The following is a 132961-nucleotide window of genomic DNA, read 5'->3' on the forward strand; positions in this document are numbered from 1 at the left end:
TCCATCTTCATAGTTACATCCTCAAAAAATTCCAGAAGATTAGTCAAGCACAATTTCCCCTTCGTGAATCCATGCTGACTCTGACCTATCCTATTACTGCTATCCAAATGAGTCGTAATTTCATCTTTTATAATTGACTCCAGCATCTTTCCCACCATTGGCGTCAGGCTAACCGGTCGATAATTCCCTGTTTTCTCTCTCCCTCCTTTCTTGAAAAGTGAGACAACATTAGCCACCCTCCAATCTGCAGGAACTGATCCTGAATCTATAGAACATTGGAAAATGATTACCAATGCGTCCATGATTTCTAGAGCCACCTCCTTAAGTACCCTGGGATGCAGACCATTAGGTCCCAGGGACTTACCAGCCTTCAGACCTAACAGTCTATCAAACACCATTTCCTGCCTAATATAAATTCCCTTCAGTTCATCCATTACCCTCGGTCCTTCAGCCACTATTACATCTGGGAGATTGCTTGTGTTTTCCCTAGTGAAGACAGATCCAAAGTACCCATTCAACTCATCTGCCATTTCCTTGTTCCCCATAATAAATTCACCCATTTCTGTCTTCAAGGGCCCAATTTTAGTCTTAACCATTTTTTTTTCTTTTCACGTACCTAAAAAAAGCTTTTACTATTCTCCTTTATATTTTTGGCCAGTTTTCAAAGTCCTGAGGAAAGTGAATGTATCTCCTCTGTGCCACTCATCCAAAGGACACTAAGTCCCTGTCAGCAAAGCAGGGTCCCACGCCTCCCCCTATTGGTCTTTTCTAAAACAGAACTGAGAAAAGCAATTCCTGACGTGCAGCATTTGCCCTGGTGTATAGATGGGCTTTAATATAGCACCGACAGCGGGAAACACAGGAGCTCTCAGCAGCAGTGAACACTTCCACTACTTTTGGACACAAGAGTGATGCTTTGGAGATGCAGTGCATACTTAACGAGGCCAGCAGCAGAGAGTTGTGTGAGACAACTAACTAGAACTCTTGGATGGAAACCCGAAATGGAACTCCTTGAAATTGACACGAAGCCAATTGCTGGGAAAATTCAGTCCAAGGTTGCCATTTCAGGTCAATGATTTTTTTTGTTAGAATAGTACTGATGAAACATTGAGTACAGCCATGGAGTCAGACAACACAGAAACAGACCCTTCGGTCCAACCAGTACATGCCGACCAAAAAGTTGCATCTTGTGTCTTTTTTTAAATCTTTCTCCTCTCACTTTAAAAATATACCTCCTCGGCTTGAAATGCCAGTTCTAGCTTCTCTTATTTTTATTTAAGCACTACCTGGGTTACCAATCATGTGTCTGGGAAATAATGGATGGGACTTCATAAGATAATTAATGTTCTTCAGGAAAGAAACTGCCATCCTTACCTGGTCTTCCCTCTGTGTGATTTTGGAACCACAGCATTGTGATTGACTTTTAGCTGCCTTTTGAGCATTTGGGAATGGGCTATAAACACTAGCCAAACCAAAAACACCCACATCCTGTGATTGAATAATAAAAAAAGGAAAGTGATTTTATAAAGCAATAAGCTGGGACATTCACCCTATAGGCATTGGACTGAATGACATTGATAATAAAGCTGAAAATTAAACCATTAAAATATTTCTACAAAGTAATTGGAACCTTTTGTACATTCAACAGATTTCATTCAATAATTCACTTAGCAACCTCTCTGACAATTATTTTAATTGACAATTTCAATCCTTCAAATATGAGAACATACATAACAATTATTAGTTAGGAATATTATTTGACAAAATATTTATTTCCATTTGCTTTACCTTGCTTGAATTGAGTCTGGTTTAATTAGAATTTACCAGTCATTCTCAATGTCTGGAGTGTGACTGTTAAAATTATCAGGATAAAAATTTACATCTATATTTACTTCCTCAGTTTTTGTTCAAGTTCAAGCTATTTCATCATCAGTGCACAAAGCAACATGAGTAGCATTGGCTTCTATGTTTTTAGTGTCACAGTCTGCATTTTCAATCTGTTGGCAAAATAAATACTTGACGATAGCCAATGTTAGATATTCTTCCTTTTTTAATCTGCAATTTCCAGTACGCAGTGATCCTACTCAGCTCTGACATCTTCAAATGCTTTTTGAGATGTGGTTCAATTGCGCACAAATTGTTCAATGGAAAACACAGGCGATTTGGTAGCATTCAAAGGATGGGTGATTTGGCAGTGGGAAAAATAGTAATGTATGGGAGCATTTCTGGATATTAAAAAAAGGTTTCATTTAGTTATTCCCATAGGAACATGCAATGGGTCAGGTAGCTTACTTAAAATTGCCAAATAGGCATAACCATTTGTGCGAGGAGGCTTTTTGTTGTAGCACATTTCAGAGTCTGCTTCATAATTATGATGAACATCGTAGACGAAAGCTCCTAGTCACTTGCAGCAATGGTTCTTCCTGCATTCTGTTGCTCCATGTCAACATTATGTTTTTGCCTGCTTCCTCAACTTTCTGTTCTTAAATCGCTGCACATATGTTGTGACAACATTTTGCATTTTTGCTTCAGCTTCTTCATCTTGCTTGGCTATGCGTTGCCATTACTTTCCATTTACAAAAAATAATGTGCAGTGTCTCAGAACATAGGCTGAAATAACAAAAATCAACAAGCAAAATGAACAAATGAACAAAAGAACAAAAACACATGAAAGCAAATTGGAGCTTTATGTTGTAAAGTTGTCTCACCCTTTCTTGGATGGATGTCCTGATGGAAATGCACCCAACAGTGGAGGTGGTTCGATGTCAGGTCTCCTACAACATGCTCTTTCTCCAAGGCTACCATCAAGAAAGTTCAGTTGACATTAGCCTAAGGACCTCAGTGGAATTTGCCAAGACAGACAGACTGATATTTTGCTTTTATATACAGATCATTGTATTTAAATGGTACATTTCAATTAAACATCTCACTAATGCCCTATAATAAGTGTATTTTTGTTGCTTTATTTCATTGAAGTCTGGTTTTAATATTTCTAGTATTTAGTGCATAATATTTTTACTTTCTTTTGTAAGATGCACTCCAATTTAATCCCATTTGATGTGGAACATTTGAAATCTAAATGGCTAGCAACTATTCCTGTGTGATAACTATTTAAAAGTGTGAACACATATTAAAAAAAAAATCTAAGCTCTCATTTGTTATAAATATTTTAAACCCCAAACTCCTGCACTGATTAACTAAATATGGCTCCAGCCCAAAGAGTTTAACAGGCACTGCTGATTATTAAAGATTATTCGAATATATTAGCAAAATTGAATTATTTTAAATGAGCATTAAAAATCACAGCAGTAATCTTTTCCCTATGACATCTTACTACACCTCCGAATAGAAACTTCTATTTTCTTGTAGGGCTGCATTCAAATTAAAAAGTAGTACTACAATTAAAAAGAGGATCCTGTGGCATTTCACTGCTACCTGCTGGTAACAATGATGTAATTCAGTTAGAAATGCACCCACTCAAAGTATTAATTTCAGAGCTGAAATGCCTAGATCTTGTTACATATTTAATATATAAGAATTTTTAAATTTGCTAATGTAATTCATTTATACCAAAAGTTGTCTGTATTACAACCTGCTCTTTTTCAATATTGTTTTGAATACAATGTTACTCACGCTTACAACGTATTTTAATCCTATAAGTAACTTCAGTGCCAACATAGGGAAGAAAGGCCAGATTCGTCGGCTTCACTCATCTGAAAGTCTATCCAGAAGTCTGTGCCAATGGAATGTCAGATCAGATCAGCATTTAAATGGAGGAGGCAATTTTACTAAAAATTGCCGACATGTCAATGTCAGGGGAATTTCAGAGGGCTGCTGGCTATGAGCTCTATCTCACACAATTTTGCACTGCTCACCTCTTTTGGATCATGCTCGCACTGTGATGCAGTACTGACAGTTGCTGGGATTTCCAGTGGCAGAACTCTATTTGAAGTCCAGCTGTTACTTCATTGCAAATACAAGGACAGATTCGTAAATATATTGCCTCTTTGCAGCATTACCTGTCTGATAAACTGGCATTATAACTACAGCTATAAGAATGACGCTACACAGATGAGGAAGAATTTTGGAAAATATAATTATATGTCCTTTGCACCTTTAACCCCACTATTCCCATAGGCCCCATTATTTCTATAGCACAATTTTCTATAACATGATGTTGCACTGGAATGCAACTATCACATTATAGCAGAACCCTCTGTATTTAACAATGATTATGTTTTCAAATTATTATGTATTTTCTACTTAAATATCAGAAAATCCATTTATGCCTTATTCCGAGGAAGGATGCTGGAAATAAAATGTCAACTGACTTGTATTTCTTTACGATTGCCACTCACCTGCTGAACATTTCCAGTTTTTTTCCCCTTGTATCCAGTGTCTGCAGTATCTTACCTTTTAATTACTGGCTTTTTAAAAATTCTTTATTATGCAGATTTCTACTTTCTCATGAAGCCATTTGCTGATGAACATGCTGCCATTTCTCCAAAAAATTTGCGCTGAAGCAAAATTAAATCATTTATTTTCACATTGTCAATCTGGTTGCTAAATATTTTTGACTCAGCTTGATACCATGGCAACTTGTCAGGCTTTGGTCCATGTATGATAACGTTTCTGATGGAAGAGGCATATTCTTGTAGGCTGGTTTGAGATAACAGTGGTAAAATTCTTGTTTCTATGTAAACAAAGTCTGGATTCAGGTTTTATTCCAGGAGAGTTGAATATTGACACTTGAAACAGAACTGAGTGACTGCTGTGGTGGCTCATTGAGTTAAAGCCCCACCTACTTGCTTAGCAAGATCGAAAAGATCACATGGTACTCTTTGAAATAGAGCAACAGAATTGCATTACTGATAGTTAACTGTCACGTAACATCCTTTGAAGGTCTTATTTAGTTTCTGTCTCTTTGTTGTTTAGGAGACCTTGTTCCACAAATTATCTGCCATATTGCCTAAATTGAAACAACCACTATACTTCAAAAGTACTTAATTTACTGTAATGTATTTTGGTGTCTCCCGAGCTTATAGAAGTCACTATAAATCCAAGTTTTTTTTTGAAGTGTCCATGGACTGGGAATGAAGTAAATGCATTTCTTAAAACATTCATAACTGAAGACTAATTGGGTTAACTTAAAGTCATTTGCTGCAGTAAACAAATGTGGATGGTTTATATAGGTAAAATCAAGGTTTCTAAATATATCAGCCTTGTCTGCAAGAAATATTGGTTCCCAAAGTTATTAATGTTATAAGCTTTAGTAAGAGATGGATTTCCTCATGTATCATTACAAAATAAGCAAGCCCAGAAAAGGAAGATCAATCTTTCTTGTAATTTTCATTTGTTACGCAAAACCATAATCAAGTGTGTCAAAGAAAAATGCAAAATATAAATAACTAACTAGAAAATACAGTTTCGTGCATCACAGAAGTAAAATTAAAGTCTAATACAAAGTAATGAATTAAATGTAAAGATTACACACTAGGTGCTGAGCTGAAGTTACCACGAAATGAAATTTAGTCAAAGTAGCTTGAAGAATCTGATTAGGCAACAACTGTAGATAAACTAAATTAGGCAGTAATAGAATGTATGTAAATACAGATGAGAATGAAAATAAATTATTAACATTAATAGTGATAGTCCATGAGGAAGAAATATAACAACAAATTAAGTAAATGAATAGCACCCAAAGAATGACCATAGGGGTTATCAATTACGATTAAAATAATTGAACAAAAAGGACATTAGGGAATAGAGTTCCGTTAATGTGTAAGGGATTCCTTCTAATCCAGTAATTGAAAAACTAACGAGGATTCAATACTGGATGTGGTCATGCAGAATGAATCAGAAGATGTAAGCGAAGGAAAACTCGGAGCATGTCAGCAAGAATGAGCATAATACTCTTTAGGTTCTTAATTGAGATGGATGATTGCTTGACAAAGGCTAGGGTAACAGGTTGGTGAGAAGCTGGCTTTAAAGAACTGGAAATGGAACTTGGTGAAATAAGAGCCTAGCTCTTTCACTGACTAGACAGTCAATATGCCAGTGCGGATGAGAGTTGTGCATGGGATCACGGTGGAATCCCCATTGTAGCACACTCCAAAGGAATTGTCAAGGAAATTGAATTTTCCACTGAGTGAGTGAAAATGGGTGATTCGAGAAGAGAGAGAAACACTTTAGTGAGCTTAGTTTTTCATAGAACATAGAACAGTCCAGCACAGAACAGGCCCTTCAGCCCACGATGTTGTGCCGACCATTTTCATTGAAACATTCATGCCAATCTGGAGCAGATGTAATCTAGATGAGAAAAATGAAAGGGAGAAATAATTGAACCGCCATTTGTTCATCTCTAAATGTGATCTGAAAGAAAGAAAAATCAGACGGCCATGTAGAGGTTTAAGAAAAACTTGTTCAAACATCCATCCTTTTAACTGTTAATTTAATCAGAAATCCAAGCCATCAATTAAATTCCTTTCTGAATGAGTTAACTGGACTAATATGCATCTTCTAAAATTATAGTCTATTCCAGTTAATGTCTCTGAACATGGATTACTGAGCTCAGTTTGTGACTTTTCAGATTTGTAATTAAGACTTCACAGTATCATTATGTATTTTTGCACAAAACACTTCTTCACATTCACATTATTGATTTCCTTCAGGGATCATCAGAATTCCTTCATTTTACTAAATGAAAAATGTTAATTTAGAAACATTTTCAGATAGAACTGCATAAAGGAACAAGCACAGCCAACACAAGGGCCAATGACACATTAATTAGGGCATACCAATGTTACACATCAGGGATTACTGTAGGTGAAGATAAAAAGTTTTGTGGCAAAGAATTATCTGCACATTATAGCACAAAGTGGCAAATTCACTGCAGAGTGAATACCAGAAAATTAAAGCAATTATTATGATTTACAGAAAATGCAAATGTTCCCTGTGCAGTTCAAAAGGATGGAATTAATATCATTCAAACAGGTATAAACATTAGGCTTTCCTTCTGTTTACAGTCCATTACTATCAAGATGATGGACCAATTCATTTGCAAAACATTCCCATAGTGACATCAGTGTTTCAGTATTTAATGCTGTTACTGCATGAAGTAAAGCATGAAGTCTATGCTTGCTACTGAACACGATCTTCCTGGGTTGTGTAGATTCAATAAGAAGCAGACGGCCTTGAAGAAGGGGAGTTGGAAGTTATAAAAACACTTCCAATGGTTGAAATCCATGACTAAAAGGTCAGAATTTTCCTTTAACTTAATATTTAAGGAAGTGAAACAAAAACCAAAACTGCTTGAGAAATTCAATAGGTCTTACAGGATCAGTGGGGAGGAAACAAAGTTAATGTTTTGAGTTCAGTGAAACTTCATCAGAACCCCCGGAAGTGGCAGTTTTATAGGTTCACATAGCCTGAACTATGGTTCCATTGAATTAAAAATGGTAAATTGAAATCAGGGCTTGAAATACCTTTATAAAGCATTACAGTCCTACTCTTGGATGTTATTACAGATCCAAAATCCTCAACCAAGTTCAGGGAATATCCATTTAGTGGCATTTATTATTCACCAAACATCACAGGTTAGCCTTATTTATTGTTTATTAAAGTTGTTTGTCAACAAAGCTGTTAAGTAAAAATACCACAAAGGTTCTTTCAAATTGTTTTGTTTCTTTAAATTATATTGTGATGCTTCAAAGAGAAGTGGAAATGTATGTCAAGAAGTGGACTTAACGATTTTCAAAATGAGAATCTATAATTAGTAAATATGGTTAGGCTGTCACAAATGCACTCAGAGCTAATGACAGTGACAGTTGCTCCAAATCTATAAACTGCACGAAAAGAATACATAACCAAATGGCAGTGAACGTGACATTTGTTGAAGTAACACACGTTAACCTTGTTCATGCAGAAAAGCAAGCACTGGAATAATGGTTTAAAAAATTATAATGGAAATGATAAGAGGTCAACAATATTTTAGGGGTATTTATATATGGGAGGACACTATTGGTACAAGGATTAATACTTGCTTTGATTTAAGCTTTCTAAACTTACACAAGAGGTATTTTTGTAGAAAATAATCTATTGTGACTTAAGGCCTGAGAGTGGATTTGGATATGGTGTTATCCTTTTTGTGAAGAATACAGTGGAAGAGAATTGGAAAATTATGCACAAACAATTCCAAGAAATGTTTAGAACATCACAGAATTCTCGAATTAGCAGACAGTATGCGGCCATCTGGCAGAAGTCTATTTTCTTTCCCTCTCTGGAAATACACAAACAACCCCTGGAAATATTTATATCTCCTGGTTCATGCTTTCATTGTGATACTCCTAAGTCAACAGTGACAATAGTATGTTAATTACATCATTAATGTTAAGGATAAATACGTGAAGGGCATAAATTAAGTCTTTCAAACACATAAAAAAAACTACAGTGGTTTTGTGGCACAGTGGTGGTATCCTTGCTTCTGGGTCAGTAGCTCTGGATTCAAATTCCACACCAGGACTTGTTGGCCATAGAAGTTGCGCTTATGACATAGTTTATCGTGTTGATATTCAACCCAAGAATCCTTCACCACCTCCTTATTATTCATTGGGGAGGCCAGGTGACTCAGTTGCATAGTTAGCATGTGGTTCAGAATACCACCAACATCATAGAATTTGATTCCCAAAGCAGCTGAAGGAGACTTGGGGTTTCCTGCTTTGCTCCACCCCGTAGCAATATCATGGAATAAGCTGTAGTTCGGCTAGCTACTAATGACTGAGGATGTATCTGAAGAACACCAAACAATACATTAATAAACAACTAACAGATCATTGCATCAACCCTGACAACCTTATTTTTACCGGTATGCTCTTGACCTTTGCTGTGCTGTGTGGAGTGCAGCAGGCATATCTGAAGACTTCCACAGTGATCAGCTCCTGGGCTTGGCCAAGGTGGCCATTTAACAGGTCCAGGCAGTGGGCTGCAGAAGTGTTTGTTAGGCACATCTGCCTATTTTTCCTCCATGATTACATCCCCTTCTTTGTGCCACGGAGACAAAATATGTGGTGCCCCCACCCAAGTGAGTCCTTCTGCAATTGGTTAGCATTGGAGGGACTGCATCATGAGCTCTAGAAATTCTATTTTAAGTTACATCAGTTACATTTCCATTTGAATATTTGACTTTTGTTAGAGTGCCATTGAGGGATCACCACTCACTTATTTAGTCAATTAATCTTATTTTTGTTTTCCAAAGAGAGTAGAGACTTCAGAAGTCGTCTTTGGATTTGTGGTAGCATTCTATCCTTGGATCTGAAGCTCCAGGTTCAAATTTCACTACAGGACTTACTGATCACTCAAGGGGAACTAATAATCAGCCCAGGAATCCTTCTACCACCTCCCCACTATTCTTGGCTATGTTTGGTGGCAGAGTTGGCTGGACAGTTGACGTGGATGATATCATTGCCAACAACACAGGGTTCAATCCTGATTCTGGCTTGGGTAGACTTAGGAACTTGCACTTTGCCCGAACCATGTGTTGCCGTGGGTTAGACCTGCTTTGAGACAGAAAACTCAACAAGATGATGATAATTTTGTAAAGAAAGCCTTCTGGGACAGTGGATGTTAGTAAATAGAAAGCAAATTGTAAACAGATGTGAGGGATTTGTGTGCAGTTTCATAATTCACCATCTGGCTTGGGATCCATTTGACATGGTAGCAAGGAATGATTGTCTCAAGGTCTAGAATAGGAATTAAAATTTCTTTTCAGACAGAAGATTGCAATTGAAATTTTGATAAGAATGTCTAAAATCAAATAGAGGTTGTCAGGTGTTAGTTTCCTTTATTTTCTGATCTTGAATCTTACAGCAATAGAAAATGAAGTGGTTAAGTGGATACTATTCACACAATTACCAAAGAGAAAACAAGGTGTGGGCTTTGCACAGTTGATTCTAATGAAAGCAAGTTGAAATGCAAAGTATCTTGTGAACCCAAGACTTACTGATTGGGCACTGATAAAGTTATTGATATTTGAGTAAACTTCACTCATGAAGCTTTAAAGGAAAGATGATTTATACAATGTATTTGAGGCACAGTGAGACTTTGATCAAAATTTAGAATGATGGAAAATTCTTCCATTGTAGAAATATATGGACCATACTAGAGACTATGTAAAACAATTGGAGAAATTCAGTTTGGAAATTTTGTATTCAGTACTCACCCATAATCTCTTGGATTGTGCTGAAGTGTCACACATGGATTGACTCCTGGCCCTAACTGGAGTTAGTTTCTCAGTAGGAAATGGTGTTTTGGAGCAGATGTCTGATGCACTTAAAAACATCCTGCCACAGCAATCATTTTATCAACAGGCTTTGGTTTAGGGAACCATGCTGTAGAATCTGTTTAGGTGGAGTTGAGGAATAGTAAGGGAAGAAGTTATTTGTGGGAATGATCTACAGGTCGCCCAGCAATAACAACAATGTACAAATTATTCAAGGACGGTTAGATTCCTGTTCTTGAGGCACAACAATAATTAGGGATGACTTTAATTTACATGTAAACCAGAAAAATCACATTGGTAGTAGCAACCTCAATGATGTGATCACAAGACTATTTTGTGATAGTCTCTTAGTACTGTGTGTTCTGGAACTTACCAGCTTGCAATACTTGGTATTGTATAATGTCACAGGGTTAATTAACAGCCTCTAGGTAGTAGTGATCACAATATGAATTTTACATCCAGGTTGAAAGGGAGAAAAGTGAATCTAAGACAGCTGTTTTAAACTTGAAAAGGGCAATTATGTGGACATGAGCACACGAGTGAAATGGGATATTAGATAGATAGGTCACAACAGAAGCTAAAGAGATATTTCAGAATGTTCAGAATATGTATATTCCATGAATAAAAAAAAGTTAAGGACAGCATCAAGCATGTTACACAAAGGTGACATCAAATGACCATGAGAATACAATGATCAGCAGAGAATGACAAAAGGTTACTTAGGACTAATAAATCAAAAGGGAAAATAGTAGTTCTCTGGAAATGTAAAAAGAGAAGGCATGAGTTTCTATGGATATCTAAAAAGAGTAACTAAAATGAATTTCAAACCTCTAGGTGAGGCTGGGAGTAAATAGTAGATAATGCAATGATAGATAAAATGAATAAATTTGCTTCTGACTGTAACATAGAATATACATTTTTTAAAAAAAAACCATCCTAGTAAAACCTGCAAGTCTAGAAGTTTGAGGAAGAGAGGAGCTTGGAAATAATAATACTCATTTGGGAAGAGCATTTACTGACTGAGGAAACTCAGATTGGTAAGTATCTGGGTCCTGATGGACTTAATTCTAAAAACAGGTAGTTCAGGATGTTGCTGATGTTTTGGTGTTAATTTTCCAAACTTTGTTACATTCTAGAAGGGTACTATTAGACTTGAAAATAGAGAGTATAATCTCTCCGATTCATGAAGGGATAGAGGCAGCTATACACTCATATTATTCTTGAAACATTATTTCTCTCTCCATAGCTTCTTGCTGAGTTTCTCTAGAACTTTGTTTTTATTTCCACTCTCCAATGTCTGTAGTACTTCACTTTTGATTTAACTATTGTCCAGTTAGCGTGAAGTTTGTCATTGCAAAGCTGTTAGAATTGATCATTAAGGTTATAATCAGAAACTTGGAAAAACTCAAGGTAATTGGGATTTTTGAAAGTTCAATCCTGTTTAATCAATTTATTGGAATTTTCTGAAAGACTATAATACGTTGTGTACAATAGGAAGCCTGATGTGCAATACTTGGATTTCCAGAAGACATTTGATAAAGCTCCACAGGAAAGGTTCTTACACCAAGTAGAAGCTGATGGCATACGGGAAGCATGGATAGAAGACTGGATTGATGTATAAAGCAGGGTGAATGAATGAATGGGTCTTTTCCAGATTGTTAGGCTGTGACAAGTGGGATTCACAGGAGTTGTGCCAAACCCTCAACTTTCTACAAATTGTATCAATGACTTAATGAGGGACTGAAGGCATGGTGGTTAGTGGTGGTAGATAGATTAAACAAGTGGAAAAAGATCTGGCTTATGCAGCATAATGTGGGAAAATGTGCAGTTGTTTACAGAGATTGAAAATGCAGTGTAAATGGACGACGACTGTAGAATTGCAAGGTGCAGAGGCATCTAATTGTTCTAGTGAATGAGTCACAAAATGCTACTATGTAGGCAAACACTTAATAGGAAGGCTAATGGGATACTAACTTCTGTTATGAGATGAATTGAACATAAAAATGAGGACGTTCTGCTTCAGTCATACACAGCTCCTTACTGAAGAAAGGATGTAAATGCATTAGAAGTTGTGTACCACATTTACTACACTGATAGCTGGAATGAGTGATTAGTTAGCAGCAAATATTAGACAGGTTAGGTTTGTTTTCACTGGAGTTCAGAACAACAAGGGTTGAGTGCACTGAAGTTTATAAGATTCTGAACGGTCTTGGCAAAGTAGACGTGGAAGGCGCTTTACTGTTGTGAGTCCAGGACGAGGAAATTTTTTAAAAATTAGAGGTCATCCTTTTAGGGAAGCGGTGGATAAATTGTGTGTGGATTGTGCAACTTTGGAACCCTTTGCCTCAAGGTGGTGGAGCTAGGGTCATTGAATATGAACCTGGTAGATTGATTGCCTATCAGAATTCAGGTTATTGGAGATAGACAGGAATCATAGATCTCCTATGACCTTATTGAGTGGCAGAGCACACTTGAAGGGCTGAATAGACAACTTCCGCTCTTAATTCTTACATTCGTATGAACATGAGAAATATCTGGGAAATTAACATGTATTTCATATGTGATTCAAATTATCATTAAGCAGTATGTTATTCAAACTGAACAACAGGGGTCCCAAGATGATCCAATGTCATGGAAGTTGATGCCATGATCGGTCTGAAGGAATTGTACTGATCATAAAAGTCTCAATCTTATTTTAAGTGCATTTGTACAGCTTCATTTAATTCTGCTGTATTTAGCAGTCATTCCCCATCGATAGTTTGTGGAATGGTTTGGTTGAAATGAATTTAGATTCAAAGAAAACAGGCAAAGGAGTAAGCCATTTGGCCCTTCAAACCTGCTCCCTCATTCAATATGATCATAGCTGATCATTTAACTCATTACCCAGTTCCCACATTCTCCCCTTAGCCTTTGGTCCATTTAGCCTTAAGAACTATATCTAATTCCTTTTTGAAAACATTCAACGTTTTGGCATCAAATACCTTCCGTGCCAGAGAATTCCACAGGCTCATGGCTCACATCGTGAAGACATTTCTGCTCAGTAAATGTCCTAGACTGTATCCTTAAGACTATGATACCCCACTCATCTGGAGCATCCTTCCTGTGCTCACCGTTTTCAGTCCTGTTATAATTTTCTTATTTTCTGTGAGATTTCCTGTCAACTTCATTCTTTCACAGTCCAGTGAATATATCCTAACCAATCCAGTCTCTCTTCATTTTTCAGGGACTTGTAAACTTTTTCGTAGCCAGAACATCCTTCTTCAAATATAGGTATCAAAACTGCACAAAATGTTCCAGGTGTAGTCTGACCAAGGCCACGTACAATTGCAGTAATCCCTGCTCCTGTACTTGAATAGACTTACCATGAAGGTGAACATACCATTTACCCTCTTCACTGCTTGCTTATTTTAAGTGACTGGTGTACAAGGAGTCCCAATTCTTCAAATCATATCATAGAATCCCTACAGTGTGGAAACAGGTACTTCAGCCTAACAAGGCCACAAAGAGCCACACAGCATCCCACCCAGACTCATTCCCCTATTAACCCACCTAATCTACACATCCCTGAACACTATGGGCAATTTAGCACAGCCAGTTCACCTAGTCTGCACATCTTTGGACTGTGGGAGGAAACCAGAGCACCCGGAGGAAACCCACACAGACACGGACAGAATGTGCAAATTCCAGTTGTCGAAGGGTAGAATCAAACCCGGGTCCCTGGTGCTGTGAGGCAGCAGTGCTAACCACTGAGCCACCGCACCATCCCTTCTTCTACAGGTTCTTCTTGTACCTCCCCGTTTCCAAATTTTCAGTAGGCAGATTATAACCCTCTTTCCTGTTTTTGCTATCAGAGTGTGATCACATGACATGTACTTGCCATGTATTTGCCCATTCACTCAACTTGTCCAAAATCAGACTGAAGCATCTCAGTATCTTTCTCAAAGCTCACCCAAACACCCAGTTTTGTATCACCTGCAAACTTGGAGATATTCAATTTAGTTCGCTCATCTAAATCATTAGTATCTATCGTGAGTAGCTGGGGTACAAGCAGTGATCCCTGCAGACTTCTCTAATCATTAGCTGCCATTTGGAAAAAGACCTGCATATGCTAACTGCTTGTTTTCTATCTGCCAGCCAACCTCAATACCTTATTAATTTAATTTTACATGCTAATTGCTTATGTGTAACCTTATCAACAACCTTCTGAAAATCCAAGTAAACCATAATCAAAGACTCACCAGGTATTTAACAGTGAGGAAGGAGATCTTAGGTTACAGGAGGATGTGGATGGATTGGACAGGTGGATAGATGGAATTTAACACTGATCATTTAAGACCAATTATCTTAGCAGCAAGACATTGGACGAAGAGTTGCTTAGAACAGCATCCTTAAACCTGACCATGTTCAGCTGCTTATAAAGTTAGAAGGGAGGTTATTTGCTAATGATAACATTCATCTTCACTGGAAATTCCCCATAAAAATGGGTCCATGGCCATGTGTAGTAAGAGCTGGACACCACAAATAATTGGCTGTGTGCTGTGAATATTACTTGCCACCTCAATGAGTAGCTTACCTCATGACTCTCCAAAGTCTCTATCATCCACAAGGCAGAAGTTAGGAAAAATTTCCCATTAGCCTGGATAGGTGTATCGCTGTCAGATTGTCAAGATGCTTTTCACAATCCAGGATGCAGCAGTAATCTGACCAACACCCTAGGCACCAGCTTAAATACATAGAACATAGAACATAGAACAGTACAGCACAGAACAGGCCCTTCAGCCCACAATGTTGTGCCGACCATTGATCCTCATGTATGCACCCTCAAATTTCTGTGACCATATGCATGTCCAGCAGTCTCTTAAATGACCCCAATGACCTTGCTTCCACAACTGCTGCTGGCAACGCATTCCATGCTCTCACAACTCTCTGCGTAAAGAACCTGCCTCTGACATCCCCTCTATACTTTCCACCAACCAGCTTAAAACTATGACCCCTCGTGCTAGCCATTTCTGCCCTGGGAAATAGTCTCTGGCTATCAACTCTATCTATGCCTCTCATTATCTTGTATACCTCAATTAGGTCACCTCTCCTCCTCCTTTTCTCCAATGAAAAGAGACCGAGCTCAGTCAACCTCTCTTCATAAGATAAGCCCTCCAGTCCAGGCAGCATCCTGGTAAACCTCCTCTGAACCCTCTCCAAAGCATCCACATCTTTCCTATAATAGGGCGCCCAGAACTGGACGCAGTATTCCAAGTGCGGTCTAACCAAAGTTTTATAGAGCTGCAACAAGATCTCACGACTCTTAAACTCAATCCCCCTGTTAATGAAAGCCAAAACACCATATGCTTTCTTAACAACCCTGTCCACTTGGGTGGCCATTTTAAGGGATCTATGTATCTGCACACCAAGATCCCTCTGTTCCTCCACGCTGCCAAGAATCCTATCCTTAATCCTGTACTCAGCTTTCAAATTCGACCTTCCAAAATGCATCACCTCGCATTTATCCAGGTTGAACTCCATCTGCCACCTCTCAGCCCATCTCTGCATCCTGTCAATGTCCCGCTGCAGCCTACAACAGCCCTCTACACTGTCAACGACACCTCCGACCTTTGTGTCGTCTGCAAACTTGCTGACCCATCCTTCAATTCCCTCGTCCAAGTCATTAATAAAAATTACAAACAGTAGAGGCCCAAGGACAGAGCCCTGTGGAACCCCACTCACCACTGACTTCCAGGCAGAATATTTTCCTTCTACTACCACTCGCTGTCTTCTGTTGGCCAGCCAATTCTGTATCCAAGCAGCTAAGTTCCCCAGTATCCCATTCCTCCTGACCTTCTGAATGAGCCTTCCATGGGGAACCTTATCAAATGCCTTACTGAAGTCCATATACACCACATCCACAGCTTGACCCTCATCAACCTTTCTAGTCACATCCTCAAAAAACTCGATAAGGTTTGTAAGGCATGACCTACCCCTCACAAAGCCGTGTTGACTGTATTTGATCAAGCCATGCTCTTCCAGATGGTCATAAATCTTATCCCTCAGAATCCTTTCTAACACCTTGCAGACGACAGACGTGAGACTTACCGGTCTATAATTGCCGGGGATTTCCCTATTTCCTTTCTTGAAGAGAGGAATTACATTTGCCTCTCTCCAGTCCTCAGGTACGACTCCAGTGGAGAGCGAGGATGCAAAGATCTTCGCAAGTGGCAAAGCAATTGCATTTCTCGCTTCCCAAAGCAGCCGAGGACAAATCTGATCCGGGCCTGGCGACTTGTCAATCTTAATGTTTGACAAAATTTTCAGCACATCAGCTTCGTCTATCTCTATCCATTCCAGCATGCACACCTGCTCTTCAAAGGTTTCATTCACTACAAAGTTCGTTTCTTTCGTAAAGACAGAAGCAAAAAACTCATTTAGGGCTTCCCCTACCTCCTCAGGCTCCACACACAAGTTCCCTATGCTATCCCTGATCGGCCCTACTCTTTCTTTGACCATTCTCTTATTCCTCACGTAAGTGTAAAATGCCTTTGTGTTTTCCCGGATTCCTTCTGCCAAGCCTTTCTCGTGCCCCCTCCTGGCTCTCCTCAGACCATTTTTGAGCTCCTTCCTTGCCTGCATGTAATCCTCTCTAGCTGAACTTGACCCTAGCTTCCTCCATCTTATGTAAGCTACCTTCTTCCTTTTCACTAGAAGCTCCACCGCTCTCGTCATCCAAGGTTCCTTAATCTTACCCCTTCTTGCCTGTCTCAGAGGGACATATTTACTCATCACTCCCAACAACTGTTCCTTAAACCATCTCCACATGTCTATAGTTCCCTTACCATGGAACAACTGCTCCCAGTCCATGCTTCCTAACTCATGTCTAATCGCATCATAGTTTCCTCTTCCCCAATTAAATATCCTCCCATTCTGCCTAATCCTCTCCTTCTCCATAGCTATGTAAAATGTGAGGCAGTTATGGTCACTATCACCAAAATGCTCCCCCACCACAAGATCTGATACCTGCCCCGGCTCGTTTCCGAGCACCAAGTCTAGAATGGCCTCTCCCCTCGTCGGCCTGTCAACGTACTGCGTTAGGAAACCCTCCTGAACACACCTTACAAAAACAGCTCCATTCAAATCTTCTGCTCGAAGGAGGTTCCAATCAATATTAGGAAAGTTAAAGTCACATACGTTCTCAGCGGCTGCAGTATTTACTACTTGCAGATTTACAGTAGCACCTTCCCAGGCAATTCCTGCATCTCTACCAATGTCTTAACCTCTATCACTGATAAGAATGAAGACAGCAGGTGCATGGAAAAAATTCACCTAAAAATACCCTTCCAAGTCATACAAGTCACCCCAATTTGAAATTATAGTAATTCCGATGTTGTCACTACTTGACTGCATCATGATAATACCTTTACCAGATAAGCTGCAGCAAAACAAAATAGCTCATCTCGATCTTCTGGGGTGACCAGTGATAGGTAATAAATGCCAGATCTGACAGTGATGGCCAAATCCAAAGAATGAATAGTTGATAAAGCTGTATAAAAGAGGTACGCAACTTTCTATATTTTATAAATTGCAACAATGAATACAAAAGCAAGGGGGTAAGGCTTAGGCTATACATAATATTAGTTAAGACACACTTTTAATTTTATATTTGGATTTGTTCAACTTCCTTTGAGAAGGACATCAAGGTCACAGTCAGAGTACAGAACAGATTCACAAAGATCATACCAGAGGTGAAAAGATTCAGTTATAAGGAAACACTACAATCTTTCTTACAATCACAGCCAATATCTTGATGAGATCTTTTGCAGTATTCAGAATAATGAGCTTGGATTAAGTAAAGAAGGAAAACTACATCCAATTAATCGTTAATCCATCAAATAAAAGATTGAAATTTATCATTGCCAAAAACAACCGAAGGCCAAGATAATTATTTATTTTTAAACTCAACTCTTAGGTCTTGGCAACAGAATCTTTAATAGGTGTTAACAGGGAAGTGAATGAAAGTTTTAATTTAAAAGATATGTAAAAAGGGTAAGTCATGGGGAATAACTAGAAGCTTTGAGAGGCCACATAGGTGCAATGAGCTAAATGGCTTCCTTCTGTAGAATTCTACAATTTGCTTAATTATCTGTACAATGATTTAACACTGAGATTTAAAACTTGACAGTTACATACAAATTAACAGAAAAAGGCTTTCTGTAGTACCATATTATGGTCAATAAATGATATGAAAAATGAGCAAATTTCATTATAATCAAATTAAATAAGTTACATACTAATAATAACTGGAATAGCCATGAACAGAATGTTCTGATCATGCAAGGTATAAGTTGTTACAAGATTATTCATAGATAAAGGTTTCAATCTCTTCCTTGATGGGTACATCAGATCTCTCACAATGTGCATGAGTTTCACATTTTAATCCTATCTCACACTCACAGTTCCTAAATTTTGATATTTCTGCTTTGGCTTTGCGCCACTGCTTATTAATGTCCATTATTTTTTCCCCAATGTATCGATTAACTTTATTTAGTCGCTTGTGAATCTCATTGTCATCTTTGGCATCTTGTCGTATTCTGTTCAGTAATTGTTCTGTAGAGGAAACAGAATTTTATTTAGTTTCATTAACAAATTAAATAAGATGTTTAAAAATATTCATTTAAAGCTATATATCTTGGGAACTAGTTTTTCTAAAACTTAAATATGCACCAGATACTTGTTGTCAACTAAAAGATGAAAAGTTCTAGGTCTGCTCCAGGATGACAGCACATAATCTAGACAGACAGTTCAGTGCATTTCCGGAGGAGTCCTGTATTGTTGAAGCCCTACTTTTTGAAATCAGTTGTCGAATGGAGATCCCATCTGTCTGTTCAGATGGTGATAAAGATACAACGTTTCAGTTTGAGAAACAAGAACATTCTCGTAGTATGCTACTCAATATTAACCCAAAAATGATCAAAATAAATTCACTGGCTTGTGGGAACCTGTGCACAAACGGGTTGCTGAATTCGCCTAGATAACAAAAATCCGTTACACCACAAACATTAGGACACTTGGGACCTCCTGAAATCATGAAAGGTCCTATAGGAAGCTAAGTTGGATTTTTGTTGGAAAAAGTAGTTACAAAATAAGCAAAATGAAAACCAAAAACACTTAAAATGCTCAGCAAAGGAAAACATGAAATAAATGGTTGTAAATACAAGGGACTAAAGAACTCAAACCCATGAAACAGATAATATAACACGGTGTGAAGCTGGATGAAAATTATTTTCTGAAGAAGGGACCCGACCCGAAATGTCAAGGTTTCCTGCTCCCCTGATCTGCTTGGCCCGCTGTGTTCATCCAGCTTCACACCGTGTTACCTCAGATTCTCCAGCATCAGTAGTTCCTATGATCTCTGAAACAGATAATATATGCAGGGTAAGATTTAAGGCAAAAAATGTAGAGACAATAAAACTAAAATTTGCATGAAGAAATTAGACTGATTTTTATGTGTCCATCATGGGGATACTCACAGGCAATAGCAACAAATTTCTGGAAAGTGGTTAAGTTTTGAAGTATCATCAATTTTTTCTATTTTTTTTCTCAAAGGGTATGTGTGTCTCTGTGTGTGCATGGGGGGCATGGTTTGGGGAGGACAGGATGTAATCACTAGACAGTTCTCAAAAAATAAGCATTGCACAAAAATGGTCAGATCAAGTTAAAGTTGCAGCAAATGCAAGACGGCAAATAAGAGGATAAAATCCAAGAACATGCTGGCCAACATGACAAACAGCTAGGCACTAAACAGTGCAGCCAAACCATACCAATTCTAGAGTTCTAAAGAGTGATTTCTAGTCTCTGCAGAGCTAAGGCTGCATAAACATGATGCAAACACTTTAATAAACAAGTGAATAACCCATAATCAATATACAATGCCTTCAGTACACGGAAGCTACAAAATGATATAAAGATCCAAATAAGTGCAGAAGCTTATGAGCCATCAGACAAAGACTTCTGTAAAGCTGCAAGAAAAATGGAAACCTTGCAGATATTGGCGAGTGAGTTGCTGGGGCTGTAACCAATTGCACAGATGCTTTAAAATCATCTGGACGTGGGGACCACCATACAAGATTCAAAGAATATAACCTCCAAGCAGTTAGGAATGGGTAGTACATGCTCACCTGGCCAGCAACTTATACACGTAATGATAAAATCCAGGCGATTGGAGTGCAGGTTCATATGTCCTTGAAAGTGGAGTCACAGGTAGATAGGATAGTGAAGAATGCATTTTGTGTGCTTGCCTTTATTGCTCAGTGCATTGACTATAGGAGTTGGGAGGTCATGTTGCAGCTGCACAGGACATTGGTTAGGCCACTTTTGGAATACTGTGTTCAATTCTGGTTTCCCTGCCATAGGAAGGATATTGTGAAGCTTGAAAGTGTTCAGATAAGATTTACAAGGATGTTGCCAGTGTTGGAGGGTTTGAGCTACAGGGAAAGGCTGAATAGGCTGAGGCTATTTTCCTTGGCACATTGGAGACTAAGGGATGACCCTATAGAGGTTTATAAAATCATGTGGGGCATGGATGAGGTAAATAGGCAAGGTCTTTTCCTGGGGTGGGGGAAGTCCAAAATTAGAGGGCATAGGTTTAGGTGAGGGGAAAGATTTAAAAGGGACCTAAGGAGGAACTTTTTCTTGCAGACGGTGGTGAGTGCATAGAATGAGCTGCCAGAGGAAGTGGAGGAGGCCAGTACAATTCCACCATTTAAAAGGTATCAGGATAGGTATATGAATAGGAAGGGTTTAGAGGGATATGGGCTAAATGCTGGAAAATGATACTAGACTATTGTATATCTGGTTGGCATGGACGAGTTGGAACAAAGGGTCTGTTTCTGTGCTGTGCAGCACTGACTCTATGACATCCATATGATGAAGAATGAAAAAAAGTTGGCATTTGTAAGCATAACAGTCCAAAAAGACAAGAAATTTACTTTATTTTGATATCCACAAAAAAATTCACAAAAGTGCATCTTAACATGCCTCTCAGACGACTTAGTGAATATTTTGAAAGGTATGTTAAGTGCAAGCGTGAAATTTATTGACCGTTTTCACGACTCAGTAGATTCAGCAAAACATGTACAGTAGCATAAAAGAGCTTTACATGGTCTTTGCTGACATGACCAAGGCTCTTGATATATATTTTGCTGACTGAACAGTTTTGGTGGTTAGACAAGAGTTGTTTGGATGGTGTCAGTTATATATGGAGCTCTTGGCAGCATGGCTATTTATAACTTTTGTTTTCATGGAACTTAAGTGTCATTGGCTAGGTTAGTATTTGTTGTTCAACATATCTGATAGAAAAGTGGTAGTCTTCCTAATTCATTGCAGCTTATCTGCTGTGGTTACACGCCCTGGGTTGTCAGAAAATGTGTTTCAGGATTTTGATCTAGTAACAGAGAAGTAATACATTGTTCCAAGTCTAGCTGATATGTAGTATTAAACAGAATTTGCAGGTGATGGTGCTTCCATGTGATTAGTGCTCTTCAGACATGATAGAATTTATGGGTTTGGCAGGTGCCTTGGTGAGTGCCAAATGGCACTAACGTGCACTAAGGAGAGAATGAATGTAAACATTCATTCAAGTGTTGGATGGTGTACCAATCAAGCAAACTTTTCTTGGACTGTACAAAAACAGACGATGCTGGAAATGCTCAGCAGGACTGGCAGCATTTGTATAGAAAAAAATCAGAGTTAATGTTTCAGGTCTGGTGACCCTTCCTCAGAACAGCAAGGTCACCGGGCCTGAAACATTAACTCTGATTTCTCTTGACAGATGCTGACACACCTGCTGAGATTTTCCAGTAACATGTTTTTGTTTATGCAGCAACCCCAATTCTTTCCAGTTTTTTTTCTTTGATTGTATTCCCACTTCGAGTATTGTTGGAGCAGGCAACTGAATAGCATTCCATCATCATTTTCACTTATGCTTTGTAGATGGTAGACAGCTTTGAGGGGAGAGATGATTTACTCACCACAGAAATCTGAGCCTCTAAATTTGCTTTTGTAGCTGCAGTATTCATATGGCTGGTCCAGTTTGTTTCTGATCCATGGCAATTCCCCAAGAGATGGGGGCAGTCAATGTTGGTAATGCCATTGGCTGGCAAGGGAAGGTAGTTAGATGCTCTCTGGTTTTGGTGGTCATTGATTAGTACTTAGGTGACAAATAACATTGTCCAGGTCTTGTCACACATGGACACAAACTTTGTAAAGATCTGAAGAGTTACAAACGGTGCTGCACCTTGTGCAGTCATCAGAAAACATTTTCACTTGATTTCATGATGGAAAGAAGATCATGAATGAAGATAGATGTATCTAAGACACTACACCGAGGAGCTCCTGAAGTATTGTCTGTGGCTGAGGTGATTGGCCTCCAGCAGCCACCACTTCTGAGCTAGGACTGATTTCAATTTTGCTGGGACTCTGATGCCATGGAATGTTCTGGAGGAGGGTCATTGGACCCAAAACATTGACCCTGCTTTCTCTCTGCAGTTGCTGCTAGGCCTGCTGAGTTTTCCCTGCAATTTCTGATTTTGTTCAAGAGTTGAGTAATGGGGCAGTAATTGGATTTGTCCTACTTTGGGGTGGGAACACACCTGGGAAATTCTTCACATCACAGGATAGATGACAGTATTCAAGCTGTATTGGACCAATGGCTAGTTCTGGAGTACAAATCTCTAGTCCAACTATTGGAATATTATCTGTGTTTACAGCCTTTGCTATGTTATTCAGTGCCAACAGCCCTTTAAATCTACTTGATTGAAGATAAGCTCCTTTGACACTAGGGAGTACAGGAGAGGCCAACTAGATCATGTACCTCTTCCTTCTGGCTGCAGATGTTTAGTCTTTTCTTTTCCACTAATGTGCAGGGCTCCCCCTCAATGAGAATATCTGCAGTCTCCTTATCCCTGTCCATTCCCATTTACAACTGCGTGACAGGACTTTTTTTTATTCATTCACAAGACTGAGGGCAGTTAAGAGTCAATCACGTTGTTGGGAGTCTGGAGTCACATTCAGGTAAGGACAGCAGTTTCCTTCCCTAAAGAATATTACTAAACCAGATGGGGTTTGTTTTTCTGACAATCAATAATGGTTCACGGTCATCATTAGACTTTAATTATAAATTTTATTGACTTCAAATTCCAATGCAGAGTTCTGACTCGATCAATTGGTGTAGGACCACTTAGCTTTCGCTATGGCGTACTCCATCATTGTTGGCATGCATATAGCGTTATTGTAGTCTCACCAGGTTGGCAGGTACTGCTTTTGGCACACTCTCCTGCATTTCATTGAACTAGCTTTGATTCTCGGGTTTGATGGCAACAGTATATTGAAGGATATGGCCTATAAGATTATACAGATTGTGGTTGAATGCAATTCTGCTATTGTTTAACAGTACTCCATGATTCCCAGCTTTGAGCTGATAAATGTGCTCTCAATTTATCCAATTTAGCCAAACAGTAATGCTACATAACAGGATGGAAAGTATCCTTAATATGAAAACAGGATTTCATTTCACTAGGGATAATGGGAACTGCAGATGCTGGAGAATTCCAAGATAATAAAATGTGAGGCTGGATGAACACAGCAGGCCAAGCAGCATCTCAGGAGCACAAAAGCTGACGTTTCGGGCCTAGACCCTTCATCAGAGAGGGGGAAGGGGAGAGGGAGCTGGAATAAATAGGGAGAGAGGGGGAGGCGGACCAAAGATGGAGAGTAAAGAAGATAGGTGGAGAGAGTATAGGTGGGGAGGTAGGGAGGGGATAGGTCAGTCCAGGGAAGACGGACAGGTCAAGGAGGTGGGATGAGGTTAGTAGGTAGCTGGGGGTGCGGCTTGGTGTGGGAGGAAGGAATGGGTGAGAGGAAGAACCGGTTAGGGAGGCAGAGACAGGTTGGACTGGTTTTGGGATGCAGTGGGTGCGGCTTCCTCTACATTGGGGAAACCAAGCGGAGGCTTGGAGACCGCTTTGCAGAACACCTCCGCTCAGTTCGCAACAAACAACTGCACCTCCCAGTCGCAAACCATTTCCACTCCCCCTCCCATTCTCTAGATGACATGTCCATCATGGGCCTCCTGCACTGCCACAATGATGCCACCCGAAGGTTGCAGGAACAGCAACTCATATTCCGCCTGGGAACCCTGCAGCCATATGGTATCAATGTGGACTTCACCAGTTTCAAAATCTCCCCTTCCCCTACTGCATCCCTAAACCAGCCCAGTTCGTCCCCTCCCCCCACTGCACCACACAACCAGCCCAGCTCTTCCCCCCGCACCCACTGCATCCCAAAACCAGTCCAACCTGTCTCTGCCTCCCTAACCGGTTCTTCCTCTCACCCATCCCTTCCTCCCACACCAAGCCGCACCCCCAGCTACCTACTAACCTCATCCCACCTCCTTGACCTGTCCGTCTTCCCTGGACTGACCTATCCCCTCCCTACCTCCCCACGTATACTCTCTCCACCTATCTTCTTTACTCTCCATCTTCGGTCCGCCTCCCCCTCTCTCCCTATTTATTCCAGCTCCCTCTCCCCATCCCCCTCTCTGATGAAGGGTCTAGGCCCGAAACGTCAGCTTTTGTGCTCCTGAGATGCTGCTTGGGCTGCTGTGTTCATCCAGCCTCACATTTTATTATCTTTCATTTCACTAGGACTGTGTGGTGGTCAATGTTACCAATGTGCCATGCATAGATGCATCCGTTACACAGATTTGCGAGCTAAATAGCTTCTCTCTTTTGTTGCTTTTAATGGGAACTGCAGATGCTGGAGAATCCAAGATAACAAAGTGGGAAGCTGGATGAACAGAGCAGGCCAAGCAGCATCTCAGCAGAGATGCTGCTTGGCCTGCTGTGTTCATCCAGCTTCACACTCTGTTATCTCTCTTTTGTTGGTTATTTCAGGTTGTACCATAGGTTCAGACTAGAGGCTATGCATGCACACCTACATGCATAAGAATGCAGATGTAGACCATTCAACCCTTTGAGCCTGCTCCGTCATCCAATAATTTCATGATTGATCTGTTTGTGTTTCAAGTTCCACACTCACAATACCCCTCAATTCCCCTGCCTAACAAGAATTTGTTCATCTCTATCCTAAAATATTCCAATGACACTGCCACCATCACCTTCTGAGGAAGAGTGACCCAACTGAGAGAAAAAGAATTTCTCTCATTACTGTCCTAAAATGGTGATTCCTAATTTTAAGACAGTGGATCCCAATTCTGGACAGACCCACAAGAGAAAACATCTTTTCCTTGCCAATATTGTCAAGACCATTCAGGAACTATGGGCTTCAATCAAGTCACCCTCATTCTTCTAAACTCCAATGGAAGAAAGTTAATTTAGTACTTTCAAAACATTTCCTCCACTGGGACTCCAAATTGGCATGACTCTGGAACGCTAACAAAAGCCAAACAGTAGGATAGTAACATTCAGCATTTAATTATTAAAGTTCATATATTTCATATAAACATACATCATATACATACAAAAACCTGTGCTTTTAAATTATTTTGGCAAGTTGTTACCATATTCACAGGGCTTATCAGTTCAGTTCCATTTTAGAGAAGTACTATACCAATGAGGAGTTCTGCAACCGACTGCACAGGAGGTCCTTTCTTGCCCCAACTTTTCATCTGGCTCTTCAACAGTGATTTCGCTGCAAGTAATTTTTGTCACCAGGTGTTGGGCATTCAAAATTATGTCACTATGATTTACTGAAGCAAAGTTGTAAATTTCTCTTTTAAAATTGCTTTAACTTTGCAAAGTGAAGAAAAAAATTATAAAAGTATTTCAAAATGACGATTAGCATTTTTGGTGCAGCAGAATTCTGAGATTTTTGCATTCGTAGATGACACTCAACGCAGAATCTGTAAACTGCCAGAATTTTCCTGGGAAAGTAGGAGGGTTGGGAAGGTAGGGCAGGAAAGGATAATACTAAGGAATAATAAATAAGCAAAAATAAACTAAACAACTTGCTGTGGAAATGTTCCTAAGCTCACCTTTAATAATCTGTACTTTATAAGGGGAAAGAGGTGGCTTGGGTGATGACTTTGTAGAGTTGCATGCAATTCCAGTGACACTTCTGTCCTTCAAGGTATCCACTCCCCACACAGCTACAGCCAAGCACTTCGTAAATCTTGAATCACTTGGCTGGCGTTTCACAGTTTCCCACTTGTCCTCCTCAATCCATATATTAGCTCCAATGTGAACCTATATTCACAAATTGTAGTAGAGTCAACAGATTATAAATACAAAATATGGGAAGTATCTTTCACACATAAAGCTAACATTACCTTTCCATCCTGAACAGAGTAAATGTTAGGCTGAGTCATAGCAATTGCTTGGGTTGAAGCCCATGGGCATGGGACCATGTTGTTTCCATTTTCAATCTGACTCTCTAGATGATCAGAGGTACTTGGAGTTGGAAGGAGAGAATGTGGACTTTTCTTGGAGGGATAAACTCTTTGTTGCATGTTCAAGTGGTCTTGCAGAATAGATGTTACTGGAGGACTGGAAATTAGTTGATGCGCTGATGTGTTGTCAATTAGCTCCTCCTCAGGATTTGACCCATGGTACTGTTCTGGTACTGAAAATGTGAAATATTGAAAATAATTGGAATGATAAATCAAAAGGCTAATTCAAGAACTAATGTTATTACAGATTGCAAGATTTTAAATGACTGCAAAGTACCCTTTCTACAAAAGCTATAATACTTTAGACTGTGCCATCAGCTACCAAATCACTAAAATAGCAGCTCATGCTCTAACATTGGTTAGAATACTGAAACTTTTAAAAAACATCTGGAAAGGAATAAACAAAATACAAATTAATAACAGAGAATAAGACAAGACATGGGAACTGAAAAATTCTTTTCACTGCAGTTTTACAAATAGCTTAAATTTGAGTGAGGAAACTTGTCCTGAGTAGTCAAGCGTGTATGCACAATAACGTACTATAAAACTAACTTCCCCGTGAATCCAGCTGCTTGGATTCCTTCTACCAATGGAATAAGGGCTCTATCTGTATGCGACATTTCCCATATTTTGTTTTGCACCTGGAACAACATTGTTTAATCAACTGGTTAAACAAGATCTTTTTGTGGAAAATGTTTTCTCATGACTGTTTAAAGCTGCCACGTTGCAAGTTAGCACAAGTTCCCCAAATTTTTCCACAGCAGCACTCATCAGTAAAGACAATTATAAAGCAAAAATACTGGCCTGTGAATCAGTTTTAGGCAGGTATGAGTTTTATTAGCTCTTATCACTTGAAATGTACATGTACGTCTAAATGGAAGGTGACTGAATATAATATCTCAAAGAAATAGTGTACCAAATCAAAAGAACGTTGTGGTCATTAGTCTTTGCTAAAGACTATACATGCAAGTCAAACCGTTTCATTTATAATGGGGTTTTACATCAGGGATAACACATTACAATGTTTAAAAGTCAGGATGCTGAGATTTTGATTTTGCCTGAATGCTTTTGACAGTAGTTCAAAGGCTGTTAGAATATATTCCATGTATGCAAGTCCCGAAAACCTAGGGCGCAATTTGAGGAGAGCCAGAGCAGGGATATTTGTTGTATTTAAACAGAAAATCTGGTCAAAAAAACAAACACTTGAAGAATTAAGACAGTGGTTTAAGATCTAAAGCAGAACAATTTCAGCAACCAAGTATAGCCTCAACTCTTTAGTTTCAGAACTTGTTCATAGGACAGGCTGGACGTTAAGCGTCAGTGTCCTAGTTAACTGCAGGTACACGATATCGAGTCTGCCAAAGATCAACAGGTTTCAAACTCCCATTGCTGGGGTACGTCGTTTTGAAGCCAACGTTAGCCAGATGTACCCTACAGATCTTATTCATCAAAACATCACCAGTAGATATTAAATGACTAGCACAATTAATTTGAGTATTGGTTATGTTGCGTGCAAATATGAGATTATGAAGGAGACATTACAACTCACTGTAAAAATCTATGTGCCCTGCTGTCATTCTGCTGACCATAGAAAGGGAGCACAGACCTTCACATTATTGTAAACCATAAGGTGGCACCCTGACTGTATAATCCATTGTCTTAATGTAATTTTTCTGTCTAAATGCATTGTTTGCTATCCAGTCAGTGAAGGTGTTAACAACCAAAAATTTCAGAAACCACCACTTTCCATCGAAAATAAGGCTTTTTTAAAATTGAGAAAGCTAGAGGCTTAGTTTTAAATTTTATGGTTAGTCGCAAATGTTAAGTCCTCATTTAACCAATGACCAACAGTGGTGTTTTCATATAATCATGGAGTAATGGCACAGTTTGCCTTTGCCCATTCTACTTCATTGCAAATCTCATTCAAGTTGTTATGCAAATATTTCTGTTGGAGACCAAGTGTTTTCTATCAGAGGGGAAAAATAATGATACTGGGCATCCTTATCCTCTTTTTCCTGGGGCTGCCATATAGGAAAGGTGTGGGTGTTGATCTTTATTCTTTAGATTTACAGTAGCACATAGGAAGAGAAATAAATCAAAGGGTAAACATGCACAAAAATTCTCTTTTCACAGCTGTACCCTCATCTTATATTAACCACACACAGACACATAGTTATGTGGTGCAGAATAACCAATTTCCATCAGTTATGTAGCTGGAAATTGCCATTTACAGCATAATTGACACTGCTCTTTTGTTAATCCAAATCTTGTTTTTTTGTCTTTGCTGGGGGTAGGTTGGTATAGCAGCTGAAATTGAATAAGTAAATGTGACAAAGGACATTACAAACAAAAGCTCTTAGGTCTATGGTGAGATGAATCCAATACAAAAGTTGAGATGTAGTGGGAAGTTTAAGTAAAGCCTAACTACAGAACACTTTAAAAGGATGTTGAAGTAGAGAAAAAATAATGCAGCTTCACTTGCATGCTATCCGACATGTGGGAAGTACAAAAATATCAAAAAAGATTTTAAATACTGAGCAGAAGAGGATAGGGGTTAACTTGATGCTTTTTAAATTGGCGAGATGGAGTAAATACAAGCAGACTGTGACCACTGACTAAAGGAGCTGGAATGAGGCATAAAGAAGAATATCAAAAAGAAAAGATTGAAGACAAGACCATAGACATAAGTATGACATTCAGCCCAGTGAGTCGGCTCCATCATTCAACGAGATCATGGCTAATCAGATTATCCTCAACGCCGCTCTCCTGTCTTTTCCCCATGACTTGATTTTTTTATTGATTAAAAATCTGTCTCTTGGCCTTGAACATATGAAAACAAGCAGGACAAACTTCATGGAGTTACTTTCAATTGTGTTCAAATTTGAAAATTATTCATTTTTCCCTGGGCTTTCCTTTGAGAGGGTCCACATACCCTGTCAGAAACCTATATTACTTTAATCAGATGAATGAGACTGTGAACAAACAAAGAGAATGCGAGAGAAGCTCAGTAGTTCTGGCTGCATCTGCAGAGAAAGAAATGCAGTTACTGTTTCGAGTCTGGACTCTTCAAAACTGAAAAAGGTATTTGAAATGTTATTTTAAAAAACTTTTGGCCAAGACAGACGGTGCAATGCAAAAGGGTTGTTAATGGTGGAGAATGAGAAAGAGAGATGTAAAGTAAGTGTAAATTAAAGTGTATAGGAAGTGAATGGGTCCTCTCTACTAAAAATAAAGTGAACAAGACAAAGCTATGGGAGGGAGGGAATGTAAGAAGAAATGGAGAAAAGACAATGTGGTCAGTGACTGAAGTTATTGAATTGAAGTCCCTATACAGAAAATGATATGCTTAGCTTGAGTTTGTTTGTGCTTCATTGAAACTCCTTCGAGGAAAAAGGAAGTCATGTTGGAGGCAGTCTGGTATAAGGTGGCACCTTCAGAATGGATACAACAGCGAAAGTGGGAGATTGAAATGGATAATGGAATTTTTCCTCAACTAAGGATTCCACCCTGATTGTAGATGATAGGACATTTGGCCATTTCCAATCTATGGTCTACACTTCTGCCTTCATCCCTATCCAGAATGACAAGTTTTCACATTTCCACTTTCCACCATGCTAATCTCTGCGCTCAAAGGATCATCCTTCGTTGTTTCGATCACCTCCAGCTTGATGCCATCACCCTCTCCATTGCCAGTATTCTGCAGGGACTGTTTCCTCCTTAACTACCCTCCACCACCAGTCCTAATGCTTCCTCACTCCACCATGGCACATTCCAGGACAACTGCAGAAGGTGTAGCACTTGTCCATTTGCCTCTTCCCTCCTCACTGTTGGAGGCTGCAAAACTAACCTTGCAGGTAAAGCAGCATTTTACTAGTATATATTTCAAACCAGTTTAATATATTTGCTGCTTACAATGCAGTCTTCTTTACATTGTCACGACCAAAGTCAGACTAGGTGACCACTTTGCAGAACACCTCTCCTGCTCGTAAGAATGACCTGACTTCCCAGTGCTTGTCATTTCAATCAAAAGTCTTGCTGTCATGGTAATACTTGTGGCCTGGGCCTGCTGCAACGTTGTAATGAAGCACTAAGCAAGCTTGAGGAACAACACTTCATTTTCCACTAAGGCGCTCTGTGTTTTTAAGGTCTCAGTATTGAAATCAGTAATTTCAGGAGCAGATGGTACTATACATGTTCTCCACTTTTCTTAGATTCACTCCAAAACTTCCCCACTAGCAACCAGCACCGCCACCCTACCCTACAACCTTGTTCGTAATAAATGCAGAAAATGCTGGAGAAACTCAGCTGGTCTGGCAGCATCTGTAGAGGAAGTAAACAGTGTTAACATTTCAAATCTAGTATGATTCTTTCAGATATGTCAACATGGTCTGGAAGAGAGTCAATTTGGATTGAAACATTAACTCTGTTTCTCTTTCCATAAATGCTGTCAGACCTGCTGAGTTTCTCCAGCATTTTCTGTGTTTCTTTCAGATTTAAAGTATCTGCAGTATTCTGCCTGATCTTTGTCTTGTTTGTGTCTCATTTACTTGGCTATTAATAGGAAGGACACATTCTCTCCCTTTCACACCTTAATTTACACCAATTTTGCAACTCTTTCTCCACCATTAAGAAACCCTTGTCTTTTGCACTGAGCCTCTGCCTGTCACACATACATACATTATATAGAACATATCCTGATCAGTTTGTGATGCCCCAAACACTAAATCCTTTAAAAATTCAGCCACATGTGATGCAGTTAAACTGTCCCTATTAACTAAACGGTTACAGCAGGTAAGGGAACAGGAAAGTTTAGAACCAGAAGTGTTAATCTGAAAACAAAAGATATATTTGCTACAGAAAACATTATGATTGTCAAAACTAGCACAAAATTTTGGAAACAAAAGGATTTGAATAATGGGCTACAACCTCAAACTATCACAAATTAATAACATAATAGTTTAGCACATTAAACTTGGTAAAGAAGGGGACATAAATTAACAAAGACAACTGAACAACTAATTTAAACATTCCAGTTAGCTCATCTTAATTTTAGTAAGCCTCCTACTGGATATGACGAGGTTTTGAAGTAGCTAACAAAAGGGCATGAAAATATGATGTGATTAACCTTTATTTTAGCTTGATCTGGAATCCATCTTTGGAAAGAAGAAACTTACATCTAAATAACTTCAAAAGCAGTGCATTTTGAAGATCCATATTAAGGTCCCTCAGTCGCTGTAGTTCAGATGCCAAGTGTTCATATTCTTTTTGCTTTTCTTCAGCAAATCGAAGTTTTGCAGTAACCTTTTTGAGTTCCTGAATCAATCTTTTATTGTTGGCCTTGGCCCGAGAGTACTTATGTTTTAGTTCATCAAAAATCTTTAGTGTTTGGTCATCATCATCATCACTGCTGTCTTCAAAGCAGGAGACATCTTGTTCCTAAAATAAACAAAATAGTTTGCAGCAAATAATTTGAGGGGGAAAAAAAAAACAAACATTCTACTCTGAATCTCTATTTTGATACAGGGAAAAGATTTTGTGTGCTATGTCTAAACCATGTGAGGACTATTACAAAAAGTCTACTATATTTCACAACTAATAAATTACTGAATTTCACGAGCAATATTGAATTTGCACTGAAAGACCAATACAAAAAGTGTTTGCTTATGGAAAACATGAATGGAAAACAAAATGCACATGACAATATTGTTGTCTTAATTTTCCATTTCCCATTTGTTGTGAGATTTCATTTACTCAACTCACCCACATGACCCAAATGTACAGCTGGTCATTATTATAATGCCGCAGACAATATGGGAATACTGCTATTTCTTCCTCCTCCTTCCCCATGTGGTAACACATTTTCAGCAGTCTGGCCTAGAAATAGTTAAAAAACTAAAACACAATCCAGGAAGCAAATTATGCGATTCCAATCTATCCCTCATTTACAATTTGAATGACCTGAGCCATTAGATAAGTGGAATCTGTTATGTTTTGGAGTCTGATTTCTTAGATTAAAATAAAAATATTTGGAAATGGATAAAGTAATGAAAATCAAGGGAAAAATAACAGGAACAAACCTGAAACGTATTAAACAGCTCAGTCATTCAATATGCAACTGAAGGATATATTAGAAACTCTTTAACATGATTCCTGGGCCGTGCTGTTAGCTCCACATCAGGGTTGTAGGAGAGATTTTAGTCACCTTATACCCTATTGAAAATGACACAGGAAGTATCAACAAGTATTCTTCATCATAATCACCAGTTGGTGATGCCTTCTGTCATTCAAGATTGTACTGTGCATTACTCCAAGAGCTTCTCTGGGTTCTCAGTCTTTTGTGCAGTTACAATGAATGACTCATGAGGCAAATTCAAAAGGCCCAAACTGCAAATACCGTAAGGGGGGACAAAGAGAAAATAGGGTGAAAACAAAATTGTAAATAAAAGTTGGACTAATTCAAACTGTACAGTTTTCAAACTATAAGCCATATTCATGAGGCATCCATAGTACCACGCCACTTCAATCATGTGTCTGTCCACTGCTAAATCAGTAGCAGCACCATTTAAAAGATTACACATCAGAAAATTACCAAGATTCTTCAAACAATGCTGTCCAAATCCACATCCTCTACCATTTGCAAAGACAACATCAGCATATATATATAGGAACATCAGATGCTGCAAGTTCTCAGCCCAGGCACTCGCCATCCTGACTTGGAAATATATCACAGTTTCTTCATAAACTTTCTCTCTAACAATCTTGTGTGGCTTCCAACATTAAATGGGCTGAGAAGCATCACATAGGGTGTTCATATGTCAAATGAACTACTACAGTAAGTAGTAGATGCAGGCACAGTTACAACAATTAAAAGACATTTGGACAGGTACATGAATAGGAAAGGTTTAGTGGGATATGGGCCAAACGAAGGCAAACAGGACTAGCTTAGTTTGGGAAACCTGGAAAGCATGAATGAATTGGACTGAAGGATCTGTTTCCACACTTTATGATTCTATGTGACTACAGATGACACCTAATAGAATTAACGTTGTCTTTTATCTCCTTCTCATTAGAAGCCTGTTTTCGTCTTTTCAAACTATTTGATTACAATTTACAAGAGAATGATTATGAAATGCTCACAGTTGAAGAAACAGGAAGACAAGATGGCCTGTCAAGCTTGCATGGTCATTCAGTAGCATACTGCCTGATCTTCTCACTCAGACTTTTCCTGCCTGTTTCCATATCCCTTGATTTCTTGAGACACCAAATATCGGATCTGGCCCCCTGGGATAAGAAATTTCAGATGTTCACACCACAGTGAAAAAACTTTTCATCTGTCTCCTATATGAATGACCCTTATCCTGAGACTGTGCCCTCATGTTCCAAATTCCACAGCCAGGATAACAACTTCTCAGTGTCTACCCTGCCAACCTCCTCAAAACTTATCTGTTTTGATGGATCACCGCTCATTTTTCTAAACTTTAGAGAATATGGTCTCAATTTAGTCAAATTCTAATCCAGGGCAATGCTCTCAGCCCAGGGACCAATCTTTCCTTTGCTACTGCATCTGAAATGCAAACGCATCTTTTTGTAATACAGAGATTCAAAACTATGGTGTGGTTTAATTAAAGCCTAGTTCAAACTTGGAAAGACTTAATCAAATCCCATTGTAATAAAGGTCAACATACCTACGTCCTTCCTAATTGCTTGCTGTACCTGCATGCTAACTTTATGTTCATCATGCTCACCAAAGTCCCTCTGAATATGCATACTTACACACTCTACACCTAATAAAGATACTGCTTTTCTATTCTTGTGATTAAATCTAACATTACACATGTCCACACCATACTCTATCAGCCACCTAGTTACTTACTAATTTAGAAGATCTTCATCTTTTTGCAGCCTCTCTGTCATCATTACAACCTGTGTAGCTAATGGGGAACTTATTTATGATTAATGTCAGGAATTTTGTTTTAACATTCTTTCATGTCAGGTGTGACACATTGTTGCATAGTCCAAATGGATGCCATTTTGCAGGAGCTTCTCTTGCACCCTGGCACCTCTCTTTCATTGTTAATACTTCCATTCTCTGCCAAACCTTGCTCTGCCTCTTGAGCTTCTGACTTACCTCAACATTCTGCAACCGGAAGCTGCTCTCATTCTGAAACTGCTCCTCCTGTCTGTCACCAATCATCTCCCGAGTCCTTGCTCACAGCGAGGGTTCAGGACAGGGAAGCAGCAAGTGGGAGGGGTTGACAGCAAAAGGATCAAGAAGCAAGATGGTGTGGGAATTGTGGCAAGCACCATCGATGACGACCAGGGAGGTCAAGGTGTTGGGGACATGGTGAGCTGGAGGTCAGCAAACAGGAGGTAAATAGAAAGATTTAGCTTATTTCTCTTTCATTTATGAATATAGGAATTTAACAATGTAAATTACTTCAACTTCTCGGGTAAATGTCTATTTCTTTTGCTGACAAGGAGTGGTCCTATAGAACCTAACTGTAGCTTTTACATTGGTTGCAGGAGAGAGTTGTATATGTTTAATGTTGTTTCATTTAAAACTGTACCTTTCTGGAATACAACTACAATGTTAAGTGAAAACTTACTGTGTTGTATTGTTTCTCTATTTTAATCAATCTTCTGGTGGCCTTTTGTTGATTTATTAAACACTCCTGATCTTCAGACTTGCTACTAAATTTGAAACACTATAAAATTTTTTGAATCTAAAGCTATCCTTAAGCTGCATAGTAAGCCACAGACGGAGCTCTACTCTTGCTGAAAAAGCTACATTTTTTTTGAAAATTTCTCTTCCACCGAGTCTGTAATGAGATGAGCAAAGATCAAAGTGAGTGCCAGTGAGCTGGTTACAGGTGTATAATTTCTGATTCACATCACTGTCCCCAGTACCTTCGATCATTTTATTGACGATTGAGGGTAGATTGTTGTGATAACTGGTTGGGTCAGAAGTGCTCTGCTTTTGAGGACAGGACATTCATTGATAGTCTTCCGTATTGAGGGGTGGATACCAGTACTGTAATTATAATGGAACAGCGCTGTAGGGGCATGGCTAGTTTGAGAGCATATCTTTATTGTCAGATTCTATAGTCTTTTCAAAATCCAGTATTTTCAGTCAATTTGTGATTTTGTGTGGAGTAAATCGAATTGGCTGAAGACAGACATTATGGTGCTAGGGACCTCATTAGGAGGCTGGGATGATAATCAACCCAGCACTTCTGGAGGCAGCAGCTTGTAAATGGCTCAGCCTTGTCTTTTCCACGGATGTGCTGGGCTCTCCCAGTGTTAAAGATGGGGATACTCCTCATCCAGTGAGTTGTTCAATTGCCTAACAACATTCACAACTTAGATATGATCCATTAGTAGACAGGTCTCGCAGCTCTGAACATTGCATGCTGATTCCTCTGCTTGGCATGCAAGCCCTGCTGCAGTTTCACAGGTTGACACCTCATTTGAAGGCTTGCCTGGTGCTGTTCCTGGGATTTCTTCCTGCATGTTCCATTGAACCCAGGTTAGTTCCGTGGCTTCCTGAATTCTGGAGAAGGGTCACTCGAGCCAAAACGTTAACTCTCATTAAAACATGTTCAAGTCTCTTGATTAAGTGGGTGTGAAGTGTAGGCCAGAAGAGTTTCAATTGGATATGATTGCTGGTTTGTAATGAACCACAAGATGATGGCGTGCGTGGCAACGGATGTAGTAATTCACATCTAAAATCAACAGTAACAATTCACATGTGAAACACCATGCTCAAGTGTTTCTTGTTCAGGAACACAGCAGTGGATTCAAAAGCAACATACTGTGAATACTGGAAGGCTTAAAAATAAAATGCTGGAAAACTCAACAGATGTGGGGACATCATTAAGAAGAAAACTCAGTTAATGCCTCAGAACAGTTCCATTAAAATGAAACAGAGTTATAAAGTCACTTTCTTCAGTTTTCAATAATTTTCTCTCTTGTTTTACTCTTGAATACATTTGATAGAATTACTAGCCAAGAATCCTGATTGTCAATTGGTTAAAGTCATGTAAGAAGAGAATTAAAAAGATTTTCTCTGTGTAAAAGTTAAGGGTGATTTATGACCTATAATTGATTTATTACCTACAGTGTGCCTCTGTAAGATTCTTTAATCTTCTTGCGCGGAAGGAAGTGTGCTGTTGCTTGCCCTTTTCACACAGGTTCCAGCTCTCCTGCAGAGGGCACTGCACTGAAATAAATCTTTACTTTAAGCTCAGAGATAATGGGAACTGCAGATGCTGGAGAATCCAAGATAACAAAGTGTGAAACTGGATGAACACAGCAGGCCAAGCAGGATCTCAGGAGGACAAAAGCTGACGTTTCGGGCCTAGATCTTTCATCAGACAGCCTCCTCGCTGATGAAGGGTCTACGCCCGAAATGTCAGCTTTTGTGCTCCCGAGATGCTGCTTGGCCTGCTGTGTTCATCCAGCTTCACACTTTGTTACCTTTACTTTAAGCTGTTTGCAAATGCTCAGAAAAATCAATGTAAGCAAAACATACCATTAGTTTGCTGCTGACCTTAAAATATGGCTCAATATTCACGTAAGTAATCGAAAATGGTTCAGATACATTGACTTAGCATCTTTGTAAATCTAACATGTAAATACTAAATTCCAACTTGAATCTAGGATATATACATCCAAGATTTACAGAGGAAACAAATTCACCTGCCTTTCACCACTACTGTTTATATATTTGTACAAATACAATTTACTATGTCTTTTTTTTAATTTGGTACATGGCATTGCACTAAGGAATCATTCAATGACCATCCTTAATTGCACTGAAGCTGCTGTGGTGACCCGCCTTCTTGAGCCACTTAAATCCTTGGTGTTCTAGGTATACTAGTGCTGTTGAGAAGAGAATTCCAGGATTTTGACACAGCAGTAATAAAGGAATGGCGATATGGTTCCAAGTCATTTGGTGCATGACTTAGTGGGCAACTGGGAGGTGGTATTATTGCTATGCACCTGATGCACTTTAAGAAGCGACAATCAAAACCGCCTTGATGTGTTACTGCAGTGCATCTTGTACATGGTATACACTGCTGTCACTGCGCATCTGCAGCAAAGGAAATGTTGGAAGTGATGAATGGATTGATAATCTAGTACACAATCAAGTAGAAGGTGCCTAGCTTTGAGTGTTGTTGGAACTGCACGCCACCAGGTAAATGCAGAGTATTCCTTCAGACTTTTGACTTGCACCTTATAAATGGTAGGCAGGCACTGGGAAGACAGGAGACAAGATACTTGCTGCAAAATTGTTGCATCTAACTATCTCTTGTTGCCAGTGTTTATATGGCTGGCTCAGTTCAACTCTGGATCAATGGTAACCCTCATGATGTTGATAATGGAGGATTCATCAATTGAACACCACAGTAATGGATAGATTCTTGCTTGTTACAGGTAATTATTATCTGATGCTTGTGCGGCAAAAATGTTACTCACTACTTAATAACCCAAGCCTGGATGTTACCCAGGTCTGGCTGCAGATGGACACATTATCCTTGTGTGCATTTTACAAGTCCATTTCCCTCAGTTGACTCAGCAGCTGTTTTTCACACTATTACGCCAACAGCATGGGTTCAATTCCTATACTGGCTAAGGTCACCACTAAGGTCCCACATTCTCAACTTTGCCCCTTGGCTGAGTCATGGTGACCCTCAGGTTAAAATCACCACCAGTTGTGTTTCTCTGTCTCTAATGAATGAGCAGCCCTACGGTCCTTGGGAACTATGGTGGCTTTACCTTTATCTTTTTGTATGGGAATAATTGTACAAACATCAACAAACATCCCCACTTCTGATTTTCTGATGGAGGAAAAGGTCATTTTTAAATCAGGTGATGGCGATTAGGCAGTCATCACTACCCTGAGGAACTCTTATAATGATGCACTGGTACTGTGATGGTCGATTTCTGAAAACCTTACTCGTCTTCCTTTGTGATATGTACAACTAAAATCAACGGTGTTTTCCTCCAAATTCCACTGACTTCAGTTTTACTAAAATTCCTTGATGTCACACTTGGTCAAATGTTGCCTTGATGTCAAAGGCAATCAATCTCATCTTACCTTTGGACCGCAACTCTTTAGTTCATGTTAGACCAAGGCTTTAATGAGGTTGGATGTGAGTGGCCCTGACTAAACATAAACTCAGCATGAAAGAACGGGTTATTCCTGAGCAAATATTTTTTGACTGCACTGACAATGACTGCTTCCATTACTGAATGATACAGAGTAGAAAGATGGAGTAATTAATGGCTAGATTGGGTTTATCCTGCTTTTTATGGACAGGGCCTACTTGGGTAATTTTCCTCATTGCTGGGTAGATGGCCACATTGTAGTTTTATTGCAACAGTTTGTTTCACAAATAAGAACCTTTTTGCATTCTTACCAATTTTATTATTATTTAGTAAGTACACAACCCAAGAGATCTGTTTGTCTTGTGGCAATATTTGAAGCAAAGAGAGTTTCCTTAACTCCTTGATTAACATTTCTCATGCAAGAAAGAAAAAGATTAGGAATAGATTACTCACTTGCTCTTTGTGGGACATTGCTCCATGCAAATCAATTGCATTTGATTTTATAATTGTTTTATATTTTATAATATCTGTGATTGGCCTGCAAAGGTAATTGGATGGTTGAAAGGCATCTTGAAGATGATGTAATTTATAAAATTCCATCCAAATGAGGATTTGTTTGGACTGTGTACAAGGCAAGTACGTAGGAAGTATGATTATTTCTTCAATTCACAGTTAAGTGTCATTACATAAAGTATAATCTACTACAAAACTTACACCTGAATGAACTAACAAAATGCAAAACCTTAATAGCCTGTATCACACTTATAAATTCCCCATTAAAAAGTTCTCATAAACAGTTATATTAACAATTAATGTTCTGACAGAGGGTCATCAACATGATAGGTTAACACTTCTCGCCCCATAGATGCTGCCTGCCTGATGAAAACCTCCAGCATTTTCTTTTTACACTAGATTCCAGGATCAGCAATATTTTGTTTCTTTTCCTTCCCCACAGTACCTTCTAAAACATATACCAAAACTGAACTGGCTTCCAAACATCTATTAAAGGAAGTTTGTAAAAGTAGTGTCTTTTCTGCCTTCAACAAGCCCCAGTCTCCGTTATGTATGGCAGGCACATTAATGTGAAGGAGACTTGAGTTGTGCAGATCCTAGTTATTATCCACTTAATTTCACCATTAACTCAGGTACTAGCAATATGCCTAACGTTTCAGCAAACGCTGCTAACATGGCACTTCATTAAAGGACAAGCAATCACAATCTAAACAGCCATGAAGTTTTCAAAATTGTTACTGTACTTAATGCAGTTTGAGACACCTTTATAATGTTGCCTACATGTAATATGAAATGTTTAGTTCTGTTTACCCAATACAGTTGACAGTCCCAGGTTAGTGAGCACAGTGTTAATGGTAGGTTCTTAAATGCTAACTTCTAAGTTCAATCCCAGGCTTTGCTAACAGATGTAAATCAGGGTGGCAATAGAGGTGGTATAAATTATCTCAATTTGGGACTAAGGGAAAGAAGCCCCTGTTCCAATTTTTGAAAAACATTTAGCAAATATTATCAGAAAATCCATGTTTGATTATGGCAGAGGATATTCTAAAGCAAACTGTATAAAAACCGAAGGCGTTCCAAGTAACGGTCGCTGGATCTGAAACATTAACTCTGATTTTTTTTTCTTCAAAGATGCTGCCAAACCTACTGAGCTTTTCCAGCAACTTCTGTTTTTGATCCTGCTGGTACACTGGTCTGTTGGAAGTTCTGTAGGGATGTAAACATCTGCGGCATTACACCCCAGTGTTTGTCAACCTCTTCGAAACAGAAGGGGGTAAAAGGGAAGCAAGTGAAACAAAGACATTATTATCATTTACAAAAGGTAACAGATTCCCAAACATTATTAAATACCTGGATATTGTTGAATTGATGCGTTTCATCTTCGGTGCTGTCACTATCTTCTGATTCAGACACTTCAATGAAACTTTCAATTATTTTTGGCACTTTGCACTTTTTCAGTTTCAAAAACTTCTCCAGCTCTTGTCTGCTATCTAGGATATTATTAAGAAATGAAGAAAATAAAATAAAAATCAAGAGCTTTACTTATGCAGTACGTATTTCACCAGATACTACTTGATTGGAACAACATGTAGGTACTAAAATCTGAATTTACATTACTATGAACACGGCATAAATATCTCTGCGGGTTCCAGAAAAATACTGGAACTTTTCTGATTCGACGGATGTTTGACAGTTTTAATTTTGTTAAAGCTGAAGTTTAAAAAATCCTAAATCAGGCAGATCATTTTATTTGGTCTATGTGCCTAATTTTCAAAACAAATTACCATTTTGACACAAAGGAGCATTGCCAAATATTTTATTGAAAACGTTCAAAATATCAAAAACTGTTCACTCAAAAATGAGAAATCTGTTACAAAATTCCTATTTCTAGAATAATAAAAAAACTCAAAAGGCACACTTTCTCTTGGGGTTGATCTTGAGAAGGTCAGAGAATGAGATATGATGGTGCTATTCAAAATCATGAGTGTTCAAGACAGGCTAGACAGAGAGAGAAACTGTTCCCACTGGAAAACAGATGCAGAGGAGCTGATTTAAAGTGAGTAGCAAAATAATCAAAGGCAGCATGAGGAAAACCAACTTCTGATGCAGACAAATCAAGAATGCAGCACAGTTTGAGGGATGCAGACTCAAAATTAAAAAGGCAATTGGATAGGTTCCTGATAATAAAACATTTGCAGAAGTATGAAAAACAAACAACCGAGAAGACAAACTCATGGCTTTAGCCTTGCAAGGTGCCAATATGGATATGATGGGTGACACAGCAGTCTTCTTTGCGACCACGATTCCATAAGTGGGCCATACAGAACACAAGACATGAATTTACAATGCTTTTCACAACTACTGGATGTCTCAAAGTGTTTTACGACTAAATAATTTTGAAAGCAATCACAGTTGTGAAGTAACAGGCAGGTTCCAGGTATAGTCAACAGTCTATAGAAAGTCACCGCAGCTCCAGTGGGACAATTTGTTTCAGCACCCTTATGTGGAAGGCCAAGCTTCTGAGAATACAGTAAGAATCGCTGAGAAACTGAGCATACAATCATAAAACTGGACTTATCTGCCATTACCTACAGCAAGCAGCTCACAGAGCATCACTGTTAAAGTTTGGAAGTAAGTAATTACTATACCAAGTGCCTGGTATCACAGAAACTAAGGAAACCAAAGAACTTTAAAAAATGCAGTAAACTAACTGAGCAAATAGTGACTACACTTCAAAAGGCCTGACACCACTGAGGTTGAAAAGATAGCCGTTTCACTATTTTTCTTTTTATTGCTGTAAGTTGACTGGATTATCTGCTATCAAATCATGATTGCAGAATTAGAGCAGATGCAAAGTTGAATTTCATTAAAATAAGTAAATACAGGGAAACTGCAGGGGATGGGCACATTAGAAATGTGGAGCTTATTCAAGGAAAAGCTCCTGTGTGTCCTAGATAAGTATGTACCTGTCAGGCAGGGATGAAGCTGTAGAGCGCGGGAGCCATGGTTTATGAAGGAGGTGGAATCTCTGGTCAAGAGGAAGAAGGAGGCTTATGTTAGGATGAGATGTGAAGGCTCAGTTAGGGCGCTTGAGGGCTACGAGGTAGCCAGGAAAGACCTACAGAGAGAGCTCAGAAGAGCCAGGAGGAGACATGAGAAGTTGTTGGCGGATAGGATCAGGGTAAACCCTAAGGCTTTCTATAAGTATTTAAGAAATAAACGAATGACGAAAGTAAGATTAGGCCCAATCAAGGATAGTAGTGGTAAGTTGTGTGTGGAGTCAGATGAGATAGGGGAAGCGCTAAATGAATATTTTACAGCAATATTCACTCTAGAAAATGACAATGTTGTCGAGGAGAATACTGAGATACAGGCTACTAGACTAGGTGGGATTGAGGTTCACAAGAAAGAGGTATTAGAAATCCGACAGAGGGTGAAGACAGAGAGGACCCCTTGGCCGAATGGGATTTATCCTCGGATCCTCTGGGAAGCCAGGGAGGAGATTGCCGAGCCTTTGGCATTGATCTTTAACTCGTCATTGTCTACAGGAATAGTGCCAGATGACTGGAGGATAGCAAATGTACTTCCCCTGTTCAAGAAGGGGAGTAGCGACAACCCTGGTAATTATAGACCAGTAAGCCTTACCTCAGTTGTCGGTAAAGTGTTGGAAAAGGTTATAAGGGATAGGATTTATAATCATCTAGAAAAGAATAAATTGATTAGGGATAGTCAGCGCGGTTTTGTGAACGGAAGGTCGTGCCTCACAAACCTTATTGAGTTCTTTGAGAAGGTGACCAACCAGGTAGATGAGAGTAAATCGGTTGATGTGGTGTATATGGATTTCAGCAAGGCGTTTGATAAGGTTCCCCACTGTAGGGTATTGTACAAAATGCAGAGGAATGGAATTGTGGGAGATATAGCAGTTTGGATCAGAAATTGTCTTGCTGAAAGACGACAGAAGGTGGTAGTTGATGGGAAATGTTCATCCTGGAGACCAGTTACTAGTGGTGTACCGCAAGGGTCGGTGTTGGGTCCACTACTGTTTGTCATTTTTATAAATGACCTGGATGAGGGAGTAGAAGGGTGGGTTAGTAAACTTGCAGACGACACTAAGGTTTGCGGAGTTGTGGATAGTGACAAAGGATGCTGTAGGCTGCAGAGAGACATAGATAAGCTGCAGAGCTGGGCTGAGAGGTGGCAAATGGAGTTTAATGCAGACAAGTGTGAGGTGATGCACTGTCGGAGGAGTAACCGGAAGGCAAAGTACAGGGCTAATGGTAAGATTCTTAGTAGTGTAGATGAGCAGAGAGATCTCGATGTCCATGTACACAGATCCCTGAAAGTTGCCACCCAGGTTGACAGGGCTGTTAAGAAGGCATACAGTGTTTTAGCTTTTATTAATAGAGGGATCGAGTTCCGGAACCAAGAGGTTATGGTGAAGCTGTACAAAACTCTGGTGCGGCTGCACTTGGAGTATTGTGTACAGTTCTGGTCACCGCATTATAAGGAGGATGTGGAAGCTTTGGAAAGGGTGCAGAGGAGATTTACTAGGATGTTGCCTGGTATGGAGGGAAGGTCTTACGATGAAAGGCTGAGGGACCTGAGACTGTTTTCATTAGAGAGAAGAAGGTTGAGAGGTGACTTAATTGAAACATATAAAATAATCAGAGGGTTAGACAGGGTGGATAGGGAGAGCCTTTTTCCTAGGATGGTCACGGCGAGCACGAGGGGGCATAGCTTTAAATTGAGGGGTGAAAGATACAGGACAGATGTCAGAGGTAGTTTCTTTACTCGGAGAGTAGTAAGGGAATGGAACGCTTTGCCTGCAACGGTAGTAGATTCACAAACTTTAGGTACATTTAAGTCGTCATTGGATAAGCATATGGACGTACATGGAATAGTGTAGGTTAGATGGGCTTGAGATCGGTACGACAGGTCAGCACAACATCGAGGACCGAAGGGCCTGTACTGTGTTGTAACGTTCTATGTTCTATGTACAGATAGGCATACAATAAATTTGGCAAAGTTGACAAGAAGTTACAGTGCAAAAATAATCTTATCGCAATAAACTAGAAAATCTTAAAAGTATATTACAATTTGTATTTTTAAAGTAAAGCCTTGCCATTCAGGTCTTTGCCATTCCCATTTCTCCTGAGACATGTAACGTTCACTGAATTATAGGTTTCAGGAACTGAAAAACCTTTCAGAAATATAATGATGACATACTGAGGCTGTACTTTTGGGAATGGAAAGTGTGCTTTGGCCTCCATGTGTTTAAACTTGAAGATGTGTTCATATTTTCTAAAAAAAATCATCAGTGCTACTATTCCCCATTATAATGTTGGGCAGGGAATAGAGCATTAATGAATCGCCATTTAGGTACATTAGGCAGTCTGAAGGTAAAAGAAACAGCCTGACCCACCTTCAAATAAGCCTCCAAGCACATCACGTTCAGCTAGAAGCTTTAAAAAAGGTATGACAAATTTTATATAATCCTTATTTTACTACTCTATTTTGACTTTTGAAACTGTTTATATCGGTTAAAATCAATAATTGTATCTATTAAATAATCCTTCCACTATGAATTAATAGAATCTCTACAGTATGGAAGCAGGCCATTCAGTCTGTTGAGTCCACACCGACCCTCCAAAGAATATCCCACTCACACAAATCCATGTAACCTGCATTTCCCTTGGCTAGTCCACCTAGCCTGCACATCCTTGGACACTATGGGCATTTAACACGGTCAATCTACCTAAGCTACACATCTTTGGACTGCAGAAGGGAACCGGGGCATCCGGTGGAAATCCAGGCAGACAAGGAGAGAATGTGCAAACACCACAAAGACAGTCATCTGAGGGTGGAATCAACTGGAATCCCTGGCACTGTAAGACAGCAGTGCTAAGCACAGCCACCATGCCACCCAATGCGTACTGTATGCATCTAAAGGTTTAGCTGGTTGGAACATATCCAAGTGACTCCCATTATAAAAACACATGCATAATTTGCAAAGTTTTCTAGGACCATAATCCCTGTAAAGAGCAGTGTGTTATTGGACAGTCTTCCTTTTTAAAGCCTTTAAGAAAAATTTCAGAACAAGTGCCCAATTTTAACTTATTCAAAAGCCAAACAGGCGCTAACATTTCTTGACTGAAAGTCATTAGAACAACTGGCATTTAATTAAAAGACAGGATGATTATTGCCCTGTAGCAAAAGCAGAAAAGTGGAGCATGTATATGGAATATGCTTCATCTTCTTTAAAAAGTGGAAAAGTTCCATAGCTCTCTAGATTTAGGATAGATATTTACTTTGGAAGACACACGGCAGAACAAAAACTACCAATCAAAAGATAACAAATCTACGCTAAGCTTAAATGGGAAAACTGATAACTGATGCAATTATCTCCTTAGGAGTTGTTTTGAATAACATGCCAGAGGGATGCTTTGAATAATAAAACAGGTACTGAGTTTCTTGATTTAATAGTAGCCTTGACTGCAAACAAATACATTGAAGCAACAAAATAGGAGTTTCACAAGACTTTTACCTTTAATAATATGCTTTCCTAGGGAATGGGTATTGCTGGCTGGGGCACCAGTTACCTCCCATCCCTAAATGTTCTTGAGTGTGCTGAACTGATTTCATGAACCACTGTAGGCCATGTAGAATGCATACAGTCACGATGTTGTTAGGAAGGCATTTGCAGGATTTTGACCCAGCAAGTGAAGAAACAGCAAGAATGCTCCAAGTCTGGATGGCTTATTGTAGGGAGTGTGGGAGTCACCTAGCAGATGTTGGTGTCCCTCTCAATCAACTGCCCTTGTCCTGCTACATGAGAATTATACGTTATGGGTTTTAAAGTTGCAGTTGAACGAGTCTTGCTGTGGTGCTACAAGGCATCTTGTAGATGGTGGAGGGAGTGAATGTTGAAGGAAATATATGGGATGAGTGTCAAAAAAGCTGTTTTTTCCTGGTTGGTGTTAAGCTTTGAGTATTGTTGGAGCATCGCTCATGCAGGCAAGTGGCAAGTATTATAACAAACTCCTGACTTGTGTCTTGTAGATTGTGGAGAGGATTTGGGGACAGTTTTAGGGAGTCACTGGAATACTGTATAACATTCCTTGCCGTATTCCAAGCCTTCAGCTATTTCTTAATATCACATGGAGTGAATTAAATTGGCTGATCACTGACCTCTTTGATGCTGGGTGAATCAGCAACAGGTCAAAATGGGCCACCTACTTTGTACCTTCCATTTGAAGAATGTTGCAAAAGCTTCGGCCTTGCCATTTGCACTGAAGTGGTGAACTCCCCACCTTCAAGGGTGAAAATATCTGAACACGTGTGGCTGATCCAACTCCTTACAGTCACAAATCACTTAGCTCTGTTAACTTCATGCTTTTTATGATTTTCCCTGACACACTAATAGCCCTAAGATGCAGTTTTGCCAGCTGGACACCTCATTTTCCTGTATCAGAAACAGAAGATGCTGGAAAAGCTCAGCAGGTCTGGCAGCATCTGTGAAGGAAAATCAGAGTAAATGTTTTAGATCCGGTGAGCCTTCCTCAGTTGAGGGAGGGTCACCAGACCTGAAACATAAACTCCGATTTTTCTTCACAGATACTGCCAGACCTGCTTGGCTTTACCAGCATCTTCTGTCTTGTTCCTGATTTATAGCAGTCACAGTTTCTTTCAGTTTTCATTTTCCAGTGTGTCTGGTGCTGCATCTGCATTTGTTGCTGTATCAAGGGTGACTGCACAGATTGATGGTATTGTGAGAATAGGAGCTATGCTAGGCTATGAGATTACAGATTGTGCCTGAATGCATGTCTGTTGCTGTCAATAGCCTTGTGGCCATCCAGTTTCAAGTTGCTAGATCTCTTTAAAATCTCTTTCATTTAGTTAGTTCTGTTCAACAATATGGAGGATATTGTCAAGGTGAAACCAGGATTTTGTCACCTTAATATGTATGTGGTGTTCACTCTCTCTAATACTATCAAACATAAGTGCATCTACAACAGATAGATCGGTGATAGCAAGATCAAGTAGGTTTCCACTCTTGTTGCAACTATTGACAATAATTTTCATGGTTATTGAGACTAGTTTTTAATTCCAGATTTATTAAGTGAGCTTCACCAAAGTTTGAACTAAAAAAATTATGAAAAGGTCTCTCAAGTTTATAAACAAGAAATAGCCTAAATATTCTAGCACACTTACAATAATTTCCACGGCAAAATTTCAATAAATGCGTCAGTCTTTGCTGTCATTATTTCAGTGAAATGATTGGAATTTTGGGAATAAAAACAAAAACTGCTGGAGAAACTCAGCAGGTATGGCAACATCTGTGGAGACAGAAACCGATTTAATGCTTTGAATCTGATATGACTCTTCAGAACATCAAGAGTTCCCACAGGTGAACAAATTCTGAAGAAGCTGAGAAGTACATTTCTCCAGAGATTGAGTTCTAAAGACTCAAAGTCCCAAAGACTCTACTGTAATTATGACTTATTGGGAACAAATTGGTGAAACTATTGCCACTTTTATCCTTAATTTTATACCAATATGCTTGAAACAGTTACACTATCTTGAATGAGGTTCAACTGGAAGGAAATTTGCCATCTTAGTTGGTCTGGCCTACCTACAACTCCGGATCCACAACATGGCTGACTCTCACCAGTCAAGCAGTCTCACAGATAAAAAGTGTGGAGCTGGATGAACACAGCAGGCCAAGCAGCATCTTAGGAGCACAAAAGCTGACGTTTCGGTTTTAGGCCTAGACCCTTCAGGGTAGACCCTGCAGAGGTGGCGACATAGTGGAATTCAGTTGGAAGGGAGTTGCTCTTGGAGTTGCTAACATTGACTGCTTCAGATTTAACACAGGCAAGGAAACCTCCTGATTACCACACACTGTCCTCCCTCACTGATAAATCAGTACTCCTCGATGTTGAACAACACTTGGAGGAAGCACTAAGGGTACTCTGGATGGAGCATTTCAACATTTACCACCAAGAGTTGCTTGGTAGTAGCACTACTGACAAAACTGGTCAGGTTCTAAAGGACATCGCCGCTAAACTAGGTCTGCAGCAGCTACTGACAAAGCCAACAAGAGGGAAGGACATACTTGACCTCATCCTCACTAATCTGGCCACTGTAGATGCATCTGTCCATGACAGCATTTGTAAGAGTGACCACTGCAAAGTCCTTGGATTGATGAACATCCATCTTCACATTGAGAACCTCCATCATGTTATGTGGCATTATTGCCGTGCTAAACGGGATGGGCTTCGACCAGATCTACCAACTCAAGATTGGGCACCTGTGGGCCATCAACAGCAGCAGAATTGTACATAGCACAGTCTGCAACCTCATGGCCTTGGCACATCCCTCTCTCAACCATTTCCATCAAGCCAGGAGATCAACCCTGGTTCATTGGAGGGTGCAGGAGGACATGGCCGGAACAGCATGATGCATACTTAAAAATGAGGTGTCGACTTGGTGAAGCTACCAAACAGGATTACTTGCATGCCAAACAGCATATGCAGCAAATGATCAACAGATCTAAGCAATCCCACAACCAGATAAGATTAACCTCAACAGTCCTGCTACATCCAGTCTGAATGATGGTGGACAATTAAATAACTCACTGGAGGAGGAGGAGGAAGCTCCACAAACATCCTCATCAATGATGGAAGAGCACATTGGTGCAAAAAAAAAACAGACTGAAGCATTCATAGCAATCTTCAGCCAGAAACGCAAAGTGAATAATCCATCTTGACCTCCTCCAGTGGTCCCTACAGTTACAGAAACCAGTTTTCAGCCAATTTGTTTCACTCCACATGATGTCAAAACATGGGTTGGAGGCACTGGACACTGCAAAGGGTGCTGACAACATTCCGCAATAGTACTCAAGACTTGTAGTCCAGAACTTGCTGCTCCCCTGGCCAAGGCATTTCAGTAGCTACAACTCTGGTGTCTACAAGACAAATTGGAAAATTGCCCAGGTATGTACTGTGAACCAAAAGCAGGACAAATCCAGTCTGGCCAAATACCACCCCATCAGTCTACTCTTGATCATCAATAAAGTGATGGAAGGTATTATGGACCAGACCAGGCCTCCTCAAATTATTTTAAGGAGGTGGCCTGGACCTTCCCTCACCATTTTTCTTACATTAAAAGGCAAATATGAAGTGCTGTGGTACAGATACATGCAACTGGTCAAGCCATTTTGACATTAAGCAAAACACAATTTATTTAAACACTATAGTTAAAATACAACCAAAGAAAGAGGAATCTAGAAGGACTTAACTCTATTGGAAAACTTAACAGAATAAGTAATACAGTAAGTATAACAAATTTACTGGTCCAATAATAGTAATGTCCCATAAACACACTCCTTGACAAAAAGGCAAATACACGCACAGATTCTCATGTGCAGTTCTCCAATCCAGGAGGAAAAACCATCAAGAGAAAATTCAGAGAGAGTAGCAGCCAGAAGACGTTTACTGAAGCTTCCAACTCTGTTGAGACCTCAACAGCTTCTGATGCTACTGAAAAACCCAGAAATCCTGGTCCTTGAGAGCTGGCCACACCATTCAGGCTATTTAAAGACACCCAAAGCCTCACACTGGGTGTTTACACTAGCGGTTTTGATGGACTGCTCATTACTTCTGCCTTACAGCTTTTCTTTAAAAAAAAAACGGACAAAATAACCTCTAAAAGCCATAGCATCATCACAACAGTGCTACCAAGCAGCACCTGCCCAGCAATAATTGCCTCAATGATGGCCAGTTTGGGTTCTGCCAGGGCCTCTCAGCCCCTGACCTCATCACATCCTTGGTTCAAACATGGACAGAACAGCTAACTTCCAGAGGTGAGCTCTGGGTGAAAATGACTGCCCTTGACAACTAGGCCACATGTGACCAAATGGGGCATCAAGGGACTCTAGCAAAACTGGAATCAACTGGTATCGGGGGGAAAACTCTCTAGTGGTTGGATTCATACCTATCACATAGGAAGGTAGAAGCTGGAGATCAATCATTTCAGCTCCAGGACATTTCTGCAGGAGATCCTCAGGATCGTGTCTTCAACTCAATCTTCAGCTGTTTCATCAATGATCTTTTCTCTATGATACCGTCAGAAGTGGGGATAATTGCCAATCATTGCACAACGTTCAGCACCATTCGGGACTTCTCAGATACTGAAGAGGTCCACGGTCAAATGCGACAAGATCTGGATAAGATCCAGGCTTGGACTGACAAATGGCAAATAACATTTAGACCACACAAATGACAGACAATGACCATCTCCAGTAAAAACAAACTAATTATCGCCCCTTGACATTCCATAGTTTTGCCATTACTGTATGCCCCACTATCAACATCCTTGAAGTTACCATTGACCAGAAACTCATATAGACTCATCACATTAACTCAGTGGCTAAAAGAGCAGGTCAGCAGCTACAAATATCACAAGTAATTCACCTCCTGAATCCCCAAAGCCTGCTCCCCATCTACAAGGCAGAAGTCAGGAGTGTGATGGAATACACCTCACTTGCCTGGACGGTGCAGCTCCAAAAATGCTCAAGACACTTAGAACATAGGACATTACAGCACAGTACAGGTCCTTCGGCCCTCGATGTTGTGCTGACCCGTCAGACCGATCTCAAGCCCATCTAACCTACACTATTCCATGTACGTCCATATGCTTATCCAATGACGACTTAAATGTACCTAAAGTTTGTGAATCTACTACCGTTGCAGGCAAAGCGTTCCATTCCCTTACTACTCTCTGAGTAAAGAAACCACCTCTGACATCTGTCCTTTATCTTTCACCCCTCAATTTAAAGCTATGCCCCCTCGTGCTCGCCATCACCATCCTAGGAAAAAGGCTCTCCCTATCCACCCTATCTAACCCTCTGATTATTTTATATGTTTCAATTAAGTCACTTCTCAACCTTCTTCTCTCTAATGAAAACAGTCTCAGGTCCCTCAGCTGTTCCTCGTAAGACCTTCCCTCCATACCAGGGAACATCCTAGTAAATCTCCACTGCACCCTTTCCAAAGCTTCCACATCCTTCTTATAATGAGGTGACCAGAACTATGCGCAATACTCCAAGTGCGGCCGCACCAGAGTTTTGTACAGCTGCAGCATAACCTCATGGTTCCGGAACTCGATCCCTCTATTAATAAAAGCTGAAACACTGTATGCCTTCTTAACAGCCCTGTCAACCTGGGTGGCAACTTGACACTATCCAAGGCATAACAGCCTGCTCAATTGTGACAACACCCAAAAGAATCCACTCCCTCCATATTGACGCTCAGAAGCAGCAGTTGCATGCTGTCTCAGGATGTTTGGTGAATTTCTGCAGTGTATCTCTCAAGTCCACTTCTGTCTGGAAGTACAAGGTTGCCAGATACACAAACACCGCCATCCGCAAGTTCCCCTTCAAGCCGCTCACCATCCCGAATTGGAGCATATCGTCATTCCTTCACTGTTGCTGGGTCTAAACCCTGGAATTCTCTCTCTAAGGGCAGTGTGGGTAAACTTACAGAAAATGCACTGCAGTGTTTTAAGAAGATAGTTCATCGCAACCTTCGAGGACAACTAGGGGTAGGAAGAAAACACTGGCCAGTCAATGCCCAAACCCAATGAGCGAATTAAATAAAATAGACAAACAGCTGTACTGAAAATTTACTGCTCTCTAAAGGGTAATTTACATTTATGATTTATTCAATTTCTCTAAAATGATAAGAATGCACACATATTTCACATATATTTTTTACAAGTTTCTTCTGGCCCAGAGATAGAAACATTGACATTGATGTTGCTGCACAGCAAGACAGTCCCTTGATTTGGCACCAAATTTAAATAGACAACAGAGTTCGAAAAAACACAGAGTTTGCTAGATTTCTGGACAAATTTCTTCGAAACCACAGTGAGCTTTGCTGGTAACTTCAAAACCTAGGCTATTATCCATGTCAAACGCTGTATCATTGTTTTGCTATTCTGAATCAATAATTCCATTTTTCCATTCCTATTTGCACTGGTATTTCAAGTGGTTTCTGTAGGCTTCATAACATCACCCTTTAAAGCTGCATTTCTCCCTTAGGGGCTCCAAGGTTAAGTGTCATGAATGTAAAATACTTTGCTGGATTTTGCCACATTGAATTTATCACCACTCAGCTAGTTATAAGAAATGTATGGTCACTCCAATTAACTCTTCTGGGCAGTATATTTATGGGCATCAATTGAAAATGGCAACAAACTCATCCACTATCAGATAGTCTGACAACGTTCATTGTCAATGCTTACACCTGAAGAATGGCCAAATAGTACAAAAGCATCATCAGTACCTATTTAGTTAAAGGAGGAAAAAAAAGGTGAAAAAATAAATTGCTGTGCTAGAAATCAGGACAGGTATAATTTGAGAAACTTGAAGAAAGCACAAGGCCCACTTTGCAGACCAGTGTTGAAAGTAAAAGCATATTTGCACAATTTTCCCACATGAACGTTTTCCAGGAGACAAACCAGGAAACTTTGATAAATTTTTGTAATCACAATTATTCTATACAACATATTCAGATACAAAACCAATCAGAGCTTGCATGGGTTGTATTTTCAGAACTCTTAGGATGGTTTCATCACACAGTTCCAGCACAGAAGCAGAGGTCATGGACATCCAAAATTGAGCAGTCCATCTAGAATTCTGTCCCTTATGTTATCCTTCTGTTCACTAGCCCATCTACAACTCTGTGAAGCTCAAGTGATGAGGGTGCCTTATTTAACTCAACATGACAGGAAGTTGAGAAAAAGTGTCAAGAGCAGATTCTGTGTGGTATTTCCTTCTCATTGCCTTTCACTTTTCCTGCAGATATCAAAGGTGCCTATTTGTAAACCAGAACAGATGGGAGGTTTTACATCCCATCATTACTGAAAGCAAAGGCAAAAATACATCACCTCCTAATCACAGAAAATCACTGCGATGACAACTTCTACACTTGTCAGCCACACGGCAATTCACCACAAAGCTCAGGATGGTCTCTCACACGCGAGTAATTTGTTCTGCCTGGCAACAGATCAGTGAAAAACAACTGTCATGGATCAAGGTGTTCAACCTCTGTTCCTGATCACCCAGAATAACATCCCACTGTATGTGGTTGGAAAATTCTGCTCCCTTGGTTCACACTGACAATTTGTCCCTTCAGGAATAACACAGGGAAAGCAAGTACCAGCTTTGGTTGACTCACAAAACATTTGAGACAACATCAAAAATAATCCTTTGGGCAAAACTGATTACTTCTAGGCCTTGCTGTACGACTGTAAAACACAGGTGACTTATTGCATTATACGTATATTCTGGCAGAACAAAATCAGAAATGAGGCACTTTTCTTGAAGGTAGAGTTTCCAACAGTGATGAAACTATTCAAACAGAGGTATGTTTGATGCTTCAAGTATATCAACAATTCAGAAAGTGGTTGTCTATCCAAGGACCTGCTATAGGTGAAAAGCAGCAGGAGTCAGATGATCAGGAGCATGAGTTGGCGAATTCACAATTGTGAGCTGGAAGGTATGTCTAGCCAATCTCATACTTCACTGAATAAAGGAAACACAGAGGATGATCAACATGAATTCCTAGAGAGCTGTGGTACACTTTGGATTATTTCATAATAAGTTAAGTTACCCTCAGGATCCTGGTAAGGATATAGAAATGCTTGGAAAGAAACGAAATGGATGCGCTCTGTTGAACGTTTCAGGTGTGAAGCACAAATGTTTATAAAATACAGAGTTAAGTTAGCACTTGCTTTGTTTAACACTTGTGCAGCAAAGTTACAGTTAGTAAGTGAAAATATTTTTCATTTTAGAAGGTTAGTGCTTAGGTAAGTTGGTAAAACTTTTTTAAAATGGGTTAATAAAGACAGAAAAATGTGTAAATACTCAACAGGGCAGGCAGCATCTTTGGAGAGATAAAGATAACCAATGCTTCAGGTTGATGACTTCTCATTAGAACCAGAAAACATTACGAGATGCAACAAGATTTTAAGTAAATGGAAATGCAGATAGGGAAGGAAATGCAACAAAGGAAAAGTCTTCACTCGGGTACAAAGCAACACCAGATAATAATTAAACAAGTCAGGAAATAAAGGATGTGCCTTGAGGAGGTCTAATTTTCTATTCAACCTGTTCAGAGATGTTATTACAGACCTCTGGAGCAGGCAGGGCTTGAACCTAAGCCTCCTGGTCCAGGGGTAGGGATACTACCATTGTGTCATTTGAGGTCTCCCTGCAAGGAGGTTTAAATGGGCAAACAAAATCATTATGAACAGCTGCTGTCTGATTAAAAAAGGGAACTGCGATTATGATTTGAAATCGTTGAACTTGATGTCAAGTCCACAAGATCATAAATGACCATTCAAAAGAGATGCTGTTCCTCAGGCTTATATTAAGCGTCATTAGAACATTTTAACGAGCCCAAGGAGAGAGGGATCAAAGTTGGATGGGGGTGAGGAAATTCCTAGTTACACTTGCAGACTGAACAAAGGTGTTGAGTGAAGCCATCAATTTATCCTCACATTTTGTCCACGATATGAGGGAGGTTGAGTGGTGAGCAGAAAATACAGGGTACAGAATTGAAAGTAGTATAAGGAAATTTCTGCTGCGCATGGAAGGGTGTTTTGGACCCTATACCGTGAAAAGGGCAGATGCAAAAGGGTAGGTGTGGCCTCTTTTTTGCCTACACTGGTGCAATTTTCTTTGAGGGGGGCTAATTGAGAGTGGTGGTTCAAGAGTAGAGCAAAATATTATGATGGAAATGGTTTTCTTAAAATGCTGATATACAAAGTAACATTTGATAGTGACAAGATGAAGCAAAAATAATCTAGAGGCTGTTGGAGTGAAAGACAAGGATAAGGGGTACCCTATCGGGGTAGGAGAAGGGTTAGAGTAAAGGTTCAGGAACTAGAAAGAGTGGACACAGTTTAGGACCCTATTAAATAGAGGGGGCCCAAGTAGAACTGGAACAATGTACGCTCTATAGTATTTATCCAAAACAAAAATGTATAGGCGTAGTTTCCAATTTTACTCGGTGGAAGAGATTCACAAAATCATGACAGATATGGACAGGGTAACTAGCCTCTCTCCGAGACCACTCTCTCCGCGACTCCCTTGTCCGCTCCACACTCCCTTCCAACCCCACCACACACAGCACCTTCCCCTGCAACCGCAGGAAGTGCTACACTTGCCACCACACCTCCTCCCTCACCCCTATCCCAGGCCCCAAGATGACCTTCCATGTCAAGCAGATGTTCACCCGCACATCTGCCAATGTGGTATATTGTATCCATTGTACCCGGTGTGGCTTCCTCTACATTGGGGAAACCAAGCGGAGGCTTGGGGACTGCTTTGCAGAACACCCCTGCTCGGTTTGCAACAAACAACTGCACCTCCCAGTCGCTAACCATTTCAACTCCCCCTCCCATTCCTCAGACGACATGTCCATCATGGGCCTCCTGCAGTGCCACAATGATGCCACCCGAAGGTTGCAAGAACAGCAACTCATATTCCGCTTGGGAACCCTGCAGCCCAATGGTATCAATGTGGACTTCACCAGCTTCAAAATCTCCCCTTCCACCACTGCATCCCAAAACCAGCCCAGTTCTTCCCCTCCCCCCACTGCATCACAAAACCAGCCCAGCTCGTCCACTCCCCCCACTGCATCCCAAAACCAGCCCAGCCTGTCTCCGCTTCCCTAATCTGTTCTTCCTCTCACCCATCCCTTCCCCCCACCTCAAGCTGCACCTCCATTTCCCACCTACCACCTCATCCCGCCTCCTTGACCTGTCCGTCTTCCCTGGACTGACCTATCCCCTCCCTACCTCATCACCTATACTCTCCTCTCTACCTATCTTCTTTTCTCTCCATCTTCGGTCTGCCTCCCCCTCTCTCCCTATTTATTCCAGAACCCTCACCCCATCCCCCCCTCTGATGAAGGGTCTAGGCCCGAAACGTTAGCTTTTGTACTCCTGAGATGCTGCTTGGCCTGCTGTGTTCATCCAGCTTCAGACTTTGTTATCAGGGTAACTAGCCAAGGTCCTTTTCATTGGGTGGGGGCTTCCAAAACTAGAGGGCAAAAGTTTAACGTAAGAGGGAAAAGATTTAAAAGGACCTGAAGAGTAACTTTTTCCACGCAGAAAGTGGTGAGTGTATGGAAAGAGCTGCCAGAGGAAATGGTGGAGACTTAAAAGGCATCTGGATGGATATGACTGGAAGTATTTACAGAAGTAGGCAAAATGGCGGCAAATGAGGCTAGGTGAGATTGGGATCTCTGGTCAGTGTGGACAAATTGGGCCAAAGGCTCTGTTCCCATGCTGTATGACCCTATGGCTCTAAGTAAGCAAATTAAAGAATCGGCTGATTATGACAAGTACAGGTTCACCGGGTAGAGGTTAGGGATTGGTTGGACCTCTGATCATGGAAGAGCCTGAGCCTTTCAGGTTATTCTGTTCAGCAATGGATATGTGAAAGAATTTATGAAAAACGGAGATAGTTACATTCATTGCCACTGGAAACTTAGCAACAATTGTTAGTCTTTCTACTTTCCTTTTAAGTTTGGCACATTTCTTTTGAGGCTGGTGATTTATGCACTTGCAAAGATGTTAAACCTTTCAGCATTTCCGCCCTTGCTGGGTCTATACTCACATTCCATAGTCCAAATCAACTATTATATTTAAATTGCCTCCACCTTTTATGAAGACAGATAAAATGTATTAAGAACCATGTCCAAATCTTCCATCTTTACACACACTGAATATAAATTTCCCTCCACAGGTACTATCTGGCCAACTGAGTAACTACCAACATTTTATATTTTTCTTTCAGATTTCTGAACTTTCATAGTATTTTGTTTTCATCAAGGATGCATGTCTTGCATGATATCAGGACAGATCCAATTATCCCCACTGTAACTAGATCTTTACTTCCACCTGCTGGGGAGAATCAGCTGGTCACAATACGTCTGACAAGCTACTAAGTGGGCCTGCAACACATATAAAAATCTTAAAAGTATTTGTTCATGAAGTAACACTATGAAATAAGAGAGATAAAACCAAGAAGCGAAGAAATTCAGCAGGCCTGGGAGCGTCCATGGAGTGAAAAACAGAGTTAACATTTTGAAGCCATTACAGCTCTTCTTCAGAACCGTTGTGAAGACTAGTGTTTGGAAAGGTGGTTATGGTCACAATGGATTTGAAACATAAACTCTTGTCTCTTCACAGGTGCTGCTATACCAGAGTTAGAATCATAGAATCCCTACAGCGTAGGAGCAGGCCATTCGGCCCATTAAGTCTACACCAACTTTTTGCACAGCATTCCACCCAGACTCACCCCTTACCACACCCCTGCATTTCTCAGCCTAGACACTATGGGCAATTTAGCAAAATCAATCCACCTAACTTGCATATTCTTTGGACAGTGGGAGGAAACCTATGCAGACACAGGGAGAACGTGCAATCTCCACACAGACAGTCACCCAAGGCTGGAATCAAATCTGGGTTCCTGGCACTGTGAGGCAACAGTGCTAACCTCTGAGCCACCAACAGTTTTTCCAGCATTTTCTATTTTTATTTCAGACCTCTACCATCCTGTGTAGTTTTCTTCTATCCAAGACAGATGTAGGAAGACAGCAAAGCCAATTTTTAGTGGTACATTTATTCATGCATGTTGCAAAGTCAGCTGTGCGCCTTAAACAGCAATTTAGAAGTATTTTTGTTTCTCCACACTGGTGCCTCAGCAAGCTTTATTCTGCCCCCCGATGCTGCCTGGCCTGCTGCGTTCCTCCAGCTCCACACCTTGTTATCTAAGACTCCAGCATCGGCAGTTCCACTATCCCTTCTTCAAACTACAATATTTTCAAGCATTTCTCTTACGAAGTCTTAACTTAAAAATGAGCAATATCTATTCATATTAACTGCAAGACCGATGAAACTGTAGTCTCACAGGCAGTGGTGTATCCTGTTGTAAGTAATTATTATGTGCTGAAAGGGGAAAAAATAACAATAGAAATTCAAATTTAGCTTTTCCATTGCACTGAAACGAACAATAAAGGGGCTGGGAGATGCAAGAGTTTGAATACACCAATGCAAGCGGTTACCTGAACGAAAACAATGAATAATTGCTGCCCATCAGGGTTGGTCGAAAACTCACCCCTCCTGCACAGCAACAGGAGCATTTGGGGGTTGGGGAAATACGTTTCAACCAATTGTGTTTTTTTGGAGGGTGGAACACTCCCATCTCTCATTGGTCTTTCGTTCACAGCCGAGCCGGTTGGGTAACACTAAACAATCCCACGTTTCCCTCCCCTCCTCGTTTCCGGCCTGGGTTCGTACCTACCTCCCAGAGCGAGAATCTGGGCCTTCCGGCAGTGACCCCCCTTAGTAACGGTGCCTGTTTCCGCCTCTCCTGCCGGAGCCGGTCCAGGTCCTACTCCCGGCAGCGACAGTCGATAAACTTGTTTCTTGTTGAAGTCGCACTTGGATGTGGGGTGGAAATTTTTAATGTGGGACACGGGTATAATATGATGCACTTGGTCCTGCAGGAAGCGTACGCAGGCGAACATGTTTGTTGAAGGGCGCCGCCAATAACAGTATCAGCAGCAACTGCTGCTGCTGCCGCCGCCGCCACCTTTTCCTTCTCCTTCCCCTCAGCAGACTGGCTCCCAGTAGAGCGGAGAGGAACACAATCCGGATCGCAGGCTCCACCGCGAACCACCACCCCCTCCAGCAGCTGGCTGCGCCTGACGTCACCGACAGAGGCGCACCGGCGCCAGCAGCAGGAGGTAGACTCGGACTGTACCCCAGGGCAAACGTGCTCTCACTGATTCCAGGCTCTGCGTTGTGTACAGCCGACCCGGTGGGCAGTGAATAACGCTCCAAACATTCCGCGTTTGATATATATGCAATTTGTCGCAGCGTACCCGTTTACTGTCTTGATTATTATAATATTTTGCAGAATAGGGTTGTTTCACATGTTGGACAAGACTCACCGTAGGATGAGGTAAAAAGCGCATGCACCAGACCAAAGGTTAAGAGAACTATAAATAAGATTCACGAAATAATGCAAACTTTACCGAGCACATCGCTCGAAACACAGCGAATATCCAAGACAAATACTGTTACGAAGAAAACTTTTAATGCGCATGGCATAAATGTATACGGTAGTTTGGAAAAAAAGTTTTTTGTAATTTTTTGGACTCATTGAGATGACGATAATTAACATTGGATAATTTGCATTTTTATTTTGGGAATTCACACATGACTGCAGCCGAAAGCCAGCGTTTTCTATCTTGTCGGAAGAGCACACGTACTTATAAATCTGAGATGTTCCCTTTCCCGAACTACAAGAATTATGATGTCTTAAAATCTGTAATCTCCTAGCTTTACAGCCCTTCACAAGTTAATGTCATGCATTAGGGTCAGATTTGTGCTGCGGAAGTACAGATGTTTTTAAAAATTTTGGGCCATGTGTTAATTATTCTCCTCCTAATATTTCTCTTAAAAGGTGGTGAAGCGTATAAGAATTTTGATGGCATTGAGCGAACAGTAACGTATTTGGAAGTTACGATGGTACGAATTGAGGAAACTTAGGTCCAGGCCTGAAACGTCAGCCTTCCTGCTCCTCTGATGCTGCTTGGCCTGCTGTGTTCTTTCAGCTCTACACCTTGTTATCTCAGATTCTCCAGCAGCTGCAGTTCCTACTATCTCAAAACAGCTTTTAGGTGGTTATGTTCCAAAGTGTCTACTGCCTTTTTGAGCAGTTAAAGTCACAGGTTTGGATAATGTTATTGAAATCTGGATGATTACTGCAGGGCACCTATAAGACTCTACTTCGACAACAAAACAGTGCATATGACAGAGTAAATTTTGACGTTTAATGTTTGACACTTTCAGGATATTATTCTGGGAGGAATTCCAGAGTGGGTCCCAGCCAGGTCCACTCAGTTTCTTGTTTTTTTCCTTTTGTTTGGAAAACTATAAAGTGAGTGAATTATGTTGTATGCACTTGATTTTTGTATGTTATTATAAATTGTTATGCACATAAACAATGCAGGAGCTTGCTACACCAAATGCCAATTAAAATTTATTAGGTGCCAAAAATACCACAAATGGTGCTTCTCATGAGCAGGAAGTGAACATGCTTTATCCTTTAAAACAGTGATCCTCTGTCAGTCCTGTGTGCACATCAATCGTGCTTCAGTGCCTTGCAGCTTAAACTGCAGACTCTTACCAGGTAGTTTGTTGAATCGTGTTTTTCAGTTTGATCCAGATGCAGAGTACGGTTAACTTTTTTATGGGGCAATGCAACAATTGAATCATAAATATGCTCAGAAGTGATGTGTGAAGCTAGTATATTACTGCACTAGGAATATAGGAAGCTATTTGGCCTTCTCAAGTCCGTGCAAACTCTTGGCAAGGGCAGCTTAACTTACCTCCTGGTAACCATGTCGGATAAAGAGCCCTTCATAAGGAAGAATAACGCAAAGCATTTTACAAAGATAATAAGATTCCAAGCCCAAAATTATAATGGTCAATAAGGCAGATAACAAACAAATGATCAACAAGGTACATTTTTAATGAATCTGTGGGATGTCAGATGCAGAGTCATCAAACTAGTTTTGTGGAAATTTTCCCAAATTCGAAGCTTAATGTTGTTACAAAACTTCCACTAAAAAAGTGCTATCCTCAGACAAATTTTCTACCGTAGCTAGGTTTTTTTTACATCAATCTGAAGTAAGGATTGTGATATGGAAAATTCAGCCAAAAACAAAAAGAATATTGGATCTTTTCATTGTTTACAATGATATTATGACACCAACTTGTAGAGGTGGTAGCATTGTGGTTTTTTTTTTCCACTTATGGGATGTAGATATCACTGGCTAGCCAGCATTTGTTGCCCTGGAGAAGGAGGGGGTGAGCTGCTGCCTTGAACTGCTGTGGGCTGACCCACAAGGCCACTGGACAAGAAACCAAGAGACTTAGACTAATGTTCTGGGGATAAGGGTTTGAATTTCATCATAGCAGATAGAATGTAGAACATTACAAGTCAGGAACAGCTCTTTTGGCCCACCATGTCTACAGCAACTATTTTGCTATTCTAAACTAATCTCATTTGGCTGTATATGGTTCATACCCCTCTACTCCTACCTGTTTGTGTGTCTGTCTAAATGCCTGTTAAACTTGGCTGATGTATCTGGCTCTACAACCTCCCCTCACTGTGCATTCCAGGCACCTACATCCTCTGTTTTAAAAAAAAAAGCATTCTTGACAGACGTCCCTAAAACATTTCCTCTCTAACTTTAAATTTATAACCCTTCATATTTAACATTTCCACCCTGGGAAAGAAACTGAGTATCTGCCCTATCCATACCTTTCATAATTTTTGGATATGAATTACATCAGTATCCAAGGAGTTTCGAATGGTGCTGAACATTGGGCAATCATCAGTGAACATCCCCACTTCTGACTTGAAAGTAGCTGAAGATAGTTGGGCCTAGGATGCTATCCTGAGAAACTCCTACAGAGCTCCTCCCTGGAGCTGAGATGACTAATTTCCAACAACCATGAACGTCTTTCTACGTATCAGTTTTGACTCCAACCACCAGTGATTTTTGACTCTGATACCCAGTGATTCCAGTTTTGCTAGGGCTGCTTGATGGTACAGTCAGCTGAATGCAGCCTTGATGTAAAGGGCTGTCATTCTCACCTCTAGAATTCAGCACCTTTGTCCATGTTTGAACCAAGGCTGTACCCGCATTCACCACTTCCTCTGGAAAGCCAAAGGACCTATTCTGTGTTGTAATGTTCTATGTTTTACACACAAACCACACTGTGTAGAAAAAATTGTCCCTTGTGTCTTTTTAAAATGTTTCTCCTGTCACCTCAAAAATATGTCCTCTAGCCTTGAAATCCCCCACTCTAGGGAAAAGATACTTGCCATTCACCTTACCTATACCCCTCACGATTTTATAAACATCTGTATGGTCACCCCTCAACCTCCTACACTACAGTGAAAGAAGTCCTAGCGTACCAACCTCTCCTTATAATCCATTCCCAGCAACATCCTGGTAAATATCTTCTGAATCCTGTCCAGTTTAATAATAATCTTCCTATAACTGAGCGATCAGAATTGGAGACAGTATTCCAGAAGAGGCCGCACCAATGTCCTGTATGACCTCAATGTAACATCCCAAGTCCTATACTGAAAAGACTGAGCGATGAAGGTAAGTGCACTAAATGCTGTCTTAACCACACTATCTATATATGTGATACAAACTTCAAAGAATTAACAAATCACAGGTGTCCCAACTGTGAATGAATCTCTTCCCATGCTTGGCACAAGTTAATGGTTTCTCCTGGTGTGAACTCACTGATGTTTAGTTGAGATGATAGCATGAACCCATTCACACACCAGCCAGCTATTTCCACCTCGGGAACATCACCCTATCCACCCGAGACTCAGATCCTCTGCTGCTGAAACTGACATCCATTCCTTTGTTAGCTGAGTATCTAAAACTCTGCTATCCACATGCTCAATTGTACCAAGATAAATACCATCACTCCTGTGCTCCCTGACCTACAAAGATTACAATCTATAAACAAAAACATTTTAAAATTCTTACCATTGACTTAATTCCTGGCTGTGATCATCCTGACCTCCCCACACCGTACAACCTTCAAGACTTGGACAACTCATTTAGTTTAAGACTCCAATAATATGTTTATGCACTGCTTCACCATTGGTGGCTCAACAGTCTGGAATTCCCACCCTGAACGTCTCAGGTTTGCTTTCCTCCGTTAAGATATTCCTGTAAACCCACCTATTTGGCAATAGCCTCTCTGATCAAGGGTCTAGGCCCGAAACGTCAGTTTTTGTGCTCCTGAGATGCTGCTTGGCCTGCTGTGTTCATCCAGCTTCACACTTTGTTATCTTGGATTCTCCAGTATCTGCAGTTCCCATTATCTCTGATATTTGGCAATGCTTTCGGTCACCTGACCTACTATCTCCCTCTGTGGCCTTAGGGTGCATAGTCCTCTATAATATTTGTGTACTTAGAAACGTGATGAAATTTAAATTATTGATTTGTACATATTATCAACTAAAATTATTAAAACGCTTAAGTGAAGCCTTCAGAGTATTCTTTAGTTCTCCCTTTACCACCATAAAAACATATCTCGTTATTCTTTTTATGGTTCTGTAAGTGAATATCACATATTTTGACTTGTTGAACAGCCGTATTCGATTAGGACATCTCCAATACGTTATGGGCACTTTTATGTCAGCTCAATGTACGCACCTCAGCGTCTGGTATTTGGGCCTGCCATTTAATTTTCAAAAGACAGTGAGTGTAGTATCCCTGGTACAAGGACTAATGGATGTATTATTTAATGAAACAATGATGAGGGGGAATAAGGACAATGTAATGTGTACATCAATTTCTAAATGGCATTTTAGAAAGTACTACAAGGCTTTAAAAAAAAACTACAATCCATGGGATTAAAGGGTAACAGTTACATGAATGTAAAACCGGCTAACGGACAGAAAGCAACAATGAACAGTTTTCACACCAGAGAAAAGCATCGCGAACAATTGTTAGGACTTGGATATGCAGACAACTTCAAAATGTTCACATGACATGAAACAAGGACAATAACAGGGTCTGGGAACACACATTTGGACTGGTGACGCGAAGACATATGATTTATGAAATTTAACGGAGAAGTAATACGGTATGTTAAAGAGAATGAGCAGAAGCTGTATATCCCCGAAATATTAAAGGTGTTGCGGTGCAGAGAGTCCTGGGATATATGTACACAACACTTGCAAAGCACGGAAGAAATATGGAAAGTGCCACGGCTTCAGTTCAGAAATAAGCTTTGCAAAGCCCAACAATGTGAAGACGGGATTTGATATAGGTGTTCAAAGTCAAGATCCGTTTTGATAGATGAATTAAAGAGAAAACTGTTCCCAGTGGTCGAAGGGTCGGTAAACGCACAGATTGGCAAAGGTGACATGAAAACTGTCTCAGTGACTTGTAACTTGAAATGTACTCCCTAAAAAGACCGTGGAAGTAAATTTAGTAATATTTATTTTTTCCAAGAAAGAAAAGCTAAAAGGAGGAAAGTATAGTGCCAAAGATATGAAGGCGAATTAGTCAAAGTTCTTTCACAGCCGTCACAGGCCTGTTGGGCCTCTTGTGCATTGTTCTCCGAAATAGGAAATATTCTTCGGTCTGACCACGAAAAGATAAGGTATCAGATGGACGAATAAAGCCAAACAATGTAACTTGTACCATAGTTTTCGAAAAGGGAAGAAGCGTAGTTGTGGTACGGATACTTTAACATAAAAATCAAAGATGACTACCACTCACTGATTAAATAAAGTGGAACATGAAGCTCTCTGCAAAAACGATGTTCATTCTCTCCCTTCTCTATTTGCACAGCCCGGGTCCGGCTCACTCCCTCCCTGTCGGTTGGACGGTAAACATCCGGTACGTTTGAATAGTTTTGGGCGGGAAGCTGCGGCGGCGGCGGCCATCTTGTTTACTCGGGCAGTGTTTGTGTGTGGAGCTGGGGGTTGCTGGAGAGGGATACTAGCCTGATCGCAGAAGCAGAGCAACAGTGGACTGTAAGTTAAAAGCGCAAATACGCGGATGCACATGTGAATTGTTTTTAGCCAGTTCCCGGTCCCTACTGCGTGGCTCAGACTTTATTTATAGTCGGCGCGGTGGATGCGCACGTCAGCGTTGGGAGAAGGAGTGAGGCCCGGGGCCCACCGTGGTTCTGTCTCTCTAATGTATGTGCTGTTGGAGAATCGGCACCCTCGATTGGGGGCATGGAATGGGGGCGGTAGGAAAAATCCCTGGAGACCTTGGCGACAACACCCGTGGTTAAAATGGCGACAGGAGAAGGGAGTGTAGTAGAAGCGGCCTATCCCCGACCTCGAGTGACCAACTGCGCCGTTGTTGCCTGCCTGAGAGGCGGGTGCAACATGAAGGAAACCGCAGAGAGTCTCGGGGCCCTCGGCCTTCGGTCATCGATCTAACGGAGAGTTGTGACGGATCTCCGTTTTTCTGTGCGAATTTATAGTCTATTTTAGGCCGACACCCTGCTTCTAATTGTATGTTTATTCAGTAACTCCGATTGTTTCAATCCCGTATCGGGCGCATCCCTTTCTTCTCCTCAATATGTTCTGTCTGGGGCCTTTTATATGTTTTGACATTTCACCCACCGCCTTGCAGAAATTCTCCGAGACACTGATATGCTTTATGTTTATCGCGCGCTTTAATCTCGATCGGTTTTCTGAGCTCATGTTTAGAGATCGGCTTGTTTCTAGTAATAACAGTGACTGACTTGATATCGCGATGCAGTCACAAGTCTTTTGTCCATTTTAAACAACACATCTGTTGAAAATCTCGTCTGTATTATATTGTATGACAACTTATTGGTAAGATCGTACTTGTAAAGCTTTTGATTGGCCTCTGTTATCCAAGGCACATTAAATGCTGTTGACTCATTATAAATTATTTTTCATATCATACTCCAGAGATAGAAATATTTGGTTATGCTGTCCAAATCCCGAATTCCTGGGTTCTGTGGTTACCCTAACTGAATCTTTTCAGCCCCTTTTTATACCAGCGCGATGTTCACAAAATAAGCAGAGTACGATATAGATTTCTAATTTTTTTGGGTGTGTACTCAAAAGATGGGCAGAAATTGCTGTCAAATTAAATGGTCGTTGCATTTGTTGTACTTTTAAAATGTCTGAGTAGCAATCTTAATTCAATCTTAATTTAAAAAGTGAAACATAGCCATATTTAATATTCAAATATGAGGTCAGAGAATAAATTGTTGAATTTTAATTGAACACTTGAATTATTCAAATGTTAACTAATTAACTTATAATAATTATTATAAGAGGCAAAGAATGTACCATAGCAGAGAAAATAAGAAATGAACTTGATTGTCTGCTGGTAACATTTATGTGTTGTCGGTGGTTAATGAAAATAATGAATGTGATTTTAACAAGGAGAGATAAGGAGTGATTTTAACAAGATTTTTCAGGCAAATTTGTCTTGAAATTTGCAAGTGTTTGAAAATAGCCATTTAGTTAGAATAATGAGTAGTCTTAAATGGAAAAACTTGGATTTGAAAATGTTTTCCTTGCCGATAAAAGGATCTATTGGCACGACCTGTCACCTGTTAGAATTTACGTAAATATTAGTGTGCTGCAAGGCTGCAGTTGAAATCTGTGCCTAAATGATTGAGTTATTGCTTTGTTGTCTAATGGTTGTTTATGCAACATTTTATCCTTAATGATGACTGCAGTCTGATCAGAAGGTTAATTTTTGATCCTAGACTTCATCTCTGTGTGTATAAGGCAGCAATGAACAATATCAAAGGCAATCTGGATGTCCATATAGGGAGTAGGATCATGAATCCAACATGATAATTTGGGGTGGTAGGAACTGCTGATGCTGAGATAAACCAGACAAAGAGGGTGGCCATGGGTACCTGCATGGGCCCAAGCTATACTGTATCCGTTGTACCCGTTGTGGCCTCCTGTACATCAGGGAAACCAAGCGGAGGGTTGGGGACCACCTTCGTACGCACCTCTTTGACCTGTCTGTTTCCTCTCACCCTATCTTCTCCTTTATCCATCTTCTATCTGTGCCCCCTTCTCTCCCTATTTATTTCTGAATCCCCTTCCCCTCCCCCATTTCTGAACAAGGGTCTCGACTGGAAATGTCAGCTTTCCTGCACCTCTGATGCTGCTTGACCTGCTGTGTTCATGATTATTTGTCGACAGACTTAGAAATTTCTTTTTGGTTCACAGTTGTATTGATAGAATTTCAGTCTTCCAGATGTGTCAGACAGGATATAGTTAATAAGACAAACTCAAAGAACATGTATTCAGTAGGAAAAAATGGGGTCGATTGACTTTGCGGGTTAGTTGATTATGTTGTAGGAATGGGAACGGAAACATAGAACATAGAACAGTACAGCATAGAACAGGCCCTTCAGCCCACGATGTTGTGCTGACCGTTGATCCTCATGTGTGCACCCTCAAATTTCTGTGACCATATGCATGTCCAGCAGTCTCTTAAATGTCCCCAATGACCTTGCTTCCACAACTGCTGCTGGCAACGCATTCCATGCTCTCACAACTCTCTGTGTAAAGAACCCGCCTCTGACATCCCCTCTATACTTCCTCCAACCAGCTTAAAACTATGACCCCTCGTGTTAGCCTTTTCTGCCCTGAGAAATAGTCTCTGGCTATCAACTCTATCTATGCCTCTCATTATCTTGTATACCTCAATTAGGTCCCCTCTCCTCCTCCTTTTCTCCAATGAAAGAAGTCTGAGCTCAGTCAACCGCTCTTCATAAGATAAGCCCTCCAGTCCAGGCAGCATCCTGGTAAACCTCCTCTGAACCCTCTCCAAAGCATCCACATCTCTCCTATTATAGGACGACCAGAACTGTTCGCAGTATTCCAAGTGCGGTCTAACCAAAGTTTTATAGAGCTGCAACAAGATCTCACGACTCTTAAACTCAATCCCCCTGTTAATGAAAGCCAAAACACCATATGCTTTCTTAACAACCCTGTCCACTTGGTTGGCCATTTTAAGGGATCTATGTATCTGCACACCAAGATCCCTCTGTTCCTCCACACTGCCAAGAATCCTATCCTTAATCCTGTACTCAGCTTTCAAATTCGACCTTCCAAAATGTATCACCTCACATTTCTCCAGGTTGAACTCCATCTGCCACCTCTCAGCCCATCTCTGCATCCTGTCAATGTCCCGTTGCAGCCTACAACAGCCCTCTATACTGTCAACGACACCTCCAACCTTCGTGTCGTCTGCAAACTTGCTGACCCATCCTTCAATCCCCTCATCCAAGTCATTAATAAAAATTACAAACAGTAGAGGCCCAAGGACAGAGCCCCGTGGAACACCACTGACTTCCAGGCAGAATATTTTCCTTCTACTACCACTCGCTGTCTTCTGTCGGCCAGCCAATTCTGTATCCAGACAGCTAAGTTCCCCTGTATCCCATTCCTCCTGACCTTCTGAATGAACCTACCATGGGGAACCTTATCAAATGCCTTGCTGAAGTCCATATACACCACATACACAGCTCGACCCTCATCAACTTTTCTAGTCACGTCCTCAAAGAACTCGATAAGGTTTGTGAGGCATGACCTGCCCCTCTCAAAACCGTGTTGACTGCATTTAATCAGGCCATGATCTTCCAGATGGTCATAAAGCCCATCCCTCAGAATCCTTTCTAACACCTTGCAGACAACGGACTTGAGACTTACTGGTCTGTAATTGCCGGGGATTTCCCTATTTCCTTTCTTGAAGAGAGGAATTACATTTGCCTCTCTCCAGTCCTCAGGTACGACTCCAGTGGAGAGCGAGGATGCAAAGATCCTCGCAAGTGGTGAAGCAATTGCATTTCTCGTTTCCCAAAGCAGCCGAGGACAAATTTGGTCCGGGCCTGGCGACTTGTCAATCTTAATGTTTGACAAAATTTTCGGCACATCAGCTTCCTCTATCTCTCTCCATTCCAGCATGCACACCTGCTCTTCAAAGGTTTCATTCACTACAATGTTCGTTTCTTTCATAAGCAAGTTCCCTATGCTATCCCTGATCGGCCCTACTCTTTCTTTGACCATTCTCTTATTCCTCACATAAGCGTAAAATGCCTTTGTGTTCTCCCTAATCCGTTCTGCCAAGCCTTTCCCGTGCCCCCTCCTGGCTCTCGTCAGACCACTTTTGAGCTCCTTCCTTGCCTGCCTGTAATCCTTTAGAGCTGAGCTTGACCCTAGCTTCCTCCACCTTATGTAAGCTACCTTCTTCCTTTTGACGAGAAGCTCCACCGCCTTCGTCATCCAAGGTTCCTTTATCTTACCCCTTCTTGCCTGTCTCAGAGGGACATAATTATTCATCACTCGCAACAACTGTTCCTTAAACAGTCTCCACATGTCTATAGTGCCTTTACCATGGAACAATTGCTCCCAGTCCATACTTCCTAACTCATGTCTAATCGCATCATAGTTTCCTCTTCCCCAATTAAATGTCCTCCCATTTTGCCTAATCCTCTCCTTCTCCATAGCTGTGTAGAATGTGAGGCAGTTATGGTCACTATCACCAAAATGCTCTCCCACCACAAGATCTGATACCTGCCCCAGCTCGTTTCCGACCACCAAGTCTAGAATGGCCTCTCCCCTCGTCAGCCTGTCAACGTACTGAGTGAGGAAACCCTCCTGAACACACCTTACAAAAACTGCTCCATTCAAATCTTCTGCTCGAAGGAGGTTCCAATCAATATTGGGAAAGTTAAAGTCACCCATTACAACAACCCTACTACGTCCGCACTTTTCCAAAATCTGCCGACCTATGCTTTCTTCAATCTCCCTGCTGCTATTGAGGGCCCTGTAGTAAACCCCTAACGAGGTGACTACTCCCTTGCTGTTCCTAATTTCCACCCATACTGACTCGGTAGGCAGATCTTCCTCGACAATGGAAGCTTCTGTGGCTGTGATACCCTCTCTGATTAGTAGTGCTACACCCCCTCCTCTTTTTCTCCCCTCCCTATTCTTTTTAAATGCTCTAAACCCTGGAACACCCAGCAACCATTCCTGCCCCTGAGAAACCCATGTTTCTGTTATGGCCACAACATCATAGCACCAGGTACTGATCCATGCTCTAAGTTCATCACTTTTATTCCTGATACTCTTTGCGTTAAAGCAAACACACTTTAACTGATCCCTTGGTTCCTTCCCAGGAAAATCCTTCCCACTAGCTGGTCTACCTCTTGCTATTGCCTCACCTGCATCAACTCTCACCTCTGGTATACAGCTCAGGTTCCCACCCCGCTGCCATACTAGTTTAAACCCTCTCGAACTACTCGAGCAAACCTTCCACCCAGGACATTGGTCCCCTTCCGGTTCAGATGCAACCCGTCCTTCTTGTACAGGTCCCACCTTCCCCAGAAGGCATTCCAATTGTCTACATATCTGAAGCTATCCCTCCTACACCAGCTGCGCAACCACGTGTTAAGCTGCGCCTGCTCCCTGTTCCTCGCCTCGCTATCTCGTGGCACCGGTAATAAACTAGAGAACACTACTCTGTTCGTCCTGCTTTGCAGCTTCCATCCTAACTCCCTGAAATCACTTTTGATATCCTCAATCCTTTTTCTGGCTATATCATTAGTGCCAATATGTAACACGACTTCTGGCTGTTCGCCCTCCCCTTTTAGAACCTTATACACCCGATCGGAGATGTCCAGGACCCTGGCACCAGCGAGGCGACATACCTTCCGAGAATCCCAATCCTGACCACAAAATCTCCTGTCGATTCCCCTAACTATCGAGTCCCCTACCACGAGTACTTTTCTGTTCTACCCCCTTCCCTTCTTTACCACAGTGTCAGGCTCAGTGCCAGAGAACTGACTACTATGGCTTTCCTCTGGTAGGTCATCGCCCCCAGCAGTATCCAAAACGGTATACTTATTGCTGAGGGGAATGCCCACAGGGGATCTCTGCACTGTCTGTCTGTCCCCTTTCCTCCCCCTAACTGTAACCCATCTATCCTTGTCCTGAGCCTTAGGAGTGACCAACTCCCGGTAACTCCTCTCAATTACCCCCTCTGCCTCCCGAATGATCCGTAGTTCATCCAGCTCCATCTCTATTTCCCTAACACGGTTTTCAAGGAGCTGGAGTTGGGTGCACTTCCGGCAGATGTCGCCAGCGGAGACGTGTGCCATGTCTCCCACCTGCCACATTCTGCAGGAGGAGCAAGCAACTACCCTAGCATCCATACCCCACTTATCTGAACACCCACTCAGTACTAAAGTAGAAAGCTTAGTTCAAGTTGCTATAAAATTAATAACAAACTTATATTCAATAGAGAAAGTTTAGAATGAACCTTACCTTATTAACTAGGTTAGAGGAGGGCTGGTGGGAGACACTACAGTTGTAGAGTCTCGGGTTTAGCCGCCTTGCTGATATATATGGTCACTGCTTTCCTTCCCGGCTGCCCGTCTGGTCCTCGTCACTTCCTCTGCTGCTCCCGCTCCTTCTGTGAAAAAGAAAACGCCGCTACCAGTAAGTAATTTTAAAAAACTGCCTTACCTTAGCTGCAGTCTTCCAGGTTCGTCTTACCTTAGCTGCTGCTCGCACTCAAAATGCACTGATTGGGGAACGTCCATTGGCTGTGTTGTGTTTACTGAACATTACAATTACACAGCACTTTCTTGAGATGTTTTCATGACTGGTTGGAGTTCTGTAATGACAAAGCTGGGAAAATAAACCTCTTTGTTCAAAGCTGTCAACACACTGAAGAGCCTTCAGGCCAAATCACACACACCAACTTCTTGAAATCACAGCTCACATTTTGATAGCCACAGCAAATTTCACACAGCACCTAAGACAATGCCCAACAATGTCAATAAAACAACCCACACATTTTTTTTTAAATGTCAATTTGCCTTAATGCCTTAAAGCTAATGGACCCTTTCAACAACAAAGAAGAATCCCACAAACAAATTATTCTTTCCTTTGGCTGTTTACTATCTGTGTATTAAATCTTATAATTCATCTAATGAATTTTGAGTAGTACGTTGTTTACGTACTAACAAATGGTCCAGACACCTTCATCAAAGTTCAGTGCCAGAGGAAGAATTTAAATTATAAATGGCAATTACAGTTGTGAGAATATACACGGTTGCTGATAGTTATGTTAAGGGGACAGAAATTTTATATGGTGATTTGGAAGGAGTTGAGTTGCTGGAATACTAACATTTTTAGCTCTCATGTTTCACGTGTCGTGTTCAGAGACCTGTGCTGTTTCATCTCATCAATCATTACATGAAGTTTTTGGACATTTTTTTTCCTGAGGAAGAGCTGCCGGACCCAAAACATTAACTCTGTTTTCTCCGCCACAGATGCTGCCAGACCTGCTGAGCTTTTCCAGTAACTTTGCTTATGTTCTGAAAATATAATCTTCATAACCAAGAATAAATATCCATCAATGAGCTACAATCCTGAGTTAACTTAAACAACTGCATTGCCACAAGATAATTTTGTAGCTACCCTGCTCTAATTTTAATGTAAATCAAAGGTGTTCTTTTTGGAAACCAGGTTGTTTAATATGCTTAGAGTTTAAAGGGCCTGCAAATTTCATGTGAAGGACTGTCCATGTTAATATTACATGACATTAATTTGAGAAATTCTTAATGTTTTTGGATTTGGTTTGACTGAGAAGAACAGCTTATACCTTAGTAAACGTAATACCTGTATATTGACGTATTAGGGAAAGTTTCAAATCCTTCAGTTATTTGATTGGCACAATTGTGAAAACTTGAAGTGTGTTCTTGAGATTAGTTGCTGAAGTCAAGCATTTCTTTGATTCCAATGATTCATTGCAGACTGGCAGAAATTGTGTTTTTTTTAAATTTGCATTGTTGTGAGCTATCACAAATTAGATCGTTTAAGCCCCCAAGTAGTTTATTAATCCTCTTGCTGCTTGGTTTTTCATGCTTGTCTCGTTTCCATCAGTACTGTTATGTATGTTTATGTGTGCTGTGTGGTTCATAGCCGGATTAATTTGTTCATTCCAATTGGTTGCCATCTTTTCCAGCTATTTTTTATTATACCTGGCACTGGAAAAGTACGTTAACAGCCAATGAGGTTAAAAGTTTTTTTTCAAAAGTACATTTTAACTCTTACTTTTTAATAATCTCCAACAATGGAGGAAAAGCTGAAAAAATTGACTCCAGACTCATGGGTAATTCCTTGTGTCAGGGAAGTTATTATTCTACCATGAACAGAATCTGTAATTGGGAGAGCACAAGTGGCAGAATGCTCAGGACCCAGAAAGACCAGAAGTCTTTTTTCATGTTGGACTAGAGTTGCTTGCAATAAAAGAAGAACTTGACTTCTTCTGGATCTAGATTTAAACTTTTTTGATCTTATTCCATTTTAGACTGATACAACATGGAAACAAACCCTTCGGCTCAACTCGTCCGACTAGATATCCAAAACTAATCTCGTCCCTTTTGCCAGCCATTTGTCCCAAATCCCTTTAAACTCTTCCTATTCATGTACCTGTCCAGATGCCTTTTAAATGTTGTAATTGTACCAGCATCCACTGCTTCCTCTGGCAGCTCATTGCATACATGTACCCCCTGCCCCTTAGGTCCCCTTTAAATCCTTGCCCACTCACCTTAAGCCTTTACCCTCTAGTTCTGGACTCCCCTATCCTGCGGAAAGACCTTGCCTGCCCACCCTATCCATATCACTCATGATTTTATGAACTTCTATAAGGTCTCCCCTCAGCCTCAGACACTCCAGGGAAAATAACCCTATCCTATTCAGCTTTTCCTTGCAGGTCAAACCCTGACAATATCCTTGGAAATCTTTTCTGAACACTTTCAAGTTTAGCAACATCTTTCCAATAGCTAGGAGTCTGGAATTGAACACAGTATTCCAAAAGTACTCTAACTAATGCCCAGGACAGCTGCAACATATCCTCTCAACTCCTATAGTCAATGCACTGACCAACAAAGGCAGCACACCAAACGTTTCTTCACCATCCTATATATTTGCAACTCCACTTTCAAGGCACCTGCACTCTAAGGTCTCTTTGTTTAGCAGCAGTCCCCAGTACCTTACCATTAAGTATATATGGCTTGTTCTGATTTGCCTTAACAAAATGCAGTATCTCACATTTATCTAAATTAAACCCAATCCATCACTTCTCAGCCATCAGCCTATTCTTCTCCATCCCGGGATAACACTGTGGAATTTCCTTAACTCCAAGGCAATTGCCTCTGTCTAAATTTGCCTCTCAGCCCCAACTCCCAAGTGAAGGGTTTGACAGTGAAAGTGATTGCAGCAAGTTTGCAAAAGGAAATAATGGATAAAATACTATGAGGTTGGTGAAAGAGGTAAATATTAATAAGCTTCTTAAAAGAGAAAAGTGAGGTAAAGGTGTAGGGAGAGTATTCCAAAACTTGGGTTTATACAACTGAAGACATGGCTATTAATATTGGAATGATTACATTGAGAATGTACAAATTTTGGAGTGTGGAGGAGATTTCAGAAATTGCAAGGGTTAAGAACATAGAGAAAATCATACTCGGGTGTGAAAATTTTAAAATCAGGTGTTGATTGGTTGGCAGAGTATAGAATCATAGACTCCCTATCGTGTGGAAACAGACCTTCGGCCCAATAAGTTCACACCGACTCTCCGAGCAGCCCACCCAGACGCATCTCCTTGTAACCTACCTAATCCACATATCCCTGAACACTCTGGACAACATAGCATGGCCAATCCACCCAGACTGCACATCTTTTGACTGGAGGAAGCCGGAAGACCTGAGGAAACCCACGCACACGTGGGGAGAACATGTAAACTGCACAGTCACCCAAGGGTGGAATCGAACCCAAGTTCCTGGTGCTGTGAGGCAGCAGTGCTAACCATTGAGCCACTGTGCCATGTGTAGGTTAGCGTGTACAGGAGTGATAGGCGAATGGATGTGGGCGACCTCTATTGTTTACATATGCATGTACACACTTTGGTGTATGTGTTACTACTACTATTACTTTTTGAAGCTAAAGATGGAAATTCTAAATTGTTTCAGCATAAATGCAGGAGGTAGTCATATTATCTGACCTGACTACCTATTAAAGGAGCTGGGGACATTGCAAAAAGAGCTTCAGTAAATCAGAAAGTGGTTCTACTAATTAAGGTAACCATTGACATTTCAAGAAGAGTTTTCACGAAAGCTATTCTGCCTCCTGAATTTCACAATTATATCAGGCAGAAAAGCCATCTTGATCTCATTTATGAAGTTAAATTTTGGTGGTGGTAATTCTAGTGAAATTTGGTGGCTTTCTTTGCCTGTGTAATTGTGTCCTGGATGGGTGATGACTATGTTCTGTAACTGTCCAAAGTGTATAGCCCACCTCAGCAGGTTAGAATATAAGAGTTATTTTTCTTCAGAGTGCCTTTGTGTCGCGTCTTTTCTTCATTCAAACTAATTAATCTCTCTCCGCCTCTCGCTGTCCCTCTCTCTCACGCACACGCAGGTTCTTTTATTTGAGGTCTAATGCTAATATGTTAGTTACAAGCAAACTCAACAAATATATCTAACCTAGAATTTAAAACACGTAGAGAGCACCAGCTGGTTATAAGCTATTATCCATCACATTTCTACAGATGTCTGCTTTATCCCTTTCTTGTAGAAACGCCGTGAGTTTACTGGGGTATCATTCGAATAACACCAATATCCTATGCAACTATTTTTTGTCTCAGGTCTGGATAGCCAGCGCCAGAGGATTCTTGTGTTGACAGCCACAAGTCACAGCTGATGATGACATTTACACCAAATGTATATTGTCCTAAAACCAAAACTGCAACATCATTAAAGTGATAATATTTGAAAGGAACAGTGTGTAGCTTGTTTTTTGGAACATTATCTCAAATGGCTATCCAGTTTATTCTCTAAAACGTTGTTGGAATTGGGTTCTAGACATGATTTCAATTCACTGCTACAGATTGAAACTCGTACTCTGACGTCTGAATTTTAATTAAGGAATTTGACTCTGACGGTGAATGTTTTTGAACTTAAACTTATTCAGAGCCAAATCTTGTAGGTTAACATATCTAATCTAACCTTGAAGATTTACTGTAATCAGAAATGATACCTCATACTAATCCTCCTTGAACTAATTTGATAGTGGTTACAAAATATTTTGGTCTACAAAACAGTATGCAGTTAGCACAACTTTCTTCCCATCAACTACACTACCTTGTACGACACTTGCGCACAAAGATTCTCTGTTTTAAATGAGCCCTTGCCATTCTCCCCACTCTTGGAAAGATCATAATTTTGAAATCTGTGTACCCAGGCCTGATGACTTTTTAATAAAAAGAATCAGACAATAATCCCAACTGTGGGTTGTTTTCTGCTGTGGAGTGTACATATGAATGTGAAGAAGCAGCCCAAATCATTTGTAACTGGTGGCCACTAGAGCAAGAATGTCCTGGTGCACGCTGTCCGGATCAGAGATGAAAAGTAGTTGGTCAGGATATTGATGTTAATGGAATGATATCCCAGTAAAGTTACATCTTACAACAAGGACGGGATATAAGGAAGTATCTGTAGAAAAGTGCACCAAAAGCTCAGAGGCTGAATGTAAAAAAAAAAGAAAGAAACCAAATTGAACATAGGAGTAATCCCAAAGGTGATGTAAGATTGACATCAGAACCAAAACATCGAAGGGACAGCAGATTCCTGTTTGCCAAGTTTGTAGGTCATATATCTATACATCATCTTGTTTTGACTGATTAGTATTGTATTTTTAGCATTTATAATTGAAGAATTGAGGAATATAAATATCAAGCGAAGTGATCATAACATAAAACGTAGCACTGGAACAAGGCAAAGAGCTGATTTGGAAAGTTTCAGTTGATTTTGTTCAAATCTCAAGCCTGTTTTTGGTAAATTTAGATAAGTCTTAAAAAACATAGAACAGACAATAAGCATATGTGAAGTTGGGTTATGGCAGCAGAGCTGCAGTACATCAAAATTTAGACAGGCAATTGCCTTAACTAAATTTCTCTTTATTAGATGTTGCTCCCAAAGCTGAGTGGTTCAGAGTCATTAATTAGAACTGGAGTGTGAGTTAGATATACTTTGGCACAGATATGAGGGGAGCAGTACTTGGGTACTGTATCTTGCTGAAAGTTATTGGTTCACAATTGGGTTGGCTTGTCAAAGTAGGAGGAACTTGGGTGAGATATGGAGTGAAGAACCACAAACAAACCTTTTTTGGCAAGTGCATCATACTTCGTACCTGCATGTCGAGAGATGAAACTATTGGAAGGGTATCCAGAATGTGCACCCTGGCAACTTAGAGGAGGAAGCTATCCAGAGCGAGGAGGAGAACCTTAATATAGAGAGCTCAATAATAAAGAAGACAGACAGTATCCTTTGTAAGTGGATTCAAAGTTCATATTGTTGTCAGCTTGTGCTAGAGTGAGGGACATCTCAATGAGAATGTATATTGGGAGAGGAGAGTAACATGATTTTGTTGTTACTGCCCTAGTTGGAATCATCACCCACAATTTGGGAGCTATTGGATTAAATTGTTGTGGCGCAAATAAGTGTCCTTTACACAACACATGGGATATAAAGAACATAATAAAGTGTGAAGCTGGATGAACACAGCAGGCCAAGCAGCATCTCAGGAGCACAAAAGCTGACGTTTCGGGCCTAGACCCTTCATCAGAGAGGGGGATGGGGTGAGGGTTCTGGCATAAATAGGGAGAGAGGGAGAGGCGAACCAAAGATGGAGAGAAAAGAAGATAGGTGGAGAGGAGACTATAGGTGGGGAGGGGAAAGGTCAGTCCAGGGAAGACGGACAGGTCACGGAGGTGGGATGAGGTTAGTAGGTAGGAAATGGAGGTGCGGCTTGGGGTGGGAGGAAGGGATGGGTGAGAGGAAGAACAGGTTAGGAAGACAGAGACAGGCTGGGCTGGTTTTGGGATGCAGTGGGGGGAGGGGACGAACTGGGCTGGTTTTGGGATGCGGTGGGGGAAGAGGAGATTTTGAAGCTGGTGAAGTCCACATTGATACCATTGGGCTGCAGGGTTCCCAAGCGGAATATGAGTTGCTGTTCCTGCAACCTTTGGGTGGCATCATTGTGGCACTGCAGGAGGCCCATGATGGACATGTCATCTAAAGAATGGGAGGGGGAGTTGAAATGGTTCACGGCTGGGAGGTGCAGTTGTTTATTGCGAACCGAGCGGAGGTGTTCTGCAAAGCGGTCCCCGAGCCTCCGCTTGGTTTCCCCAATGTAGAGGAAGCCATACCGGGTACAATGGATGCAGCATACCACATTGGCGGATGTGCAGGTGAACCTTTGCTTAATATGGAAAGTCATCTTGGGGCCTGGGATAGGGGTGAGGGAGGAGGTGTGGGGCCTCCGCTCGGTTTGCAGTAAACAACTGCACCTCCCAGTCGCGAACCATTTCAACTCCCCCTCCCATTCTTTAGATGACATGTCCATCATGGGCCTCCTGCAGTGCCACAATGATGCCACCTGAAGGTTGCAGGAACAGCAACTCATATTGCGCTTGGGAACCCTGCAGCCCAATGGTATCAATGTGGACTTCACCAGCTTCAAAATCTCCCCTTCCCCCACCTCAAGCTCCCTTGTAATTGTATTGAAGTCGTGGTACCTGAAGTTGGAAAAGCACACAGTAGAAGTTGGAGTTAATTTGTTGGTGGAAGATTTTAATTTTGACACAGGCTAAAATAAACAGTCTAGCCCTCGTCAGAATGCCAGTGCATTTCTTAAGTGTGTCTCTAATAATCTTTGGGGGGAAAAATGTGCTGGATTTTCATTGCAGGACGTTAATCCCAACGCTGAGCTCAAATAAGATCAGAGTCCTGAAAATACCACTGGCTGATGGAATACAGTTTTGGGGAGGCATCAATTTCAATTGGAAGTAGCAAGCTCCATCCAGATAAGGTCAGTAGCCAGGTTACCAAGGCTGGAAGGCCCATAGGAGGACCCTTCGCACTAAGAGATCGATAGCCCCTCTATTAAAGAAGGACATTGCTGAAATAGATAGGTCATGCTTCTGCTACTAGTTGCCATCAATCAATTTGGGAATGAAAGTTTGAATTGTCAACCAGAACCAAGAAAACACTCTCTCCGCTGTAGTAGTGGGATCCTTCCTGTCTCTTTAATGAAATCTTCAGATGATTACCTTTCTTGTTGCTGAGATGTTGCCATTATTTCGCAGGTGAACTCCTGGTTTGAGCAGGACTCTGGTGTTTGGAAAAATCAGATGGAATCAGAATCGTACACTTAATTAAGGTCCTTTGAAATTTTAATAGGCTACCCTTTACGTTTGGGAAGGTAGCATGTCCCACTATTATCTGACAAGTAGATTTGTGTGAAGGTAGGAATGTACACTAGAGCAAGACTGAGTGTTTCCCTCTCATTTTCCAGGCCCCACATCATGCCTCAACGAACCCTTGAAAACTCAGCCTGAAATGTTATAGAACTACCCATGTGCCAGGCCAATTAGATTTAGTAATGAAACAGATTCTGTTCACAACCATAAGGTATGTGGATATTTATCTATTAGTGATTATAATACAGTTTGATGTAGTATTTGAAAGGAATAAATGTGCAACAGCCACTTGGTTTCTAAACATAGGTCAGGCTGCTTTTGATGGGATAAGGTAGACTTTACAGTGAACTGGATAATTTTATTAATGGGTGAAATGAAGAATATTGGGAGTTCAAAGCTGATCTATATTCTGAAAGGTCAGTTTTCCACATGCTATAAATGACAGTGATGAATGATGACATAGCGTGAGAAATGTAAAACTAAAAGAAAAGCATTCTACAAATTACAAAAAATAAAATGCATTCTGGCACTTTGGAAAGGTGCAAAGATGGGTGATGGATGACTTGTGTACCAAAGTGTTGTAAATTCTTAGGACCTGATGATTTCTGTTGCAGGATTTGAAAAGAGAACATTACTAATGCCCTAACTAATGTTACAAAATTTTCTTCATTGAAACATAATTTTGATTGGAAAAATTCACTGTTGAAGGAAAGCGAGTGAAAGGAACCATGGAATTGTGGAACAGTTAGCCTCACATCACTTGTTTGACTCTGTAATTGGGGATAGGTACCTGAGCACCTTGAAAACTTACTAATTGAACAGAGGGATTTGGTATAGATTACATGCGAGCATATTATGTTTGTCAAATCTGAAATTTTTTTTCAATGTGACGAATAGTGAATAGGAAAATATTTATGGATATTACTTACTTTGTAAGAGCTGCTTTTTATTTTTCTGTCTGTTAAAAACTGTGGACTGCAAGGAGAAAGAACATTTAATAAAAAGTCAGACATTCTTTCTCTGCTAGGGAGTTTAAAATACCTGTGCAAAGCTTTGGGGTAAAAGAATGATGACTTAGGACTGAGATGGGGCATAAATTTTTCCACTCAAGAAATTGTGAATCTTTGACATTCTCACCCACTCCAGGTTGTGGATACATAGTCATGGAGAGCTGCAGTACAGGAAAATGCCAATTGCGTCCACGTTTTCAAAAACAGCCACCTAACTATTCTAATCCCATTTTCCAGCATTTGGCATATGGCCTTGTATGCATTGGCATTGCAAGTGCAAACCTAAATACTTCTTACAAGTTAGGAGGGTTTCTACCTGTACCGCTCTTACTGGCAGTGTATTCCAGATTCCTACCACCACCTGGGTGGAAAGGTATTTCCTCAAGCCTCCTCTAAACCTTTTGCCTCCTACCTTAAATCTGTGCCTCATCAAGAGGAATAGCATAGACAGAAGTAAACTATCCATGCGCTTCATAATTCTGGCAATCTTAACCATGAGCATAGGTTTAAGGTGAGAGGGGTAAAATCTAACAAGATCGCAGTGTAACTTGTTCATGCAGAGGGTGGTGCGTGCATGGGATGAGCTGTCAGAGGAAGTGGCGGAGGCTGGTACAATTGTAGCATGTAAAATGCATCTAGATGTGTGTATGAATAGGAAGAATTTAGAGGAATATAGGCCATATGCTAGCAAATGAGTGTAGGTTAGGTTAAGATGCCTAGCCAGTGTGGTGAGTCTGGACCGAAGGGTCTGTTTTCATGTTGTTTGATTTTATGCCCTTTCTCAATCTCTTTGCTCTAAGGAAAACAACCCCAGTCTGGCCAATCTCTCTTTATAATTGAAACTCCAGCTGAGACAACATCTTGGTAGATCTCCCCTGCAGCCTTTGCAGTGCTTTGACATTCCCCCTAAATGTGGATTCCAGAACTGCACATAGTACTCCAGGTGTGGCCTAATCAACATTTTTCATTGTTGAATACATTTAAAGCTGCGATAGCTAAATATGAGGCACAGTGTGAAAGTATGTCAAAAGACTGACATCATTTATGATCATGTTGAATGGGGTGCAGGCTGGACAGGTCGCATGTCCCACTCCTCCTCCTATCTAGTGCATTCTGTCTGGGTGGTGGAAAAGAGTGGAAGTAACTCTTGTCTTTGCAGACAACAGTGGCTGCTCCACCTTCTTTTGTGTAGAGAGGAAATTCTTTTTGTTTTGTTTCAATCTCTAGTTCATCTTTCCTGTTTGTGAGTGACATATCGTCAATTTTCTGACAGTATTATGCAATATCTGGTTGCTTGAAAGCAACAGCCTTACTGTTTCAAATAAAATTGCTGCCTTCTCAGAAGTGTGAGAAGAGACTCTTAGTGCCATTCTTGGTGGCTTGAATAGTAAAAATCCTGAACTAAGGCAGCAAACATTTGATTTCTGGTCAGGGGTAAGTTATTGATCTCAAGATTTAAGCAGCTGCAATTTTCCTCTGCTAAGGAAATCAGAATCAGGGTTTCAGTTTATGATCTTGGTTGTGCCCGATATGTGTAGAGATTTTTCCTTGTTATCTTGTCAGTTACTTGAACATGTCCTTGGATTTGCAAGCCCGTTTGCCAGAGGAAATATCTCTACTTGCTTGATTGGAACACTTCATAGTTTTGAATACTTCAGTAAGTCTCCAAGAAAACTACCTCTCCTGGAAGGAGAACATTCCCAGCTTTTCCACACCTTTTTTAATATATATTAAAAATAAAAAAACTTCTCCAACTGACCTTGACATCTTTTTTATGTGTGGCGCCCAGAATTGTATACAGTGAGTCGTGCAACGCTTTACAAAACTGAAATCTATTCAAGATTTGTGAAGTTTTTTTAGTTGTGTTCAACGCAGCTATTTATGAATCTTAATAAACACTTTAAGAGCCAATCAACTTGCCCTGTACATTAAATGTTTTTTTTGTGTGCATGCCCAGATCCCTCTGTTTCAAGATAGTGCAGTGAGATTATGCTCCCTCTTCATGTTAAATCTCACGATGGATCACTGAACTACTAATTACATTACATTGCATTGCATGTTGCTTCTCATTTTGTCCCTTGAAGTTTAGTGCTGTCCTGTGCATATTTACTACATTTCCAAATTCTGTATCATCCACAAACCTACAAATTGCACTCCCATGCGCTGAAGTTCAACCCATTTTAAATGCAGCAAGAAAAACAATGGTCCTAAAAATGGGAATCCCATATATGGTTCTTTCCAGACAGAAAGAGATTCATTCAGTGAGGTGAGGAAATTGGAAGAGCATGTTATGTTGTTCTGTACAGCATTTAGCTTTCACATAAATTGCCAAAAATGTCTCTCTTTTTTTCCAGGTTTATGACCTTGCATTAAAAGATAACCACAAAAGATGTTTTACGCTCACTTTGTGTTGAGCAAACGTGGGCCGCTAGCCAAAATTTGGCTTGCAGCCCATTGGGACAAGAAGCTCACCAAAGCCCATGTGTTTGAATGTAATCTGGAAAGTAGTGTGGAGAGCATAATTTCTCCAAAGGTAGGTGTTCTGCCAAAAAAAGGTTTGGGTCAAACTACTGTATATATTTATAGAAGTCTATTTAGTACTTTTAGTGTTTGTCTTGTAAAGTGTGTACTTCCTTGTGTTATGGATAGATTTTATTGTGAAAATTTCATTATGCAAGTGTCACGCTAATGTCTGTGCATACAAATACCGGGTATATAATTCAGTCAGGCATTGTACTTAGTGAGTTGGATGGTCACATTTTATCTGCCTATTACAACCACCTCTTTATTTGTTTTCTTTGCTGCATTACAGCATCTAATATTTCTGTTTGCTTTGTTTTTGCTTTTTTTCGGGTGGACAGGAGTGGTGTCGCAGGTTGCATTTGACAGAATTTTGTTTTTTGGAAAAATAGAGCCCTCAGCCACTCCTTTGCCATTGCTTAATTAATCCTTTTTCGTTCCCTACACTCCCTGATTTGCATCATGGCCCCCATTACTTCAAATTACACTTTCCATCCCAATTATGCTTTCACTTCCATTGATGCCTTTGTCTGTTCAACAGGCCACCTCAACCTTGTATCTGGCTATCTTCCTTGTTCCACTTTTATTTCGCTTACCCTCTATCCAAGTCAGTCCACCCATTTTTGGTCAATATAGTTGGTCCAAAATCAATATGGCATTGCTCCATACCCTCACTGCAGTAGCAGGAAAGTGCTATGTTGTTGAATCATCTTTCGTATAATTAGTCTGTGTTCATTTGAATGATTAAGAAAATACTTTACGTGACCTTAGTTTTGAAGACCAGGATGCTAGAATAACTGGTTGTTTGCTGTTTAAGAGACTGTGTGCTGCGTACAGATCAGCTGGTAGTTTTTCTCACCAAATAATAGTGATTTGTCTCAAGTGATCCTGCAGCTATAAGGCATTTTGGAACATCACAGAAATTTGGCTGAAACCCCAGTCTGTGCCTTTGTTACTTTTGGACTGTGATGTTAGTAATGTCAAATATCAGAAATGCCAAAGTACTAGTTTTTTTTAAAAAAAAGCAGTTTCCAATTCTACAGGGCAATGCAATACTGGAACAGAATGAAGAAGACAGGGCAGAGTTACAGAGTTCCCAGTGTCCTGACCAGTCTCCCATCCTTCATAAGCGTAATACTTGACTTTGCTTATCCTTATATGTGCAAAGTTCAATTTATCCATCAACTTTCTTCTTGCTGGCTTCCATTGGCTTGCAGTCCCTAAATGGCTCCAACTTAACATGTTCCTTATATCTAGGTCCTTTCATGGCTCCCCCTCCTTAGTGTATTTTCTTTTAAGGTTATGGTCCTATTCCTTGTTTTTCTCCAAAGTGTATTAATTACCCATGTTAGGTAGTTACCATTCTGTTAACTATCTGTCATTTTGTTTTTGAAAAACCTTTCTACCTAAATTCCAAAACTTCCTTTGTGTTGATACTACTGAGTTGCTTCTTTTCTCCTTAACAGAGGTAGTACAGTGGCTAGTCAGTAGTGGCCTAAAGTCGTTTTCTTCCCCCCTCCCCTTTATTCTGGAGCACAAAAGGAAATAGTAGCCTTGTCTGCTGCTCCTCATAATATTATAGAATATTACAGCATGGAAACAGGCCCTTCAACCCAAACTGATCCAGCTGACCGTGGTGCCCGTTCAGCTAGGTCCAATTGCCTGCATTTGGACCACATCGCTCTAAACGCTTCCCACATATACAGATGTTTCGTAATTACTTGGATCATGCAGCATCTTGGGAAGAAATAGCATTAATTTTTGAATTTGATAATAAAGGCCTTTTCTGTTTACATTTTACGCTAATCACAGAATCTTTCTTCTTAGTGATGTTTTTAATCTTTTATTCAGAATTTCTTCAAATATTTCTCTAGTAATCAGTGTGCATTTACTCTTTCAACACAGGCTTCCAAGCAATGTTGGTTCTTTTCAGTATGGTGTCTACTTATTTTTAATGTCTACTAACAATTATAATCTTCAACATAATTAAAATTGTACAGCAGTAGTGATGGCTTTAGTCATCCAACTGAAAGTCAGTGTTATGAAATATTGAAAGTTGATTCATCTGAATGAAAAAAATCAGTTTAGTTGTTTGCATCCCCGAAGACATGCAAAAAAGATTGTGACAATTGAGACTTCACAGAAGACTTGGAAAATATGTTCATTATTAGTAGTTTGTAACTGCTGTATTTTCTAGGTCAAGATGGCTTTGCGAACCTCTGGACACCTTTTGCTGGGTGTGGTGAGGATTTATCACAGAAAAGCTAAATACCTGCTGGCAGACTGCAATGAAGCATTCATAAAGATTAAGATGGCTTTCCGTCCAGGTATGGTATTGATGGTTTAATTGTATACTAGTGTTTTTGATAAAAATTGGAGGAGGGAAGCTCTGGAAGGAATGTAAATTACATATTTTCTTGATGGCTGTTTTAGAGTGAGACTTCAAAAAGACTTAAAAACTCTGTGTTCTAACTAATTTGTATGGACCAACAAAGCTTGGTTTTCAGTGCAAAGACCAGCCCTTTCTAAAATTGAAACCGACTAAAGACTAAATCATAAGGAGAAGTGTTAAATTGACTGTCAGGAATCTTATTCAGTTTCTTGACCTGGAGTCATTTATATTACTCGATGTTGGTCTCTTCAGAACTAGTTGCTGTTTGTTTTTCCATAATTTACAACTCACAATTGCAGTAAACATAATTATTGAGAATGTTGAACTGCAGGCACAAACAGCTACATGAGCAAAATGATATTGGCATGATAAAAGACCTGTTTCAAACAAAGTCAAAATTGGGTGCTGAGTATTTTTGGATGGCAGGGTATCCTACATGTTCTACCTCTAATGGTTAGGATTAGGAAGAAAGTGACATTCTAAAACGACAGGAAGAAGCTACCTCTAAAAATAGCACTGCAGGATGTAAAATAAAGTGTCCTGCATGGCACAATAAATAGTTAATTATATTTTGAAATTGACTCTTTGCAACATTCTTCTTCTCCCTCTTCACAGGTGTTATCTCCCCATTATTCCCCCATCACCTACCTATCTTACCACAGTCTTCTCTTTACTTGCAGAGAAAAAGGAAGTCGGCCAGTGATGCAGATATGTCTTCTCTCTCTCTCGCCCCCTCTCTCTCATGCGCACACGCATTTCCTGTAGCATGTCCATTTGCAGCCACCTGATATCCCAGACCACATCTGCACCTTTTACCTTTGGTGTTGTAGATAATCAGTCTGTTTGTGAATGCAAAGATTTTTTAAAAATGTAGAGAAGAAAAGAGAGGTGTCAGTATTCAATAAGGAGGATATTGCAGTGCTAGAGAGGATGATGCTTTGGAGGATCAAAAGCAGAATCTATTTGGCTTGAGTGAAGAAACGTTTGAGGTGCCATTGCACCTCATTATGTAAATGTGGCCAGGAGAACATTTTTGATGTACTGATCAAAGAAAAAGACACTGGAATGAAGTGAGTCACCTGTCTTGTCAGGAGCCATTTAAGGAATAGTAGTCGCAGAATCATAAGTTTCAAATAGCCATGGAAAATGATAGTGAGCAAACTGGAATTAAGGCGTCCAGTTCGTGGAGAGTCATTTTCAGTGGTTAAGAACACAACTACCCTGGATAAATTGGAATCAAACATTGGTAGCAAAATACAGTTGAAGAATTGACTGCCTTTAAAGAGGACATTGTTCAGTTATGAGCAATGTATATTCCTATGATGGAGAAGGAAGTGTAACCCAGGCCAGAATTCCCAGCTTGGCAAAAGAGATTGCCAGTAAAATGAAGCACAAAAAAGTGGCATCTGAAGATTGTAAGGTTTATAATAAAAGCAAGAACCTGGCAGGATACAGAAGATTCGGAGAAGAAACAAAGCAAGCGTATTTGATAAAATGGTGTGTGGTCAGCTTGTTGGTACATTTGATGCCTGTGGAATAAAGTGGGCAGTTACATTGTGGATATGAAGTTGGTGAAGTAGCAGAAAATAGTTTTGGAGATTTTGTTTTTATGATTTGGGGGCAGATATACAGTGGAATCCCCCAGGTATGAGAAGACAGTAACTTTTCTTAATAAATATTGATGACTTTGGTACATTCAGGGAATAATTTCAAAATTTGATGAAGGCATACAACTTGGATGTAGGTAAGGCTGATGGTTGGGGCAGACAAGTTTCAGGTGAAATTTAATGTACAGTAGTTAATGTGATGCACGTTGACAGAAAGAAAGTGGAGCGACAATATTAAATTAACGGGCAGGGCAAGAGTAAAGGAAACAGAAACGCTAAGGATATATTGTTAAGTGTGACAGGACAAATTGAAAAAAATACTGTTTACAGAAACTACACTTGAGGAAGAATGTGAAGACTTTAGGGAGACTAGGAAAGATGCCTGATCCCAGAAATGAGAACATATAGTTCCTTGAGTAGATTGGAGTGAAGGGATGATTCTTCTTAGAGATGAGATGGTTGAGAGAGATTTGTTAGAGGTCTTCAAAATCATGAGGGATCTGTACAAAGTAGATATAACCCGATTTTGAATTGTCAAAACCGGATGAGATATACTTAAAGTGAATGGCAAAAGATGTAGACAGTGACCTAAGGAAAAGTGAGTAGGATTTGGAATGCTGTACCTGAGTGTATAGTGAAAGAGCAGATTCAGTAATGTGTTTCAAAAGTAACTTGAATAAGTGTCAGAAAAGGAAAAGTATTCCTGTACTTTTGTGTAGTGGGACTCGCTCAGTTGCTGCTACAGAGTCTCCTCCGGCTCAGTGGGATGAATGCCCTCCTTGTGCAGTGACCTTCTAATGATATATTTTATGCATCTACAATGGAGCAGGATTTTCCTACTATGCACTCTGAATGTCTATAATCTACATTTTTGTGAAAGTTGAGAAAGATCCAAAAATGAACTTACTGCTGCAAAACCATGAAAAGAGGGAGAAAAAGGGTGCATGTCAAATCGTTGAGTCCAAAATCATCTGCATGTTATCACCATTAAGGATTCAGCCCTGGTTGGTCTTTGAACATTTTAAAAAAAGCATTTGTATAATTTCAAAATGGTAACATGTCTTATCATTTTGCTTCTCTCCAAACAGCAAGCAAGCAACAGTTCTCTAAATTAAAATCTAAAATTAGATTAAATGAAATAATTTGTGCCTCACTGCAGCCCAACAGGTTGAATATTGCGCATTGTTACACTTTGAGTGCTGAGGACAAACTAAGAACAAGCCTAAAGCCTAGAGTGACAAGAACAGTACCAATGATTGATTGGCTATGATTGATTCCAGAAGATTTGTAAAGCCTTGGCCAATTTCAAATTTATGACTTCCATTATGCTTATTCAAGAGGAGTACTACAAAGTAATTTTTTCTGATGTTAAAGGTTTAAGAGCATTCTCTTGACACAACTGCACCAGGTAATATGGTCACCTGTTGAGATATGTGTCGAGCTCAGTTCACATGCTCTGCTTCAACACTAGAAATTGACTGACCATGTGACACCTTGGCGACCTTATTGTAACTTGATTGTTCTAATTTCTAGATGTGATAAACAGCATGTAAACTATTATTAAATGGACAAATTTGGTTTGCAATTATAGGAGTGGTGGACCTTCCAGAAGAGAACCGAGAAGCTGCATACAATGCTATTACTTTGCCTGAGGAATTCCATGATTTTGACCAGCCGTTACCTGACTTAGAGTGAGTGTTCTAAGTCAAGTTTAATATTCTTGCACCCTAAAACAATTTTCAGAATTGGTTTGAGAACATATTTCAAAACGGTAACTTAGAAATAACTCATAGTGTTTAACATCTGGTAGTTTGTGGCGTTGAGTGATATAATTCTGCATTGATCTGCTCTAATCAGGATGGATAATTGACCTCAGTGACATTGCTATTTTACAGTCAAAAGTACATAGAAATAGGAAAGTATGTGATAACAGTGTGTATGTGGACTTGGGGTAAAGGCCTAATTAGGCTTAATTGTAAAATCTATCATGAATAATGTGTGGAAACGTAGAACCTTTAATTTATGTGATGGAAAACTAGCTGGGCAAGTTGCCAATGTTGTTACTGAATGTAGATCTCATACCTCAATATTTATCATTGCAGTGAAGAGGAATGGATAGGTACGGTGCAAAGTGAACTACTAGTAGCTGGACGTGAAACATTTTCTTGAGAAAAAGAGAGAGAGAATGTGATGGCATAAAATCAGTCAATTCACAGAAGCAAAAGTTTCATTTTTAACTTTTTTTTAGAAAATAATTTTGAGAGTTTTGTGTTGCACCTGCAACTCAAAACTATATTTTTGTCACTAATATTGTTACAACTTTAATGGCATTGACTGCATACTTGGGGAAGTGGATCCCTTGCATGTAATAAGCCTTTATTATCTTGCCGAACAGGTCATGTCTAGCTTTTCACATGGACATTGACATGGCAGGCTATTGAAACATGGCATTACACACAAATCTGATTTTACCCATATTCAGTTCCAGCACAAGCAGACATACAGCAGCTGGATAGTGTCCTGAAGCCAAAAGATCCCCCCCCCCCCCACCAAAAAAAAGATGTGCGGCCAGTATAGTAAAGTCTGAGCATGAACTGCATAAGGTTGTTGAGCCATTGTGGTTGTTCTGTTGTAATTCTGGTGAATAGTGACTATCTCAGGGATAAGTTTGGCTGAGAAAAGATGGCCTTTGTCAGTGAGGTTGCGATCTGCATCTTTAAATCTCAAGATTAAATGCAAAGCTAAGACAAAACACTGGGTACTTGCAAAAGTAGCATCTGATGGAATTTTAGTCTTTTCCCTCTTAACTGACTGGAATTGATTATTTTAATGACATTGTTAACGCTACTACTTCAGCTTCATGCAGCTTTCAAACTGTGTGTTGCTATGACAATCAACACAACTGCCGCTGTGTTTTGCTAATGGAGCACAAAATAGTTCTGTTCATTTTCAAATTTGTAAAATGATTGGTTTTCTTTTATTAACTCAGCTTAAATATCAATCTGGAAATAAATTTTGGTATTTGCAAATTAAAGTGTACAAATAAATTGTACTGCGTAGAAATACTCAGAGTAAATCTGTGTAACGTGATTGGTATAATCTTTAAAAATTTATAATTACTAACTCAAAAAATATAAACTTGAACTTTATCCATATAAATTAGTGATCAGTGACATCACTGACATTAATAACCAAAGGCTCAAACTCTAGAGAAATTTCTTAATATTTACCATAAACAATATCTGAATTCTTTTTGTTAGTCTCACTGCTGCATGGCCATGTGAAACAAAATTTGGCAGTATCAGCTGATTTCTTTCAGCATTCCAGGGAGTGTGCATGAGAGCTATACTTCTGTACAGCAGCAGCTAATTGCTTGAACAATTTACCCAAAAGTAAATTATTTGACATTTTGGTGGTATAATTCTATCTTTGCTACGTAGTATTCAGGGATAGTTGTAGTATCTGAATATTTTGGTTGCTAATCTTTTGGGGTAACGGACTTGGTGATTTATTATTTGTGAACATTCCCATTTTTAATTTGTTCAGAATTATATTTGTAAAGGTAAGTACAGGTTTATACCGATTAAGTTTGGCATGAGGTTTTGTTATTTTTTTAAGTTTTTTTTTAGTTCTTATCAGATCAATTTGATTTGCAAAATTTTAGATCTTTGCTTAACCGAGTCAATTATGATCTGTTTTCTAGTGATATTGATGTGGCTCAACAGTTTACCTTGAATCAGAGCAGAGTGGAAGAAATCACCATGCGAGAGGAAGTGGGCAACATAACTTTACTTCAGGACAATGACTTTGGTGAGAAATTAGATTTGCCCCATAGAGAAATGCTTACAGAGATAGTGGGAACTGCCGATGCTGGAGAATCTGCGATAACATGGTGTGAAGCTGGATGACCACAGCAGGCCAAGGAGCATCAGAGGAGCAGGAAAGCTGGTGTTTCGGGTCGAGACCCTTCTTCAGAAGACTCTTTTTCTGAAGACAGGTCTCGATCCGAAACGTCAGCTTTCCTGCTGTTCTGATGCTGCTTGGCCTGCTGTGCTCATCTAGCTTCACACCGTGTTATCTTCATTAAATGCTGTTTAGGTTGTTAACCCATTTATTTCATATCCATTAACTGCTTCACAATATTGCCACAAATGAAAATTTTAATCTTTAAATCATTAAAAAATTACTGTGCAATTTTTCAGCTAAGCTTATAAAAAGATGAATGTGTCTAATTAAAATGAAATGGCATTTTGAACTGAATTGTTAACAGCAGTGTAATAAACTGCACTGTTGGTACAACACTTTCCTCTTTTAGATGATGTATAGCTACTGACCTGATAACTTTGCTATGGGTGTTCATTTATATTTCTGAAACAGGGTAGATTGGGAAGGATAGATATTTTTGGCCTTGATTTTTATTTAAATCTTTTGCTAAGTAAGAAGTGTGTTGGGGAGGGGTTATAATGGAAACTTTTGTTTGTGGTTCCAACCCACCACCTTTTCAGGTATTTAATTTTGGGGAATTATACCAGCTACGAGGCTTCTGCTTAAAATGGATCAGAGTTACTTGATTTAAAACAAACCAATCAGTTCAATGACTTGGAGATAATAAGGACTGCAGATACCTGACAAAGGGTTTTGGCCCTAAACATTGACTTAACTGCTCCTCGGATGCTGTCTGACTTGCTGTGCTTTTCCAGCCTGACACCTGTAGACTCTGTCAACTTGGTGATATGATCAGCACTGCAGCTTTGTGCTTTCTTTAGGTCAGTGCATGAGTATGTCTCCCACTAAACATCAGAACCATGACAGGAAGCAACAATTGACCAGCCATATTAAGTCTATTTTTAAAAAAAAATTATTCCGTTAAAACCTCTTATCATGAATATTACCATGAGGTGCAGGGATGCTCTGCACAAGCTTTACAGTGAACCTTTGGACCGATGTAGCCCTGAAATTTCATGCTGAAATCCTCCTCCCAGTGACTGCCAAGGATTACATCCATAGTTACACGGCTTCTGTCTTGTGCCTAGATAGTGAACTTAGTTGAGTATCAGTTCGGGCTTGAAGAGTTTAATAAAACCTACTGCTCAGATTGTCAGGGGCTCCATAATACAACACACGGGACAAAAGTTAAGACAATGGAATATTTGGCTTAATACGTGCCACGTAGGATGTGAGAAAACAGAGTTTAACATTATCACAGGTACTCTCTCCACAAACTTTCTTTCTAAAAATTGGAGTTGTCTGAATTGGACATTTTAAGAATGGGCCATGCATCTTTATTTTACTTAAATTAAAACTCGGAACAATTCTGCCATGTGCTGTGTGGCACTGGAGTTTTTAAAAAAAATGTATTTTACTGCTTGTATGCAGTTTATTCCTGCACTTCGTGATTCTTGACCTGGATCGGCCTTCCTTGCCTAAAACACTTGATCTAAAATCTGGCAAAGCTTTAGTGCTAAGGCTGCAAATTTTGAGAGTACACTGTTGTGAAGGTTATGTTGTGAAAAATAGTGCCAACTCAGAAGATTGGTCGTGTTTTTGAAACCAGCAGAGGGCTACCAAAAATGTTTGGCGAGAAAAAGGAGAGGTAAAAATGAGTAAACGAGCCAGGCATGTTAAACAGATTGTAAGATTTTAAGAAAAAAGGGGGAGTAGCTAAAGTAAGCAATGTTTATTTTGAAGCAGAGTCAGGGAAAATTACTTCAGGAATGAGCAAATGACAGGAACATTGAACAAGTCATTTGATTGTCTCCATGTTGAAGATACAAATTACAAACCAGAAATTAAATTTGGTAATAATGAGGAACTTAACATAATTAGTATCGGCAGAGAAAGTGTTCAAGATATTTCAGTGACTAAAATCTGATAAATCCCCAGCAGCCAATGGCCTGAAACTTAGGTTTTAATGAAGCAGGCTGCAGAGATAGTGAATTTTCTAGACACTATTTCCAAAGAATTGCCTAGATGCTAGAATAGTCCTAACGGGTCATGGGTTAGGAAATGTAATTGAAGAAAGGAATGAGACAGCATACTCTTGAATGGTGGGCTGATTAACCCGACATCAGTCATCGGGAAAAATGCTGGAGTCAGTGATTAAAGATCCTGTAACAATGCAATTAGAAAACCATAATGTTCCTAGATAGAGTCAACAATTTTTTTTGTGGAATTGCATTTTGGTAAAACAAACAACGGCAGGACCTATACAATTACAAGTAACGCCTTGGGTGGTGTTGTAGAACAGAGTGATCTGGGGGTTTGGGTACGTAATTCTTTTAAGTTTGCATCACATATGGATGGGATGGTTAAGAAGGCATTTAGCATGCCTGTCTTCGCTGCTCATACCCTTGAGTATAGGAGTTGGGACATTATATAGAGGTTGTACAAGACATTGGTGAGGCCTCTTCTGGAATACTGTGTCCAGTTCTAGTAGCCTTATTGTAAGGAGGTATTAAATTGGACAGAGTTCAGAAGCGATTTACCAAGATGTTGGCAGGAATGGATAGTTTGAGTTATGAAGAGAGGCTGGATAGGCTGTGACATTTTTCCACTGGAGCAGAGGACGTTGAAGAATGACCTTACAGAAGTTTATAACATCGTGAGGGGTATACATAATGTGAATGGCAGCTGTCTTTTCCCTAGGGTGTACTGTTTCAAGATTAGGGGACTTATTTCTAAAGTGGGAGGAGATGGATTTAACAAGGCATGCGGGCAATTTTTATGTTTTAAGGTTCATGTGTGGAATGAACTTTCAGAGGAAGTCATGGATGAGGATACGGTTACAATGTTTAAAAGGCATTTAGATAAGAACATGAATAAGAAATATTTGGAGAGATATTGGCCAGATGCAGGCAAGTGGGACTAGTTTGGTTTGGGATTATGATCAGCATGGATTGGTTGGACCAAAGAGTCTGTTGCTGTGCTGTATGACTCTGGCTACGTGGGACACAGCTATAATTTTTAAAAAAAGCAGTATGGTCTCCTTCAGGAGTAAACACACATCACTGGCAGAGATAACATATATAAAACTTAGTCCTTTGGGTAAAGAAGTGTCGCAACAATTATATAAGACATTGGTGAGATCATACCTGGAGTATTGTAGCCATTTTTCCATCTCCTTACTTGAGGAAAAATGTGGTGGCACTGGAGCAGATCAGAGAAGGTTCACTAGATTCTTTACAGGGATGAAAGCTGTCAGATTAGGAATAGTTGAATAGGTTGGGCTTGTACTTGCTGGAATTCAGAACAATGAGGGAGGAATCTAATTGAATTATTTCATGCTAAAAAGGATTGGTAAGGTGGACATTGAACAGATGTTCCCCTTGTGGGACTGTCTAGAATAAGACGTCATAGATATAGAGTGAGAGGAGGTAGGTTCAAAACTGAGATGAGGAGAAACTATTTCTCCGAGGATTGTGAATCTGTGGAACTTTCTGTCCCAGAGTGCAGTGGAGGCAGAATCAATTAACATATTCAAGAAGAAATAGGTATGTGTCTGATGAAATGTGGGATAAAGAGTTATGGACAGCCGGCAAGAAAGTGGAAGTTGAGACCAGGATAATACCAGCCATGATCATGTTGGATGGTGGAGTGGGCCTGAAGAGTTGAAAAGATTACTCCCACTATGAATTCCTATGCTCCTATAGTTTGCTGCTTCTATTTCATATATTTGACTCTCCTTGCCCGTTTTTTAAAAAAATGCAATTTAGCAGTCAAAGTGTGAGTCACATTAACTTAAATTGCATAAGTTCAATTCCTTTTGGGTAAATGATTACGGTATCCAGTAGACTCCATCTTAGTGCTGAACTGCAAGTTCTGCTTCAGCAAACCTATAATACCGGAACGATCTATACTTTGTGGAAAATTGGCATTATTTTATTGAAAACGTGTTGGTCAATTTCTAGATATTTTCAAAACTAATTTATCAACTTATAAGTAAATGGTATGACTGGAAAATGGAATCAGTTTTCTGCTCTTAATCTGTCACTTTTGGATTTTGAAAGCATCTTGACAGCATCAACATGCATCAAACTTGGGTGACTCACAGCCAAAATACTTCTGGTTTTCATTGTTTAAGATTTGTCAAACGCTAGCAGAGGAAGAATAATTTTTTCAGCAATATTGTTAGTTTTGTTAGAAGGCCTGTCATGTGAATTAAGTTAAAAGCATCAGCCAGCATAATTAAAGTTGTGCATAATTTTGATTGACCTGAGTATCAATGGATTCAAATTGATTGTCACTGGAATGTTCTATATTGGGGATTTTCACCTTTTGGGAGTGAAATATCTATTTGGCCCCAGTTCGGATTGCCTAATGGTCTTGTGAAATATTGTTTGTGGTAATCAAAGTTGTACTGCAAATAATTTGACATAAGATACTGTTGTATAGCACCATTGCTTTTATTGTTAATTAAACTCAGTGAATTGTCGTTTTATTTTTGTCTGATTAAGCCATTGTTGTGGAAGTGATTGGTCGTGACCCAATTGTAGGAAGCGAAAAGCAACTACAATTCTACTCAAAATGCTCACTGATTCACATAATTTCAGGAATATTTCAGACAAGTTGGTATATTATCTGTGTTCTTTAGCACTAAATGATTACTAATGATACTGTTGCAGTGAAGATTTCATTTAGACCATTATTAAAAGCTTCAAACTGCACATCGGAATCTTTGCTCTTTAAATTGTTCTGGGAATGTTATTAGTCTTTGAAAGGGTGAGAGCTTGTCCCACTACCCCAAAATGCTTTAAAAATCAATTATCTTGTTTAAGTGAGCAGTCTTTATTTGAACATTCAAAGAGAAACCCACTCACACAAGTGATGATGGGGGTACTGTCTGTACAAATTTAAGCAGCTGGTGTCGATTTGTCATTCCAAGACGGCCACTTTGACACTCAGCATCTTCACCAAACCAGTCGTCTTTGAATTAGATTTTTCACAGGACTATCTCATAGACACTGTCTGAAGACAAGCTTTTCACAAGTATTAGTGGTTTTGATTTTCTGCCAAGTGTCCTATGATTCTCTTAGATCAGTCCCTCCACAATTATAACAAAAACAAATATTTATTGCAAAAAGAACTGTCTTTTACATTCATCAAAACAGTTGCTTTCATTTTTCAATTATTTATCATAGAAAGCATTAATAAATGACAGTATTGGATGTTCCAATAATGACATGAATAAAGATTGATACATTGAATCAGGACATGTAAATAGTGTGTTTCTAATGTATCTTGGCTTCAACGTGGCACTGTGTGAACTTTAAGTTTGTTGATTAGTTTGATGTAACGTTGAAAATGAAACTTTAGGAACTTTTCATTGGCTTTGATTAAGACAATGATTTGCTACAGCGTGAGATTAAAACTTTATGAATGATGTGGAATTTTCATCCTATGTGAAGGTGATTTTGGTGTTGATGATCGTGAGATAATGCGAGAAGGCAGCACATTTGAAGAGGATATAATGGGAAGTACCAGTGATTCTAATCTGTTGTTGGAGCCAGTGCAAAATACCACAGCTCAGCTGGCTGAGAAAAGTAACCACTTGGCGTATGATGATCCCCTCAAAAACGATGGATTCGGAGATGGAATTGATGGTGGAATTCTTGGTATGTCTTTAATTCTTCATTTCATCAAGTTCATATTGAAATTGTGAATATTCCAGGAGAGTAAATTAATCAAAATGAGGTATCTGTCCAGAGTATGTTTAGTTTTCAATATATTTTGAAGGATTCCCAATTTTACTTGCAGTACGTCTTCAGGTAACTTCCAGTTGTAGGTGGTTTTCGCTCTTCCGAACGAGTGTGGCTGCAGAGTGTCCAAGTCCAGCAGCATGCTCTGCTTTTGTCCAAAGTATAATATCAATATGTTGCTTAGAATGAAAAGTTTCAAGCGTGATTTTCCATTGTTAGTGCATTGATTTTATATGATTAAACGGCACAGAAGGTGGCCATTCTGCCCACGAACTTGTTCTTTGTGAGCTATTAATACCTGAAGAAACCTGTTGTTTCTGCCTATTCTTGCAAATTATTTCACTCCCTTTTGAAAGTTTCTATTGTCTTTTCCATCGAGCCAGACTGTAAGAACTTGCATTAAAAAACGACCTCGTATTACTTATTGGCTCTTTTACCAATCATCATAAATTTGTAGATTTAGTAGAGATAGTAGGAACTGCAGATGCTGGAGAATCTGAGATAACAAGTTGTGGAGCTGGATGAATACAGCAGGCCAAGCAGCATCAGAGGAGCCGGAAGGCTGATGTTTCGGGCCTAGACCCTTCTTCAGAAAAGCATTTTCTGAAGAAGGGTCTAAGCCCGAAATGTCAGCCTTCCTGCTCTTCTGATGCTGCTTGGCCTGCTGTGTTTATCCACCTTTACACCTTGTTATATCACAAATTTCTATCCTTGATGAGAGAAATTTCTGCCAGACAAATCTGTTTCTCCTTTGTTACTTCCATACCTTTTATCATTGGAGTGCATTTCATTTGCCAGACCATCCTTCCTAAAGCAATAGGCCCAATCACCTAATTTCTAACTTACTACTGCTTCCTTACTTTTATAAGTGCCTCTATTTCTAAAGTTGAACACCCCGTATTTACTTTACTTAGGACCAGTATTTGTATAGGAATCTCCCAGGGATCTTTGTTCTTGTACCCTGTTTAAAATTACACTTTTTTTAAAATCGAAAGCCTTGTTTTAATGTTATCTTTACTTGCTTTCTCAAATTGACTGAAAAAAAAATTTCTCACCAGATGACAAACTTTTAAGTCATGATGATGGTGGTATTTTTGATGATCCACCGGTGTTACCTGATGGAGGAGTTTTAATGCCAGAGGAACCTATTCATAATGATGATGAAGATGATGTTATGTCCAGTGAGTATTGAGAATTCTTTTCATCTTTTTAAACCTTACACAATGCATAAACAGAACTTGAATTAGTTCTACAGTTCTATGAATAAGAAAATTAATTTAAAAAAAAAACTTCATTTATAAACAGTAGGCCCTGACAGTCCAGATTCTGATGATCCAGTTGAACCTCTACCAACGATGACCGATCAGACAACTTTAGTACCAAATGAAGAGGAAGCATTTGCTTTGGAGCCCATTGATATAACTGGTGAGTTCTTTCATTAAGAGCTGCCATATGATAAGGTGGGTAAAGCCTCAAAACCAGAGGGGAAAAAATCCCAAGATTTATGTTCCAACCATGAATTGTAATATCTGTGATCATGATATACTGGTGTTTATAGCAGTTAGCGATATTGCAGTGATGTAGGAAATAGAAAGCATGAACTATCACAATATCAACATCATTGTTCAATCAGCAGTTCTTGTTGTATGCAAGTGGTAGAAACCCCAGAAAATTTACACCACAGAAAAAGGCCACTCAGCCCACTATCTCTGTCGTCCAGCACCTGATTTATAGCCTTGCAGGTTGCGGAGTTCAGGTGCAGAGCCAAGTTCCTTTTAAATATGTTGTGGTTTTGTGTCCTAACCACCAAACAGAGCAGTGAGTTCCACGCACCCATCATCCTTTGTCTCATGCCCCCTTTAATCATTTTACCAATAACCTCAAAACTGTGCTCCTCACCTCTGCTAGGGATCTGGTCTGTGTCCAAGCCCCTCATTATTTTGTACACTTCAATGAAATCAACTGACTTAGAGCTTTTTGTCCTGTTGTTCTGCCTTTGTCCATTTTCATAATGATGTATAATGACCCACTGAGGTAGCATGTTAGAAGCCATGCCTTACTATTCCTAGAGTCACCATAGAGGTTGAAGTTTTTAAAAGAAATATGCAAAAATCTGCAAACTACCTGATATTTAGATCCATGATAATGGGAACTGCAGATGCTGGAGAATCCAAGATGATAAAATGTGAGGCTGGATATTTAGATCCAGTTTGGTAGAAAACATTGACTGGGTTTCTGTACTTAACAAGAGTCATTATTTTTCTGACAGATCATTAGATTCTACCAAGTAAATTACAATAATTAAAATCTACACATTAAATCTCTAAACCAGTTTAAAAACCTTTCCTTACATACACTTATAGAGAAACATAAATGGGGAGGAGGGAAAACATATGAGCAAGAGCAAACTGGAAAAAGAAATTCCACAGCCTTTGTTCACAAGATCTGTTAGGTTGATTTTTGCTAATCCAGGTTTTTTCCTCAACCTTTTGTGAATGATTCCATGAGTTTGAAAAAGGCACAGGGTGCTACTTCATTCATTAAAGAGACAACTTGCTGCATGTGCTGAAGGAAAGATAAGCTATTTTCTTTCAGGTTTAAAGTTGGTTACTGCAGAAAACTAAGAATTTTTATGGTCTGAAGATTGGTTTTATTTTTGGTCTGACTAGCTTCTCTCTTACAAATCAGAAATAGATGGGGAACTTTGGCAGGTTAGCAGGATCTATGGAGAAAAAAAGTCAGTGCTATAAATTCAGTGACCCTTCTTCAGGCCCTGACCCTTCCTCGCATTCAAAGCTATTCAGCTACCTGACAACCAGTTACTTTTTTAGTAGGTAGAGGACACTTTGTCATTGATAATTGGTTTACAAACCAGTTGGCTTCATTTATAAACAACCCCTTGGCTGCAAATAGTTAAAACTGACAACAGCACAAACAGGGTGCACAAAAGGTATCACATTCTTTACTTTCAAAGCATGTAGCTATCCTTGTAGCTCTCTGGATGTCAAACCGTTCTTTCTCATTTCAATCCACAGTTTAATAAAAACATAAAAATAACCTTCATAGAACTTGGATAGATTTGATTAGGCTGCAATAAAATATCATTTTTCTTAACCATCAATCAAATGTTATGCTTTAAGTTAAATTTGAGGAAAAGCTAGACTTCCCATTAAAATAAAACTATAATGACGGTCCTGGCATTCTCCAGCTCCCAGCGATGCATCTCTCTGTCTCAATTTTAAAACTTTACATTGTTGGAGTAAACCTTTGATACTTGTATATAGTGCAGGAGACTGTATTGTGACTTTTAGATGCTGTTAGTGTAATATATATATGGAGGGCTTCATTAGATTTAATATCAAATCAACAGCTGAGATTTAGTAGTGTTGGTAGTGTTCTTATAGTTTTAGGCCTTTTTGTACAGAAACTTAAATTTGAGTGATTTATTGCAGTTAAGGAAACAAAAGCCAAAAGGAAGCGGAAACTGATTGTGGATAGTGTAAAGGAACTGGACAGTAAAACCATTCGGGCACAGTTAAGTGACTATTCTGACATTGTAACCACGTTGGATCTTGCACCACCTACCAAGAAACTTATGATGTGGAAAGAAACTGGTGGTGTGGAGAAGCTGTTCTCACTTCCAGCTCAGCCTCTCTGGAATAACAGGTTGCTGAAGGTAACTGAATTATTTAAATGTCTGCATTATGCTCACAGAGGGCATAGTTCCGAACTACGCCTTTTAGAATGAAATAATTTTTTTGTGCTAAACGTAGCTTCTAAGTTCAATTTTAATAGTTTCCTTTAGTTGCATTTCATAAGCACTGTATCAAGCTCAGAAATCATATTTAGGCTATTAAACAGTCACGGATTTTGTGTGACTTGGTGCATTAAACAGTAGAAACTGCTTTAGTTTTAAGCACTTGTCTAATTCTGTGTTTGTATCCAGACAGTGATATATAATTTAAATCGTGAACTTGTACTTGACTTTTGCGTAGCTTTTTACACGGTGCCTCACACCAATTGTCCCAGATGAGCTAAGGAAAAAGAGAAAAGGAGGTGAAGCAGACAACTTGGAACAATTCCTAAAAGAGATTGAAAATCCAGAAGTGCCAAGGGAGGAGCAGCAGCCACAACAGCAGCAGCGTGATATAATTGGTAGGAGCTCTGATGCTTATATGTCTTGTCAATGCAATTTCTACTTTATGTCTGCTCTTTATTTTTCCTTCGTGCAGCATTTGGATATGAGATGATTTGCCACTTCCCGTGAAATTTTGGTTTTGTCAAGTAACGTGTATCCCTAATCATCTGTGTGTCTGTTTTGATTCACCTCAAATGTGGAAGTGTTAGAATCCATCCAGTACATACACAATATTGCAAATATAGACTCATTCTGAATGATTTGTTTTGAGTTGCAACCAAATACCTTTTTGAAGTGCTTCCTGTTGAAGTGTTTCAACTCAACATAAAGTTCTCAACAGGGAAAAGGCTTAATTGTGTGTGTGTTTGTGTTGATTCAGCTCGAGAGACCGTGTTTACCTAACAAAAGTTTTTTCACTTACTAATACACTTTATAGTTATGCTTGTTAGTCAAGCATAGTTTGTCACTTAACCATAATTACAGTACTGATGTTTCGTTAGAAGACTAGACATTCGCCATTTGGGTCAAACGCCTTACTTTATAAGACTAATGGGGCTGCTGCTGTGCCCATGACAGTAACCGTGTCCTTTGAAAGTGCAAACAAGTTCCCATTTGCGGTAATTATTTCTCTGCAACTTTCAGGGTTTCTACTTTACATACGTTGTTATGGTTTTGTCTCTTGAGTAGCTAAATATATCTCATGTCTGAGCTGTTCTGAATTAAGCTTACATTCTGTACGTTTCTTTTAATTCTCAGTGCTTCAGCCATGTTTCACCCTACACTAAATTCTCGGTCTGATGTATACTTCTATATATCTGCCTAATTACCCAATTAATTTCTGTACCTATGTGCAACCACAATCCAAATGCCTGATTATCTTATTGATAATATATTCATTTTGAAAAATCAATGAATGTTCAGAAACTGTCCAGTTTTCTGCTTTAGCTTCTGTTTGTAAATTCCTGTTGTGTAATTTTGTCTATTCCATGGATGCTTCCTGGCCACCATAAAAATGTATATTGTTAATATTATTTTCAAACAATTGTTTGAAATCTGAATGCCTTCATAAAGCATTGATGTAATGATTAGGCAATTATGAATGATTCTTTTTACACCACTGTTGCTGGAATGCCATTGGTTAGAATCCTGTTAGCAATGTACACACCCAGATGGTTATGGTAACTAATGGTAGAACTAATTCATTTAGTACCCTCATTCTAAGACTTGTTGTTTCCTTTTGTTTTAAAAGAGATTTTCCAATTTTACCAATAATTTAGTTCGGTTTGGATAGAGTCTTAATGCAAATAGATGTCAAAAACTGCAGTATAGTGCAAGAACGAGTACATCTGTTAAACTATAGGTAATGATGAGAGTCAGTTAGGAACTGTTAATATGGTTACCAAGTCTCAGTATTTGAAAATAAACAATTTAAAGTTCTTTAAAAACACACTTTGTGTGTGGATCTCATAAAAATGGATATGTTGGAAAAACTAAAAACCATGGACGAAACAAACTACTGTATTTGCTTGACAAAAGGCTATGTGGAAATCAACAATAGTATATTTAAGGAAACATCATGCAATCTGTCAAACTCCTTCCCCCCACAATTCAAGTACAACAAAATCTGGGAATGTCTTCTTCAAAAATTTTCCCTTTGCAGACATGGTAATTGAATGTAAGTCAGTATTCCACTCATAAGATAGACAAAGATTATCCATATATTGGAGGGCCAGTTTGTTTGCATGAACAGTGTAAAATCTCCAACACACATAATGTGCACAGTCTATAGGCAGTTTGTCGGCTCTACAGGATAGCTGTTTGCTACTACACTAAAGATATTTTGAATTACATTTGTGGCAGAGGGAGGATAATTAAAATTTTGTGTGTTGTTTAGGATCTAGTAACTTCAGTTGAATCAATAAAAAAGCTGGAAATAAAGGCAACAGCTGAAAAAGAACAGATGGGCTAATGTTACTTCTGGACATTATTAATAACTGATTCAAGAAGAAATATAATTAGTTTTACTAATAATGGTTTGAAAGCATGAATTCACTACAGGGGAACAAGTTACATGGTTACAAAGTGATTCTGTTGACAGATTTTTCATGATCTTCAACTGGACTTCTACTGATTCTCATTTGAAGGAGACGTTATAAGATGGCTTTCATGTGAAATTGAAATTGTTTAACAAAACAAGTATTTAACTGTGTAAAGTAGACTAACCAATGCTTTTGAAATTTAGATGAACCCATCTTGGAAGAGCCCAGTCGTCTACAGGAATCTATATTGGAGAGCAGTAGAACTACACTAGATGAGTCAATTATGCCCCCACCACAGAGAGTCGTTAAACGTAAATCGAAGGAAATGGAACCTGAACCAACAGTACCTGTAAGTAATTTTTAAAAAAAATTTCTTTAAATCTTTCATTTTACACATCATTTGTATTTTCGTGCAAAAGATTAAATAAAATCAAAGTCGTGTATTAAGTTTCAAAATGTAACTATTACAGCAAGACAACACACCTCAGAATACTTGGATATCACCAATTATGTCAGCTATATAATGGGCTTTGCTTGCTCATTTAAAAATGTAGGTATTCAACAAGACAAGATGTGAAACAGCAATATTAGACAATAAAAATATCTTTTTCCTTCATGCCAAAATGAAGGAATGTTTATAGTCTGTTTGGTGCTGCTGTTGCAAAGCTGCATCCTTTCTAATTCTTAAACTTGATCTTGGGTTCAGTTCAACACAATTAAGTACTGCTTTCTTCTCAAGACAAAACTACTTGCCCGAAAAAAAAAGAGTGACTTATTTTGGCCTCTAGTATTGCTGCATGATACCAAAACTTCAATTTCCGCTCCTTTAACTCTGATGGAGTTCTGTGTATCCGACATTGTAACTGTTTGTCATTACTGCAGCAAGATGAGCAACAGCAGCCACAGCAGCAAGAACAGGAACTGCAGATTCCACGAGTAGAGCTTCCTCCAGAGGAACAACTGCACATCACTGACCTTGTTCCAGAACTTGCTGTTCTACCAGAGAAAAAAGAAAAAGATGAAGAAGAGGAAGAGGAGGTGGGGATATAGTTATTTGACTAATATGTTTTTAACAAGCTATTCTGATTAAATTGGCTCAAAATAGTTCGGATTATTGCAAGAAGAAAACCTGTTTTTGCAGAATCTGTATAATGCTTTATCCTTTTAGTTGTTTCTCCTTATTTTTCTGAAGTCATTGATTCACCTTCTGATGCCAGGCACAGTTTGTGAGTGAACAATGACAGTAAACATCTGTAAGCTGTTTAAAAAAAAAAGTAGGTCTGTCCTTCAGTGCCTACTATCTGCACTTGCTTCATATGGAAGTAGATACCAATCCCATACTTCTGTCTTGATGGCATAACCAGTTTGAGATAAATGAATAAGCCTTGCAAATGTGGAAAGTTGCAGGTTTGATTCCTATTCTTTCGTGATTGTTGATGTCAAATCAAGTGGAAATACAGCCACTACACTTAATCCTATCAATCTTGTATTACTGTCATCCCATGTATTTTATTAAATACATTGACATCAAATCAAAATAGATTCCATTCAGCTAGAATTCACTGTTTGTCGGTTGTTTTTTGGGAATAAGAGTGCATTGAGAGTGTGAGGGAGACTTTGCCTGAATGATACTGAAACAGGCCAAATTAATGTATCTGGGAATTTGATATTGAGGGCAAAAGAGGTGCTTGATGTAAGGTTAACTTCAAGAGTGAATTCTGCTGAGTGGGAAGTTTATTGAGGGCAGGGAGGAGGTGCTTTTATTTTTCATGTGCTCATTTCAGAAAGTTCATTGATTGGCAAGAAACTGCTCTTTGAGACAGTCTTTAACTTTATGTAAATTAGAAAAAACATTTTTTAAAGATGCATCTATCCTTGGATTTAATTGCAAAACATAAGGAATAAAAGAAAGTCAGGACTGATATGAGTAAAGTAACATAACTTCATTCTGTTTGGAATACTTAAGATAGCAGAAGTAATGTTAAGACATGGCAGCACAGTACTGTCAAATGTAATGTGTGACCTTTAGTTTGAGGAAAATCATGAACTTTGGCTGTGTTCAAGACGATCATTTGTGCATGAAGTGCTATCAGCTGCAGAAACTTGAGCTGTGGGTATCAGAAGTCGAGCAGTGGCTGGAGTCAGTGTGGCGTGTCCACAAGGCAGACACTTGCGTAGTAAGTTCCAAGACGCAATCACACTGCAGCTTAAGGATCTGAAGATCGAAATAGAATGATGACAGTCATTCCAAGAGAAACAGGCAGGTAGTTCACAATGGGAATTCCTTTTTGGAAGCTGATGACGCCACAAGTTTTTCAAGGGACTGCAGTCAGAGCCACAGCTAATTTGGTCGGCATGTGGGAACCAAAGAGACCATATTATGGCCATAAGATGGAGGAGCAGCAGGAGGCCATTCAGCCCATCGAGTCTGATCTGCCATTCAATGAGATTATGACTGATATGATAGCCCTCAATTCCACTTTTCTGTTTTTGTTTTCCCCATAAGTCTTGATTCCCTTGCTGATTGAAAAATCTGTCTGTCTTGGCCTTGCAACCTTGTTATTTTTTGAAGTTTAAAGAAACATTAAAATTGATTTTAAAATTCCCCTTGTGTTTCCAAAATAGTTTAATCTCAAAAGTTGCATTATTTTTTGTGTATGCTAAGATCACTTTTCTAACTAAAATGAAAAATAACAGCATTTTGTTAACAAACTGCAGTTCATTACTGCTGATGAGAAATGAATTTAGGAAAGGATTTCACTGGTTTTCTGAGCAGGAGCTGATTTGCACACTTTTGTGGTGCTAGATGGGAAGAATCTCAATGATGAGCAAAGCAACCATAAGGGGTAAGGAATAGTATCAACAATGGAAGATCAGCTCTGACAATTTTAAGTGTTGTGTGCTAAATTGTCTTTTATTCCTTCAAAATATATTTACAATCCAAAATCATTTCTCCATAAATATATTTGAAAAATTGGGATAAACAATTGAAATCTTAATATTTTACTGCATTTTATTTTATGCATAGTCCATTGGATGACATTCATGATTGATGTTTTCTTATCCATAGTTAGTGTGGTTTTACTGTATATCGATGGTTTTTGCTGTAATTTTTAGGAAGGAGAAACTGTGGGAGGTGACCAGGATCAGGAAGAGAGGCGGTGGAACAAAAGAACCCAGCAAATGCTTCATGGTCTACAGGTAAGATAATTTAAATAAAATAATTTATAAATATACCTGATATTCTGTGCAGCTCAATTATGGCATATTTTGCAGAATGCAATGCTGTTAACCCATTTTACTGGAAGTATGACTAGAATCAATACTTGCAGATAATTTAAACCATTTCCTTCAGAGATATGTATGCACTGTGTGTTTCTAATTCTGTCTATGAGTTGGATTTTACATCAAATCTTGCGGCTACCAGAGGGAGAGAAATGGTCAAAAATGCAGACTTTATAAAAATTATTGTAGAGTTATTTCTCCTATATTTCAATAGTTGCATTCTTGTGCGACTTCGTGCTATGGAAACGACTATACTGTACAATGGAAAGTTTGCGTTATCTAAACAACATCTACGATTCATCAATCATGTTACAGCCAATTCATGGTGATGAAACACATGATATAGCAGAAATATTTATATATGTATTCTGCTAAATTGGGTTGACTTTTCAAAGGTCACCTGAGATACCTTTGCAATTTGCAAAAGGTTTTAACGGGATAACGTTGAGAGTAAAATTAATTGGACCTTTTGTATCTCAAAAGCAATTTGCTTTAAGAAGTAAGCTACTTGTATTTTTAGTTTCATTATTATTGAAGTAATGTTCTCCGTTTGAGAATCAAACATCAAAAGTACACATTGCAAAAATTTCATGGAATTTGAAAGCTAGGTTTATTGTAAATAAGTTAGACAAAATGGGATTGAGTTTGTAGAAGAAGTTGATACATCCGTTGTAGCTTTGGTTAAAAAAAAAGACATTCCAAAATTCTGAGAGAGGGATAACTAAGGAAATTAAGGCGAATATGAAGTTGAAAGAAAAGTCGAAAAAGGCGAAAGTCAGTGGTAGTCTCAAAGACAAGAATAAAATCAGAATCCAGCGAAAAGGGACAAAACAATGATAGAAAATAAACTTCAAGGGAAAACTAACAAGTGGAGCTTGTTTAAATATATATAAAGGAAGAGAGAGAGAAGTCAATCTGAATGTACTCCCCTCAGAAAATGAACCTGGGGAGATGGTTATAGGGAACAAGGAAATGCAGAGGAGTTAAAACAGATATTTTGCATCAGTCTTTAAGATGGGAGGTACTTTTGAACATCCCATTAATACTAAAGAAGACTGTGGAGGAATTAAGTACCATCACCAGAGAAATTGTATTAGACAAACTAAAAATGCTAAAAACCGGTAAGTTCATTGGCCCTGATAGCTTGCATCTTAGAATCCTGAAAGAAGTAGCCACTGAGATGGTGTTTGTATTGATTGTAATTTTCCAAAAGAAAGTTTGGATTCTGAAGAAATGCCAGAGGATTGGAAAAATGCCAATGTGACACCCCTATTCAAAATGTGAGGGAGGCGAAAAGCGGCTGATGAGCCCAGTGTCTATTGTTGCAAAAAATTTTGGAATGAATTATTTAAAAAGCAAAAGCAGCACATTTTGAAAATCATTATACAATCAAGTAGAGTCAGCATGGCTTCATGAAAGGGAAATCATATCTGACTAACTTATTAGAGTTTTTGAAGGAAGTCTCAACCAGAATAGAAAGAGCAGAACCAGTCAATATGTTGTATTTGGACTTCCAGAAAGCATTTGACAAGATACCTCATGAAAGGTTAAATCATGAGTTAAGAGCTGATGGTTTTTGGGATAATATATTGGCTTGGATGGAGAACTGGCTAATGGGCAGGAAACAGCAAGTAGAGATAATTTTCTTTTCCAAATTGGCAAGCTGTAACCAGTAGGATTGCACAGGGATCATTGCCGGGATTACAGTGTTTAGAGTACATACTCATCACTTGGTGGAAGGAAATGAATGTACTGTAACACTAAAATAAGTGGGAAGACAAGAGGGATACATTTTGCAGAGACATATTGATAAGTTGAGTAAGTGGGCAAAAAGTTGGGAAATGGAGCATAATGTGGAAAAGTATTAAATCACTAATTTTGAAAGGGAGAATAAAAGAATGGGATTATTTAAATGGAGAAAAATGCAGAAAGCTGCAACACAAAGGTACTTGTGCACCAAACACGGAAAGTTAACCTACTGGTCAGTGCAGCAGGTAATGGGGAAGATTAGTGGAATTTTTGACCTTATTTCTAAGGGATTAGAGTATAAGAGTAGGAAGGCCTTACTGCAACTGTGCAAGGTCCTGGTAAGTCCAAGTCTGGTGTACTGTGAGCAGTTTTGGTCCCCTTATTTAAGGAAAGATTGGAGGCAATTCAGAAAAGGATCACTAGGATGATCCCTGGTATTGAGGGATTTTTTTTGAACAACAGGCTGGTCTTGAAGAATGAAAGGTGACTTCATTGAAACATGGAGTAATCTTAAAAGGCTTACCAGGGTAAATGTTGAGAGGATGCTTCCCCTCAAAGAAGAGTTAAAGACCAGAGGGTATAGCCTTCAATTAAGGGGCATCAGTTTAAGACAGAAATGAGGGGGAGTTTCTTTTCTCTGGGGCTTGGGTGTCTTTGGAACTTCATGCCTCCAGAGAGGGGTGTGGGCAGAGTCTTTGTGTATATTTAAAGCAAAGATAGATTCTTGATCGGTTAGGGAATTGAGGGTTATGGGGAAAGTGCAGGAAATTGGACATGTGGAATGTCAGATCAGCCATGATCCTATTGAATGGCAGAACAATCTCAGGCAGGCGAATGTATTTATGTTACTAACCTCCACCCTGATCCCTGCTGAAAAATAAACATAAATCCTAAATTAAATCAGTCTATGTTCTCCAAGTATAAAAGTCTATTGTTGTTTGTTTGTATTTAAATACTAATTAAAACTGATTTAAGGAGCTGTGTTATCCATTGTTAAGCCAGGGAGTAGGCATACCTCATTCAACATAAATTTTGCAAACATTCTTTTTATCTTTCCTGTAAAGGAAATTACTTTTTTATGGTCTATAAGGATGTTGAGATGAATTGCAGAATCAGTTTGGGAGAATTGTTTATTCAATTGAGAGAAGAGGAATGGATCATTTGCCCCTTCGAGAGTGTTCCACTGTTCACTCAGCTCTCGGCTGATCTGATTGTAGCCACAACTCAGTAGATCAGTAAGCTGCCCAACTCAGCCTTTAACATATTCAATGGCCACCTTCCCGCCCCCATCACTATCCAAAGGTTAACAACCTTCTCAGAAACAAAATTACTTCTAATCTTTGTCATAAATTAAACCTCTGATTCATTTTTGATTCCCCGAAGAGGAAAAATATCCGCTTTACAATTTCACAAGCAAGCCTCCTCAGAATCTTTTAATATTTCAATAAGATTGGCATTTAGAAAAATGAGAGACAATGACTAAAATCCTAATTTTCTCTACCATTCCTAATATAACAGTCCCTTCATTCCCAGAAATGAACCTTCACTGAATTTCTTCCTATGGAATTGTAAGCTTCCTTAAAATTGATTCTTGTGGTTTAAAGGTAATGTCTGTGTTTCTGAGCCAGCAGGCCTCAGTCCATCCTGTTCGGAGGTGCGTTTTACCGTTAAAAATGATTATCTGTCCTTCAGTAAGAAACCAACAGTGCAGGATTCTTGGTGTAGTCTCACCAACTACCATTGCAGGTTGTAGCAGGACGTCCCTACTTTTATGCTGTACTCCCCCTTGCACTGAAGGCTAACATTTCATTTTCCTTCCTAATTGTATATGTGCAGCTTTCTCTGCACTGAGCATTCTGCAGCAATTCTCCATGTAAGTGTTATTTTAAGATTATGAGACATAGGGGCAGAAGTAGTCTGTTCAGCCCATTGAGTGTGCTTCACCATTCAATGAGATCATAGGCTGGCCTAATATTCCTCAAATCCATTTTTCAATCTTTTCCCCATAACCCTTGATACCCTTACAGATTAAAAGTCCAGCCATCTCAACTTTGAATATGCTTTACGACCCAGCCTGTACCCACCTTGTATTAAGAATTCTATAGAGAGGAAATTCCTCCTGACTTAGGTTTAAATGTGTGACCCCTTTTTTTCTGAGATTAGGCCCTGTGGTCCTAGACTCTCCCACATGGGAAATAACTTCTCTGCATCTACTCTGTCAATCCCTGAAGAATCTTGTTTTAATATGTCACCGGTCAATCATCTAAACTTCAGTAAGTACAAGCTCAACCCACTCGGCCTCTCCTCATAAGACAGTCCCTCCATCAATGAACAGCTTAGTGAACCTCCTCTGGACTGCTTCCAATGCCAGTATATCTTTCCTTAAGTAAGTACCCATAACTGTTCATAGTATTCTACCAGTGATCTGACTAAAATCTTGCATCATTTGACTAAGACCTCTCCATTTTTATACTCTATGCCCTTTGAAATTAAGGCCAACCCTATTGCTTTGAACTTGAATTTGCCTTCCCTAATACCTGCTGAAATTGTACGCCAGCTTTTTTGTGACTTATGCACTTATACACAAGGACGTCCACATCCCTTTGTGCTGTACCTTTCTGAAGTCTTTCTCCACTGAACTAATGTTCAGCACATAGAACATTACAGCCCTCGATGTTGTGCCGACATGTCATACCGATCTGAAGCCCATCTAACCTACACTATTCCATGTACGTCCATATGCTTGTCCAGTGTATAGCTCCTCTATTCTTTCTGCCAAAGTGCATCACTTTCACAGTTTCCCTGCTGTATTCCATCTGCATAATCTGGCCTTATCACTCTACAGACTTTGTCAATAACAGTATTGTCTTCCTGCCTATATTTGCGTCACCCGCAAACTTGCCTGTAGTACATTCATTTTCCTTATCCATGTCGTTAACATATATTGTAAATATTCTGTTTTTACTTAACTGATTGATTGAAATCCTATGCAGACTGAGACCTCCACATTACTTGCTTCCCTGCTTTGTATCATCCGCAACTTTGACTACAATATACTCTGTCTCTCTATTCACGCAAATAATATAGTTCGTAAATATTTGAGTTAGGCTTCAGCAACCTGCGTCCATGTGCAACAATGTGATAACGTTCAGGTTTAGATTGGTTAATGGCAAGTAATAGTCACCCTGCCCAAGTGCCAAGCACTGACCATTTCCAAAAAGGAAAAGCTAACCACTTAACCTTGTCATTCACTGGCTGAATCCCAATGTCAGCATTCTGGGCCCGAGTTAAAAATTGACAAGAAGCTGAATTGGACCACCCATATGTGGTTATGAGAGGTGCTCAAAAGCTGAGAGTAACTCCTCTCTTGACTTCCCAAAGCCTGTTTACCATCTATAAGACACAGGTGAAACGTGTTGGAATATTCTCCACTTTCCGTGGATGAGTGCAACTCCAACAATACTCAAAGCTTGGTTTGATTAATTGGTTGATACCCCATCTATCACCTTAAACATCCACTACCTTCACCACTCACACACTGTGTGTACCATCTACAAGATGCATTTCACTAGTTTCATCTGACAGCATCGTCTAAATCTACAACCTCTACCACCTGAAACCTTAAGGGCATCATGTGCATGAGAACACCACCATCTGGAAGTTCCCCAGTACAAGTCTGGCAGCATCCTGGAACTATATTGCAGCTCCTTCACTGTCACTGGATCAAAATCTTGGAAGTACCAGCCTAACAGCGCTGTGGGTGTACCTCTTCTAGATGGACTGTCGTGGCTCAAGAATGTCATTTACCATGATCTTTCCTGGGCGGTAATATTCATTTCCCATGAATGGGGAAGAAAATACTTGTTCAAAGTCTCTGTTACTTCCTTGTATTGCATTACAAATTCCCCAGTCTCATTTTCTAAGAGACTAATGTTCCCCTTATCTACTCCCTTTTTTATGCACTTGTAGAAGCTCTGTTATTTTCTTAACAGGCTCACTCTCATTCTGAATTCTCCGTTTTCATTATCTTTTCAGTCATCTTTTGATTTCTAAAGTTTTCTAAGCTCTTGGCATACCTGTGATTTTTCACAGCATTATATGCCTTTGCTTTCAATTTGATACTATCTTTAACTTGCTTAGCCAAAAATTGCTTGGTCTTTATTACATGTTACAGTAAAAATAATTCTTTGAGAGTTGTGAAATAGCTCCTTAAATTGTCTGCCACTGACTATCACAAAAACATACCATCTCACCTTCTATCTGTTTTCCCATTTACTTAACCAACTTTGTCTTCATAGTTTCATATATCATTGCCTTTCTTTAAGATGCTGGTTCAGATCCTCATGTTTCTTGCCCTCAAATGAATGTATAGTTCATTAGTTATAGAGTCGTACAGCAAGGAAACAGATCCTTTGGTCCATCCAGTCCACATTGAACATAATTCCAAAACCATATCCCTCCAAAGCTTTCCTGTTCATTTACTTACCCAAATGTCTTTTAAATGTTTCAATTGTATCTGCATCCACCATTTCCTCAGGAAGTTCATTCCACACGCGAACAAAATCTGTGTAAAAAAAACCAAAAAATTGCCAAGACGTTTTAAAATTTCTTGTCTTCTCTCTGTAAAAATGTGCTGCCTAGTCTTGAAATTCTCTATCTTAGGGAAAATGTAACTGCCTTTATTTCTAAACTCGTATTAGGTCACCCCTCAGCCTCCTACACTCCAGTAGAAGTCTCAGCCTATCCAGTCTTTCTTTATAACTCTTCTTAAAAGATCCTTTACTAAAAAGTCTTTAATATGCCTTGTTTCATTACACCAAATGAATGAATGAATAATTTATGGTCATGTATGTTATAGTGAAATGCAATAAAATACAGTGAAAAGCTTTCGTCTGTCAAGATAATCTGGTACCATTTTGATAGATTAAAAATAAGAGAAAATGAAAAGATATAGCTTAAAGAGAAGTCCATCTACTTTCGAGTTCACAGCTGGCCCAGAACCACAGCTGCCTCACCAGACCCAATCTTTGATTCACCTTTGCCACTGCTCACGCTGGGCATACCAATGTTGGAGGTGATCACAACGATTGATTGCTATGGTGCCCTTCTGCCACAGACTTGCAGCTGCCAGCGCTGGACGCCGACCAACAACGAATTCGCCGATCTTAGATGCCACCTTTACCCATTGGTCTTCCTTGCTGATGTCGCCTCAGGACTCACTGGCTTCCCCCAACAGTCCTACTGCTACCAGTACCAGGAGCTGACTCTGTTGCCACTCCTGCCACATGCTTGGAGGGCTGGGCCTGCTCTTATCCTGCTTGAGATGCCAAGAGAGGCTTCTAAAGAGAGATAAAAAGAAAAAGAATGAAAGAAAAGGAGCAAAAGAAAAAGAAACAAAGAAAGCAGGTGGAAGAGGACAAGCCTCAGACTAGGAGCTCAAATGCAGCGCTACTACTCTGCCACCATCTTGGCAGATGGCACATTAGCAGGTTCAAAAAAGCCCATTCCCTGAGCAAAACTATGCTGAATCTACTCTGAGCTCATCATCAAAACAATCTTTGTCAGTTTGATTTGTCCAATTTGTATGAAGATGAACATCTTTCGTGATTATAGCAGTCCCTTACTTAACAAGCACACTGATTTGTACTCAGCAGTATTCCATCAGTGACTTCTTTTTTCTCTTTCTGTAGTCCATTGGACTGAATTCATCGTAATGCACACTTACCCCTTTTCCTTGATAGTAGGAACTACCAATACTTGGGGATCTGAGATAACACGGTATAGAGCTGGATGAACACAGCAGGCCGAGCAGGAAAGCTGACGTTTTGGGTCTGGACCCTTCTTCAGAAATATTTTTCTGAAGAAGGCTCCAGACCCAAAACTTTAGCTGTCCTGCTCCTCTGATGCTGCTTGGCCTGCTGTACTTATCCAGCTCTACACCTTGTTATCTCACTTTACCCCCTTTCCTTTCTTCCTTGTCCTTTCAAAGTGTGTCACATGCCTTTTGAGTGCCACTTTCCTGTCTTGCTCGTTTTGTAAATTTGATAGTTACCTTTGATACATTCTGTAAACCATATTCTCCTACTTGGATCTTATACGCTGGTGCATTCTTAAGTTTTTTTTGTACACTTTATTCATTCCTGTCACAGTCAGGTTACCAGTATCCTTCACTTGCCGTGATCATTGTAATTAACTTGTTAAATCTCTTTCGCCTTCCCATCACCATCTGCAGCTGTTTAGTTTAAAAGCTTTATTAAGTCCTAGTTGTTCATTTTGCTGGGATCAAGTGAAACAGGTTTTCTATTCTGAACCTGTTTCAGAATCCCATAAATTGAAACATTTGTTTCCTATATCAATTTGCTCATGACTTGGGTAGTAATCAAGAGATCATTATGTTTGTGGTTCTGCTTTTAATAATCATGTCCTGACCGTTTAAACTATTGCAGTTCAGAAAGAAAAATGTAAGACTCACCAATTGATCACTAGTCTTGTTGGTACCTACATGGACTGTGAAAAACTGGATTCCTCCCACTCTGTGTATTTCTCTCCAGTCATGAGGATCTGTCCTTGACTCTGGCACCAGGGCAGCACAGCCTAATAGACTTGTGTCCTCAGCTGCAGAAACAAGTATACCTGATTATACTCTTCCTTATTACAAATTGTACAGTCAGAATTCCTTTTACTCCTGAATGCCAACTTAAATGGTTCCCCGTTCCACTATTCTGTAGTCAGCAAACCCTTAGCTTGCCTCCAAGGGATGCAACAGTCTGAAAATTGCAAAGGCTGAGGCTCCTCCACTGTTATCTTCTGGATCCTTTAATTTGCTCACTAGTAGTTGCTACCACCTCTTCCTAACCGCAGACAAATCTGAAGTTCTTGATTAACGAGGTGTAGCTGACTTCTGCAGCAAGTGTGCAGGTAATTTTCTGTTTGTTTCATGCGTGTCAGTGTCTGAAGCTCGCAAATTCTGAGCCAAAATTCCTGAAGTTGCAGGGACTTAACTGAACATGTGGTTTTGTGAATAATATTGCTGTTCACCACCTCCCACATGCTACAGCTGCAACATATCCTGTTGAATTTTGTTTTACTAATTAGGGCTTCAGTTTTTAAAAATTACTCCTCTGTTATATGTGCTTACATTACCTAGTTTTACTCTTGCTCAGTAAATTCAGCACAGTACTTGCATCCCTGTGCCTTGTTTAAAACTATTGTATCAGCTTAGAGAAAGAAAGATGTAAAACTCCAAACAATTACCTCCATATTCACTGAATTGTTGCCTCAGCGCTCTGGTCTCGTGTTTCTTGCCCCCTCTTGAGGATCACTCCTTGTCTTGTGGAATGCCAGAACAGAATGTCAACCCTCACTGCATGAAATTCGCACGCTTAACCAAATTCCTAGGTTCAGTACTTTGTCAAAGCCACGCTTTGTTGAGCTAGCATCCTTTAATTTGCAAAAGTTGCCTCCTGTTTTTGTATAATGTTACAGTTTATGTTAAATGCTAACAACAAAATTTGGCCAGGTTTTAGAAAGCCATCAACCCTTACAGCATCTGGAATTCCCGTCAGCAAATTTCTGAATTGGGTACTGTTGGAGAGAGATTTCCAAGAGGGGTCTCTTCCTGTGTTCGGCAGCACAATTTGATCTTTATTCAAAACAAAAACCGAGATTGCTGGAAAAGCTCAGCAGGTCTGGCAGCATCTGTGGAGAGAAGTTAGAGTTCATGTTTCGAGTTGAGAGATCCCAAGAACAGTTGTGACTCAGGGTCACTCGAGCCGAAATGTTAAATCTGATTTCCCTCAACAAATGCTGCCTGAACTACTGAGCTTTTCCAGCAATCTCTGTTTTTGTTTCTGATTTACAGCATTGTGTATTTTTTTTTGGTTTTTAATCAACCTTTATTCGGATCTCCTCACTAACGTAGCTATGGGAGAGGTCTTTGGAGGCAGTCTCCAAGACACTCTTCACAATCACAGTCAAATACTATATATATTCTTGTGTTGCAGTAGCCAAATGCTGCATTGATCTCATCATAGTTTATTAGATTAAAGGTACTAACAATAACCATTTCCCTTCAAACAATGTTGACCTGTACCCTCGCTGTCATCCTGTGTTAGAATTTGTTATCTTGTGACTGCTCGAAGTAATCATCTAACATAATTGCATCACAACAGTCATTTTGATCTCATCAAAGCTGTCTGTTGTTTGGTCTTTGGACTTTCTGTTGTTTCCTGTGTGTATGTTAATGTGATTAAATCCTATGCTGTAGATAACCTTTGTTCCCAACTGCTGATTGTTTTCTCTGTAGCGGCATTAAGCCAAATTGTATGAGTTTGTACTACTGAATACTTTATCTGAAACATCATACTTTCTGCAGAAGTAGCTCTCCTAAGTTTGTTTCTTACCAACATGTTTATTTCACTGTGCCATGCTAAGCTATAACCCTATTTCCCTATGATTCTTGTCGTCAGGTACTGTGTAGAATCTTCATTCTATTGAGCTAACATCAGTGCTATCATTCAAGTAGGGGAATAGGCAGAGGATGTTGGGCAGAAAGGGTGTGAGTTCGTTGGGAAATCTACCCTGTAAACAGGGGGAATGTCTAGTACACTCTAGTACAACCTTGGCAAGTATGCTAATGCTTAGCAATATTAATTTATCTGGGTACAACACTGGGAGGAGGAGAGAGGTAAGAAAAGTATTGACACCACTATGGCTAAGTCTAAAGTTGAAACATGCATTTTGATGTGTTTGAATCTAGGATTTAGAGCCGTTTACAACTGCACAAGCTCAACAGCCAACTAAAATACCCACAGATTTTTAAAAAAATTTATTTTGAGAGAACAATCTAGTTTACTGATTAAACAAAAAACTGCTTTGATTTAAAGATATTTGGGTTTCTAGCTTCAAAATAGCTTGAAATATGTTTAGAAATTTGTTTTGAGCAGTTGCTGCATTTTTCTGATCAGCCTGGTGGAACAGCATGCCTCCCATCCAACCTCAGCAACCTGTGGATTTTTAAAATATTCCTATATGTGTGTGTGTTTTTTAAGTGGATGTGTGTATATACCACTGAAAGTGTCCTATTTGTTTTTTGCATGAGCAGCCCCCATAATGTCACTGAGTGAATCACATAGACAGATATAGCATTAGAGTTAGGATTCTCAATTTGTTTGTAAACTGACCAGGGACAGCACAACTCTAATAACCATACTGTAAACCTAGAAATCTGCTTCCCCTAATAAAACAGCTTGTGTTTTATTAAATCCTGGGTTTCTGGAGCAGCTGTCAGATCAGTGTGTAAGTGTATTTTTCTTTTTGTGAATTTGCATGTAGTTTCTGTAACTTTGTGTCAACTCTGTAGTTAGTGAGCAGAGAGGAAACCAGATATTCTGGTCATTATGTGGATAATATGTCTATAATTATTCTTGGTTTTTTTTGTGTAAGATGAGACATTTTGAACAAAAATTGTACTATTCCATAACTGAACAAATTCCTCCTGTTTTTACTTTTTCTATAAAACCTAACTATTATGACCAAGCTTTTGATAACTCCTTGTTTCTCCACCTCTGACTTGGAATCTGATTTTACTCTTGCAATACAAATGCTCCTTTAGGCAGCTTTGTGTCTTTGATGCAGAAACATTCAGTTTGATTTTAGGGTGTGCCTTCATTATTTTTGCCTTTTTTTTTTCAGAGAGCTTTGGCTAAAACGGGAGCTGAATCTATTAGCCTGGCAGATTTATGTCGAAAAAACAACCGAAAACAAGCAGCTGCAAAATTTTACAGTTTTTTGGTACTTAAAAAGCAACAGGCAATTGAGCTTACGCAGACTGAGCCTTACAGTGACATTATTGCAACTCCAGGACCAAGATTCAACATAGTCTGATCTGGTTAATCTTGAATGACTAGTGTGTATTCACTAGATATGTATTGCCCCATATGGGGATTCGAGACCATACAATACTTTAAATTGGTTTTAATGTATATTGAGTTAAAAGATTATTTTGAACAGAAAACTTAATTTTTTGGGATTAGGTGTGTTATTCCAGTGTTTATGGCAAATACAAGTAACTCACACTCCTTGACAGGTTTTGTACTGAATCATGATTGGAGATATACATTATGTTTCAGGTATATTATGAATACATTTCTGTGCAGACATAATTATGGCTTTGTTGATTGCATTATTCAGAAATGATACCTGTGTTACACCACTGCTGCTGGTAAACTCTCAAGATTTTGGTTAATGAAGTTCATATATCTACAACACAGTAGTAGAGATGTTGATATTCAACACTTGCACTTAATTTAACTTTTAGATTTGTGTGCTGGTTCCTCTACATTGACATACTTTCATAAGTCTACCAGTATGCCCACTATCACTGGAATTACAAACTATCTGTTAAACCGCAACCAAGAATATATGAAATATTAATTTTAAATACATACTCATAATTTTAGGATGCTTTAACAGTCTGGAGTGTTACAATGCTGTTTTAAACATAATGTGCCTGTAAGCTTATATTCTCTTTTTGTATAAAATGTGTAGATAATTTTTAATGGATGTTTAATTATGGAAAAGGTGAAAGCTTTCATTTTAAGCAGCATTTTGCTTATGCTACTGAGTCTCTAGTTTGTTGCTTAATTAGGTCATTAAATGTTGCTGAACAGTGATGGTTCATGCTGTTATACATAACTTTTCTAATAAAATACTTGTTACAATATCGATGGTTTTTGTTTCTTGAAACGAATTTTAGACACCTGACTTAATATCATTTTCATGATATGAAAGTATTGTATCTTGACACTTCTGCACATGAATCATTCTTGATGGGACTAACTGTTGGGAAGTGGAATTGCCATTAATAATTTGAGCAAACAGTTTTGAGTCCTACAGTTGTTTAAACTTGGAAAAAGATAAAGAAATTATTTCAAGTATATGTACCTCAAGCAAATTTTAAATGAAGTATTTTCAATTCCAGTAATTTTATATTGCCTGCAATGTTCAACATTTTAAAGAAAAACATTAAAAGCAATTTTTTCATATTGAATTTTATATTTTGATCTTAACATTTATTTAAGAACAATACTTCACACAGCCACTGTAATCAACAGCCAGCTTCTCCACGTGCTGGTAGCATTTAGTCAAGATATTTGAGAGGGAATTGGATTGTTGCCTAAAAGGAAGACTGTTTAGCGCTTGAAGGAAGGGGTGTTCTCACCTAGTACCTTCCTGGAATACTGCATATTTGTCCTTTTCAAATAACCGTTTAATTCCCCTTTGAATTACTTGATTAAACCTGCCTCCACCAAGCTGTCTGGCAGTGTGTTCTACAACCAAAACCACTCGTTACCAACATTCCTCCTAACCTGAGCAGAGGAGGTTCCGCACACACCAGTCAATGTGGCAATGTATTGACATCGGCTTCCAGAAATCGCTGCCATGCACAACTCTGAAGTCTGTGGGGTAGAAACAAATTAGAGGGAACGTTGCTTGTTATGTGAAAATGTTTTGCCTCTGATTACTTTCATCTGTTTATTTTGTAATTATTTTAAGTCTATATCCTCTGGTTTTTGATCATTTCATGATGGGAGCATTTTCTCTCTATTTACTGTGTCCAGGCTCCTAATAATTCTAAATTATAGAACCCCTACAATGTGAGAGCAGGCCATTTGGCCCATCTAGTCCACACCAACTCTGAAGGGCATCTTATCCTATGCCTGGAATCCTGCATTTCCTATGGTTCACCCACTTAGCCTGTACAGCCCTGGACACTGAGGTAATTTAGCATGGCCAACCCTCCTAACCTGTAAATCTTTGGACGGTGGGAGGAAACTGGAGCACCTAGTGGAAACCTGCATGGGGAGAATGTGCATACTGGACACAATTGTCCGAGGGCAGAATTAAATCCAGATCCCTGGTGCTATGAGGCAATAATGTTAACCACTGAGCCACCATTGTACTTAAATGAGATCTCCCTCTCTCAGTCTTCTAAAGGAGAAAAGTCCCACAAATCTCAAGCCCTATCTAACAAATTCACTCCTCATCCTGACAAATATTTTAGGCTGAATTGGAATGGTTGCAACATTGGTGTCAAATTTGATCCCAGGAGGAACTTTCAACCTTATATCAGTTCCCTCACCAAAAATGGCGACTTCAACTTCTCTAATGACTTAATTCTTTACTGCATCAATTTATATCCTGAAGAATCCCTCAGCCATACCTTCGTCACCCCTAGTCTTGATTATTCCATTATTTTCCAGACTGGCCTGTCTTTTACTCAACACAAATTTGAAGTAGTCCAAAACTCTACTGCCTGCACCCTAATTTGGGCCAAATCTAATTTACCCAACAAATTTGACTTTTGTTCCTATAATATCTGGCCTAAGATTTTCATCTTTGATTTCAAATCTCCATGGCCTTGCACTCCTCTCTATATAACTTTTTCCAGCTCTAAAACGGATTTCATTAATTCTCCAATTCTAGAATCGTGTATATCCTTATCTTTAATCTCTACCATTAGTGTGTCTTGATGTCTATGATTTCATTTGGAATTATTTCCTGAAACCTCTCTCTCTCTCTCTCCCTCTCTCCTCTTTAAATTATTTTTAAAGCCCACCACCTAAGTCGTCTGCCCTAATATCACATTATGTTGACGTTGTACTAATCGTTCATTAATAATAACTTGTGATGTAATTTGGGGGCAAAATTTTAAATGATCTAAGACCAGATCTAGTTTAGACTTCAGGAGTTAGTTCTTTTCCAGGACAATGTTGAATACTAGCAACATTATTCTGTCTTAAGTTAGGTGGTGATTTACCGAAGTCCATCAGGTGAAAGCTAGATCTAGTTCTGCTTGGACCGAGATCAGTGTGTATGAAAGGTAGACAATGTGTAGAAGTATTGCAACAAGAATGGTCGCTTGAGGAGAGTTGTGGAGGAAACTGTTGGGGGTTTCAGAGAGAAATCTCCCACGTGTCACAAAGAGACCCTGTTATGCCTTTCTCCTTGTCTATTGGCAATGCATAAATCAACCATCACATTTCCAAGCATTTCTGTAAAAGAATAATGGACGTAGAGAGATAATGGGAACTGCAGATGCTGGAGAATCCAAGATAATAAAGTGTGAAGCTGGATGAACACAGGAGGCCAAGCAGCGTCTCAGGAGCACAAAAGCTGGCGTTTCAGGCCTAGACCCTTCATCAGAGAGGGGGATGGGGTGAGGGTTCTGGAATAAATAGGGAGAGAGGGGGAGGCAGACTGAAGATGGAGAGAAAAGAAGATAGGTGGAGAGGAGAGTATAGTTGGGGAAGCAGGGAGGGGATAGGTCAGTCCAGGGAAGACGGACAGGTCAAGGAGGTGGGATGAGGTTAGTAGGTAGGAAATGGAGGTGCGGCTTGGCGTGGGAGGAAGGGATGGGTGAGAGGAAGAACAGGTTAGGGAGGCAGAGACAGGCTGGGCTGGTTTTGGGATGCACTGGGGGGAGGGGACGAACTGGGCTGGTTATGGGATGCAGTGGGGGAAGGGGTGATTTTGAAGCTGGTGAAGTCCACATTGATACCATTGGGCTGCAGGGTTCCCAAGCGGAATATGAGTTGCTGTTCCTGCAACCTTCGGGTGGCATCATTGTGGCACTGCAGGAGGCCCATGATGGACATGTCATCTAAAGAATGGGAGGGGGAGTTGAAATGGTTCGCGACTGGGAGGTGCAGTTGTTTATTGCGAACTGAGCAGAGGTGTTCTGCAAAGCGGTCCCCAAGCCTCCGCTTGGTTTCCCCAACATAGTGGAAGCCACACCGGGTATAATGGACACAGTATACTACATTGGCAGATGTGCAGGTGAACCTCTGCTAATACGTAGAGAGAACAGTTCACCAATATGCAGATTCCCTTTACTAAAATTTGATTCTGCCAGGTCAATCACTCACATCAGTCAGCAGTTCACAATCCCCACCACACTTCCATTCAAATTGCAAAGAAAGCTCATCTTAGTTGAGTTTGGTGATCTAGTATATTTTCATGATGATTGCAATAAGATACAAGCCAGCTAAAATTACTTGGTTGTCTGGATGAACTATGGTGCAATATTCATTGATTGACAGCAATGTAGCATTGCTTGGCCAGTCTAAGAGATCTGACTGTTACAAAGCCATTTCCTCTGTACTGTCTTCTGCAAATTGTTCAACTTCTGGCTATTGTCTGATGTGAACACATTCCAGCAATCTAACTTGGTCCCACAAACCCTGATGTACCACTGAACCCTGCACCGCACCAGTCCTCTCAAAAGGTTAACAAATGTGAATTCCACAGCCCATGATAGAGGTAAGTGTGTTACCATCTACATGTACTATTAGCCATGTTCTTTCAGTGTCTGCTTTGACACTCATCGTAGACTCGTCCCAAAACATCAAACAGATTTTAATCTTCAGGATTACTTCTGATATTTGGTGCAGAATAAACTCCAGTGGCTGGAAGGTAGTTTGCTCCCGTGGGAAATGCCCAGTGTGCATAACATTGGTTTTGATACCTGTGTGTTTGGATTCCCTACACAGGCATTTTTGTTTCTAACATTTACGATGCTGCATTCCATGCACTTAGAAATCACAAACCTGTAAATCATTGAAACAAACCCTTCAGTCCAACTCATCTATACCAACTAGATATGCTAAATTAATCTAGTCCCATTTGCAGTATTTGGCTATCTCTGTAAACCCTTCCTATCCATATACCCATCCAGATGCCTTTTAAATGTTGTAATTGTACCAGTTTCCACCACTTCCTCTGGCAGCTCATTCCATACACACACCACCCTCTTTATATTCACTTAAGAATATATTTTAAATCCAAGAAGCTGTTGGCATATATTCTACATTTTTGTCGCATTTTTTATTCCTTGCGAGAAGGGAATTTTATCTACAGGGAAAGCTAGGAAGAAGGGTCCAGGCCAGAAATGTCAGCCTTCCTGCTCCTCTGATGCTGCTTGGCCTGCTGTGTTCATCCAGCTCCACACTTTGTTATCTCACACCATTATATATTGGATACAAGGAGCCCATTCCCACACAGGTATGACACCATTTAGCCCAATTGGCTAGTGGCTTGTGCATGGTTCAAAATATTGCCAAAAAGCACAATTTCTGTTAAAGCTTGGGACCCGCTCTCCACTCTGCACCCAAGACAAGAAGGCAGTGAGAAACCCCAACACACACTAAAGCTGCCAAAAACAGCTAGGGAACCATCAACAGACAATAGGAAAAGGAGTAGTCTTTGATCAAAACACCCATTGAATGGAATTTTCCTGCTTGGTTTTCCTGTTACATTCGAGCGCAAAATTTTCACTTAAACACAACTGATAATGTTATCCAGTTTATGTGCCAACCTGAAGACAAAGGCCTACAGTTGCACTTAATTGATCTAATGCTATCTTGCCACTCAGGCATAATCATGCTGCCACCAGAGACGTTTTGGGCCTAGACCCTTCATCAGAAAAGGGGGATGGGGAGAGGATTCTGAAATAAATAGGGAGAGAGGGGGAGACGGATCGAAGATGAATAGAGGAGAAGATAGGTGGACAAGAGAGTTGCAGTGGGAGAGAGATCCCCTGAGGTTGGTCCGGAGGGAGGAGGATAACTTCTTCAACACTTCCGCCATCTACAATACAACCCCACCACTAAAGACATTGTTCCACCCCCACCCTTGTCTACCTTCCAGAGAGACCACTCTCACCACGGCTCCCTTGTCCGTTCCACACTCCCCTCCAACCCCACCACACCCGGCACCTTCCCCTGCAACCGCAGGAAGTGCTACATTTGCCCCCACACCTCCTCCTTCACCCCCAACCCAGGCCCCATGATGACTCTCCATATTAAGCAGATGTTCACCTGCACATCTGCCAATGTGGTATACTGTATCCATTGTACCCGGTGTGGCTTCCTCTACATTGGGGAAACCAAGCGGAGGCTTGGGGACTGCTTTGCAGAACACCTCCGCTCGGTTCACAATAAACAACTGCACTTCCCAGTCACGAACCATTTCAACTCCCCTTCTCATTCCTTAGATGACATGTTCATCCTGGGTCTCCTGCAGTGCCATAATGATGCCACCCGTAGGTTGCAGGAACAGCAACTCATATTCCACTTGGGAACCCTGCAGCCCAATGGTATCAATATGGATTTCACCAATTTCAAAATTTCCCCTTCCCCCACCGCATCCCAAAACCAACCCAGCTCATCCCCGCCTCCTTCATCTGTTCTTCCTCTCACCTATTCCCTCCTCCCACCTCACGCCGCACCTCCATTTCCTACCTATTAACCTCATTCCCCTGCTACCTGTCTGTCCTCCCCGGACTGACCTATCCCCTCCCTACCTCCCCACCCATACTCTCCTCTCCACACTTACTTCTGTAACCATGAGCCTAACCCTCCCTCCACTGACCCCTTCACCCACCTCCAACACAAGTCCTCCTCCTGGACACCATCCCCAGGCCTCCTACCCTCCTTTGACCTCTTCATCTCTAACTGTCGTCAAGACATAAACCACCTCAACCTCTCCACCCCTCTCACCCACTCCAACCTCTCCCCTGCAGAACGTGCAGCCCTCCGCTCCAACCCCAACCTCACCATCAAACCCGCAGACAAGGCAGGCGCAGTTGTAGAATGGCGCATTGGCCTTTACATTGCTGAAGGCAGACACCAACTTTCCGACACTTCCTCCTACCGCCCCCGGATCATGACCCCACCCCAAGCACCATACCATCATCTCCCAAACTGTTCACAACCTCATCACTTCAGGTGATCTCCCACTCACAGCCTCCTACCTTATCGTTCCCCAACCCTGCACTGCCCACTTCTATCTCCTTTCCAAAATCCACAAAGCCGCCTGCCCTGGTCGACCTATTGTCTCCGCCTGTTCCTGCCCCACCGAACTCATCTCCACCTATCCGTACTCCATTTTCTCCCCCTTGGTCCAGGAGCTCTCTACCTACGTCAGTGACACCACCCACACCCTCCACCTCCTCTAGAACTTCCAATTCCCCAGTCCCCAACACCTCATTTTCACCATGGATGTACAGTCCCTATACACCTGCATTCCCCAGGCACATGGCCTAAAGGCCCTCCGTTTCTTCCTGTCCCGCAGACCCGACTAGTCCCCTTCCACCGACACCCTCATCCGCCTAGCCGAACTCGTCCTCACCCTCAACAACTTCTCTTTCGATTCCTCCCATTTCCTACAGACAAAGGGGGTGGCCATGAGTACCCGCATGGGCCCAAGCTATGACTGCCTCTTTGTAGGTTATGTCGAACAGTCCCTCTTCCATAGCTACACTGGCACTAAACCCCACCTCTTCCTCCGTTACATTGATGACTGAATCGGCAGCACCTCGTGCTCCCAAGAGGAGCTCGAACAGTTCATCCACTTCACCAACACCTTCCACCCCAACCTTAAGTTCACCTGAACAATCTCCAACACATCCCTCACCTTCCTGGACCTCTCGATCTCCATCTCAGGCAACCACCTACAACCCATCTCCATTTCAAGCCCACTGACTCCCACAGCTACCTGGAATACATCTCCTCCCACCCACCTTCCTGCAAAAATTCCATCCCCTATTTCCAATTCCTTTGCCTCTGCTGCATCTGGTCCCAGGATGAGGCATTCCACTCCTGCACATCCCAGATGTGCTCGTTCATCAAGGACTGCAACATCCCCCCCGCAGTGATCGAAAACGCCCTCGACCGTGTCTCCCACATTTCCCGCACCTCATCCCTCACACCCCGCCCCTGCAATAACCACCCAAAGAGAATCCCCCTAGTCCTTACGTACTACCCCACCAACCTCCGGATACAACGCATCATCCTCCAACACTTCCGCCATCTACAATCCGATCATATCACTAAAGACATTTTTCCATCCCCACCCTTGACTGCCTTCCAGAGAGACCACCCTTTCTGGGACTCCCTTATCTGCTCCACACTCCCCTCCATCCCCGGCACTTTCCCCTGCAACCGCAGGAAGTGCTACACTTGCCCCCACACCTCCTCCCTCACCCCCATCCAAGGCCCCAAGATGACTTTCCACATCAAGCAGATGTTCACCTGCACATCCACCAATGTAGTATACTGCATCCGCTGTACCCGGTGTGGCTTCCTCTACATTGGGGAAACCAAGCGGACCATTTTGCAGAACACTTATGCTTGGTTCGCAATAAACAACTTCAACCCCCAGTTGCGAACCATTTCAACTCCCCCTCCCATTCCTTAGACGACATGCCCATCCTGGGCCTCCTGCAGTGCCATAATGATGCTACCCGCAGGATGCAGGAACAGCAACTCATATTCCACGCGGGAACCCTGCAGCCGAATGGTATCAATGTGGATTTCACCAGCTTGAAAATCTCTGCTCCCCCCACTGCATCCCAAAACCAGCCCAGCTTGCCCCCGCCTCCCTAAACTGTTCTTCCTCTCACCTATTCCCTCTTCCCACTGGAAGGTGCACCTACTAACCTCATCCTGCCCCCTTGACCTGTCTGTCCTCCCAGGACTGACCTATCCCCTCCCCACCCATACTCTCCTTTCCATCTCTCTGCCTTCTCCTCTATCCATCTTTGGTCTGCCTCCCCCTCTCTCCCTATTTATTTCAGAATCCTCTCCCTATCCCCCTTTTCTGATGAAGGGTCGAGGCCCGAAACGTCAGCTTTTGTGCTCCTAAGATGCTGCTGGCCCTGCTGTGTTTATTCAGCTCCACAATTTCTTATCATGCTACCACCAGCCCATTTATTAGCTTCTTTGCTGCCAAACCGATTACGTGATACTTCACACACCTTCTGGAAGTCCATATGTACTTTCTAGTACCTCATGGAAAACCTATGCTTGCACACTCTTTGAACTTGGGCTTAATATGTGAAATTCTCAAGTCACGTGGTGTTCTAGCTCCCCCCAGTCCCCAACCATATCTCAGGTGAATTGGAAAATTATGGCCACTATCTCTGTAAATGTCACTCTTCATTCTTTCAACATCCTCCAATGATCCTGTTTGGTCCTGATTTCTTACAAACATTATTATAAAAAGGATATAAACGAACTGGAGAGTGCACTGAGATTTTCAGGGATACTAAGAGAAATGTGAGTGTGCATTTCTGGATTGACAGGCTAGAATCCTTTTCCCTTTAAAACAACGACTAAAGACTCAGATATCACTGAAGTTGTGCAAGGTTTTAGTACATGTATACAGTGATGTTTTCTCTTGTGGGGTAAAGATAACTTAAGACCATCAATTTAAGATAATCACCAAGAAATTCAGAAGAAACATATTCAAAAGAATGGTACTGGGATTCGCAACCACAGGAATTAATTGAATTAGTTTAGATACATTTAAGGGGAAACTGGACAAACACAAGACGGGAATTGGAAGTCAAATGGGGTAGATTTAGATGAAAAGAGATAAAAACACACTCGAGTGCACCCTAAACACTGGCATATGCTGGTTGGGCTAAATGTTTGTTTCTATGCCGTATATTTAATGCAATCCTATGTGAATGCAGCTAGATATCTTAATGTCACCTCTGTCAATTTTAACCCATTCAGCTGGACCATAACTTTTTCTTTCACCTATTTCTGGTCTGTCGTTAAGTCAATTCTTCCTCCTATGCCCTCTTTATTATTTCATGTTTCTAGAAGATTTTTGCTTTTCCTTTCACGCAGCTTCCAGTCCCTTCTGATATAGTCTTATTTTCTTTAACATTTTCTCTCTGAACTTGCAATATTCAGTTGGTTGTCATCGGTACCATCAAACTTACATTTGTCAGATTTACCCATTTCCTATTTCATTTTAACCTCCAGCTGTTTTGTCGTCTAGTCAGTCTGGCGTTAGTTGTACAATCTGTCCCTTGTGAGAACGTACCTTGATTGAGCCAAAGTAACAGAAACATCTTCTCTTCAAAGTCAATTGTTCTGTTAGGTTTGCCTGCAACTTTTGATTCCAGTTGACCAATTTATGCATTGTCACCCCACTGAAATTGGCCCTGCTCCAATTATTTTTTACTTTAGAATACACTTGATCCCTTCTAGTAGTTTACTTAAACCTTATAAAAGCCTTTATCTCTGTTGGGTTATAAACACTTTAATCAAGAATGCACTTCAAGAATTCTTCCCTCCCTTTATAATTACCATAAAAGATACTGGGATTATCAACTTCCCATCTGAATCACTCTGCACCTCTCTCCAGTTTCCTTGCAAATTTAATCCTATCTTTCCGTTTAAAGGTGGTGGCGATGGAACACACCAAGTAGTGTACTAGTTCCTCTATTCTTTCTTACTTCCAACCAAATAAATTGTATTTGATCTCTCCCTCAAGCGCTATATCAAAGTCCCCTTAATCAAATGGCCAACCCCTCCTTTCCTTCTTTATCTGTCCTGAACATCTTTTATCTAGGAATGTTTTGTTCCCAGCTCTTTCTTGAGACAGGTTTTCATTATTGCCACAATCATATGTTGCCATGTGGTCGTGTACTTGTAGCTTATTGACTGTAAACCTAATTTAAATGTTACATTAACTCCTAATCTGATTTTACCTAATTGTTTAATATTGCTGACGCAAGTGCTATCTCCCTCTGCCAATCATTTTGTACAGCTCGTATCTCCTTTCTCATGCTATATTGCGGAACCTGACAATGTGTAAATTAATTTAAATGCTGTCCAACAGCACCAGAAAATCATATTGTGAGGGCATTGCTTCTACTCTGCGGGGGGGCTTGCAAAAACACAATACACTGACTGAAATCAGCTTCATATACTGGCAAAAATATTTCTGCTGCACGTGGATCCAGCTTGGAATAAACTGGATCCATAAAACTTCAATGGCAAACTGACAAGTCAACAGTCCGTAAGATTTTTCCACTGAGACTTCTTCAGTTTCAGGAGAGACATACGTTGTGCCCAATAATAAAAATGATAAATAGAATCTGATAAACTTTAAGTCCAAGCCCATTAAAAATTGCATAAATGATCAAATCTCATGATTTACATTTAGATACGCTATTAATATTGTTTAGGTATGGTATGTCAGCATGAAGTACAACTACTTCTATTCTAGATTCTAGGAAAACAACATTTCAGTCCAGAATGGTCTGTCAATAATTGAGGAAGGAGCTTGAGAACATTTCTCGTTCAGTACTTTGCTACTAAAGAGAAAAACGCAAGTTCCAAGGGATGATTAATTTTCAGGGAATACCTGATTTAACCTTATATAACATATTTCATACTCAAAAGATATTAGTTACGCAGTCAAGGATGTTGGCCTGCTTTATCTTTTTAATTACCATTAAAAGAATTAAATGAGGTGTAGACCATTTAGTATCGGTCACATTTCAGGCATTATTGAAGAGTCCATTGTACTCACAGGACTCTTTAACAGTGGATCAATTTACCTACTTGTACCTTGCACTCGAGAGTCTTTTTGTAAATGTAAATCTCATTCTATGATTTTTCAGTACTCGATAATACTTAAAAAAGTGCTTTGCGTATAAAAAATAATTTTGAATTAAATGATTTGTTTTGTACCACTGTTTTGAGTAACTTGGCTAATAGTCCGGAGTTGCGAAGTGAACTAGCTGAAGGTTTACTTCTAAACAGAAGACATGAGGGGTATTTTCCCCTCTGACTGGGAAACCTACAATACCGGGGCACAAACAAGAGTTCAAATATTTAGGCAGAAGCAAGGAGGAATATTTTCATGCAAAGCCATTTGAATATTTCAGCTCTCTACTCCAGGCTGTTTATACTTTGTCACTGAATATATTTAAGGCTGAGATGATCTCATTGGGAATCAAGAGACAGGGGCAGAGAGTAGGAAGCTGACTTTGGGGCTATAGATCAGGCACAACTAACTAAATGCTGGAGCAAGCTCAACAGGCAATACCCCATCGAGTCCTGTTCTAATTTGTCATGTTATTGTTAAAAACACACCATCAGCATTTAGAAACAACATATTTTATACAATTATAAATATTCAAACTCCATTTATAGCTTTTTCTGCAAAATACCTTCCAGATTACTTTAAGCAAATTTTGGAACAATTAGATTGCAATAGAGTCAAGAGCACTAAGTGTTAAGTGAAAAAACTACATAGCTTTGCACTTTGGTCCATGATCTTACAAATGCCCTGTTTACACCTCTGCATAGTAACTTCAGCTTTGACACAATATATCTATTCTTCTTTTCTTTCTTGATCGCCTTCGTTTTTTCTCTTTATTTTGTTGTGGTGCTGGTTTGACCTTCTTTTTCAAACAACTAAGAGGATTAGGGCCCCCTTTCCTTTTGCGTTTTTTTATGCCTGGGTTCAGATTCCTTCACAAGGCCATGCTCTTCTTTCAAATGCTGTATAGTTTGTTGCTGATGTATGGGGACAAATTGATTATCATGCAACGAACGTACTTGTGCACTTGATTTGAGAGAAGGTTTCTCCAGGACCATAGTATTTTGGATAATGTACATCAGAGGAACTCCTGACAACTTCTTAATTTTCACAGTCAACTCTTGATCCTGTTAATACAATTGAGACATGTTTAATGCACATATCTCCACAAAGAACTATCAAGCGTTGGAATTAACAAAAAATAAATGATTAAAATGATTAAATAGGTCAAGCTATCAAAAATAACTATAGACTTTGTGTAGTTTTAAGTTAAAAGTCTGCTATAATTTAAAATAAGAAAACTCTGATTTTCTTGTTGCTACTTGATCTGTCAGTAGAAAAATAAACAGGATTTATTTCAGAAACCTTTGGGGGCATGGTAGGGAAGGTTGAGAGAGGCTAGTAGATGAGAGAGAAGATGATGGGAGCATGTGGTTAGTGTTAGTTAAACTCAGCTCTTTAGCTGATGCCAGCTTCCAACTCCAAGAGTTGGGGCTCAGTAGTCTCTTAATTAGCTCTGCTGTTTTGTAGTAACTTGTTTTTTTTTATTAGTTACTCAAGTTACCAATTTATTGCTTCCCGATGTCCCGAGCGATAGGCAAAGAGCCCCCCTCCATCTACCCCCACTTCTCCATACGGGAAGAAGTCAGGCAGTCCTGGTCTGAACTTCCACAAACCTAATGCTCCCCCCGAGCACACCCAACACTCTTCCCAGTTCTGGCCAGTCGGCCATTGCGGAATCGAAACCGCAACAGGACCCAACTCTCACCCAGAGATCCATGAACATGCCCTGGGTCGTGAAGTTACCTGTGTGGCCACAAAGTAGTGATGGGGATTGTTGTTTCCAACCATCGACAGGAGGCAGGTGGAGGCACTCACTGCGCTTTTCGCGTGTGGGCAACTTCTCACTTGGAACCGCTGAGCGATCAACTTGGCCCCGTACAATTCCTTCCCAAGAGACTGCAGTTCCTTCAGGACGCAGCTGGAGACGGAGAGAGAGAGAGAAGAGTAAGAGTGGGCATTCACAATCTTGGGGGACACGGGGGCGGGGGGTGGGGGACGCGGGGTGGGGGACGCGGGGGGCGGGGGGTGGGGGGACGCGGGGGCGGGGGGTGGGGGACGCGGGGGCGGGGGGTGGGGGACGCGGGGGCGGGGGGGTGGGGGACGCGGGGGGGAGAGAGACGCGGGGGGGGGGAGAGACGCGGGGGGGGGGAGAGACGCGGGGGGGGGGAGAGACGCGGGGGGGGGGGGAGAGACGCCGGGGGGGGGGGAGAGACGCGGGGGGGGAGAGAGACGCGGGGGGGGGAGAGACGCTGGGGGGGGGGAGAGACGCGGGGGGGGGGAGAGACGCGGGGGGGGGGGAGACGCGGGGGGGGGAGACACGCGGGGGGGGGGAGAGACGCGGGGGGGGAGAGACGCGGGGGGGGGAGAGACGCGGGGGGGAGAGACGCGGGGGGGGGGGGAGAGACGCGGGGGGGGAGAGACGCGGGGGGGGGAGAGACGCGGGGGGGGGAGAGACGCGGGGGGGGGAGAGACGCGGGGGGGGGGAGAGACGCGGGGGGGGGGAGAGACGCGGGGGGGGGGAGAGACGCGGGGGGGGGGGGAGAGAGACGCGGGGGGGGGGAGAGAGACGCGGGGGGGGGGAGAGAGACGCGGGGGGGGGGGAGAGAGAGACGCGGGGGGGGGGGGGAGAGAGACGCGGGGGGGGGGGGAGAGAGACGCGGGGGGGGGGGAGAGACGCGGGGGGGGAGAGAGACGCGGGGGGGGGGGGAGAGAGACGCGGGGGGGGAGAGGGGGGGGAGACGCGGGGGGGGAGACGCGGGGGGGGGGAGGACGCGGGGGGGGGGGGGAGGAGACGCGGGGGGGGGAGGGGGGGGGGGGGGGGGAGACGCGGGGGGGGGAGAGACGCGGGGGGGGGGGGGGAGGAGACGCGGGGGGGGGAGACGCGGGGGGGGGGAGAGACGCGGGGGGGGAGGGGCGGGGGGGGGGGGGGGGGGGGAGGGGGGGGGGGGGGGGAGGGGGGGGGGGGGGGGGGAGGGGGGGGGAGGGGAGGGGGGGGAGGGGGGGGGAAACCGCCCTGAGGAGACCGAGACTCACGCCGTTGATGCAGAGCTGCACCTCCCCCAATCAGGTACTTGGGCATTCTGCTCCTTGATCTGGATTTTGTTTTTCAGAGCCGCCTGGCCAGAACGACGTCCCGTCCAGGAGGATCTGGAAGGGCTCTCGGAAACCGTAACTGTATTTGTAAAAGGCCAGGAGCTTCTTGGGCGGTTTTCTGCCGCTTGATCTTCATCTTCGTGCCAATGGGTTGGGGGGGTGGTTGGCAACCGTCTATTCCGTCCCCGCGGAAACACCAAGGGATCGGGCTCGGGGGTGGACAGAGCACACGCTCAGGCTGTTCCGGATCCGCTTTTGAGAGTCCAGTTCGACTTCTTCCCCAAAAAGAAAGTTTTTTCCAGCGCCCCGCGGTGTCTCGTATTTGATGAGGGAGACAGCAATGTGCAGGAGTCTGAGGACAACAAGGTGTAGGAGCTGGAATGAACACAGCAGGCCAGGCAAGCATCAGAGGAGCAGGAAAGGCTGACGTTTCAAGTTGTTGTTGTGGGGGGGAACCCCAAGAAGCTGGCCTGGCCTGTTGTGGGGAACCCGGCTCCACACCTTGACATCAAACGTGCATCGTTATTATTTCGCTGTTTAAACCGGTTCCCGCCGATGATTTGTTCCCCCGGACAATCTGGGTCCCGTCTGTCCGGCGGACCGTCCCTTCCACTTCCCGCTTCCTTCTG

The 132961-nt window shown here is 40.5% G+C and overlaps 3 protein-coding genes and 1 long non-coding RNA gene across 7 annotated transcripts; 2 read left to right on the plus strand and 2 right to left on the minus strand.

Annotated features, from left to right (window-relative positions):
- Positions 1-17851: 17851 nt before the first annotated feature.
- On the minus strand, positions 17852-59136 carry LOC125452020 (BEN domain-containing protein 5-like). Its single transcript, XM_048529907.2, has 6 exons — positions 58729-59136; positions 40701-40840; positions 31901-32162; positions 26607-26899; positions 26313-26523; positions 17852-18868 (listed from the first exon to the last, which is right to left on the minus strand). The coding sequence occupies exons 1-6, from the start codon at positions 58952-58954 to the stop codon at positions 18618-18620; spliced, it is 1383 nt and encodes a 460-aa protein (XP_048385864.1). The 5' UTR covers positions 58955-59136; the 3' UTR covers positions 17852-18617.
- On the plus strand, positions 58668-63517 carry LOC125452023 (uncharacterized). The gene is made up of 2 exons (XR_007247439.2): positions 58668-59247; positions 59896-63517. It is a non-coding gene; the product is annotated as an uncharacterized LOC125452023 (long non-coding RNA).
- A 1368-nt stretch (positions 63518-64885) lies between these two features.
- rad21b (RAD21 cohesin complex component b) lies at positions 64886-118818 on the plus strand. Of its 4 annotated transcripts, XM_048529904.2 has the most exons (15): positions 64888-65019; positions 79429-79544; positions 82698-82876; positions 85061-85190; positions 88454-88553; positions 90566-90672; positions 96267-96473; positions 97616-97738; positions 97863-97982; positions 100010-100233; positions 100553-100712; positions 102938-103083; positions 103617-103772; positions 105852-105935; positions 117462-118818. In XM_048529904.2, exons 3-15 carry the CDS (start codon positions 82733-82735, stop codon positions 117651-117653), a joined length of 1893 nt encoding a protein of 630 aa, XP_048385861.1. In that variant the 5' UTR covers positions 64888-65019; positions 79429-79544; positions 82698-82732; the 3' UTR covers positions 117654-118818. The 4 variants fall into 4 exon arrangements, with proteins under 4 accessions (XP_048385860.1, XP_048385863.1, XP_048385861.1 ...); XM_048529903.2 differs by lacking the exon at positions 79429-79544 and having other exon boundaries at positions 64886-65019; XM_048529906.2 differs by lacking the exon at positions 79429-79544 and having other exon boundaries at positions 64886-65019; positions 97866-97982.
- A 7641-nt stretch (positions 118819-126459) lies between these two features.
- utp23 (UTP23 small subunit processome component) lies at positions 126460-132599 on the minus strand. The gene is given in 7 exon segments (XM_059645832.1): positions 126460-130092; positions 130094-130303; positions 130983-131176; positions 132294-132318; positions 132320-132358; positions 132360-132440; positions 132442-132599. Coding segments are annotated over 7 exon segments (720 nt in total). The 5' UTR covers positions 132469-132599; the 3' UTR covers positions 126460-129948.
- Between the last annotated feature and the right edge of the window lie 362 nt (positions 132600-132961).

The sequence above is a fragment of the Stegostoma tigrinum genome, chromosome 5, assembly GCF_030684315.1.
Source record: "Stegostoma tigrinum isolate sSteTig4 chromosome 5, sSteTig4.hap1, whole genome shotgun sequence".
Lineage (NCBI taxonomy): Eukaryota > Metazoa > Chordata > Chondrichthyes > Orectolobiformes > Stegostomatidae > Stegostoma > Stegostoma tigrinum.

Excerpts from the sequence above, each read along its gene's own strand:
- rad21b (XM_048529903.2), top strand. The coding sequence starts at position 82,733 with ATGTTTTACGCTCACTTTGTGTTGAGCAAACGTGGGCCGCTAGCCAAA. Across the intron at positions 97,739-97,862 it reads TGAAGATGATGTTATGTCCA|TAGGCCCTGACAGTCCAGAT; the intron begins GTGAGTATTGAG and ends ATTTATAAACAG. Across the intron at positions 103,084-103,616 it reads AACCTGAACCAACAGTACCT|CAAGATGAGCAACAGCAGCC; the intron begins GTAAGTAATTTT and ends TCATTACTGCAG.
- LOC125452020 (XM_048529907.2), bottom strand. The coding sequence starts at position 58,954 with ATGTTCGCCTGCGTACGCTTCCTGCAGGACCAAGTGCATCATATTATA. Across the intron at positions 32,163-40,700 it reads ATCAATTCAACAATATCCAG|GAACAAGATGTCTCCTGCTT; the intron begins GTATTTAATAAT and ends TGTTTATTTTAG. Across the intron at positions 26,900-31,900 it reads GCTTTTGAAGTTATTTAGAT|TACCAGAACAGTACCATGGG; the intron begins GTAAGTTTCTTC and ends TCACATTTTCAG.